The sequence below is a fragment of the Crinia signifera genome, chromosome 12 (genome assembly GCF_055691185.1).
Source record: "Crinia signifera chromosome 12, ASM5569118v1, whole genome shotgun sequence".
Lineage (NCBI taxonomy): Eukaryota > Metazoa > Chordata > Amphibia > Anura > Myobatrachidae > Crinia > Crinia signifera.
The window spans coordinates 22,383,696-22,497,431 of record NC_139228.1 but is presented as its reverse complement, the minus strand read 5'-3'; the positions used below and the strand labels follow the sequence as shown (position 1 = coordinate 22,497,431).

The 113,736-nt window shown below is 44.3% G+C and overlaps 1 protein-coding gene across 4 annotated transcripts; it reads left to right on the top strand.

Annotated features, from left to right (window-relative positions):
• The first annotated feature begins 15,650 nt into the window (after positions 1–15,650).
• On the top strand, positions 15,651–108,498 carry ACTN1 (actinin alpha 1). 4 transcript variants are annotated; one of them, XM_083166368.1, is made up of 22 exons: positions 15,651–15,859; positions 59,870–59,984; positions 61,765–61,884; positions 68,448–68,534; positions 68,955–69,042; positions 69,967–70,045; positions 70,771–70,852; positions 81,604–81,689; positions 86,911–87,003; positions 87,449–87,679; positions 89,349–89,496; positions 91,183–91,333; positions 92,541–92,649; positions 95,985–96,125; positions 96,483–96,665; positions 97,062–97,196; positions 99,011–99,190; positions 99,518–99,664; positions 103,741–103,821; positions 104,562–104,627; positions 106,372–106,530; positions 107,561–108,498. In XM_083166368.1, exons 1-22 carry the CDS (start codon positions 15,758–15,760, stop codon positions 107,717–107,719), a joined length of 2,742 nt encoding a protein of 913 aa, XP_083022494.1. In that variant the 5' UTR covers positions 15,651–15,757; the 3' UTR covers positions 107,720–108,498. The 4 variants fall into 4 exon arrangements, with proteins under 4 accessions (XP_083022494.1, XP_083022493.1, XP_083022496.1 ...); XM_083166367.1 differs by lacking the exon at positions 81,604–81,689 and adding an exon at positions 73,521–73,606 and having other exon boundaries at positions 15,652–15,859; XM_083166370.1 differs by lacking the exons at positions 81,604–81,689; positions 103,741–103,821 and adding an exon at positions 73,521–73,606 and having other exon boundaries at positions 15,652–15,859.
• Positions 108,499–113,736: the final 5,238 nt, after the last annotated feature.

The window sequence follows — 113,736 nt, the reverse complement described above, 5'->3', positions numbered from 1 at the left end:
CCACGATTTTGATCTTGGGCATCGTAAGGGAAAAAAATTGCGTCGGTCGCATCGCATGCGACCAAAAAATCACATGCGATGCGACTGACGCGATTACCGCGATTTCCCATAGGGAACAATGTTAAATGTCCCAATTGACCCGATTTTCCATAGGGAACAATGTTAAATGGCCCACAAAGGCCAAATAGGCACCCTGAAGTGTGAAATGGCCCCCACAATTGTTAACGCCACCCCACGATCAACGTGAACCCGAAGCGTGGCGAGCGCAGCGAGCCCACGAGGGGCGGCGGTACGCGTCCTCCGACCTTTTCATACCCCCACTATCCATGTCGGCGTGGACTTGAGAATAGAAAGTGTGGCGAGCGCAGGGAGCCACCGAGCCCGAAGCGTGGCGAGTGCAGTGAGCCCCACGAGGGGACGCGGATACCTTCACAGGTATCCGCGTCCCCTCGCGGGCTTCACAGGTGTCCGCGTCCCCTCGCGGGGCTCGCTGCGCTCGCCACACTATTCTATTCTCAACTCCACGCCGACGTGGATAGTGGGGGTATGAAAAGGTCGTAGGACGCGTACCGCCGCCCCTCGCGGGCTCGCTGCGCTCGCCATGCTTCGGGTTGACGTTGATCGTGGGGTGGCGTTAACAATTGGGGGGGGCATTTCACACTTCAGGGTGGCTATTTGGCCTCTGTGGGCCTTTTAACATTGTTCCCTATGGAAAATTGGGACATTTAACATTGTTCCCTATGGGAAATCACGGTAATCGCGTCGGTACATGCGATGCCCGCGATGGGCGCCCTTCTAGGTTAAGAGTACCTATTTTTCTATATCTTAAAGCATTAACCACAAACTGTGAAGAACCCACTATTTGCCTCTGTGAATGTGGAACACTTAGAATGGATACATTTCTATCATTTGTTTACGGCTGCATTCTGCACCCATGTGTTCTATTTATATTTTGCAAATGACACAGTTTAATATAAGTATCCATGTTCTGTCCTCTGCTTGCAGTATTGGACAGTCAGTTCTGTGTAGGCATCGACATGGCCAAGAAGTGTCACTGACAGCTGCAGCTGCAATAATAGGGCCCGGTCCTATTAGCTGCAAGTAGGCTGATGGCGTGAGTGCTGGGTAAGTGCTGCATTTATGGTACCATTGGACTTGCTGATTTTTGTTTGCAGTTCCACGGGGCTGGGGCAAGACCAGGCTGCAAGGGGGCAAGTTGTGGTGCTGTTGCTGGTGTTCCTGTGGCAAATCTCTCCTAATAAGATTGACCCCATAAAATTACGTATTCCCCATTTTCTAGGTTATGGATCTACTAATGTTAGCAGGTGAAGCTGTCGCCCAGGAATGAGAAGAGGTTCTCACTGGAGCCATTGCATCACAGCACTGAGGTCATGGGTTCAATTCCCGCCATGGCCCTAACTGTGTAGAGTTTGTATATTCTCCCCAAGCTTGCGTGGGTTTCCTCCAGGTACTCCGGTTTCCCCTCATGATCCAAAATATACTGGTAGATTAATTGGCTTGCAACTAAATTAACCCTAGAATGTCTGTGTGCGTGTACATGTGGTAGGGAATATAGATTGTAAGCTCCACTGGGGCAGGGACTGATGTGAATGTTCTTATATTCTCTGTAAAGAGCTGCGGAATAAGTGTGGGCTATATAATACCCCTTTTACACCGCTGCAAAAACCCGGGTCAGCGGCGGAGTAAATGGGTCAACCAGGGTTGAACACGGGCAGGATCTGGGTAGAAGGCAGTGTAAACGGGTACGCCGGGTCTCTGCAGAAAGCAGTGGAGACAGGGAGGAGGTGAATGGATGCCTATGTGCGGCATCCATTCACCTCACGGACGGGGTCTGGGGGAGGAGGGGGTACACGGTTAGCTTGGTGCTGGGCTTGCCCACCAGCGCGGTGGTCCCGGCGCTTGGAGATGATGTCAGGAACTGCCGCCGGTGTAATGGATAACAAACGCCGGTCGCACTCGATATGAAGCTGGGTCCAAAAACCCGGGAGCGATACGGCATGTAAAAGGGGTATATATAACTGGTAATAAATAAATAATTCTCAGTTGCGTACACATTTGCAGCCTGTAATACATATGGCAGTAGCGAAGGAGATGCCATGTTTTTCTGCATACATGACCTCTGAACTGAACTGGAACCAGAATGGGGTATATGAGTTTTTCACTTTTTTTTTTTTATAGTTGACGTGTGCCGACGTGCCGCAGGTAGTATTTAATGCCTTACCATCCACTATGGCGTGGTGGGAGAATAAAATAGTGGGCCGAGCCCCCCTATTCTGTTCCATTTTTGTGAATTCCTGAATAAAACTATAACTTTAAAAAATAACGGTACTTGTGTATTAGCAGCGTGCCCATTACGTAGTTTGCGTAGTGGTGTATTGAGAATACCAATACACCACTATGCTGGCTACGTACACTACGTAACTTATGTAACTGGAGCTGTGCTAATACACAATGGTCCATATCCCCACTATCCACGTCATACCCCCAGTATCCACGTGGGCGTGGAGTTAATTCTATAAAGTGTGGCGAGCGCAGCGAGCCCCACGAGGGGACACGTATCCGCTTGCGCTCGCCACGCTTCGGGCTCGGTGGCTCGCTGTGCTCACCGCACTTTATGAAATTGACTCCACGCCCACGTGGATACTGGAGGTATGACGTGGATTGTGGGGATATGACATTGTTAGTGTGTATGTATGTGTGTGTGTGTGTGGTGCTTTATACTTATATGTCCCCAGTGCCAGCGTTGCGCTCCCCCTCCTGTCTGCGCCGGTGCCAGATCCCCGCTCCCCAATGTACGCAATTAGCATAGTGCCGCTGGGGGAGCAGGGACTGATGCGCCGGACTGATGCGCCGGCCACCCTTCAGAGCCCCACCGCCCTTCACCGCCGGCTGCCCAGTAAGTATAAAGGCAGATATTAGCAGGGTGCCCGGCTACACTGACAACGTAGCCTAAGCTACGTTGTCAGCATAGCGTAGCCGGGCGCACTGCTAATACACAAGTACCAAAATAACTCCTTTATGAACTGATTGCTAATATGTTTCCATATTTCCACATTTACCATAATTACAGTTTAGCTTCTGTGTGACAACAGCTGTATAAAGTACTGATCATAATGAAGCGATGGGGATGAAGGAGCAGAAGAATTCGCTTCCATCGATGCTATTTTTTTTCTTTGCCTTTTCTTTGTTTCATTTCATTCCAAAAATGTGCAGTTTCATTAAGGATCCACACTGTTGGCAGACTGGGCATCCATGTAATTACCGCTGGCAACGGAAATTAGTAACCTGCTCACAAATGACAAATTCATTTATTGTATGTAGTGCAGAAACAATGCAGAAGACTACACGAGAACCTGTTATAATATAATATTAGTTTTGAATTACAATGTCCTTTTCCTTCTCAAAAAAGTCAAACAGCGATGGTTGTGTCGCATATTCTGTTTTCATTGAAAGATGCTAAGCACCGGTATGAATGTCCTATTTCTAAAATCTATCCTGATTTTTCTAGGCATCTGGGGGTGTATAGGAAATGTCCCCTCACTCTGGTTGATTGTTGCAATCAGCAATCAAAGTCTAAACATACGTAAACTCTGGGCCCTGTGGATTTGGAAGTAATGCTTTGCCAGTTGAGCTATAGTAGGAGCGACAGCCCTGCCCCTGCGGAGCAGTGGGCGGGGCAGATGAGCAGGATGCGAATAGGGGGTAGGGTGGAATTTACTTTATGAGGCTGTACAGAGGGGTGTGGTTGTGTCATTATGGCCATCCCACCACGCTGGATGATGCCAGTATTATGGACCCTCCACCAAAGGGGCTCCAGGGGACTTGCCCCTCTACTTGGGCGGGGCGATTTTTTGCAGCCATCTGGCCCTTTGGGGAGTTTAGACATGTATGGCATAGGCCTCTTTGTCCTGAATAGACTTGGGGTGAAATGTATCAAACCTTGGTGAAGTACCAGCAAATCAGCTCCTAAATGCCATGCTACAGGCTGTGTTTGAAAAATGACATTTAGGGGCTGATTGGTTGATAGTTTATCTCTCTCCACTTTATATCTCTCCAATGTGTGATACATCTGCCCGTAATCATCATTGATGTGCCTGCTCTCCGCCCACTTCCTGGCAGCGGCCAATCCCCTGCCACCTCTGGGTATATAACGGCTACAATGGTTGATTCCTGTGCTTGCTCCTAGCTGGTCTCCTGGCTTGCAGTTTGGCTTCCTGGACATTAAACCTTGACGTCAGCTGAACCTCTGATTCCCCTGGCTCTGTTCCTGACCCTGTCCTTGGATGATCCCTTGGCTACAACAGATTCCGGAATGCTTAAATGTGTATCACACTTTTGTATTTGCCTCTGATTGTGGCTGTGCTTAACTCTTCAGCTCCCAGCAACTGGGATCCAGCCCCAGGAAATGACATCACTATAGCCTCTGACACTGGCACCAAGCAGTACATTTACTAAGATGGGATTCTATTGAAGATGGTTTGTTGCCCCTAGCAACCAATCAGCTTCTATTTATTATCTTCTAGAAGGGGATAAATAAAAAGTCGAATCGGATTGGTTACTATGGGCAACATGGCCTAAAATTACCCCTGACTATTCGGTTGCTTCACAGCATTTACAAACATCCTGGTTAATGTGTTTTTAAAGTTCATATATGTAAAACAAAAAAAACATGAAAACATGAACAAATAAATATTTTAACATTGTTATTCCCTCGCCAATTATTCAGTATAAACATACAGTCTGTAGGGGACATCTGGATGAGAAAATGAAGAGATTCCAATGTGACGGGGAATGTAGCTGATGTCACAGTCACTCTGTCCTCGTATCCTGTGGACTACCGCAATTGGTTAGACAGTGTCAACATAAAACAAAGCACAATCTAACAATAATGGCACAGGCAGAAGAAACACATAATGAAGATCACAAACCAGGGTCACCAGTTCTATTCAGACGAGTTCAAGTTGTAGCTATGTGTATTGTGTATCAAGCCAATCGCTCATTTTCCTACTAATGGATAGAAACACAACACTTCCAGCTCAAGATTGAGAGGTGAGAGGTGAATTAGGAAATACTCAATGTTAAACAGATGTGTACTCTCAAAAAACCAGTAGCGATATGACTGAGCCCAGGAGACATGATTGTGTTAAGAATTAGACCACACGTTTTAAATATAACGGTTTATAAGTGTATCAAGACCCCAGAAAGACTATCTTTTCCTATATGGGTTCTAAAATAATCAACCAAGGTATCATATAAACATCATTTAATCTGATGAAGAGTATAAAACGCACACCCATCTACATGAACTACTGAGTGCAGAAGATACTCGTTCAGTCTTAAAATATTTGCAGATGTTTAATTTCCCATACATAGGTTTAAGGCCCATACACACTAGAAGATTATCTTTCCAATCTGGCTGGTTTGAATGAAAATCTGGAAATTTTGGGGAGCAAATGTCAATTGACCATTTGCTTCTTAACACGGTAAACAGACAAAAATTGGTCCTACAAACAGACAAATTGGTTAAATCTATTTATGCAGATGACGGCTTTTGTCCATTTTCAGTGTTTGGGAGCAAACAGTTGATTGTAATTTGTTCCCAACAATTTCCAGATTTGTATTCCAACCAGCCAGGTTGGAAAGATAGTCTTCTAGTGTGTATGGTCTTTTAATGATATGAATGAATAAGGGCCATCAACAATGCGTTAAGAGACATTAAGCTTTATACAATAAATTACCTAGATATAATGAGCCCAAATACCTAAGCCTAAATCCAATTTAAAGTCAGATTTTAGCCTATAAAGTTCTGTGATCTGGTGGCGGTCTACAGTCTATGTGATAAAGTAGCAGCACTAAGCTGGGGGATACTGTATCCTTGCAGGTAGAGCTAATTTCTCATTGGTTGATTATGTTAACCAATCAATGATAAGAAAGTTAGTGAAGTGAGTAACAAGACATTGGTTCCCCTGGCACACTGAATAGTTTTAGCAACCAATCTTGAACACTACATGATAATATAATTCAGAGATATTGGTTACATATACCTGCGCAGGTATATGTAACCAATATCTCTGAATTCTATTATCATGTAGTGTTCAAGATTGGTTACTAAAACTATTCAGTGTGCCGGGGGAACCAATGTCTTATTACTTACTAAGTATTAACTCCTCCCTTGCATGCACCTGAAAAGTTTTACTAAACTAATTTGAGCTACCACTATCTGTATGTATGTTGTGAGAGGCAGAGAGGAGCCTGTATTAGGCGGAGATGCAGGTCCTGATATGCCACATGGAGTAGTCTGGGGTTGCTCCAAGGTAGGTAGCTCTTAGTTCAGATATACCAAGTAAGGAGCCATTATCATGTGGCTCCTTGCTGACTAATTGTAGACCCAATTTAGGGTAACAGTGGTGTGGGGTGCGGTGCCCCTGGACTGGTTGGGCTGGGTGGCTTTAGTGCGGCATGCCCTTACATTCTATTAACACTTTTCCCTCACTAACACTCTCTCTCTCTTATTTTAATTACATTTCATTTATCTCTCTCCTTATGTATAGCTTCGGCTTCCTATCACTAATTATTAACACTTAGTATATCACTGGCATGCCACGCTGGGCCTCCTAGCTTATGATAGTTTTTGGGGTGCCACACCCTGCACCTAGATATAGCGCTAGGGACCCCCAATATACAGAGAAGCATTGACGCGGCTCGGGGGCATATCATACACCTGCGCAGGTATATGTAACCAATATCTCTGAATTCTATTATCATGTAGTGTTCAAGATTGTTGCTAAAACTATTCAGTGTGCCGGGGGAACCAGTGGCGTAACTACCTAATTTTCGCCCCCCCGCCGCAGCTTTTTCGGCGCCAACCTCCCCTCCCTCTCCTCGGCGCCAACCTCCCCTCCATCCCCTCCCTCCCCTCGGTGTACCTGCCTGGCCGCATCTGCGGTCACGGTCCCGTCTCTCCCAGCGCCGGCTCCTGCTGCTATAATGAAAACGGACTCCTAGAAAATGGCTGCCCCCATAGTGCAGACAGAAAACTGTCTGCACTATGGGGGCAGCCATTTTCTAAGTGTCCGTTTTCATTATAGCAGCAGGAGCCGGTGCCGGGATAGACGGGACCGTGGCGGCAGGGCACTGGGCACCAAACAGCAGCGGGTAAGTGGTAGCTATAGCCCTGCAGACCCCCGGCGCCCACATGCTCTCTGCGCCTCCCCGCCACCGCGGGGGCTGCGGAGCTATAGCTACGCCACTGGGGGGAACCAATGTCCTCTTACTGACTAAGTATTAACCCCTCCCTTGTATGCACCTGAAAAGTTTTATTGAACTAATTTGAGCATCTACCACTATCTGTATGTAGAGTTAGTGAAGTGAGCCTGTTTTGTAAAGATATGTTGTGGATTTGGTGAAAAACCAGACAAGCTACAAGCCTAGGTGATTCTATCCTACTGTATCTGTACCAACTGCCTAATTGTTACTTAAATGCCTATTGGGTCAATTCAGACCTGATTGCATGGCCCACAAATTTGCAGCATTCAGCATTCAATTAAGACAGCGCTCCATCTGACTGGGAGCGTCCCACACGCACGCGCGTCCCAGTTTCCTGGCGGCGGGGGACATGAACCCTGCCCGTTTCCACTTCAGGGAGATGGGCAGGGTTAGGGGGGGGAGCGGGGAGGTGGGATTGGGCGGCGGGGACTCGTGCGCACACCTCCCCTTCCGGCGCCTGGCGAATCTACCAGCAGTCCCTACAAGAATGAGAGCAGTTCATTCTGTATATGGTTCATAAAAAAATAAAATCTGCACCAAAGCAGCTGAAGAGGAACATAGACTTTTCCTTTTTTTGCAGCCAAATGTATCCCGAACTTCCCTTTCCGGCTGGTTTGCGAAGACTTTTACTTGTAAGCTTTATTTTATGTGAGCTCAGACATCCTTCCTGCTCAGTCATTTCTCCTACACCGCATATGGGTAGAGTCAGTATTCTAACAGCAGCTAAGAGAAGACTGAGATATTATTTTATACTTTCACATACATGGAAAACCCTGAAGAACGTGGACAACAGGGCCTTTGTTGCCACCCCAACACCCTTGGCTGTGGCTGGAACCTCCTGCACCCCCCTAATCAGGGTCTGCTCTACCGTTAAGCAGCTGCCTAGGGGCTCCAGAATTTGGATAACGCCCCTGAGTCTGACTATCACAACATGTAATGGCGTCCTTGTTGAACTGCATAGGGCAGGTGTGGAACTTCTAAGACGCCACCTTCACACATTCACCTGAGGTTCTAAAAAGTCGGTATTGGTGTATGGTGGTGGCAGCAGTAAGCGGAAGTTTTGCTTAGGGTGCTGAATAACTGTGCACCCTGGTGATGCCGCTGGTATCCGGTAAATTCCTGGTAATACCTTATATTGGGAATGTGCCCTTTGTTCTGTTCTGAGGTTGAGCATGTATTTTGACTACGATAATAATACCACTAGGCCACAACATGGATAAGGTCAACAGGGTCAGAAGGTCCCTTTTTCTGAGCCGGTATTTCATGCCCTAACATCGACTACAGCATGGTGGGAGAATAAAATCGTGTGCCAAGCGCAGTGTGGGCGAGCCATGGACGCGGTACACTTTGATGGTGTCCATGTCAACTACGTCGTCATCCAGTACAGAAAAACTGTGAAAAAGGCATGTCCATTTGACTGCCGACCTTCCCATTGTCAACCTAATGATTGTGTCAACATTCCTACTGTGTCTAATTTTTATATTCCACCACCAGGGGTGTAGAGAGCCACGGCGGGCCCAAGTAAGAGGGAGGGGGGAGGTTTGAAAAGTAGGTGTGACAATGCTAGTTTATATTAAAGAAATATTGGCTTCTGTTGCCAATCCACCCCTGGTGCCATGGTAACTGCAGGTCGTGATGTGGCCCTGCATGCTGCACAAGGGGACGCCATTTTAACACTAGGGGGCAGGGGGAGGCTTATAGGAGGGCACCAACTTCCTACATTACTTGATCAGGAAGGGGTCCCTCCCCTGGCAAGAGACATCTTTCCAGTGATATTTGGGAAGATGACACTGTCATAGTGCCTGAGTCTTTGCTTTAAATGTGCGGGCCAGTGTCATTTGGCATGTGAGGTGGGGGTGGGGGGGGGGGAAGTCAGAGGACCTGGGCAAACCCACCAGGCCCCTTCAGCAGCCCGGACCTGGGTATTAAGTACCCACCCCCCTCTTGGCACCAATGTCCACCACTCCCTCACTATATAAGACCACAGACCCAGGGCCTTATTCTAATCCACTCTTTCTGACAAAATCCTTCTTAGATGGGCAAAACCATGTGCACTGCAGGTGGGGTAGATGTAACTTGTGCAGAGAGAGTTAGATTTGGGTGGGGTTTTACTTCAAAGTGAGATCTATATTCCAGTGTAAAAATAAAGCAGCCAGTATTTACCCTGCACAGAAACAAAATGACTCACCCAAATCTAATTCTCTCTGCACATGTTACATCTGCCCCCCTGCAGTGCACATGGTTTTGTCCATCTAAGAAGGATTTTGTCAGAAAGAGTGGATTAGAATAACCCCCCCAGAGAGGATTGAGTGTCCGGGACAATTAGGAGTTTATTCACTAAGATGGGAGTTCTGTTGAAGATGGTATGTTGCTATGGGACCCACGCCAGATAATATCTATTATCTTCTAGAAGGTGCTAAATAAATAAGTAGATTCTCAATGATTGCTATGGGCAACGTCCCGTGCTCAATAGATCTCCCATCTTAAAAAAAAAAGTTTCAACCAGGAAATTTCGTAATGAACTGACAAACGTAGCCTTTCCCAGCAACCATGCCCGAGCCTTTCCATTGTAAAAAAAGAATAAACCTATTTGTAGTACTTTTATAAACAACTCCAGCATTCTGCATGGTCTTAGACAAACCTGGTAGAGTCTCTTTAGCAAAATATATACTCTACAATCATCACAAATACAGTTCATTTTATTTTCCAGTCACATCTGCTATATGTAGCTGTACCACTGTTGCAGGTTAGGGACTTGTTTTCGGCGTCATTATGAGCTCAAGAATTCATGGTACATTTCTATTTTTGCTGGGAAATAGCCTTGCTAAATATACTGATAATGTGTAACCTGGTGCATATGGTGGGCTTTCTCTGGTTAACCCCAGCCTGCATCACTAGGATTTTAATGAGAGTGCACCTTGGAGGAAGGGTGACTGATAGCACTGCTAAACATGTACAGAATAGAGTACAGTGTGGCAGAGTACAGCTCACTGGTGCAGGATAAAGTAGACTGGGAAAGAGTACAGTCATCTAGAGAAGGGTAGAGTAGACTGGCGCAGGATAAACTAGACTGGGAAAGAGTACAGTCATCTAGAGAACCGTAGAATAGATTGGCACAGGATAAAGTAGACTGGGAAAAAGTACAGTCATCTAGAGAAGTGTAGAGTATATTGGTGCAGAATAAACTAAACTGGGAAAGAGTAGACTAGTGCAGGATAAAGTAGACTGGAAAAGAGTACAGTCATCTAGAGAACAGTAGAGTCGACTGGCACAGGATAAAGTAGACTGGGAAAGAGTACAGTCATCTACAGAACAGTAGAGTAGACTGGCGCAGGACAAATTAGACTGGGAAAGAGTACAGTCATCTACAGAACAGTAGAGTAGACTGGGAAAGAGTCATCTAGAGAACAGTAGAGTAGACTGGCACAGGATAAAGTAGACTGGGGAAAAGTACAGTAATCTAGAGAAGTGTAGAGTATATTGGCGCAGGATAAAGTAGACGGGGAAAGAGTACAGTCATCTAGAGAAGGGTAGAGTAGACTGGTGCAGGATAAAGTAGACTGGGAAAAAGTACAGTAATCTAGAGAAGTGTAGAGTATATTGGCGCAGGATAAAGTAGACTGGGAAAGAGTACAGTCATCTAGAGAACCGTAGAATAGATTGGCACAGGATAAAGTAGACTGGGAAAAAGTACAGTCATCTAGAGAAGTGTAGAGTATATTGGTGCAGGATAAACTAAACTGGGAAAGAGTAGACTAGTGCAGGATAAAGTAGACTGGAAAAGAGTACAGTCATCTAGAGAACAGTAGAGTCGACTGGCACAGGATAAAGTAGACTGGGAAAGAGTACAGTCATCTACAGAACAGTAGAGTAGACTGGCGCAGGACAAATTAGACTGGGAAAGAGTACAGTCATCTACAGAACAGTAGAGTAGACTGGGAAAGAGTCATCTAGAGAACAGTAGAGTAGACTGGCACAGGATAAAGTAGACTGGGGAAAAGTACAGTAATCTAGAGAAGTGTAGAGTATATTGGCAAAGGATAAAGTAGACTGGGAAAGAGTACAGTCATCTAGAGAAGGGTAGAGTAGACTGGTGCAGGATAAAGTAGACTGGGAAAAAGTACAGTAATCTAGAGAAGTGTAGAGTATATTGGCGCAGGATAAAGTAGACTGGGAAAGAGTACAGTCATCTAGAGAAGGGTAGAGTAGACTGGTGCAGGATAAAGTAGACTGGGAAAGAGCAGTTATCTAGAGAACAGTAGAGTAGACTGGAGCAGGATAAAGTAGACTGGGAAAGAGTACAGTCATCTACAGAACAGTAGAGTAGACTGGCACAGGATAAAGTAGACTGGGGAAAAGTACAGTAATCTAGAGAAGTGTAGAGTATATTGGCGCAGGATAAAGTAGACTGGGAAAGAGTACAGTCATCTAGAGAAGGGTAGAGTAGACTGGTGCAGGATAAAGTAGACTGGGAAAAAGTACAGTAATCTAGAGAAGTGTAGAGTATATTGGCGCAGGATAAAGTAGACTTGGAAAGAGTACAGTCATCTAGAGAAGGGTAGAGTAGACTGGTGCAGGATAAAGTAGACTGGGAAAGAGCAGTTATCTAGAGAACAGTAGAGTAGACTGGAGCAGGATAAAGTAGACTGGGAAAGAGTACAGTCATCTAGAGATGAGTAGAGTAGACTGGGAAAGATTACGGTCATCTACAGAACAGTAGAGTAGGCTGGCACAGGATTACAGTCATCTACAGAACAGTAGAGTAGACTGGTGCAGGATAAAGTAGATTGGGAAAGAGTACAGTCATCAGAGAAGAGTACAGTCATCTAGAGAAGAGTAGAGTAGACTGGAGCAGGATACTTCTGCCAACTGAAGGTATTGCCGGCTGGCATATTGGAGCCTAAAATTGTGTTTCCAACTATTTGAGAGTTTACACTCAAGTGCTTCTTTCTGTGGACTCTGATGCTAACAGCACTTCCCTGATGCCCTCCAGCTGATTGTAAGCAGGAAAGTGGTAACTATATCAAACTCCAATTTAAAACTATTAATATTGGACTGACAACATATGACCACTTACAAGGCACCGGAGCGCCCCAGGCGAGTCAGGGTGGGGGCGCCCCGGTGCCGGGGGGGGGGGGGGGTACCTGTCCTGCGGCGCTGTGTATTTAAATCTGGCGGCGGACGCAGCGGGGGTCCCTGCAGTCCATTAGAAATCACGAGCGCTATCCGCCGAGCTATGCGGAAGCGCTTCTAGTGTGAAAACACTGGCAGCACGCTGATTGGCTGAGATCAGCGTGCGCCGTGCTGCCAGAGTTTTCACACTAGAAGCGCTTCCGCTTCTATAGACTTTTCCTAGCCCGGCGGATAGCGCTCGTGATTTCTAATGGACTGCAGGGACCCCCGCTGCCTCCGCCGCCAGATTTAAATACACAGCGCCGTAGGACAGTTAACCGGGCGGCACAAAATGCCGCCCTCCAGTGGCCGGTGCCCTAGGCAAATGCCTAGATTTGCCTAGTGGTGGCGCCGGCCCTGACCACTTACTTTACTATCAATATTGGACTGTTTATCCACCACCATTATTAACCCTCTACAAATTTGACGCTGACAAAAGATTTATCCTGTTACATTTAAAAGGGGACGTTTTGTTTTCCACTTGCAATATATGAGATATATATATATTTTTCTCAGGCCAATCCTGATTTTTTACCTATTTTTTTTAATTCTATTTCCATTGTTATTTGTATATGTCTGGTATCAGCCGGTACCTATGAAACAGATTATTACATTTTATTAATTTTGTTATTAAATTTGTTATTAAATTTGTTTCTGTATCTGTAAATGTCCTAATTGCCACCAGAGACTGGAGAGAAGTGTAGAGTATATTGGCGCAGGATAAAGTAGACTGGGAAAGAGTACAGTCATCTAGAGAAGAGTAGAGTAGACTGAGAAAGAGTATGGTCATCTACAGAACAGTAGAGTAGACTGGCACAGGATAAAATAGACTGGAAAAAAGTACAGTCATCTAGAGAAGTGTAGAGTGTATTGGCGCAGGAGAAAGTAGACTGGGAAAGAGTACAGTCATCTAGAGAAGTGTAGAGTATATTGGCGCAGGATAAAGTGAACTGGAAAAGAGTACAGTCATCTAGAGAACATTAGAGTAGACTGGCGCAGGATAAAGTAGATTGGGAAAGAGTACAGTCATCTAGAGAAGAGAAGAGTAGACTGGGAAAGAGTATGGTCATCTACAGAACAGTAGAGTAGACTGGCGCAGGATAAAGTAGGCTGGGAAAGAGTACAGTCATCTAGAGAACAGTAGAGTAGACTGGGAAAGAGTACAGTAATCTAGAGAACAGTAGAGTAGACTGGCGCAGGATAAAATAGACTGGGAAAAAGTACAGTCATCTAGAGAAGTGTAGAGTATATTGGCATAGGAGAAAGTAGACTGGGAAAGAGTACAGTCATCTAGAGAAGAGTAGAGTAGACTGGGAAAGAGTATGGTCATCTACAGAACAGTAGAGTAGACTGTCGCAGGATAAAGTAGGCTGGGAAAGAGTACAGTCATCTAGAGAACAGTAGAGTAGACTGGGAAAGAGTACAGTAATCTAGAGAACAGTAGAGTAGACTGGCGCAGGATAAAATAGACTGGGAAAAAGTACAGTCATCTAGAGAAGTGTAGAGTATATTGGCACAGGAGAAAGTAGACTGGGAAAGAGTACAGTCATCTAGAGAAGAGTAGAGTAGACTGGGAAAGAGTACAGTCATCTAAAGAACAGTAGAGTAGACTGGTGCAGGATAAAGTAGATTGGGAAAGAGTACAGTCATCTACAGAACAGTACAGTAGACTCGCGAAGGATAAAGTAGATTGGGAAAGAGTACAGTCATCTAGAGAAGAATAGAGTAGACTGGGAAAAAGTACAGTCATCTAGAGAAGTGTAGAGTATATTGGCGCAGGAGAAAGTAGACTGGGAAAGAGTACAGTCATCTAGAGAAGTGTAGAGTATATTGGCGCAGGATAAAGTAGACTGGAAAATAGTACAGTCATCTAGAGAACAGTAGAGTAGACTGGCGCAGGATAAAGTAGACTGGGAAAGAGTACAGTCATCTAGAGCAGTGGTTCCCAACCTCGGTCCTCAGGACCCCTTAACAGTGCACATTTTCCAGGTGCACAGATGCACTCATTATTTACTGACACATTTACAACAATGACAGGTGGAGCTAATTATTTCACCTGTGATTCTGTGTGGAGACCTGGAAAATGTGCACTGTTGGGGGGTCCTGAGGACTGAGGTTGAGAACCACTGATCTAGAGAACAGTAGAGTAGATTGGGAAAGAGTACAGTTATCTACAGAACAGTAGAGTGGACTGGCGCGGGATAAAGCCCATGCTCATTCTGACAGAACCTTTTACCAGTGCACATCTCCAGAAAGTGGGAACTGCATCCTGAATAAATCCTGACTTTGTACAGACTATATCTCTATTTTAACTGAGCTTAGAGAGCATATTCTACTAGAAATACCTTGGAAAGCCGTTTATCGGATTCATCTAAATGCATGGAGCCGTCAGCAGACTTTTAATTAGTTTTTTAAAGGTATGACCGTTTATGAGAATTAAGAGACACCTACATGGACTCAACTTTCGAATGAAAAGAGTCTGACTGACAGTGTACCTCAGACTCATTCACAATGACCTATTAAATCACCCAATTGTGTAGATACTCCACTTGTGAAAGTCGTTGGAAGTAACTTTTGTGTTATCTGCGAACCCCTGATGAAGTCCAACGTTGGGACGAAACGCGTTGGGAATACACATGTTTGCTATTTTGAAGTATCTGAACCTTGTAACAGTCTGGAACAACCACTAACATTGGGTGAAGACTTTTAATCAACGCTTGAAATTTATGGACTTTGCTTGTTTAAAAATTACTGCAAGGCTAATTACTAAGGTCACTATAAAGGGCGCCATCTTACAATTGCTATATATATATATATATATATATATATATATATATATATAAAATATATCTATCTATAAAACGTATTAATGTAGCAGCAGCAGCTGTTGGATTGGTTTCGGTAACCAGCACTGGCTGTGGCACTACAAGTTGCAGCATGCTGGCCCTCCTCTTCTGAGCACGAGAAAAGGCTTGCAGCATGATCCCTGTAAACACATGTGTAATTCCCATGTGCAGCAATGCTCCTATACTGACTGCATGGCATGCATGCAGCACACTGTAACGTACAGGGAGCAGAGGGCGGTGATTGATGGGCGCTGTCGCCAGTAGTAGAGCTCCCAGCCCCGGGCAGGGCTGGTGACCAATCCGGTGACAGTTGGAGGTAGGCCGGGCCCCGCCCCCCTCCCCTCTCCCGGGCACTGTTACATTGTAGCGCTGGCTGCACGCTCCGGCGCTGTGACTGTGCGGGGAGGAGGAGAGCAGGGACCGGGACAGATCCGCAGCAGCAGCCGCCAGGGATGGATCACTATGACTCTCCGCACAATGACTACATGCAGCCGGAGGACGACTGGGACCGGGATCTTCTGCTGGATCCAGCCTGGGAGAAGCAGCAGAGGAAGGTGAGCTCAGAGCAGCAGCCACCCGGCCCTGCTCCGTACAGCCATGGCTGCAGGCTCATGCTAGCTGGGTCCATGCTCCCCAGCACTTGGGATGCCCCAGGGAGGGACATCTCCCAACTATTCTACGATGATGCTACATAGTTTCCCCAGTGACCCTGCAGAGTGGCAGTGAAAGGGTTACAGTGTTTCCAGGCGCTGAGTCTAGAGGGCAGCTAAACTATGACAGTAATCCAGCCCTAATATAGACATAAGACGACCTGTGCAGCCTTCTGTACTATGCACTGTGTGACACAGGTAGAGCTAGTGCCTTACAGGTATGTGTGCTGCTGACATCACTGCCTAGTGTCCTGTTCTGGAGGCTAATACCCCTTTTCCACCAAAACCCCACCTCTGTCCCAGGATTTTTACCTGGGTTGTACAGTACCTGGCTTCCAATGCAACCTAGTCCTGGGTTTTTCCCGGGTTGCCTCTGTTTCCACTGAACCCTGGGAAAGCCCAGCAAAACTTGTGGTTGTCATTCAAAAAAATGGTTACATCAGCAGCCAGCGCCCTGGAAGGACAAATCAGTGGCTTTTGGGTTTACCTGTGTATAAAATCCCGGTAAAGAGCCATTTCCACAGCACTGTCTGCGAAGTTACCCGGGGGAAAATCCCAGGTCAATAGACCCGGGATTTTTTTCCTTGTAGCCGGTTCCCTGGTATACCCAATAATTGCCTAGGTTTTCTGTTGGGACTGGAAAAAGGGTATAACTGCTCCCTCACCCCCATAAATTCTCCACAATGAGTCACTCATACAGACTGATAGGTCAGAAAGACTGATCTAAGCTCCTTTCAGCATTCCATAGTAATAGTGACTGATTGTCGAGATCCTTGAACTTGTATGGTTAATAGTCAATGGAGCAATCCAGACTCTCTAGAAGTAAGTGGTTGTCTTTCGGACCAGCACTAGAAGTGGCTTACTAGACTGGAATTTAAGTACCACAGCCCTACTATAGTGCTCACCTATGGGGCTGCAGGTATTCCCACCAGGCCTGTTCTCCTGAACAGCTGGTGTGCAGGCAGAGCCCAGTACCCTGACAGTGAGATCAGTAACTTATCTATTATTAAATAGTTGTCATGTTGGGTGATTTAAATATAAGGGGCGCTGGTTAGTTATTAATGATGTGACATACTGGCCACGGGGGATGATCAGAGGCAGTGTCAGATGTGTAAGCTGGCATAGCAGCAATAGATTTTGGAGCACTGTGTGGTTCTTGGGGAGCTAATGAGTACTACGTTAGTTTCCAGGGAGGGAGGTTGCTCTGTGGATGTTCCCAATTCGGATGAGTTATTTCTGCTATATTAGAGTTTTTAAGTTTCGTTGATGCCTAATACCAAATGCGCATTCTCAAGCAAAACATGGGTGTCATGCTTATGTCGTAATATAGATTAACAGTATTACACTATATCACTAGTAAGTGTCTTATTGCATCATTTGTATAGCATCCCGTTGGCGTGTGTTAATGTGTGGTAGGGGCATGTCATACTGTATAGATCACCACTAGCGGTGTATTTTATATATTTATGCATGCATACATATAGCCAGGTAGAAGTCTTTAATGTAAACGGTGTAATAGGGGCACATTGGAGTATTTTGTGCAATACTAGTCACACATGGAGAAACCCGGTCATTCAGCCCAGCCCCTGATCAACCAGATCTGTGACAATCTCACCACGTGTGTCAGTCCAGCTCCAATCCAATGTCGTCCTACAATAGTAGTAATATTTCTCAATCTTTTTGCATTCTGTTGCCATGCCAACTTGGAAAATGTTTTTTTTTTTTTTTTTTAAAGGGCTCCTTCCCCTAGCCCTGGGGTTTGCTGCAAGCAGCCATCTTTCCTGGGGCTCTGCCAGCTATGTCATATGGAACCAGTAAATACAATAAGTGTGTGTGGGTGGGTGCTAGCGGGTTAGATAATCGTTATTGAAGGATCCACAGTATGAAAATATTTTCCTGGACTGTTTTGCTCATTTAAGTTTCGACAGTATTCAGTGGATGTATTCAGTAATGAGATTATGTCCCAATCTGGCGAAAACGATGATCCATATTATATAAAGGTGGTTCTGGCAGCGATAACGCAGATGGAGGGGCAGGAGCCAGTTATTGGTTAATGTTGGTAGAAATGACTTTTATGTATCCAGAGTCAGATCTCTAGTAGCGCAGGTGTGTGGGGCTATATATAGCCGGGTGATGAGGGGTGTGGTTCCGTGCTCGCTTCCTATGGCAGAACTTAACTGTCTCAGGCACTTACCCTATCGCTCCTGTATTATCAGTGAGGCGGACAATCAGACCAGGCCAAGAAAGTCTTCCCTGTATGTTTCCTTTATAAAGAATATATATTGCCTGTCTATAACACTATGTATAGGTTTGTGTGAATAAAAGCCTTTATTTTAATAAATAAGTAAGTAATAACATCTAACCTGTGTATTGGTCCATTGTGGTGGTGTTTGTCTGAGATATATATTATGGGATACATATAGGTGACCAGGGTTATTCTGGGATACATATGGATGACCAGCGTTCTGTATACTGACGCCGGTATCCCGATGGATGGAATCCCAACCGGGGTTAGGTTAGTGTACTTCCTCCCTGCTTGTGTCTAAGCCTAATACCACCCCCCCCCCCCACCCCCCCCATCCACCGGCTATCGATCCACATATTTTTACTGTTCAGGATCCCATCTGTTGGTATTCCTTGGTTGGTATCCTGATCCAGCCAATGTTCTGGTGACTGTCTTCTGATGGCAGTCGGGATTCTGGAGTCTGTATACTGAACACCTCCTTCTTACCTACCGATCTGTATCTCAGTCATTCATAACATTTACCACCGGACTTGTGAAAGAAGACCTGATTCATCAGACAGGGCCACCTTCTTCCATTGCTCCATGGTTCAGCTCTGATGCTTTCACGCCCATTGTCTGTACTTTCGGCAGTGGACAGGAGTCACCATGGGCACTCAAATCGATCTGTGGCTGCGCAAACCCCATATGTCCAGCCATTGCAATTTGGACCTTGTCAAAATCATTCAGATCCTTGCGCTTGCCCATTTTTTTTTCCCCATTTCAACTTCAAAACCTTGATAATGACCTTTATTAATTTTTCTTGAGAAGGATTGGGTTCTTTTGGGATGTGGTCAGTCAAGACCTTAGACCTGATTCCGATTCACTCACAAAAGCAAATTCTCTCTCCAGGGCCGGACTGGGACCAAAAATCGTCCCTGGCATTTTTGAGCACACCGGCCCACCTGCTGCGTGTCGAAAAGGGGGTATGGCCTAATGGAAAGGAGTTGTAGTATTACACATTATACTACACACCGTAATGCCTATTACACATTATGGCACACACACTGTAATGCCCATTACAGAATGACACAATCCTTATGCCCATTACGGAATATGACACAATCCTTATGCCCATTACACATTATTATGGCACACCGTAATGCCCATTACACATTATACTACACACCGTAATGCCCATTACACATTATGGCACACACACCGTAATGCCCATTACAGAATATGACACAATCCTTATGCCCATTACACATTATTATGGCACACCGTAATGCATGGGGAAATGAATGATGCATGATGACTCGGATTCAGCATGAAAAGCCGGCGGTTGGGATTCCGGCGTTCAAAATCCCAAACGCCGAAATCCCGACAAGGGGGGGACGTGGATCGCCCCCCCTTGCGTACTCGCCACGCAGCAGGCCCGGTGTCTCGCTACGCTCGGCACACTAATTTATTCTCCCTCCGAGGGAGACCCACGAGGGGAGAAAGTGTCGGGATTTTGGTGTTTGGGATTTAAACTGCATCCCGATGACTCGCGTGGCCAGCTCCTCAGCTCCCCCCTTAGACTGGATGGTGGTGGGTCAGGTGTGACAGCGTCATGCTCGCAATGCAATGTCACATCCCCAGCCGTGGCTTTGAGCCCAGCCCTGGGTTGACAGGCAGGGCAGCAGGTGCCGGGCATCACACTGACCTATGGGAACGCTCTTTGGTTCTGCATGTTGGCGAGTCTCCTGCCAGTCGCTGACAGCTGCCCTACACTTCCGCCTTCCCTCCAGCAGCAGCTCTGTATCTCCACGCTGGCAGTGCTGACGTTTCCCAGGCATCGCTTGTACATGGCCGAGCACAGCCTAGATAGTGATGGCCAGGAGGCAGCGGGGGCAGGTTCAGGTGCATCACGCGTCATGATGTCATGCGGGGGTGGCGCACAGTGATTGAAGCCCAGGACGCAGCGGGCTCAGCGCACAAAATCGTCCCTTCTGACATTTGCCAGAAGTGCCAGATGGCTAGTCCGGCCCTGTCTCTCTATAATGGACAAAACGATGTGCACTTCAGGTGGGGCAGATGTAACCTGTGCAGAGAGTTAGATTTGGGTGTTATTTTGTTTCTGTGCAGGGTAATCACTGGCTGCTTTTTTGTTAAACTGCAATATAGATATCAGTTTGAACACACCCACTCAAATCTAACTCTCTCTGCACATGTAACATATGCCCCACCTGCAGTGCAGCATGGTTTTGTCCATTAAAGAGAGAATTTGCAAGTGAACCAGAATCAGGCCCCTTGCCTATTTGCCGTGGTGGTTATGAAAATCCCTTTTTAATTGGCTTGCTTTTCTAGTAGTGACATTGCTTGATCAAATATGTAAATGTAGGTAGTACTGGTCACATGTGAAATAATTCCTTAGTATGTATACAGTGTGTCCACCTGGCGCTGTCCTAGGCTGCATTTCTAATGTTTGGAGCTACCACAGGGAAAATCATTGTGCACCAGCGTCTGTTACTGGATAGTGATAGCAATGCCCGTAGTGGGGATGGTGTCACTGTGATGTCACTGATGTCCGGCCTACCCAGGCTTTAGGATACACCTATGTTTATACTATTTTATATCTTACGTTGATCGTAACATTGAGAGGACATCTGTGTTATGACTCATTTGTGTGTGTTTGAATGTTATGACGTTGATCAAAGTGTGCCTACAAATATTTATATACTGAAGGGCCTGATTCAGTCCTGCTAACTACGCAGCCTAGCGAATAGATAAAAGCTGGCGATTGAATCCTCTCGCTAGCATGCGAGGGGATGTGTATGCCAACACATCCTGTCGCATGCGGCCTCGAAGGAGTAGAAATCTTTCGATGGTCGCTCAACATCGAGCGATTTCTCCTGCCTTTGCTAAGAACAGTCCGCCTGGACTGACTTTCCTAGCGCCCAGTGTCCTCCAAATTCTGGGCGGGTGCTGACATCATGTGACGTGAGCCACCTGCCCCAAACACCCCTGTAATGATGGAGTTATACGTATGTATGGTATGGTTGTCCCTGTAATGATGGACGTTATACGTATGTACTGTATGGTTGTCCCTGTAATGATGGACGTTATACGTATGTATGGTATGAGTGTCCCTGTAATGATGGAGTTATACGTATGTACGGTATGGTTGTCCCTGTAATGATGGACGTTATACGTATGTACGGTATGGTTGTCCCTGTAATGATGGACGTTATACGTATGTACGGTATGGTTGTCCCTGTAATGATGGACGTTATACGTATGTATGGTATGGTTGTCCCTGTAATGATGGACGTTATACGTATGTATGGTATGGTTGTCCCTGTAATGATGGACGTTATACGTATGTACGGTATGGTTGTCCCTGTAATGATGGACGTTATACGTATGTACGGTATGGTTGTCCCTGTAATGATGGACGTTATACGTATGTATGGTATGAGTGTCCCTGTAATGATGGACGTTATACGTATGTACGGTATGGTTGTCCCTGTAATGATGGACGTTATACGTATGTATGGTATGGTTGTCCCTGTAATGATGGACGTTATACGTATGTATGGTATGAGTGTCCCTGTAATGATGGACGTTATACGTATGTATGGTATGGTTGTCCCTGTAATGATGGACGTTATACGTATGTACGGTATGGTTGTCCCTGTAATGATGGACGTTATACGTATGTATGGTATGGTTGTCCCTGTAATGATGGAGTTATACGTATGTATGGTATGGTTGTCCCTGTAATGATGGACGTTATACGTATGTATGGTATGAGTGTCCCTGTAATGATGGACGTTATACGTATGTATGGTATGGTTGTCCCTGTAATGATGGACGTTATACGTATGTACGGTATGGTTGTCCCTGTAATGATGGACGTTATACGTATGTACGGTATGGTTGTCCCTGTAATGATGGACGTTATACGTATGTATGGTATGGTTGTCCCTGTAATGATGGAGTTATACGTATGTATGGTATGGTTGTCCCTGTAATGATGGACGTTATACGTATGTATGGTATGAGTGTCCCTGTAATGATGGACGTTATACGTATGTATGGTATGGTTGTCCCTGTAATGATGGACGTTATACGTATGTACGGTATGGTTGTCCCTGTAATGATGGACGTTATACGTATGTATGGTATGGTTGTCCCTGTAATGATGGACGTTATACGTATGTACTGTATGGTTGTCCCTGTAATGATGGACGTTATACGTATGTATGGTATGGTTGTCCCTGTAATGATGGACGTTATACGTATGTATGGTTGGCCCTGTAATGATGGACGTTATACGTATGTACGGTATGGTTATCCCTGTAATGATGGACGTTATACGTATGTACGGTATGGTTGTCCCTGTAATGATGGACGTTATACGTATGTATGGTATGAGTGTCCCTGTAATGATGGACGTTATACGTATGTATGGTATGGGTGTCCCTGTAATGATGGACGTTATACGTATGTACGGTATGGTTATCCCTGTAATGATGGACGTTATACGTATGTACGGTATGGTTGTCCCTGTAATGATGGACGTTATACGTATGTACGGTATGGTTGTCCCTGTAATGATGGACGTTATACGTATGTACTGTATGGTTGTCCCTGTAATGATGGACGTTATACGTATGTATGGTATGGTTGTCCCTGTAATGATGGACGTTATACGTATGTACGGTATGAGTGTCCCTGTAATGATGTACGTTATACGTATGTACGGTATGAGTGTCCCTGTAATGATGGACGTTATACGTATGTATGGTATGGTTGTCCCTGTAATGATGGACGTTATATGTATGTACGGTATGGGTGTCCCTGTAATGATGGACGTTATACGTATGTATGGTATGGTTGTCCCTGTAATGATGGACGTTATACGTATGTACGGTATGGTTGTCCCTGTAATGATGGACGTTATACGTATGTACGGTATGGTTGTCCCTGTAATGATGGACGTTATACGTATGTATGGTTGTCCCTGTAATGATGGACGTTATACGTATGTATGGTATGGGTGTCCCTGTAATGATGGACGTTATACGTATGTACGGTATGGTTGTCCCTGTAATGATGGACGTTATACGTATGTACGGTATGGTTGTCCCTGTAATGATGGACGTTATACGTATGTACGGTATGGTTGTCCCTGTAATGATGGACGTTATACGTATGTACGGTATGGTTGTCCCTGTAATGATGGACGTTATACGTATGTACGGTATGGTTGTCCCTGTAATGATGGACGTTATACGTATGTATGGAATGGTTGTCCCTGTAATGATGGACGTTATACGTATGTATGGTTGTCCCTGTAATGATGGACGTTATACGTATGTACGGTATGAGTGTCCCTGTAATGATGGACGTTATACGTATGTACGGTATGAGTGTCCCTGTAATGATGGACGTTATACATATGTATGGTTGTCCCTGTAATGATGGTCCTTATACGTATGTATGGTAATGATGTACGTTATACGTATGTATGGTATGATTGTCCCTGTAATGATGGGAGTAATACGTACGTACGGTATGGGTGTCCCTGTAATGATGGACGTTATACGTATGTATGGTATGGGTGTCCCTGTAATGATGGACGTTATACATATGTATGGTATGGTTGTCCCTGTAATGATGGACGTTATACGTATGTATGGTATGGTTGTCCCTGTAATGATGGACGTTATACGTATGTACGGTATGAGTGTCTCTGTAATGATGGACGTTATACGTATGTACGGTATGGTTGTCCCTGTAATGATGGACGTTATACGTATGTATGGTATGAGTGTCCCTGTAATGATGGACGTTATACGTATGTATGGTATGGTTGTCCCTGTAATGATGGACGTTATATGTATGTATGGTATGGTTGTCCCTGTAATGATGGACGTTATACGTATGTATGGTATGGTTGTCCCTGTAATGATGGACGTTATACGTATGTACGGTATGGTTGTCCCTGTAATGATGGACGTTATACGTATGTATGGTATGAGTGTCCCTGTAATGATGGACGTTATACGTATGTACGGTATGAGTGTCCCTGTAATGATGGACGTTATACGTATGTACGGTATGGTTGTCCCTGTAATGATGGACGTTATACGTATGTATGGTATGGTTGTCCCTGTAATGATGGACGTTATACGTATGTATGGTATGGTTGTCCCTGTAATGGTGGACGTTATACGTATGTATGGTATGAGTGTCCCTGTAATGATGGACGTTATACGTATGTACGGTATGGTTGTCCCTGTAATGATGGACGTTATACGTATGTACGGTATGGTTGTCCCTGTAATGATGGACGTTTTACGTATGTATGGTATGAGTGTCCCTGTAATGATGGACGTTATACGTATGTACGGTATGGTTGTCCCTGTAATGATGGACGTTATACGTATGTACGGTATGGTTGTCCCTGTAATGATGGACGTTATACGTATGTATGGTATGAGTGTCCCTGTAATGATGGACGTTATACGTATGTATGGTATGGTTGTCCCTGTAATGATGGACGTTATATGTATGTATGTACGGTATGGTTGTCCCTGTAATGATGGACGTTATACGTATGTATGGTATGGGTGTCCCTGTAATGATGGACGTTATACGTATGTATGGTATGGTTGTCCTTGTAATGATGTACGTTATACGTATGTATGGTTGTCCCTGTAATGATGGACGTTATACGTATGTATGGTTGTCCCTGTAATGATGGACGTTATACATATGTATGGTATGGTTGTCTCTGTAATGATGTATGTTATAAGCATGTATGGTATGATTCATCATATGTGTAAGAAATCTTTTTTTTTATATTAATATATTATTTATATAGCGCACACATATTCCGCAGCGCTGTACAGAGAATATTTGAACACTCACATCAGTCCCTGCCCCAGTGGAGCTTACAATCTATATTCCCTACCACATATACACGCACACACAGACATTCCTGGGTTAATTTGTTTGGAGCCAATTAGCCTACCAGTATATTTTTGGAATGTGGTAGGAAACCGGAGCACCCGGAGGAACCCACGTAAGCATGGGGAGAACATACAAACTCTGCACCGTTAGAGCCATGGTGGGAATGGAACCCATGACCTCAGTGCTGTGAGGTAGTAATGCTAACCATTACACCATCTGTGCTGCCCCTTTTATTATTTATATGGCGCCACAAGGGATCCACAGCTCCCAATTACAGAGGTCATAAACGAATAAACAGAACCGGCAACAGTGACTTACAGTTGGATACAATAGAGGACAGGTACAGGGTCATAGATGCATCAGATGATGACACTGAGAAGGAAGGGAACATGAGGGAAGAGGGCCCTGCTCGTTACGTTCTGCAGTCCCCAAATCACCCCCATCCGCCCCTACACTTCCTGCGACTTCGTACCCATCTATAGCATTTCCGCCTTATATCTATAATATACTCTCCTCTCTCTTTCTCCATCTGTCAGTCATTAGCAGGCATCCTACTGGGCATCCCATCATTTCTTTCATTCCTTTCCTGCACTATTAGTAGCCAATTTGGGGCTAATTGGCTATAATTCATCTAAATCAGATAACACATTATTAGCCATGGTTTTGCAGTGAATGCTAGGAGGGCAACAACAGCTGGCCGGCAGATAGTAGCCTTACATTGGGTTATATTTCATCTTCTATGTCGAGATAGATATTGAGCAAGAATTATCCCACATTACTTGGTATCTCTAAGCAGTGTCTATTCCATAGGCTGTGGGCAGGAAGGATTTGTGTAAGACGTTCTGCAAAGACGATAGAAGCTGTTCTACTGACTTCTAGCATTTTACTGAATTGGCCCCTTATTGATCACCCCTAATGATCTTAATGTGTCAATGCATGTTAAATTAAGGCCCCCCCCCATACACTTGTACGTCTTCTCCCAGGGGAAGCAGTCACACGCGATCACCTTGAACCGGCCGGCAGCATACGATTAGCCACTTTTCACCCAATTTCTTTGCCCGATCTGTCGAAATTGGGGTGAAAGGTCCCAAATTGTATAAGTGTATGACCAGCTTAATACTGTGCCATACATTAGATACACAGATTAGTGCTTCATATAGGCTCTGGTTATGAATCTATGCTCAGGTGTACCATTGTTGGTGTTCATTCATTCACCCCAGGCAGGGAAGAGGAACTGCATGGGTTTTCAAAGATGGCGGGTGCTAGAATGAACACTAATTGTGGGTGATGAATTGATAAGGGTTACATATGTCTCATTAGATTAGTTTACAGTTGTATAAAGAGGAAGAAGGTTTTGTTGCAAGATTGTGGAAGGAGACTTGGTGTGTTATAGGTTACCTGTTTGGGTAGACCTGTTAAGTTTGAATTTGAGCCACACATTCTAACCTAACCTGTGCTGCTTACTTGACTTTGTTACTTGTACGACATCAGTGTATTAATTGTGAATTTGTCTGCTTGTTTAACCATCTGTGTGCCAATATACATAATTAGGGGTTTTCTGTCGAGTGATGCTGTAATGTCTTGTTTTACATCACTGAGGTCTATAGGACGGTGGATTGCAAACTTTGGAATGTAAGGTCTCACGAGCAGGGCCCTTTTGCCTTCTCTTACTTAAACCATCTTTGATGGCACGAAATCCCTTGCCTTTCTTCCACCCTGATACTTCTGTCTGTGCCATCTGCTTATGCAGCTATGGTTATGTAACCTGTACTTGTCCTCTGTGTGTGTGTACAGAATGAGCGATAATGATCGAGATCTCTCATTCTGAACCACTACCTGGCCTTTTTTTTGCTTAGCCAAATTGCTTAGCACAAATCTCTGCGTGTGTATGTGCTCCTCATGGGTGATCTGGACACAGGGAAATCGCCTGCCCTAAATAGCTTAGCAAAATCGCTTAACACAGATCTGTGTGTATGATCCTTAAGTCTCGGTTGCCAGTGGCGTAACTATAGCCCCGCAGCCCCCGCCATGGCGGGGAGGCGCTGAGTAACTGTGGGCGCCCGTCTACGCTGCAGGGCTATGTTACTAACCTCTGTGTGTGGCTGAGCTGACCGGGACGTGTGGGCAGACAGCGCCCCCCCTCGCCCTAGCCCTCCCATCCGCCCGCCCTCGTAGAGTTAATCACCCCCCTTACCCCTCCTCATGCCGCCGCATTCTCGCAGCGCAGATCTCCTCCAGGCTCCGGACCGTCTCCTCCGGTCATACAGTGCTATTGAAAACTGCCCCTCACAAAATAGCTGCCCCCGTATAGCAGACAGTATTTTGTAGGGATGCTAGAGGAGGCAGATGCCTCCTCTAGCATCCTTAAAAACTGTCTGCTATTAGGGGGCAGCCATTTTGTGAGGGGCAGTTTTCAATAGCACTGTATGACCGGAGGAGGGCTAGGGGGAGGGGGGGCCGCGCTGTCTGCCCACACTTCCCGGGACTGTACGTCAGGAGGAGACGGTCCGCAGCCTGGAGGAGATCTGCGCAGAGGGAATGCGGCGGCGGGGTAAGGGGGAGGGGCTGGGGGGGGCTATTGGGTGTTTAACTGTGCTGGAAGGGCTAGGGAGATGTAGGGGCGGCGCCTCCCATAACGGCGGGGGGGGGCAAAAAATCCTGGTTACGCCACTGTCTGTTGCCCATTGTATGGGCAAGTCTACAAACTTGATACATTTGTACTTTATACGTCGGTAATCAGACCAATTTTAGCATTTATTCTTTCCATGCACTTTTTTACGGTGTGTTTGTGAAGAGTCAAACTAATTTTCTGTAGGTAACCATTTATTGGTCACGGAGTAAGATTTCCATGTGTCTAGATGGCTTGCGTACACCTGGGTCCAGATATAGTAGACCTCAACTTCCATTTTTAAAGTGGATTGCTCCTTCAAAGGGGATGTTACAAGTTTGACACCTGCCACCTGTTTTATCGGAGTTTGGCCAAATCACTCCCCTGCGCAGAGCACCCAAACACAGGATGTTCTCCCCATTATTGGCCAATCGGGCCAATCATTGTAAAATGTGTTCTTTGTGTAAGGAGCAGAGGTCTGGTGAGCTAGAATGAAGAGATGGGTTTTGAGGGAACATGTGAAGCATTGAAAGTTGTGGAAGAGTCTGACAAAACTCGCCAGTACTGCACTTTCGGTTTTACAACATTGTGTTTAAATGTAAAAACTTAGAACCTTACAGCATATCAGAACCACTTGGCCTATCCAATCTGTCCTATTAAACGCACATGCATACACACACTTACACACTAGGGTTCATTTTTGATGAAAACCAATCAGTGGCGACTCCAAATTTGGACTGCATCATACACAGTTCAAAATTCAAATAGGGGAGCCACACCCACTGCCAGTGAGTCCCTTGGCGCCAGTTGGGACTGCTCCGCCCGTATTTTAATTTTGCATTCCGCTGCAGCCCCACCTCTGCAAATGCCACTGGACCAATTAACCAATCGGTATATTTTGGATTGCGGGAATAAACGGGAGGACCTAGAGTAAACCCGCCCAAGTAGCAGGGTTGCCTACCCTCCTGGAGGCTCACGAAAATTGGGTCACCCTCCCGGCCTCTTGGAAAGGTGGGCAACCCTCCCAAATACCGGCGGCACTCCCCGAATCTCCCTGGCCGCAGCGGTAAATTACACAGATTCAAGGCTATTTGGGAGGGTGGGGCTAAAGATGCAAATCGTGTCATTTAGCCCCTCCCACTCCTCAGATCCGCAGATTGTGGGATTTGCAGTACTGGGTGCGAGGCTTGATGACGTCTACATCAAGCTCCGCCCCCCTCCCCCTAGAGGTGCTGCTGACAGTCTCCTCTCCAGGCTTCTCCCGGGGAGGTGACTTTAAAGGTACAAACTCCTCACAGTTAGGGCCATGTCTGGAATCAAACCCAGTGCTGTGAGGCAGCATTGCTGTAATGACGTGCATGTGATAAGAGACATCTGCCACAGCCAAATGCACTGCTTTATTGATCTGTAGGCGTGAATTGCTAAGTTGACTTAACATGTAGGGCATCCTATTGCCGGTATTGCTGAAAGCAATGAATGAGCAAATTTCCCTCAATCACGCTTGACAGATAATCACTTGTTACAAGCAGTTTAATTTACAATAAACAACAGGAAACCTATAGGGAATGAGGAGGCGGGAAATGCCAAGGTATGATCTATATGTACACCGTTGCTAATGCTTGGCTGCTGGAAGAGCTGGCCTGTGTAATTGGTCCCATGGGGGGATACAGTACAATGTACAGGTCCGTCCCCTGTTCTTGGAGTAATCCGTTCATCTGATAACCGCACCAGGCCACTGACATAGATGCAGAGTCTGCAGGCACCAGAGTAGTGTAGCAGGTTACCCCAGAGACAGTGTGCTGTCTGCCCTCTATAGTAGAAAGCTCACCTCTGTTCTAGGGAGGCAGCAGAATCTGCCAGTCATTATTATATATACAGGGGGGAGGTAACACTGTCCTTGTTTGGGCTGGGACATCTTTATAGAGCGTTTATTGTTTGGCGACTCTCCTGCTGCCCTGTGGCTTGTGAGACCACATGAGCAGATCCTGGAGCCATTAATCCCTCTTAAATTCCACACAACAGCGGTCTGTGTATGGGCCGTGCGGGATGGGGAAGTACTATAAACTCTCCTGATGGCTCAGTGCTGTTTCATTTTCAGAATGGAGTGTTTTAATATTGCCGCAACCTTTTGTGGACTTTAAATTTTGTGGCCTTTTCTAGCCTTTTTTTTTTTTTTTTATTCTAATATTTTAGTAAAATGTATTCAAATAATGAAGAATAGAGGGGCATGTGTGCGCACAGTTGATGATCATTTAGACACCAGTTCCAAATATGGTATTGTTTACATTCTTGATAAATCTTTGTTTTTATAGGGTATATTTTTATCCTTTATTACCTGTTATTTATATAGCACCCCTATTCTACAGTGCTCTGCAGAGAATAGTTGTCCATTCACCATGACCGTTTTAATGTCTATTCCAGCTGTGGGCAATAAGTGGCCCTCCAGCTGATGTTGAACTACACATCCCAGCATGCCCTGCATCAATTCCAACATGGCCAAATAGCAAAACTGTGGCATGGTATGCTGGGATGTGTAGTTCTAAAGCAGCAAGAGCGAAGCTTATTGCCCACCCCTGGTCCATTTCCTACCACATGTACCTGTACACGCACACGCATCATGCTGAGGACAATTTGTGTTGGGAGCCAATTAACCTACCAGTATATTTAATAGAGAAACTGGAGCCCCCAGGGGAAACGCGTGCAAGCACTGGGAAAATATAAAAACTCCACACAGTTAGGACCACCGTTGGAATTGAACCCATGACCTCAGTGATGTGAGGCAGTAATGCAAAACAGTATGTGTAGCCTTTTGCACTTTATCACCAACAATTGTGATAGCGCAGCTAGTGGCCTCAAGGTTATCACTGATCTTAGCTGTTACCTATTGTTACAGTATAACACCCCCCCCCCCCCTGCCAAGAATGGGGGTGGGTTGGCGGTTACTGATTACATTGGCCTCATGGAGGGGCTGAGCCAATTCTGGATCAGCTGCTAAAGGGGACAAATGTCTGTGGTGCCACCATTTTTTTCCCCCCCAGGGGAGGCCACAACTCCTGGATTTGATCACGCAGCCCTTGTACCCAGGCAGTGTTCATTCTATCACCCGCCAACTTTGAAAACCCATGCAGTTCCTCTTCCCTGCCTGGGGTGTCGCTGTCTGCTGTGGTGTTTCTAGCACAGGTCTGGTTTGCATATCAGTGCTGATATACAGACCACACTGTGGTAGAAGCACTACAGCAGACAGCGACACCCCAGGCAGGGAAGAGGAACTGAATGAACACTACCCAGGCCCAATCAGCTGTCTGTGGCCCAAATATTCAGAGCACCACTGTACCCTGCAAGATGTGTGTAGTGTAGGTAATATCCTCTCGCTGCCTACAGTTGGTTGTATGATGGCTGGGAGGACTGGACAGGTTTGAGAACCAAACCATGCTGGCCATGTTTCAGGTTTTTTTTAATAGGAAAATTAGTGATTAAAGGTTTATACGTAATCATTGAAAACTGTATTTCAATGTATGGAAATCTTTTTTTAAAAATCCTAGCAATTCTAAGCTACATGCAGGATTTTTCCTCGGTGCCAAAAACTAAAAATGCAATTGCACCCTGTTGAAAAACCTTTCGTCCTTTTGCAAATTTGCTTTGAACTATTATGGGGTTGTCTCGTTCGGTGATTCTCACATTCTGCTTCATAAAGGGCTGATTGTTTTCAGTTACAGAATATTTGCCAGTGTTAAAAGAGCCTTAAAAAAAAAAAAAAAGTTTACGTATAACCGGTCCCAACAAACCTGGGCAGCCTTAAACTCCTTGAGGAAGTTGGCACCTGTAAAACGACAAATGCCACCGTACCTAGATTTATCGTACTATGCCCTTACACTGGGACACTCATGAATTGCACCGGTTCTGTTGGCTGGTGCACCTGAAGCCTGCATTTCAGCTGACTTTATTCGGCCACAAAATCATAGAATTCTAAGCATTAGTATATCCTGGTATTCATGGCCTGCTCTGTACCTGTAGGGCAACTGTAAAATAGAAAGTATGCGGATTAACCGAAAAGGCATTTTATGTTAATGAGTACTTGCTGACGAATCGGCTGAGTGCAATATTAATGTATTTCCTTTGTTAAACTTGCTTAAAAATCATTATGCTAATCCCAGATGAAAGGATCCAAAATTAGAGAAGACGCTCTGGAAAAAAATTAACAATTTAATTAACTAGTGAATACAAAGTAACACATCAGTCCTGCAACATGATAGCGCTAAAGTATAGGAAATGATGGCACTACAAGGATCAGGCGGCTACACATGTTTTATCACTAGCCCACTATTAGTATTCTAGTCTTTCTATAGAACATTTATTACATTAAATACAGTTTCAGCATACTCTGCAGAACTTTGCAGCAATACTGAGTATTCGCTGGCAAAGAGAGAAGGCTATCCTATTGCTATACCGTCGTAGTGATGGCCATTGATAGTTGCCATCGATGGCAATAGTGCAACTGGCCATTGATAGTTCTTAACTAAGCAACGGATGGCCATCGATATTTTTACATATCGATGGTCATCCATTGTGTTTGACAGAGTGGCCTGTGGGCCAATCGAAACAGTGGAGGGGCTTCACGGGTGTCCGGGGCGGAGCTATGCTCCGTGTCCCGGCACTTTGGGGAAAAAAAAAAAAAGCAAAACATTTTGCGTTGCTATGGATGGAGGGAAACCATCTGTTTCTCCCCCCCCCATAGATGGCAAAAGTATTCCACATCGGCCATAAACCATCGATTTTTTTTTTTTTTTTTTTTTTTTTTTTTTTTTTTTTTTTTGAATCAATGATGGTCGATGGCCAACCCAATACTGTAGTCATAGTGAAAGACTTTTTCATACATTAACTTCCATGTGTCCTCATTTGGAACATAAAGAATGGCAGGTAAAGTAAGCCCTGTGAGGGTATGCAGAACACTAATGGGGGCGCCATGTGCTCAGGCTTCAACACTGACAATGTCAACACAAGCAAAATGTCGAAATGGGCAGCACAGGAGGAGGTTGACATGAATTTTTCAAGTTTTTTTCTGTCCATGGTGATCTTCTGCAAGTCGACCTAGACATGGCCTGTGAGCCGATTCACACCCATTTGCTTCAGTAAAATTAATTGCTCATGATTGTTACGATTATTGCCTTGTTCTTAGTGTCTGTCTGTGAGTCGGCTTTGCGACCCATGGTTGCCGTTGTAATTAATAATAGTTTAATGAAGTGACTCTACTCTGGCCTTCACGTTAAGGGCCTGATTCTACTTGGATCGTTCCCCTGCAAATTCACTGCGGGCACCAATGTTTTGGGTTTGCACATTTGTATTGGCAAATATACGCATGTGCAGGCCCGATGTACGAATGCCTTCAGCGTGTATTATACTCGCCGGGTATTCGCACACTAGGGGGAGGAAAGGGGGCGAAGAGCGGGCTAAGACAGGGGGAACTCCGATGCACGCACTTCCTTATCAGTCGTCTCCAGGCCAGATAAAAGTAATTTCGCTCTTCTGGCGGGCAGAGTTTGCAGGCTTGTTATGCAGCAAAAATATGCTGTTTAGCGTGCCAACCTGAATTAGGACTTATGTATATATGTTCTTTCTGAATATGTACCGAATTCTTACAGCGGGGGTACTATACCAGCCCACTGGGGACACCCGTATTCTGAGGGATGACCAATCTCTTGGAGCCAAGCAGAAGGTGTCTCGTTACCTCTGAAAGTTCCGCCCCTGGTCCTACTGTATGATACTTGAGTGTGCCCAAGGGGTGGAACGCTGATTTAAATTCTTAGTATTCTGGTTTATATTCTTTTAAATAAAATGTTTGATGTGAAAGCGTCGTTCCCGGGAACGAGATCCCAGGTCTGAGCCGGCTTTGCGATCTGGAAGGGGTACTGGTTAGTGTGACATTAATGTTGCTGTCGGTACGGTTTATTTGGCTGCAGTGATACAATTCATTCAATTAATGACCCAAATGGAAATGCTGGATGAATGAGGCTCCGCTCATCCTAATCTGACACTCCACCAAAGGTGCCTGTACCCTAGTCCTGGTATTGTATAGGGTTACCTTTTGAAATGTTTTCATCCGGACTGTCATGTTCGGGATTTCACAGGAGACAGAGAGCTGTTTGCCATTGGGGGTTTCTTATTGTCCTTATAACCCGGGATGTACCTGGATTATTTGAGCCTTTAGGGATGGGTGTCTGTAATCCTTTAACCTTTTGTTCTGGGTTTCTGTACCCTGATTATGTTTTGCACGGACTTGATGCTGTCTATACTCTGTAGATATTGGTAACTGTTGGAAAGAATGTACAGATTCTGGCTGTCTATCAGTAATTACATCCGGTGTAACCATGAGCTAGGTCCCACGGATATGTTCACCTCCTCTTATAACCGAACCCTTTGGACTAAAGTAAAATTTTTCTGGCTAAAGAAGCCGCAGCTACAAAATACCCCATTCTGTCCCAGTGGTTTCGCCTGGATGTGCTGGGGTGTGTCTTCTGGTACCTGTGGTGTTCCGCAGCTTTTCCATGGGTTGGACGTAAATGCCCATATATAAGGAAGGGAGGGCTGATAGTGTTGTTGTCAGTGTGGCTCCTCGTGTCCTTGTCACCCCAGATTACGTTAACCCTTCGGGAATTGATTTGTTTCACGCCGTGGTACAATTTCACACCTAGGCTGTTGGCCTTGAAGTTGATACCTAATGTCAGCCGTTGTAACGATGGCCTACCCCTTGCTGCTCCTATGTTATTACAGGTATATCCATCGGGTGCTGCACTATATTCATATTGGGCCCAATTAATGTTTGTACGTAAATGCAATTGTGATGTTCTAGGCTGCGGAACTGCTAATGTTAGCAACATAAAAGACGTCCGCCAGATCCATCGCGTTCACATTTGCAGTTGTGTTCACGTCCGCAGCCAACGCGCAATAAAGGAGAACATCACCTGCTAGGGGAGCTCTGCGGCTGCGCAGACTAGACACCGCTAATACATCCACCATGTTTTCTGTGTACGAGCTCGCAGTTTGCAACCGCACCCCGTTACCACCAAACAGTCACTTCCTGCTGATCGCTTATTCCATGAAACCCTTCTTGCGGGTGGGATTGCAGCAGCAGCACCTTGGCGCAGTGCGATCGCAGCACATGCGCGGTCTGTTGATGATCGCTCTCTTGTCTGAAAATCGGCAATTGGGTACAAACATGAATTGGGCACATCGGTCCGTATATATTTTCTGCTGACTTAGATTTCACGTCATGATGTACTTATGTGCCATGAACTTTTTTGAATAAACAACATTTAAAAACTATCAGGATTTCATTGGACAAAGGTCTTGAGCATGTGTAAGGGCCAAATGCACTAAGCTTCAAAAGCGATAAAATGGAGAGTGATAAACCGTTGAGCCAATCAGCTCCTGCCTGACATGTCTCACAATGTGTTTGAAAATGTCAGGCAGGAGCTGATTGGTTCATTGTTTATCACTCTGTTTTATCACTTTTGAAGCTTAGTGCATCTGGCCCCAGATCTTTTCTGGCACACTTATGTGTTCTTGTGCCTTTAGTGTTGATTTTGTGACGGAATGGAAGGTTTTTGCTATGCAGTTATATATATTTTTTTTTTCTTCTAAAACCCGACACGAAACGGACGTAATCGGCCACTTACGAGGTTTACAAATGTGTTCTCTGTGTGTGTCTTTAAGTCCCATATGGCAGAGTATAGACTTCACCTCCCATCATTTCCTCTCAGCTGATCGCAGCCAGCTCCAGTTTATGTCCCTGTCTGAGTTTGTGGTCTTCGGCTATTCCGAAACAGCTCCCTCATTTCCAAAAATGGAAATGTTCAACTTTTTTTTTTATTCCTGTAAAACTTAAGGGGCGGAGTTTAGGAGGAGTTTTCTTGCGATTACAAAGGAATCCTGCATTAGATCACTCTCTGGAATTCCAAACCCTGAGATGATGTGTGGTTAGTCACAATATCCAACCATTCATTCATTCTTTGCTGTGCGGTTGCTTCCAATTTCCATATGTGGCAGTTCTAACGCACACACACTTCCCCCCCCCCCCCCCCCCAGCTTGTCTGCTGTGATATAGTTTGATAGGCATGCTGAGACTTGTAGTTCAATGACTGCTGGAGAGAGCTACATCTGTAGTCTAGGTTAATTTAGAATTACGCAGAATCAATTTTGTTAAAGAATTTAATTAAAAACCATGTCCTTGAGCAATTGCGTTGTGTGGCGGTGTAACGAAGCTGATTTGTTGCAATAAAGCATTTTTTTTTCTTCTCATGTCTGTGTACTGTATACATATGTCGCGATCCAGCAGCCTATCACAGCGGTTGCCGGTAGGTGAGTTTTGAACTGGTTCCGATTGATCGTTCTACAGTGTCTAGATACAGTCAATAGATCTAACCCAAAAGGTTGGCGGTGTCAAAAGGTTGACTGGTAGACACATGACTAGGTTGACATGAGAATATAAGTGTTCTGAGGGGTTACGGTCAGTTGGTCGACATGCTGCAAGGTCAACATGGGACAGGTCATTAAGTTGACAGTCAAAAGGTTAACTGGTATTTTTGTTTTTAACCGACGTGACGACAGGCGGTATTTCATGCCATACCATCCACTAGGGCATGGTGGTAGAATAAAATAGTGTGCCCAAAGAATGACGAGCGCAGCGGCGCATTTAATCCTGTGTCCATGTCGACTGTGTCGACATTCGGGTTAAAAACAGCGAAAAGCCCCATGTTGACCTTTTGACTGTGGACCCAGACCATGTCGACCTAATGATCTGTCGACCTAGACCCCTGTCGACCTTGCAGTATGTCGACCTAGTGGTGTCGACCATCTTTAGGTCGACCATATGATCCCATTCCGTTCCAAGTATAGCAAGGAACCAAGCTCGAAGCATGGCGCGTGCATGCGTTAAACTAATTGGGGCTCAACGCTGACCGTTTTCTACATAGACACCAAGAAAAAGTGAAAAAATCATGTCTACCTGTCGTGTGTCTACATTCCTCTGTAGACTTTTTGTGGTAGACCTATTGACGTTCTATCTAGACACTGTCTATCTAATAATCCACACCCATGTGAACTGGTGAAGCAGGAGAAGCCTGTACTACTTTGCATAGTAACGCAGTGGGTGAGGGCATGGGGTTACCCCATTAAAGGTTTACACCTGGGTGCAGGCTGCAGCCTACCAGGAATGCTACTGGGCAGAGGAGTCCTACTGATGGCCAATCAGAGGAGAGGTACGGGCAGGCGGAGCAATGTTCGAACTACCCAGATTGCTACGACAAGCTACCACTAACTCCGAGCGACTGGTTTGCAACCACTGCCCGAACACACTGATAAACCCATACCTTAGGGTACATTTTTGTCAGAACCCAATGAACCTACCTGTATGATTTTTGAACTATGGGAAGGAAAATACAGGAAGGACATATTTGAGGCGGCAGAGGTAGCAGTGGCGATGTCGGGCCATGGGGCAATGGTTGAGTTTGCACTTGCTAACACTTTAGTTATTCATATCGGTGGTGTTGGGAATCACCCAGCATTAGGGGGAAATTAACTAAAGTTTCTGTCTATTCTTTCTCTATCGCATCCTAGAAAATGATAGAAAGAGTCTGATTTGGTTGCTATGGGCAACTGCCCCTCTTTTCATTTCTAGAAGCTTTAGTAAACTTAACCGTAAAAGGTGGTTCTTGTTTAAGGAACGGTTGGAAAGTAACGCAGCGGCACAGGTTAAACTCCGCTGTTATTGTGCAGCGTAGATGAGAAGGGGGAAAATTCCATTCCATGTGATGTGTTTGTAGTGTCTCCAAACTGGAGAGTGAACCAGGAGACGGTCCATCTGTACTGATGTTCCGCTGCACCATACAGGGTAACGAGTGAGGTCTGCTAATGTGAGGCAGCATACTATGGGTTCCACCACCTAATATAACCTGATATTGTAACTGTTCTGTGTAGAAGTCGCGCTCTCCTAGGAATAAATATTAATGCAAATGAAGGAAATGTCCATTTTTGCTATAAATATTGTTTTTAGTTTTCATCCTTGTTTCAATTTGCAGCTAATATGTAGTGTCCATTCTTGCACCCACTATCTATGAAAACCCATGCAATTCCTCTTCCCTGCCTGGGGTGTCGCAGTCTGCTGTAGTGCTTCTAGCACAGTGTGGTCTGTATATCGGCAATGATCTGCAAACCAGACCTGTGCTAAAAACACCACAGCAGACAGCGACACCCCAGGCAGGGAAGAGGAACTGCATGGGTTTTCAAAGATGGCGGGTGCTAGAATGAACACTAATATAAACACTGTACAGTTTGTTGATCTATGTTTGTTTGACTATTGCTCTAGCTTTGGGTATGGGTCATTGGCTTGACCAACCAAACAAATAGGTTGACATGGTCTGGATGTCGACACAAGCATTAGGTCTACAGTGTCTAGGTCAACGGTCAAAAGATCGACATGGGTTTTTCACTTTTTTTTTATGTCTCGAATGTCGACATACCGTTTCGGTGCACCATGTCGGTAGGGCATGAAATACTGCCTGTCGGCACAAAGAAGTGTAAAAAGCATGTTGACCTTTTGACTGTTGACCTAATGCTTGAGTTGACCTTAAGCATGTCAACCTATTTGAGGTGTCATCCTAAGCTGTGTCGATCTTTAGTTGTCTACCCAATGCTTGTTGACCTTTAGTGTGTCAACCCAACGACTGTATACCCTAGCTTTACAGATTATAGAGTACCCACTATATTTGTATAAGACCTCTGGTGCAGCACCATACTAGAACAGGGATAGGCATTGAAGCTGAAGCTGCTTTGGAACTGCACATCCTAGCATTCCCTAACAGCAAAACTGTGGCAGGGCATTGTGGGAGATGTAGTTCCACAGCAGCCTGTGTGAAACCGATGACCTTCCTCTGATCCCTGTTGGGCTTTCCACAGTCGGGATGCCAGGGTTGGTGGTATGACTGCCTGGATGCCATGTGTATCCAAAGCAGGGTTTCTCTATGTGATCTAGGATCACGATACATTACAGTACTGTCCGTTATACTAAGTGCACATCTGATCTTAGGCAGCCAATCAGCTCCTACCTGCCATGTCACAGACTGTGTTTGAAATATGTCAGGCAGGAGCTGATTGGTTGGTTGTTTATCACACTCCATTTCATCACTTTTAAAGCTTAGTGAACTTGCCCTTATATGCCTCAGTGGCTGCACTTGGTGTAAGTGGAAATTAGGTCTAATAGGAAATTAGGTCTATTGTCCTGCAAAAACAACCTATAGAATAACAGTCTGACCTGGCTGCTCGTATTCAGTGCATGGTACCTGCCTGACAATAGATATTTGCACTTAGATTTGTTGCCTCGATTACCCACCAACTTTATAGTGCGCACTGTCTTAGTGAGCTGTTCTTTCCTGGCTGCCAGATGAAGCCATAGTTACCCTACACGTACAAGCATTATTGTATTGTGTCTCTGCATTGCTTAAACAAATACATTTGTCAGAGCGTATGAAATGCCTGTGGTCAAAATCTGACCAGTTATACACTTATTTATCTTATCTGACTTGTAGTAAGAATGTTGGCAACTGCCTCAGGTACAGAATGACCACATTATAAAATAAGTAATGGAATAATTTCACAAACAAACAAATATAAAGTCATTTAATACCTTGTTGTAGGGCAGGTTCTGACCAATCAGTAAGTCTAGCCAAATTGATATAGTAGTGCGCCACTGTGCCTGCGAGCCGTCTCCTGTATGGCCTATGCCCAGGGCCCACTCTAGGAGCACTGGGCACACCCTCTCAATTACTAAAATGGGGATCGTGGCACTAGGCCAAGCCCACCCCTACCAAGGCCATGCCCACCCCTACCAAGGCCCACCCTATTTCAGTCTCGAGTGCGGCAGGTCCCGATTTTGAAGGTATGTTGTGAGGTCAATCCAGTTTGGCGCGGGTTGCCACATTGCGAAATTCACATTGCAAATTAATTTTACAATCCAGTTAGAAACTTTAACAAATTTTTTTTTTTTGCATTTTTTTTCTTATGAAAGTAAACCGTTTCCATTTTTTTTAAATATTTACATTTTCATAAAAATGCACAGATCAGCCATTAACACCATTTACGTCACATTTCTTATGACCACTGATTTCTGTATGATTCTGCAACAAAATTGTAATTTTTTGTGTGGTGTCTGTCTGCAAGTTTCATTAAACAACCTAATTGGATTGACTCCTATGTTTATTTTGTGTAGAAGTCTTGTAGTAGCATGACCGTGTAGCAGAGATGCTCCTGTGCGATTAAGGCACTGACCGCATTCTGAGACTGACAGGGGTGTTCAAAATCTAGTTGAACTATGTTGTATGTAGCAAGTTTGTCCTGAAGATTAGCAATAAAACCGCTCTGCTGCCTACACATGAAGGAAGTCGGCCATTTTGTTCTGCACGATCCGTTGCATTGCTTCACTCCCAACCTGTGACACCTCTGCGACAATCCACAAGATGGCTGCCTGTAAAAGTAAACATGGTCTATGACCAAGTGGCTAGTAAGTCCTCTAGGGAGCGCATTCATGTGGTAACTAGAATGAACTTAGGGATATAAAGTCTCTCACAATAAGAATGATAAATGTAGAGAAGGGATAGCGGCAAGAAATAAACTATATATACGTACTTGTGTTTTTCTGCCCATTTATGGAAAATGCGTATAGGCTGGATAGGCCATTTGCAGATGCATTGTTTATAGCTGTTAAACTTAGTTCAAACATGTCCAAATGTAAGTTTACACTGTTGGAAGAAGAGATCGCATCTAAGATAAACAATCGGAGTTGGTGCAGATTGTTTTATTCTATGTTCACTGGATTTAGTCATGTGTTTAGGCTTTAATGCAAATAAAATGTTCTTTATGTAAGACAGCTGATGTGTAACGTTTGAAGAGTTACACATGGGATGGGTGACATCAGGGTTACTAGGCCCCATGGTTCCAGCGTAAGGCTATTGTGCTTCCTAGTAAACACTGTGCAGTCGTGTTTCTTCTGCAGACTGAAGGCCCCCATGCACTAGTGCGTTTTATCGGAGGTTTGAAGTTGCATACGATACATCGTATACCGGCAGGATCGCATATGATACAACTTATGCAGTCCTTTTGCATACGATGTATCGTAAGCAATCCCAGCCATGGCTTTGGTATCCGATTGAAATCATTTGGCACCTCTGGCGATCTACGGCTCTGAGGTAAAACGCATACGGAATTTGAGGTAAAATACATACAATTTTACACTTTTCACCCGATTTCTCGGCCCAATGCATCGGAACTGGTTGGTAAGGTCTCAAATCGCACTAGTATGTGCTCAGCTTGACAGTAGCCTAAATTGCTCCGATTCTATATTGGGGCAAGTTTCCTTAATTTATTCTTTTAAATGGCAGTTGATGTCTTGTAATAAATGTCACCAAAACATAAGCACACAGATTCTACAATTACAAGTTTAAGTTCCCTGCGGACGGGTGCGAGCAGACATCCACTAGTCGGCGTTAGAGGCGCGCTGATTAGAATAGCTGAGGGAGCGTTCTCTTGGCGCTATTCGCTGCGCAACCGTATTGATTGATCGTGCTCGTTAAGTCAGTTTCATAAAAAAATTACATTAAAGCTGCATTTTCACATTATATATCCATTGCTTCGTATAGTAAATACATTTATTTATTTTAAGTTTCACCCTTTCCAATAACCCACATTGGCACCAACAGCCAGTTTCACTAATTGGTCTTTTGATTTCCCTAATTAAAAAGGAAAATCCTGCTGGCATTGAGCTGGTGGGTTCATATACAGGACAGGAGCAAGCGTTCGTGACTGCCGCCAACTCCATACTGCTGCAGAAAGAGCTGGGTGTGTTACTCCCTCTGTAGGTTACCGTATAGTGGGTTGGCAATGTCTATATGACGGTGACTAGATCCATACCTGGAAATGGATCGATATACCATTGGTCGACATTGCCAGAAGGACAACACAGGCTTAAGGTCGAAATGGACACACCGCTTGCCATGCTTTGGGCATGGTGCCTCACTGCGCTTGGATAGTAAATTATGAACCAAGTTGGTCTACACCCCCAAAAAACATGAAAAACTCAGACCAACCTTTTGAGTGTTGACCATGTCGCCCTTATACTATGGGACGGCACAAGCTTAAGATGGACATGGTCGACATGAGTTTTTCCCGGTAATTTTGACGTAAGTCTATTATGGACACCATGTAAGTGTACCGCGTCCCCTCACATGGACACTGCATACTATTTTATTCTCCCTCCACGCCCTAATGCCTTGATGGCTAACCTCGACACTCCAGCTGTTGTTGACCTACATATCCCAGCATGCTCTGCATCAGATTTAGCATGGCCAAATAGCAAAACCGAAGCAGGGCATGCTGGGATGTGTAGTTCAACAATTGGAGTGTTAAGGTTGGCCATCAAGGCCCTAGTGAATGGTGGGTGTGGTATATGGTACCGACAGTCGGGATCCCGACAGTCATTAGCCCGACGTCGGGATCCTGGCTGTCCGGACCCAGACAGCATGGTGAGTTCAACAAAGCCCCTTGCGGACTCGCTGTGCTCGCCACGCTATTCTCCCTCTATGGGGGTCATGGACCCCCACAAGGGAAAATAGCCGGTGGCCGTCGGGCCACCATCTGTCAAAGTTTTGACAGTCGGGATCCCGACGTCGGGTAAATGACTGTCGGGATCGCGTCCGGCACCCATGGATGGTAGGGTATGAAATACCACCTCTCGGATAAAATAAACTCTGAAAAACTCATTTTGATCTCTTTGACTGTCGACTTTCCCATTATTGACCTAATGCTTGTGTCAACTGTCCACCCATGTCGACCTTAGCCATGTCTACTTGTTTCAGGTGTCGACCTTTAGTGGTCAACCTAATGTATTTTGACTTTTAGTGGCCAACTTATTGTTTGTCGACCTTCATAGTGTCAACTTAGCGACCCTTAGAGGGGCGATGGGCATATTTCTCGTGTTGGGACTTTCACATTTAGATGTTACATACAATAATTTCTATCATATATCGCCTAGAAGCTGCCGTATAGGAAGTTGTGTTTGGTATTTTAATATACTAATATAAGCAGCAGCACTAAATCAGGAAGAGGAGCCTGGTCGGGAACAGAATGTCCCCTTGATTTAAATCAGTTACAATTAAAATTGGCATATTTTTCTGCTTACATCATTTTAATATGGCTAAAGGTTCATAACCTGATTTGTAGAATACATTTGACAATGTTCCCAGTTACAGTATCTATATAAACGACCAGACGAACATTCCTGCCTCTGATTGCCGAACCGTTTATGGGGGATTAATCAAAGTTTGGTCAGAGATAAAGTACCAGCCATTCCCCAAATGCTGTGTTTGAGAAAGGACAGAATCTGGTGTTTGGTTCTTGTCCCGCACTATGGGACAAAGTGCAATCTGACAATAGGCCACAAAGTACCGTCCAAACTGATCCTGACTGTGTTTGAAAAATGACAGCAGGTGGTTGGTTGGTACTTTGGGTGGGATGTATTAACATACATCGCCACCCCTCGCCACGCCCCCACCGCGATGCTAGCACATATGTACTAACATATGCAGCTAGCATTGCGGTGCAGTGACAGAGACCCCCCGCACACCCCATCACAGGTATCATGGTCACCTCCTGGGCTCGGTGGCGGTACCAGGCATCTCCTCCTCCCCCCTACAGCCTGAAGGACATCCCCGGCTGTGACATGTTGCTGGGGGAGGAGGATGGGGAGGGGGGTAGTGGGTGCCAATAGAAGCCCATAGGCTTCTATAGGGTATCGCCACCCAAAGTTGGCGATGCCCTGCCCTGCGATGACACGGTGACTGAGTATTAGCGCATTTGAAAATGCGGTAAAAGGGGGGTGTTACCGCATTTTCATCTGAGTACATCCTGCCCCATATCTCTCTCCAAAGCCTAGTACATCTTCCCCAAATGCTTGACACACCTCCCTAAAGTATGAATGCAAATATGTATTAACACCAAGTTTCTATGAATGTAATAGACCATTTGTACGGTTCTTTGTTTCTATAGTAACAAGGCGTTTATGATCTATAGTCTAATTATGTTTTAGTACTTCTATTTCTTTAGTGTACTGTAGGCGATGGATGTTCTGCATGTTACATTACAGGTACTGCCGGAGATGTTCTGCATCAGTTCTTAGGAATAATAATAACAAAAGCCGTCTGAATGCTTTCTATAAATATATCGCTGTGTCTCATGGTAACAGAAATCCCCCTGTAGCGCCAGCTGGAGAATTCATCTTCATACATTGTGTATGCGGACCAGAGGAAAGATCTGGCTTCTCACAATAATTGTATTTACGAGTCCCTTACAGGAAGCCAGCAAAGGCGCAGACACACAGTTATACAGTATAATAGCATTACTGAGGAATGTGTATCGCTGCGGTGCCCCACTGACCTCCTAAACGTAATACAAGAAGAACTTGGCACCTACATACCGTGCCAAGGTGAATCAATACCACGTCAATAATGTGGATGAATGATGCAACAAGATAGGAATTGAGAATGAGATAACTGCCCGGTGTCCTGTATATATCTGATTTATTATTTTGTATTGCGAACACCCCCCTGCATGGGTTACTTACCCCTGCATGGGTTACTTACCCCTGCATGGGTTACTTACCCCTGCATGGGTTACTTACCCCTGCATGGGTTACTTACCCCTGCATGGGTTACTTACCCCTGCATGGGTTACTTACCCCTGTATGGTTTACTTACCCCTGTATGGGTTACTTACCCCTGTATGGGTTACTTACCCCTGTATGGGTTACTTAAGCTATAGACTCTATACATAACCTTTGACATGGTCTGTAACCTTGTCTCACACACGTATATTACGGTCTACGGTCGACATGCATTGGTCAACTACTGAAGATCGACATGGGTTAGTCCGACATGTTGGAAGGTCGATACAAGCATTGGGTCGACAATCAAAAGGTGGACATGAGTATTTCACTTTTTTTTTTATTGAGCCGACATGTGCCGACAGGCTGTGTTTCATGCCCAGCATCTGCTAGGGTGTGGAGAGATCATAGAATAATGTGCCAAGCGCAGTGAGGCACCGTGCCCAAAGCATGGCAGAGCACACTTTGACGGTGTCCATGTTGACTGTTGACATTTGAGACAAAAAACTCAGAGGGTGAGAGGGTTTAGAAGCACAATCTGAAAAATCTGGTATAATATTTAATTTGTGTTGAACAAGGAACTAATGCAATAGAATATTGTCTGTAATGTGATGGTATCACTGTTACCAATGAAAATGAGGAGAACCGATCTTTTGATCTGGATGATGTCAGAGGAGCAGCGAGTTGGGGCCATTTAAAGTTGGGATATGTCTGTAAGAGAAGATCTTTGTTGGAGGACGCAGCTGCAGACAGGTCCCATAAACACCTCCCATCGGGCTTTGAAGTACAAGACTATAATCCTCAACCAGCAACACTGATTGGGGATGGCGTTTGCGAGCTCCATATGGTTTCAATCCAGTTTTGTATCTGTAAAATACAAATGGCATCACACAGCTTCTGGATAATGTATCCTCTGACAGAGTGGCGGCCTCTCATAATATATACTAGGAATTGTACAAGTTCTGTGGCTGGATCTTACAGTTCTGTCCCCTTAGGACCATGTTGCTCGCCAACTTCTCAGCCCCCCCTTTCCACTTTTGCTGTGGCACTACCTCCACCAGCATCTGCAGCTTCTGCAGACTAGGAGTGTGTGGTGGTTATCTGCTGCCATCAGATCCTGTGGTGCACAAATATGTTGCTGCCCCCCTACTCCACGTCAAGAATTAGCGGGTGATGGGGAGAGGTAGTGGATGGAAGGGGGTGGCCAGGAGAAGCAGAAGGTTAAGAGCAGAGAGTGATAGGGAGAGGCACTAAATTTTATGAATGGGGGTTTCCACAATGGCTGCTCTTGATTGGCTGCCGGTCCACCACCTCCAATTGGCTCACTGCTGGGGACAGATTTGAAATGCAGCCACTCGGAGGTCGTGACTGGGGCTGCCTGGTGGTGCATTAGCTACAACTAGTGCGCGGCCCTGGTGCCAATTCACACTGCTGCCACCCGGGGCCTGTTCTGTGTCTGGGCCTGGGGTGGTTGTACCGGCAGTGACTCCTTGCAGCCAGCAGCTTTGCACATTATAGAAGCCTTCCTGATTAATGCCAGTTACCTGCCCTCTTTTTGAGCATGCAAAGGGGACATAAGAACCCTGGATGAGTATAGCAAGATCGCCCAGTCAGTGGTTTAAGACCTTTCTAAACATTGGCACTAGGCAACAGCCTGGGTGGGCCTTATGACAGCGCCTGTCCGCTGTTGGCGGAAACAATAAGTAAAGTACATGTTGTTGTCCAAAGGACTAATGATCTGTGTAGGAGAATTATAATCCCTGCTTACTGGAGAGGTTGATCGCATCCTAGTATCTTATTCCCATGCTTGGGTGGGTTTCCTCTGGGTACTCTGGTTTCCTCACACAATCCAAAAATATACTGGTAGGCTAATTGTCTCCCAACAAAACTACCTTGGCGTGAATGTGTGTGCCTGTACATGTGGTAGGGACTATAGATTGTAACCTCTACTAGGACATGGTCTGTCAATGGCCAAATATTCTTCTTTGTGAAAGCACTGTGGAATATGTGCGCGCTATATAAATAATATATTCAGGATTATCTCCTCTGTTTATTAATGCATTTACTGCACGGGAGTCCTACTGCGCATGTGCAAGCTATAGGATGGTCAGAGAGGGATTCTTCTGATCCCTCTCCGGGGAAGTTTGTGCAAAGTAGCCCATCGACTAGTTTCAAAAGTTGGTGTATTCCTGTACATCACAACCTCATAGCATTCTATGGGGTCTGCAGTTCAACTTTTACGTATAAGAGAACTGCACCAAATCTCCAGTAATGGCAGTTTACCGCATGGTTTATGTCCGTGTATGTGGTTAGAATCCCACCAGTCACAACACTGTCTCCAGAATACCGATGGTCAAAATACAGGTGGATCCGGGGAGTATTTGGATTAGGTTTAAGGTTAGACACTAGGGGGAGGTTTAGGCTGCAGGAAGGGACAGTTAGGGTTCGGCTGTTGGAGTTTAGTATTATTATTACCAGTTATTTATATATCACACACATATTCCGCAGCCCTTTACAGAGAATACTTGAACATTAACATCGGTCCCTGCCCCAATTGAGCTTACAATCTATAGTCCCTACCACATGTACACGCACACAGACATTCTAGGGTTCATTTTTTTGGGGAGCCAATTGACCTACCAGTATAATTTCAGAATGTGGGAGGAAACCGGAGTACCCGGAGAAAACCCACGCAAGCCCCGGGGAGAATATACAAACTCCACACAGTTCGAATATTAATCAGAATTTGTCTAAAATTTGACCTGCCAGTGTTTCGACCATTGGGATGGTCACCATCGATATATATCGTCTAATCCCCTGTGTAGTTACTTTTGGCCTGTGTGTAGCTTCTAACCTCATAAACAGGCTGGAATGAAGCAGGATTTCGTCCTAGGAACTGTTCTGGCCAAAATAATAATCTTAGGTTGAGCGGCTTTAGTAAAAAAAAAAACAATCAGCACAAGTTTCTCAATAGATTTTTGGATCCCGGTTGGGTTCACATAGTTTTAATTATCTGTGACCTTTACGTGATTACGGACGAGTGTAAAAAAAGCCTAGATGGGTGTCAGAAATGACGTCACTATTTGGGCCCCCTCCAGGTAAAGTTCAGTGTGGCTGGCACAGGAAAGTTCTAAAGTTAAAACAAGTTTTTTCCTTCTCACAGTGGGCGCATAAGATAAGCTGTAGCTTACACCCAGTGCTGTTCTTCAGGAGCTGCCCCCCAGTCACTCTCCCACTTGCTGTAATTCCACAGTAGCAGCACAGCATCAAAAGGTATTGTAGTCAGAGCATCATGCACAGAAAGCAGGTGGTATAGATTATCCTGTCCTGAGAGGTCTACGGGGGAAACTAAGATGAACGGTCTGTTTCAGATGGGATGTTGCTATGGGTAACCAATCAGATACTGGGCCAGATGCACTAAGCTTCAAAAGTGATAAAATGGTGAGTGATAAACAGCCAGCCAATCAGCTCTTGCCTGCTATGTCATAGACTGTGTTTGAAAAATGTCAGACAGGAGCTGATTGGTTGGTTGTTTCTCACTCTCCATTTTATCACTTTTGAAGCTTAGTGCATCTGGCCCACTATCTGTGATCTTCTAGAAGGTGCTAAATATGTGAAATAGAACTCACTTGTTAGTAAATTTCTCCTTAACAATCTAGGGGTGTTGCATAGCTCACAGATCATGTCTTGGTCAATGTACACAAGGTGAACATAAGCAAAAGGTCGACATGGAAAAAGTTGATCACCTTTTTTTCTTATGACCATGTCGACACCTGATGCTCGGCACAATTCCATGTGAATGGTAAATTATGAAAGTCCCTTTATTATTTTTTTTTTTAAATCCCCCTGCCCCCCCCCCCCCCCCCAAAAAAAAAAAAAACCTTTTGACTGTTGACCTAGACATTGTGTCAGCCATCCGGATACGGCATCTAGATGGTAAGAAATTGCAGTGTGGCCAATTATTGAATCAAAATGTAAATTTTCATGCATGGGTGTGAAATGCGAGAAAGTGAACAACTCGCCGTAGGCGTTCTCTCTGTGGCTTTTTCACATGTGTATGAGCTGCTATTCGCATGCACACCGCCACGTAAGTTCTGTATAAAGAAAGACAGGCACCTCTCTTTGGGATAGATGTATGAAGCAGTGATAAGTGAGGAGAAGTGAAGCTGGGTACACATATATACAATCTCTTCATCTCTTTTACATCTCTTACATCTCATCTCTTTTAACCGTTTGGCCGACCGTACTCCCGTTGGACCGTCCACAAACAACAGCCGATCACATGCGTACACACCTGTACAATTTTACTTGCGATGTCCGATGTACTCCCGTCCAAACAGTCGCAAGAAAAAGATTGTACCACTGTACACACTCTCTCGATTTGGGCTTTTGACACGATATATATGAACAAAATTATCATAATGGGCTGGGTTAAGGGCATACCAAAACAAAGAGGCGTGAGTACAGAACCTAAACAAAAGTGACGGGGTACGCGTCTACTAAACTTCTGTATAGAAATGCCGGTCTGGTCCGCAGTTAAATATGAGAGGCACAAGCAGACAGACAATAGCCCTTAAAATGGCTAAGGATAATACAAGGCACAGTTGCTAATATTTCAATATGCATTACATAATGTGACACACATGGAGCACCAAACTTCTATAAAGCCGGGTATGCGACTAGTTAGTTTGCGGTAGTCACCCTGCCAAACTGCTATAAAGCCGGGTATGCGAGTATAGTCAGTTTGCGGTAGTCACCCTGTAGTCACATACCCGGCTTTATAGCAGTTTGGCAGGGTGACTACCGCAAACTGACTAGTCGCATACCCGGCTTTATAGAAATAATGAACTACAATAGTTACACTATAATAAGTACATAGATTCCATTCATGAAGTTGTAATGGCTGGACAAACATGCATATTAGATGTAAATGTGTAGCAGCAAATGATATCAGAAATAAAAAGGGGAGATTTATGAGGTGAATATACTGAACACCGTTTATTTAATCAGTAATAGTGCAATGTTACAATGTTGTCAAAACAAGTCTAGATGGTAACAATTGGAAGCAACACATGTAACAATGTTAGATAAAAGGGTATGTGCACATATAATGTCTGAAAATGGTGAAGAGCAGCCAGATGTGGTGTGGAGCCCCTGGCCAGGGGTCTGTTGGCCGGCTGTTTGTAGGGGATGGACAGTAGTGGTAATTTAACTGCAGTTAAATTTGAGAGGCACAAGCAGACCGACAATAGACCTTAAAATGGCTAAGGATAATACAAGGCACAGTTGCTAATCTTTCAATATGCATTACATAATGTGACACACACGGAGCACCAAACTTCTAAAAAAAGCCGGGTATGCGACTAGTCAATTTGCGGTAGTCACCATGCCAAACTGCTATAAAGCCGGGTATGCGACTACAGGGTGACTACCGCAAACTGACTATACTCGCATACACGGCTTTATAGCAGTTTGGCATGGTGACTACCGCAAATTTGGCAGTATAGTCGCAAGGACGGCAGCATATCGATCGAACGTGCGTACACGCTGCACTTTTGTTCCGATATGAGGCCGTCCTGTCGGATGAAAATTAAACTGCAAAGAACCATCGACCGACCGAGTATGGACGGACAAGACAGTTTTTTGACGTTTATCGCTCGTACGGGACAGTGTACACACATATACAATTGAACGGCTGTCCGACCCAGAACGGAAGAACGGCACAACAATTGTATATATGTGTACCCAGCTTGAGTCTGAGGAGAAGTGGCCCATGGCAACCAATCAGCTGCTCTGTATAATTTATATCATGCAAAATACAGATGTTATTTCAGTGCTGATTGGTCACCATGAGCCACTTCTCCTCCCTTCTCACTACTTCATACATCTCCCCCTTTATCTTGCATTTGTAGTTGGAGAGAACAATGATTGAGGGACAAATCATTGGCATTCGTCTCCCTCTCCTCCCATAGGTCACTTGGTAATCACATAGTTAATAGTAAAGCTCACGGTGCAAAGGTTACTGATAGTGGAGCAGTGAAAGCACACATCCATTGTGAGTCATGTGGCTGGAGAGCATTGCACTCAATGTGCAGAGACCTGTGGCAATGCAATCATTGTAATACTACATTTCAGGGGTAATTCATTTAACTGTGATAATCCATTTACGAGGGTTAATGTGGCTTAATGCAAATTAACATGGCCGGGTGTGAATTGTTTGGGATTTAATTGGCCTTGTAATTTAAACGATGCCAACTCTGCATTGGATTTGATAGATTTTTTTTTTTACAGCCCCTGAGCAGGGGAGAAGTAAAATATCAGTTTAAAGGTAAAAAATGTCAGGACTAGGTTCAAAACCCCTGGGCCACCCCTTCAATTAGCTTAAATGGACTGATAGAATAACTCCCAAATGTCCTGACTTTTCAGGCACTGTCCCGCCAACCCACCCATGGGCTTGTGGTTGGGGTTAAGGGGGAAGATGGGCGTCCCACTTTTACTCGGCTCTGCGTGGCAGAGTAAGCGGTAAATAGATGCTGCACGCATTTGCCTGACATCTTCGATTGTGAGATGGACTGGTGGTAGTCCACCAGCCCCCAGTGTGACCCAGGAGAGGTGTGGCTTTACTTTGAGGCCACGACCCTGTTTCAGACACGCACACACGATCTCCGAACAGTGATCAGAGGTGTTGCAATAATGACATGTAATTTTTGGGTGTCGTATTCTGCTAAATGCAGAATAATGGGTTAAGCGGGGGAGGGCTAGGTGAAATGAGGGAGATTGCTGCTATTTCAGGGAGTCTCCTGCAGAATGCAGGAGGGTAGGCAGCGATGCTGTTGAATAAAAGATCAATTTTGGGGTAGTCTGATCTCCCCATGTTTCCCCACACGTAGCACCGCTAACCTAGAAATGACACTTCGCCTGTGGGGTCGGCCTTTTCACATGGAGCTGCGCATAAGCATAGATGGGATAAGTGAAATGATTGGGTGATGAGCGCATTGCTTCAAGCCGTAAGCAAATATTTTACTATGCTTAACTGAATGTACCCCATAACAGTGCGTTTCTCATGTAAAGTGTTGGCCCTGTCTAGCCGCTTATACACCGTCAATTCACTAAATAAACAAGATTGTGTGCCAGTCACTCCCGACACACTGCTAGGTGCCGATAGAAAAAACATGGTTTCCAGTGGTTGGCCTATTAAGAGGTATTGGGCGGGATGTGCTAAGCTGAAAATGGGGTAAAACCCCCGTTTTTACGGCATTTTCATATGTACTAAAACCCGCCGCCACATTACCACAGGGCAGGGTATTGCCACCTTTGGGTTGCGATACCCTATAGAAGCCTATGGGCTTCTTTTCGCCGCTTCCACTGCAAACCCATCGCCTCCGCCATGTATCAGATGTATCAAGCTTCAAAGAGTGCTAAACAGCCAGCCAATCAGCTCCTACCTGTCATGTTACAGGCTGAGTTTGAAAAATGACAGATAGGAGCTGATTGACTGGTTGTTTATCACTCTCCATTTTATCACTTTTGAAGCTTAGTGTATCTGGCCCATAGTGTACTAGTATGACATGTACTAGTTACCAGCAAAATTATGGCACAGCATAACGGTAACACTTGAATTCAGCGGTGGCTCCTACTTCTGTGGAGGAGGGGGGCTGCCGCTATGTTTCCTCTCCTCCTTCTGCTGCTGCTTGTCCCCTCCGCCGCCACCCGCTGGTCCCCGGTGTGGTACCGGAGCATGTGGCTTTTTGAGTACTGCGCATGTGCTGGCCCCCAGCCTTTATGGGCTGCTTTGGCAGCAGACCACAGGTGCATATTCAGGGTCAAGGGTCTGGCGCATGCACACTATCGTACTCAGTACTGCGCATGCACAGAGCCCATGTTTATGGGTGGCCACGCAGCAGCCGATAGAGAGGCATCCCAGAAGTAGGAAACCCCTTCCAATGGGACTGCCTTGGGTGACTGGCAGGTCTGACTTCCAATAGGAAATATCTGCCAGTCACAATGAAGCCAGTGGCTTCAATCTGGCTTCACGCAGTGGAAGATTTTATCTGGGGGTATACCTACCTATAGGTAAAAACCGCCACTTCTTGAATTGCTCCACCATTTGCCCTCTAGTGGCTACTGATCATAAGTAATTAAATAAATGTGTCCATGGTGATGGGTCCTCCACAGGCATATTCTCACATAAGCCCACAAATACCGGCCAGCTTTATTTTAAACTGCAATTTAAAACAGAGCTATTATTGGCTTCCTTGACATTCCTAGCACTCACTGCACATGTTACGTTTGCTCCCCTGCAATGCAACATGTTCTGGCTAGTGCGCAAAGCTGGCCGCAAGCTGTATGATCTCCTGACTGTAAATGAAGCCCTTGGAGAACGGTATACTTCTCGGGAAGTAATGTTATACCGCAGATAAAATGTGGGTGATGTTAATCTTTGAGAAAGTATGTGACTAAATTGCCTGTTGTAAGTTCCATCCAATATAGATATATAAAGTTATGCAAGGGTCCTGTACAGGTTGGCTGGGTTGTGTGGTGGGCTGCAGTACAGTGCAGTCCAATATTCATATCTATCTATCTTGGGGATGCAGTCAATTTACCTACAATCAAAATCCCGACTGTAAAAATCCCAACAACCATTGACCAACAGTCAAAATACCGACACGTCAAAATACAACATTTAAAATGTCGACATGGTCAAAATACCGACATTTCAAATGTAGACAGATCAAAAAGTCTACATGAGTTTTTCTTGATTTTTTTTTCCCATTGTAACTGACTTGTTCATAATTTACCATCCCAAAGGACATGGGGGGGAATATAAGCATGCCCGAAGCATGGCGATCGGACATGGTACACTCATACGGGGTTCATGTCGACCTAAAAAAAAAAAGACCAAAAAAAAATATGAAAAATATTTTAAATGTTGGTATTTTGACCTTGTCGGTATTCTGACCGCCGTCGGTCAATTGTTGGTATTTTGACCGTTGGAATTTTCATTTTAGGTAAATCATACTGGCTCCCATTTATTCCTGTTGATACTTTACCTGATGCCACATGCACCTAAAAAACATATTTAAAATTCGCCCTTACCTTACACAAGACACTGCAAAAACTCTAATCCATGCTCTCATCATCTCACGCATTGATTATTGCAATAGTCTCCTTATTGGCCTTCCCCAATACAGACTCTCACCACTACAGTCCATCATGAATGCAGCTGCAAGGCTAATCTTCCTAGCCAGACGTTCATCGTCTGCAAAGCTGCTCTGTCAGTCACTTCATTGGTTACCTGTATTCTACCGTATTCAATACAACATTCTTTTACTTACACACAAAGCCATAAACCAAACTACACCAACATACATATCTTCTCTTATCTCAAAATATCATCCAACACGACCTCTACGTTCCTCCCAAGATCTGCGTCTCTCATCCACACTCATTACTCGCTCCCATTCCCGACTGCAGGACTTTCTACGGGCTGCACCCACTCTGTGGAATGCCCTCCCAAGCACAATAAGACTCTCCTCCAGTCTCAAAACCTATAAGCGTTCCCTAAAAACTCATCTCTTCAGGCAAGCTTATCAAATTCCAGACCCAGTCACAGAACCTTGCATTCTGGTGGAATCGATGCAATAAAGAATACAGTATCTATTCTTATGTATCAATGCCTATTTTCCTATAGATTGTAAGCTTGTGAGCAGGGCCCTCCTACATTTTGACTGTCTGTAAATACCCTGTTTGTTGTATCACTGTCCCCTTTGTAAAACGCAACGGAATATGCTGCGCTATATAAGAAACTGTTAATAAATAAAAATAAATTAAATTCCATAAAGGTGTCTATGCCAACTTCTGAGCTTTTTAGAACATTTAGCTATTTCCAGTAAAGGGGTTAATTGGCACTACATGATCTGGGGCACAGCTAGGGAAATCCCTAAAATACTCTGAGCCCCAGTAAGGGATAAATGTCCTCTTTGACACGGATAAAGCATGTCCTGTTTTTAAAGGCTTCAATAAAAACTGTTTTCATTGAAGAATATTTTAACATTTCGGAATTAAAAGCAAAAATTCTGGTTATTCTGCTGATCTGCAGAACCCGTTATCTGCAGGCGCACAGATGCTTGGAAATGTGGAGAGGATTTTGTGCAACTGCAGTAGCAGATCAATTGTTTGCTACAAGATCTGCTGCGGAAAGAGGGAAAACAAGCCAGGGATTATGCTGACGGTTCAGTACAGACCTGGCAAGGAGCCGGAGGTAATATGCACAATTACATGCACACTGTGGACGTTCTATAGAAGGAAAATAAAGTCTGCATATTCTCAGCGGATGCGTCTGTTTTATGGACCATCTTGATAAGGCAGCCGGCCGCTACACTAGATTAGTGAGGTATGAGGCACATGGTAGCACCTCGAGACTGCAAAAGCACCCTAATATTTATTGGGGATGGCTTGCATGGCTGTATACAGTAATCATAAAGTCTATATACTGTAATCTAGCTCTAGGTAGGAATATTCTATTAATCTAGGCAGGGTTTCTCAAGTTACGCCATTGCAGTCCAGGTTTCAAGGATATTCGTGTTTGAACACAGGTGATTTAATTTGTATTTGATATAATTCGTGGGCTGTAATGGCAGAGTTTTGGCGACATAACAAGCGGCCTAAGGTACCTCTGGGCTTGTACCAACTAACCTGCTAAAGGTATAGACCTATTTTTGTACCACTTTTTTTTTTTTATATTAAGCAATGCCTTCAAAGTGTATTTTCAATGCCTCCCTCCAGCATAGTGTGCTATGTACTTAATGAGCGTACCATTGTATTGTACAGTGTGAACGCTGCAGGCAATGTTAAAATTGATGTGAAGGACGGGCGTTTGCCAGAATGCATTGTCTATTCACTTGTGTGTGTGTTTTTTCTTTTTTAATGATCTGCATTAAATTTCAATTAGTAGGATTTGAATGCGTTAAATAGAAGCCTTGATGTAGATGAAACAAAATAGTCAGCCTTTAACAATAGATGCTGGCTCACTTAAGCCTTCATTGTCTTTGTGAATTTGGTATGTTAACCCTGCAGTGTGTATAACAGTGAGGAAGTTTTCACCCAATACATTAGATAATCTGCTGTATGTTGTCAGTTCAGCATCTTCTCACTAGGGTGCTGCAGGGAGACCTTGTCGCTCAGAGCTCTCCCTGGCTGCCTGACCTCCACACAGGCTCTCTTCCAAGCTGTTCCCTTAGAACAGCTGTAGCTCCTTGGAGCTGTTACATAGGGATTGATGGTTGCTGTCGATAGTTGTCATTGACAGTTGCCATCAATAGTTTACCACCATCTAGGTTAACCTTCTGCAAAGGAGCCATCAGTGGTTTTACCCAGCATGGTCATTCCTGCTTTTCTATCTACTGGGCTGCTGTCCAATCAGAGCCTGAGGGCAGCCTTTCATGGGTGTCAGTGGGTGGAGCTTTCAATGGTTAGAAACCATCTTGTTTTCCCCATCGATGGTGAAATTATTGACCATTGGCTGTAAACCATTAATTTTTTTAAATGAATGGCAACTAATATAGATAAGCTGTAAATCGTTACCCTTGACGCTTTACTATTTGTTATATAATACAGCCTACGCTCTCCCTGACTACAGTAGTGTCAAGGGTAACGTAGTGAATGCTCTGAGATGTCCGCTTAAGGTGTCTACACACTGAGCGATTTTCACTTGGAGACTATGGAAAGTGGTTCGCTCATCCTGTAATACAGGGCAATGGTGGCGAAGATGATAGGGGAGCGTGCATCAAGGCTCACTGCTCATTGTCCGGCCCTACACAGATATTTGAGTTCTAAATCGCCTAGTGTGTATGGGTCTTTTATACCTCTTTCAGACCGCAAATGCAGATTCGCACCGGGACGTTGAAACGGTTAAGTCCCGGTGCGACACTGCATGTGCGATCTGTTACCATCGCATCAGCGAACCAGCAATATTGCCGGTTCTCTGACGTCATCCGGGGTCATTCAAACCTGCTGCATTCATTCCTACTATAGATCCACAGGTTGCCTGAGACACATGGACTGTTGGTAGATGTTATGGACAGGTTTGGCCACCGCTGTCTTACTCCATCTTTGATTGCATACTGCTAATAGTACAGATGGTGTTATAGGGCAGTGTTCCTCAACCTCTGCATTTAAGGCACAATAAAGCTGGCCATACACCAGTGCGATTTGCCCACGCATTGGGCCAAGAAATCTGTCAAATCGCATTTGTTTTAGATTCAATCCGATGTGCAGTCCGATGCTCATTGAATCAGATCCCCTTGATCAGACAGATCCTACGTGTAGCACTTTCCGATCGGACTGCCTCTGTCACCACTTGCTGGGATCCCATGCATATGGACCACATAATGTTCATTCTAGCACCCGCTATCTTTGAAAACCCATGCAGTTCCTCTTCCCTGCCTGGGGTGTCACTGTCTGCTGTGGTGTTTCTTGCACAGGTCTGGTTTGCATATCAGTGCTGATATACAGACCACACAGTGCGAGAAGCACTACATCAGACAGCGACACCCCAGGCAAGGAAGAGGAACTGCATGTGTTTTCAAAGATAGTGGGTGCTAGAAAGAACACTACCACATATGATCTATCTCATGCGATCCTGTCACTTGGTAGGCTCCTGGGCAGTTCAGGAGGATTCGGCTGCTTCTTCTCCCCTTAGAGAAGTCGTAGTAATGTTTCGGGGCCTGTACAGTCCTGGTTTTGGTGATATCAAAAAAACACTGAGGTACTAATTAATACCCCTTTTACACCGCCGAAAAATCCGGGTCAGCTGCAGGTCAGACCCGGATCATCGGCGGTGTAAATGGGGTATATCCGTGTCCATTTACACGGGTCCTCTACCCAGGTCCTGACCTGGGTAGAACCCGGATAGGACCCATGTAAATGGTCCCGCTGTGGGTGCAGGCACCCGCAGCGGGTCCACAGCTGGTATGTGGTATGGAATATAGATTGTAAGCTCCACTGGGACAGGGACTGATGTGAATGGCCATGTATTCTCTGTACAGCGCTGCGGAATATGTGTGCCCTGTATAAATAACTGGTAATATGTAATAGCATCTGAGTTTTTAAGTGGCAGTTATTGGCAAGATTTGGAACTCATTGCAGTTATTCGATACCTCTCATAATGATGGAATTCTCTTTGATCGTGTGCCACTTGGGTAATCTCTGCAGTATGGGGACTCTGGCAGAAAATCACAGCGCAGTGCTGTACTGCTTTATCTGTCACACCGCCGCAGCCACAGGGAGAGCCAAACCAATGCGTTACTGAGCAGATACAGAGGAAGCCAAGATAGAAGAGCATCTGGCCCTCAGTGTCCTGCTAACTGCTGGCTACAGCACAGGACTCATCTGTGTGACCTGAGCCCGCACCTCGCTCTGCACAGAATGTTGTGGCAACCTTACAGGCCGGAAATGCAGCACATGAATGAATGGGAGCATTGTAAGCTTGTCGTGTTCCCCTGCCCTTACCTCTGTACTCCATCTATCCCAGCAACACGTTGTCCCCATGTAACACGTTTCCCCTCACATCCTGCATCAGCTTCCAATGCCAGACTTGTTCCGACTCTTCTAGTAATTGGGCAGGTTTCCCTGCAGAGATGGCTAGCAGGAGAGTCTCCATCAGTTACAGGGGGGTGGATCGGAGGGTCAACTTTCAATAAGTTGACCCCAAAAAGTCGACACTTACAAGGTCGACTTGGAAAAAGTTGACAGGAAATAGGTAGACACATGAAAATATCAACATAAGTGTCCCTGATTTTGGCAATGCCGTGATATGCCCAGGCAATAGGTCGACATTTGAAAAAGGTTGACGTGGTTTAAAAAATGTTGTCCCAAGCAAAAGGTCAACACAGAAAAAGGATCGACTCGAGTTTTTCATGTGTTATTTTTTTTTGTAATGATTTATTCTTATTTCAGGGTCTAAGTGGGCATAAAGGGAGAATATAACAGTGTGCCGAGCGCACTGTTAGTCATGTCGACTAATGTCAACATACGCACCAAAACCCATGGAAAATGGGTTTTTGCCTTTTCTGGTGTCAACCATTTTTCACCTTGACCTTGTGTCGACCTTTTTCATTTGTCAACCTATTGCCTGTCAACCAATAGTGGTCGACCTAATCATCCGCACCCCTCACCTCCACCCTCGCTCTCTTTTACACATCACCCCCTGCACTGCCCCCTTCTGGAGAGAGTCGGCAAGTACAATGTTTATTAAGGTTTTCCAGACTTGAGTTCAAATGGTAAAATCTGTGACTGATTAATTCAGATGGACTCAAACATGGATATCCTTTCATATCTGGGCTGTTATGTCAGAATTAAGGAAACTCTGGCTAACCTTTTTATAGAATATATACTGTCTTAACGATAACGATAATTACCTAAAGGAAGCTTACTGCCAGCTATATTTTATATCATTAGGAATTTCATATTTCATTTTCATAAAACTGTTCCTTGTGGTTGTGTTCAAATTGGGATAGCCGTCCCCCCTTATGTAGGGGAGTTTTCCGTTAGGACGATGGTTCTCCGGTTGCAGGTTGAGACGTGTAGGGATAAAATGAGTGATGTTGCCTATAGAAACCTTTCAGAATCAGTTTTTTTGGAAATGTTCTTGCAGTGACGAGATCTCTGCCGGTAGGGATTTAGCCGCCGGTAGGGATGTAGCCGCCGGTAGCTTCTCATCTGTCAAACAGGAACCCTAGTTGGCTGCTTACTACAGCCAGGAGCGTTATGAGCTGTGACTGTTGGCAACCACTGACTGTGACGGCTGAAAGGGACGCCGGCCTGACCCCTTCCTATTTATCACTTTATTATCCCGAGAACAGCACAGATAACTCATTGTCATTTTCCTTGTATAGGTGCCATAAATATATCTTGAGCTAGGCCCCGGCTATAATGAATAGCTCGTTTATTACAATACATTATCTTTTAAAGGCCGCTGAGTTTTCAGTTACACACCCGGACACAGATTTTGTGAATGATTGTGGAAATGAAAGCTTAAACTGGGTGCACACCTAAACAGCGGTGCGACCCAGCTCTGCATCATTGCCATGTAACTATATACAGTATATTGCATTGCAGTACACACTGCACAATCTGCTGTGCGATGATGTGACCTATAGTTAGCACACTTTTTAAAACGCATGCAGTTCCTCCTCCCTGCCTGGGGTGTCGCTGTCTACTTTGGCGCTTTCTAGTATAGTCTAGTCTATATTAAGATACAGGCCACAATGTGATCGACACCTCAGCAGACAGCGACACCTCAGGCAGGAAAGAGGAACTGCATGGGATTTGAAAGGTGAAGACTATGATCTTTGATTGTTTGGAGGTGTTTCAATACAGACTTTATTAAACGGTTTTCTGCTTCCTTCTCCTTCACAGACCTTCACAGCGTGGTGTAACTCGCATCTCCGCAAAGCCGGGACACAGATTGAGAATATAGATGAAGACTTCCGAGATGGCCTTAAACTTATGTTACTACTTGAAGTTATTTCAGGTGATAAAACTTTAATTTGAGTCAAAGGATACTTATTTTTTTGAGAAGCCTATTATATCATGTACGTGTGTTCATTAGCAGATATTCTGGTCATTTTTGTATAATAAGGGCCGCTGTATTTTATAACCATACCCACTGCAGCAGATGGGAGAACTAGTGATTTCACTGTGGTATTCTATAGTGGAGAGAGAGGAGAGGGGCGGGATCAGGGCCATCTTATCACACGAGCTTATTGGTCAGCTGCCTAAGGGTCCTCCAATTGTAGGGGACTTCGAGCTGAGGGCAGAGTGGGCTGTGATCATCTGCCTGCTTCTTCTTGGGAGGCAGAAGGGAATATCATAGTGGCGTTCCATCCTTTTCCTGCTTTCCAGTCTGCAGCCAGACAGTGAATGGCTGTGGGCATGTTGATTGGTGGATGGCTTACTTTATATTTACTTATTATATAACACATATAGTATGACCGTTACCCATATGCTGAGATCTCTGTCTGACAGAGACCTGGATTGGCTGGGTCTGCTGCCTGTTAACTCCACTGGTCACATTGGACATATCTGCTTGCGCAGTCAGTTGCCTGGTAGGATGCATTGTATGGGCACAGTATATCCTTGTAACTGTGACCTCAGGGGTGTGCGGTCATCTTGGGATTTCATTTGGGGCTTGGTGCTCATTTATTTGTGCCACCAAACCCAGTTTTAGGACAATCTGATCAGCAGTTACCTCTGTATTGTTATACATGTAGCTGCAAACACAAATCTGTGATTCCAGAGGTATGGTAAGTGCGGTATATAGCTGGAATGTACTTGTGGTATTGACTATTTTTTGTTCCTAATTGAATCAACCACTACATAGGTGACTTTGTTATTGGATGGCATACCCACATTAATGACATATTTATACAGAGGGTCAGTGATGCAATAAAATGATGTATGTATAGAAAACTTGAATTGCTCCTTTAGGCACCATCTAGTGGTCGCCGGAATGCACAACAATTGAATCCCCCTCCCCCCCTCCCCCATAGAGGTGACTAGCAGCGTTAGTCTTTTTATATAATACTAATTAAAAGCCTGGAAAAATAACGGCTTCTGCAATGTACTTTCACTTTGAGCTGTGACAGTTTTTACCCCACAAAATGTCCACCCCACCGTCAGTCCCTATCTGCTCCTTCCTTCAATCTGTCTTCACCGCTCCTTCTCTCTGTATCCATCAAGTTTGAAACAGATCAGTGTCCCTGCAAAAATTGCTTTCCCTTTCTGTTATGACAACTCTTAGCACACAAAGATGTAATTTGGTCCATCGAGTGGCCTCTAGTGGTCAGTGGTGGTACTACGTTTTGGGACTTTAATTCCCTTTTTTCAAAGCAAAAATATGGGGCAAGACCAAATCAAAAGGTATACAACTTACGTAAATAGTGAAGAGAAGGTCCACCTTCGGTGGACACCGGGGTTGCTAAGGGCGCCTCACTGACTGGACGTACTGATGCAATGACTCGCTTCCGGGTCACCTGTGCCGGCAGCGGGAGACGGGTTGTGGGCAGCCTTCGGAGTGGCAGGTGGACCTTCTCTTCACTATTTAGGTAAGGTCCCTTTTGAATTAAAGTCCCGAAATGTCAGCTTTATATTTGCTGTGTGTTTTTTTGAGAAATCTGTGAGCGCCACTGTTATATTTTTATAGATAGATATAGATTTATATTTTATAGATAGATATATGATAAAATGTGCATCATGTCTACATGTATTAGTGATTAGTTTGTTTGTTCACAACCTAATTTTTACTGTAACAGGGGAACGTCTGCCCAAACCTGAACGTGGGAAGATGCGGGTGCACAAAATTTCCAATGTCAACAAAGCTCTGGATTTTATAGCCGGCAAAGGTGTGAAACTGGTGTCCATTGGTGCAGAAGGTGAGGTCTTTACTTTATTTTATGGTTTGACTAATCATAAATATTTGTATCCCTAAACACGCTTAAGTAGATGGAGAACGCACCAGCCAATCAACTGTTTGAAAAATAACAGTTGGGAGTTGATTTGGCTGGTGCGTGCTCCTTCCACTTTATCTTCACTCTTTCTCCACTTTATCTCTTTACCAGACTTAATACATCTACCCCATCGACCGTTCCGTTGTAGTGGTTAAATCCCTTCCTTAAATGGAACCATCGTAGACCTTTATCGCACTAGAGGTCTTTAGTACCAAGCAAACATTGTTGGCTTTGCTTTTCGGAACCTCATTGTCCACCATCTACTTCTGTCTTGGCATATATTACTGTTTAGCAACTACAATCGTGCGGTAGTGATCTCCTAGCAACCATTGTGCAAAATGATAGCTCTGCACACCAAACTCTGATGCAGTATAGTAGTTTTTTAAGTCTATAATGAGCACACATTGGTTCTCTGCGTCATCCATCCCATTAATCCCTTGAGTCGTTGGTGTAATATATGCAAAACCGTAGGGTGATGACTTCTAGTGGAAGACACACCAGTCTGAATAGTTTAGTCTTTTTTTAGTTTTTAAGATATTACTATAGATAGCAATGGGGGTTTAACATGTAGACCAGTGGTTCCCAACCTTTTTTCTCTCCCGTACCCCTTGATTAGGCTTTTTATTATTTTGTTTACCACCTTATCTCAATTTGAAATATCCACAGTACTTACGAGTGGAGTGGAAGTGAGCGATATGCATGTCCTTATATTGAGGAGGAGTGGAAGAAGAGTAGTGTGCGCTCAGGAATCCGTTCCCTCTGTGTCTGGCCGCTGGCTGTGTACTGTCTCCGGAGTCCCGCTAATGCCTGTAAAGCCCGCTGCTTCCTCCACCCGTTTCAGTATGGGGCAGATGAACACTGATGTTTGAGGGCAGCGCAGGTGGCTTCCAGTGGATTGCTGGTCAGGCAAAAGCATGAGACCTTGCAGATGGAACCGGAAGTTCTCAACGTGGTTTATCTCCACAGAGTGGGGGAAGACTTCTTCTGCCATCGGGAGCCTTCCTCCACCATTACCAGTATTAGTTTCAAGTACCCCCAACCAGTCTGCAGCGTACTCTCAGGGGTACACATACCCCTGATTGGGAATCACTGATGTAGACTACAGATTCATTGCAGATATGTGAACCGTGCAGTAGTTAATTACCAAATCTAAAACCCAGACAAGAAACTGGTGCACCTATCTTTATTATATAGTTATACACACTTATTAATTCCAGGAGGTCATATTACACAAATCTAGATGGAACTTCAGTACCTTAATGGACACGGCTGCTGCTGCATACCACCATCGATACCTGTGACGGCAGATGAGAACCACTTGGCCAATCTAGTCTGCCCTTTTTTTTAACCTTGTTGCCACCTCCATTCTAAGCAAACATGGTAAAATAGTAATTCTGTTGTACTACAGTGACTGCTAACAGGGCCAGACTGACCCACAGGGGTACTGGGGAAACTCCAGTAGGCCACCAACTGCCCGGTTGTCCCACCACTTCTCCTAATGTCAGGTTTCAGACCGTGCTCTTAAAATATACATTGTTACAGTATTAGACCGTTGGTAGATTTATCACAGCTTGAAGGGTGATTGATTTAAGCGGAGAGATACATCATTAACCAACCAGCTTCTAGCTAACATTTTAAAGGCTGTGTTTGAAAAATGGTAGTAGCTGATTGGTTGATAATGTATCTCTCTCTACAAGCTTTGATCGGTATCCCCCATAGGTAGAGAAGCAGAAAGCTAAAATATGCGGCTAAATCTCCAAAAATTACACGGACAACTAATAATTATCATTCCACTGCAATTAGACGTTTTCTGCTTCGTTGGTTATGAATAAACCTTAAATTACATTATTTTTAGTTATTTGACGCCTTTAAAATATTTTTTTCAGTCTTATCCATGTTTACATGACCCCACTGCTACTATATGACAAGGAAGCCATTGTCTTCTCTACAGCATGATTCTAATGACGGCAATTGTACGTTCCTCCTGAAGGGCAAAGTGTAGTCACTGTCATTATCCAGAGAGGTCACGGCGGTCTCGGCAATGTTATTTTCTGGCTCAATACGTTTAGTTTGGATGACTATGTTCAGAACTAATTTAATATTACTCTTAGGGTTGTGCTGTAATTACCAAGTGAGCTTAATTTCCCTTTATTCCACGCTGAACGCTGTGTAATATCTATAAATCCACGTCCTCATATTTGTTGCACACAATTGAGGCATTGATAGCATCTGTGTCTTGTTAAAGGAAATGTTGCTTTAATTGGTGCAGTCTAGGACGCCGCTTGAAAGGGAGAGCTTCCGTGTTCGGATTAAACTTTTCCTGCTGATTTTAAAAATTGTATATTGCCAGAAGTGATTTGCTGAGCGGATCAACCAATAAAAAGCGATGTATGTCTATGAAAATGAGTTTTTCATTTGCTCTTTATGTGCAGAATGTATTATTTATGCTCATTCGCTGGTTTTAATAAACCATGATCAAATGGTTTCCAGATTATGTTGGATTACGTAAAGGCTAGAGCCACAAGTATTTATTACTAAGTGCAGAGGTACAAGCCAATGTATCTGAATGAATATGGTGTTTCTGCATAACTATAAATTACGTTTTCTGAGTATATGGATGTTTATATTACTGTTATTATAATCATTGCAACCGCCACATAATGCAGTACTTCATGGTGAATTCTGTAGCAATTTACATGAGTCCAATGAGACAAGTATATAACTTTGTAAAGTATAAATGTACAGATCTCAGATGACATAATTACATAGATAGGGCCTGATTCAGTGTGAGCTGTAGTTTAGCAAAAATTCGATAAATTGCAGGTCCTGGCGCGAATGACAGGGGGGGGCAGGGTAAGGCTGCCTTGCATGCCGGATCCCGCCCCATTATGTGCCCATGAAATTTGGTGCGAGCTACACAGCAAAGCATGCGCACATAACCATCTGCTTCCTCGCTGCGCAGCCTTGCTGCAAAGCCATGTGCAGGCCATGCTTCCACCGTGTCTGCATGACAAATCCGCTTCTCTAGAACAGGTCCGACCAAACCGGTCCTCTGGGTCTGCCAACAGTTCATGTTTTCCAGGCCACCTGTGGAATCTGCAGAATGTGTTGGCTAGGAATGAATGCAGTATGTATAAAAATGTGACGTTAGTGATGACTGAACCTGTGCACCAGCTAGGTGGTCTGGAAAACATGGACTGTTAGTAGATCTTGAGAACAGGTTTGGCCTCCCCTGCTCTAGAACAACCGCCTAGTGGATTTTGTTTGTACCACAAAGGTCCAGGCACAATATACTGGGCAAGGGCTGAGTCTATGGTGTGAATGACAGTGGGTGGTGCGTGTCAGTCAGTCAGTATATCACAGGTTAGTGGGTGTGTATTATTTCTTCACTACCCATATAGTAAGATAATAAACATTTATGATTGTATAGATTACGTTAATGGTTATATCTGTAATCAAGACCTTTGTGAGTGAAACCTATTTTCCAGTCTGGCAGAGGTATATTGCATGTACTTAAGGGCTGTCCGTCACTGTATTGAGTATATCTCCGGCTACAGAGCTGATCATCTGCCCCTATGCAGAGCGCTCTGGAACCGTACTTGGCATATACCGAGTTCTATGCATTTCAGTCACATCATAACTTATAACTGAGTGGCAATGATGCTATAGCGTATAGTTAATGATCCAGAAGGGAGCGTCAACAGAGTTGGGGGCTATTCATAGTTTGATGGCTGCTGTGTTTATTGCACCAATGATAGGGCAGGTGAAAGTGCACCTAGATTATGACTGGTAACCAGCTATGGAGATAATTCTGGTTGATTCGCTCCCCCGTGCGTTTGCATGCAGGATCAATGTTTTGCTTTTGCGTATGCGCAGGTGCAGGCTCTGTTGGCGAACGGACACGGGGACTTGCGTAGTCACCGGCCGGTTCACACAGAGCAGTGCAGGCATGGGGCGTCTGGCACAGGTCGCGCCCATTGGGAACGCTCAGTGTTTCATGGGTGTTCCCATGCAAATGGCGGCATGATGCGGGTGCCGGGGGCGGGCAGCTGGTGCTCTGTTCAAGTAGCTGGGTGCCACAAATCTTAGTCACTAGAGAGTGGCTTAAATTTGCGAGTGCTTAAGAAATCATTAGATGGTTGGCGACCATCGAATGATTTCAGCCCGAATGGATGTTTATACAAAACACATGCCCGCTGGAACATTCGCCTTCCAGCAGGGGGCGGGCGTTAGTGCGGGCAGTGTTTAGTTGGCTGGCAAAGTGCGAAATTCACAGCTTTGTGAGTTAACCAGAATGACCTCCCGTGTGTGTATAGGGGCAGTGCGCTCCCATGCAACTCTGATTGTGACATCGCTGATTACCTCTGCGGCACCGCCTGCAGAGGTTTCTTTTCATCAGCGACCATCTCTGGTCGCCGATAAAAAGGGGGCATTGAGTGATATATTGCCCCGTGTGTACGCACCTTTAGCCCTTTGGCCCTTTTCACACACACCGGCAGCCGCCGGGCATTGAAACTGCGCATGGCCAAGAAGCCGTGCCGCGGACAGAAGTTTATAATGGTTGGGATGGCCACAGCCCGGCAGCCATCCTTTCCAGTGGTGACAGCCGGCTGCAACCCGGTGCCTGGGCTGTGGCCGTCCCATGTGAATGGACACACTCCTGTCCATTGTTAACTAGTGTGCACGGCGCGGCTTTTGGCCGTGCGGGGTTTCGTCCGGCAGGAGCCGTAGCGTGTGAAACTGCCCTTTGAGTGCCAACGTTGCTGTGAGAGCTAGGCAAAATATTGGCTAAAAATGGCAGCGTCACTCACAGCTACTGGTTTTTGTTTGGGGTGGGGGGGGGGGTGCAATATTTAACTAGACTTCAATGAATTGACTTCTGATCATTCGCCGGCAATATCTAAAGTGATTCATATTCCTTGGCTACGGCCCTGGCATTATTGGCAGATATTTTGCACATCTCTCACAGCAATGTCGGAATAATAAATCTACCCCTTAGTCTGATCCATCTAGAGATCCAGTGCGTGTAGACAGAACATTCCTCAAGTGCTTCAATAGATCACTGTTTTATGGTCCACACCAGTTGCATTTTCCCTTCCAGCGAATCCAGTGAGCCCGGCCTCTCACTGGGGATATTCGTGACCCAGGCAATTGAATAGACAAAGCGCTCATACGTTGGCCATACACTAGAGCAATATTATGTACAAATGCACAATTTTGACGGGTCGTGCAACCGGTTGTGGTGTGTAAAAAAAAAAAATTTTTTATATAGATAGATAGATATAGATAGTATGGGAATAATGGGCGTCACTCCGGGACTTGGTGAAGAAATGGTGAAAATTTATTTCTCTGTGCGGATATATATATATATATATATATATATATATATATATATATATATATATATATATATATATATATATATATATATATATATATATATATATATATATATATATATATATATATAAATTTTTTTATTATTTTATTTGGTTCGATGTACAGATCAGGTTTACCCACAGATCATACGTGCTGCTCGTCTGATCTGTCGTGATTGGTTACAGATCAGTCGGTGTACAACCTCATTTGAGTGGCAGTCTTCCGGACACTCCCACTCCCCCGTGAGACGATCGATTGTATGCGGCACCTGGACCATTGGCAGATTGTGTGTCAAAAATGCCACAAATCGCAAGTCCAGGGCTGCCGGGGAGTTCAAGGGACAACTTGACACATACAGAATTGCAAGCAGGTCTTTCTAGTGTATGGCCAGCAATACACAACACCTGTATTCACTGCTTGCTTTGCAGAGAAGTGAGTGAGAGACGACCCCCAACACTGTGGCCCAGTGGTGGGATGGTATAACGGTTAGAAGGAATGCTTAATATTGAAGCACATACTGTAGCACCAGTAGAAGCCATTATGCCGCTGGATCCTGAATTGGGTGCCGCAAGGCACTAGCTGGGGTGCCCCATGCTGCTGTCTAGGAGCACATAAAATTTGTGGTTAGCATTCTATGCAAAACCAGTTCATGGGGATAGCAATCATAAAATATGTGGATGAATTGAAGTGCTACATTGTCTACCATCACATCACTGAACACAATTTAAGAAACTGATCAGATTAATACCTTGGTTTTAACCCTTTGAGTGCCAATGGAATTTGTTAAAATAGGTGTGAAATTGTCAAGAAAACATTTTTATTCATAATAATGACCTGTAATGTTTATCTTTTATATAGGAAATATCTTGTTGTTTTTCTTACACAACATTTTGCATTTGAATTGTATATAACAAATGTGAGCGACGCAGTCATTTTTATGCAGATATTCTGAGCAGCTCTCAGATGTTGGCACTCAAAGGGTTAATAAAAAGCGCTCTAGAAAAAACATCCCTGTAGCCATTTCCTTTTAATCTCATGTAGAATTGTCACTAGAGGCTTCCTAATAAAAATTGCATTGTACCCTAACTTTTTGTTTTGTTTCTTTACAGAAATTGTGGACGGCAATGCTAAAATGACCCTAGGAATGATTTGGACGATTATTCTCCGTTTTGCAATTCAAGACATTTCTGTAGAAGGTGATTGTTCTTTTTTTTTTAAAGTTAGCGCCAAGATTCCCCCAAGTTAGCACCAAGATTCCTGTCTCATGGAAAGGGTGGTGGGAATTGAATCAAAGACTTAATACTAATGCATTTGTCTATAATGCATTACTATGTGCAACTTCTTTATTACCGTACAAGTGCTAATAAATTTATTCTTGCACTGAATGGCCAAATTAATCCATCAAAACATGAAATAAAATCAGTAGCCAGTCCTAAATATATTTGTTCCTCTTTTGAACCATGAATGACCTCTGGCTCCAATGCAAGTTCTAAACTGTTCTTAACAAAGCATTTAAGTGTCCTCACATTCACTGCAGCATTATCTCGTTCTATGTCCCATTCTGTTTAGTGTTCTAAACTATTTTCAAATCTAATTGGTTTCACTGGTCTCCATAGAAACGTCTGCCAAGGAAGGACTGCTCCTGTGGTGCCAGAGAAAGACTGCGCCGTACAAGAACGTCAACATACAGAATTTCCATATCAGGTGAGCCGAGTGCTAAATATAGTCACTGATGGATCCTGCTTGGAGATGAAGTGTCCAAGGAGTAAATTTACGAAGATGGGAGTTTTACCGACGATGAAATGTTGCCCATAGCAACCAATCAGAATTTTCTTATTTATTTAGCACCTACTAAAAGATGATAATAGAATCTGATTGGTTGCCGATAGCAACATCCCATCTTCAATAGAACTCCCATCTTAGTAAATTTACTACCAAGTGTCTGATAAACTTTACAAGGTTATCCAAGGTCATAGTAGTGGTGGTGCTGCTATCCCTGAGCACAATGAGCTATAGAAGCAGCAATGTTGGTACATGTTGGGTAGAGGTTTAGTATTTATGCATTGGGTCGACCACTGATGGTTGACATGGATGGAAGGTCCGCACAAGCATTATGTCGACATAATCTAAAGTCGGTAGTCTAAAGGTCGACATGAGTTTTTCACTTTTTATTTTTTTGTCCCGAATGTCGACATGGAAACCGTATCAGTGCACTGCATCCCCTCACAGGGCTCATTGTGCTCGCCATGCTTTTGGCGTGGTGACTCGCTACACTCGGCACACTTTTCTATTCTCCCTCCACGCTCTAGTGGATGGTCAGGCCTGTCTGCACGTGTCGGCTCATAAAAAAAAAAAAGTGAAACACATGTTGACCTTTTGACTATCAACGTCACCTAGCCATTTTCGACCTAATGCTTGTGTCGACCTTCCATCGACGTCGGCCTATTTCATGTGTCAACCTTCAGTGGGTAACCCAATGCATGTTGACCTTAACTGTGTCGACCAAACGACTGTATACCATCCAAATAGCAGATTTTGCTAATATTATGGCTTATATACAGTATATTGTGGATTCCTATCTTGTCAGATTCAAATGTACTTGACTTGTTTCCTTTGGTTACGTTACAGCTGGAAAGATGGCCTTGGCTTCTGCGCGCTCATCCATAGGCATCGCCCAGAGCTCATTGACTACGGCAAGTTACGGAAGGTATGGTGAACTCTGAATGCTGTGATGAAAGTATACATAATATTTAAACCTCTTTGCATAGGATGCTTGGTGATGTCCCCTGACACTACCATGTTGTACCGTTCCACCCCACTTCCTCGGTTCTTTCTGGCTATAGCAATGATGTAATGGTCTGTGACTACTGACATCACTGCAAATATTTCCTTCCATAGTGTCTGTATTATATAATGTTCATTTAAGTGGGTAAAAAGCACATGGTTAGTTTTACTGTTAGAAGTCAGAGTGGCGGAGTATTTCTTCACTTTTACAAATAGAAATCCCCGGAGTATTTTTTAATATTATTTCTCAGATCGCTAACACATACTATGCAGCTGAAGGATCAATGCGCTGGAGGTTTCACCCAACTGACCTTAGACAGATGGGGGGTGGGGGGGGGGGGAGGGGTGCAGTTAATTTACTATTATGCATTGTTCAAAAGAAACTTTCTCTTTGAACCAAACGGAACCTTGGCTGTAAAAATGTTTGATTCATCGTCATAATTAAAAAGTAACAAACTCGCCCATAAAGCACCTAGTGTACTTCAGACATGTATCACTTAAAGCAGTGTAAAAATAAGAATTGCATTTCTTTTATATCACTTTATCCTACCTTTTTAGACCATACATAGAGTATTCTCTACACACTTCTTTCCCCACTGGAATTGTGTATTCACCTTTTTTTAATGGCACCGCCTACTTTATTTCTAGGACGATCCCTACACAAATCTGAACACTGCATTCGATGTTGCTGAGAGGTTCCTAGACATTCCTAAGATGTTGGATGCGGAAGGTAAATATTTCTCTGCCCATGTCATTTATTCATAAGGAGTCGGGAAATGTTTTCCCTTGCATCTCCCGGCCTGTAGGAGTACCATGTGTGGTCTAGGCATGTGAGTAGCATGGAATCCGGATGGCTCATAGACCATGTATAGTTAGATGGGCAATAGGCTCACGCCAAAACGTCCACATGCACTAGGTTGATATTGGCAAAATGTCAACTTAGAAAGGTCAACATGAAATGTTCTCTATCATTTTCAATTATTTTTTACTTTGCCATTCACGTGAACTCCGATTGGGAACTGCAAAGTGTGCCAGGCGCAGTTAAAGCGTAGCACGGCACGTGTCCCGAAACATGGCTGGTGAAGTTGTACACTATTTGGGGGTACACGTGCTCAGGTGTCGACACGGACTCCAGAAAACCCTGCAAAAGAATGCCATTGTTTTCATGTGGACCTTTTTACAAGTGGACCTTTTGCTTGTGTCGATCTTTTGCTGCTGTAGACCTGGTGAATGTCGACCAGTTGTCAATGTCAAACTTTGGTGTCATCCTATCCAATGTCTGCCTAGACTTTGTCTATGAGCTAATCCACAACCAGGGGATTCCACCTGTAGGGCAGACCTGACCAGCCTCTGTGGCTCTTCGGCTGTTGTGAAACTACACATCCCAGCATGCCTTGCCACAGGTTTTAACATTCCCTAAATGAAAAAGTGTTGCAAGGCATGCTGGGACTTGTAGTTTCACAACAGCTGAAGAGCCACAGTTTGGCCAGGCTTGCTGTAAGGTGTAAGCGGACTGATATCTGAATTCCTGTAACGCCTCTGTATTTGGAGAGACATAAGTGCCAGGTTCCTTCTTGAAACTAATATGTTAGAATCCTGTTAACCACCCATTATGCACCAATAGTAGATACAGGCGGGATTGCAGCGAGTTTTATATAAGGGCTTGTCTTAGTGGAAGATATAGATGATGCTTCAGCAGGCAGGGTTGGCATTAAATTACATGAAGGGGATAGTCAAGCCTGGTTATCAGGATCCTTATCTTGTGGGCATGGAGCAATTGTCCTACCAAGCTTCCAGTTAGTAGGGGTGTAGCAGTCTGGCACAGATTCCCAGTTAGCGACCTTAGACGGCTTCCAGAGAGAGAGATAAATGAGAGTGAGAATAAAACTGTCACTGCTACTTCGTTATCATCCTCAGAACTGTACCACATAGATTCTGGTGGGCAGCTTATATGGATCTGGTCGTGTAAGCTTATAACCGTGTCATAGACTAGGCATCTCCTGTGACGTGTATTTTTTACAACCACATTCTCTGGGGCTTGTCCATATCTAAAGTGTATTTGATGTTTCATTTGGCTAATGGGAACCTGGCAATGCAGATATTTTGTTGTGCAGAAAATTAGTAACCAATATGGGATATGAATTGTTTCATTCTGTGCACCAATATCCTGTGGCCCGGTGTCATCTGCTTTTAGTTGTAATCTAGACAATATACTATGAATACTGGGAATCCCCTCTCCATAAAGTCTCACTTGTAGTATGTCAGAGCAGTGGTCTTGTGCTTCTACAGGTTAACGACCAATGGTTCCACTGCTGCTTTTGGTGCATCCACTCCAGCAAACTGGATGCTGTAGTAACTGAGAAGCAGCGAGCCGCTGTTACCAGCTGTGTGTCTCTTTACACAAAAACCACAACCTCCAGTAGAAATGTGCCTGTGTGAATGGAGCTCGGGGTCTGATTTTGGATTGATAGTTCATTTCCTAATCTTAACCCTCTGAGACCTCCTTAGAAGTAGTATTTTTTTTTTTTGATTTTGTGCTTTAGTCCCACTGTCCTGCCAGAAGCCGAAACTGCAAATAGTACAGTAGAAGACTATGGTAGGATCACCTTCTTGATGAATTGGACTTAGGGTAAACCATTCGTGGCTTTTGTCTTGTGATAAGGAATCGCAGGACCTTTATTGATGCACCTTGGACACCCGCTTTTCATAACATAAATGGCCAAGGAACTTTTTGATTTTTAATCTGGGCACAGTCAACAAGTAACCATTCTATGCATAACCATGTCCTGTTTCTCCTTCATGCATTCATCACACCATGCAATGGAATTACTTACCGACGTGACCGAGCCATTTAACTTAATGAATTGCATTTGATTTGTCACATTATGTTTATATAATTCATTTAAATACAGTAAGACCTTTATTATGCGTTCTTATAAAGCTGTCTAAGCCCAGGCATCACGTAATTAAATTTAGCAACTACTTCAGATAAAATAATGTATATTTTGTTAAAAGAACCTGACCCAGTGACTGTTCATTATTATCGGGTCCATCTTGCATCTGTCTAGATCCTGAAGCTAGTAGGACTGTAAAGAGCCGCAGTCCATACCTGCACCCCCCGCTACACATTTCACATTTAATGGATGCCAACAGGAGTACGCTGCGTCCCGTATCTAACCGTTTATCTAAGAATATGTTTGTGCGCTTTATGGTCCGATTCACAAAATGTTGACCATAAGCTGTAAAAGCTCTTTTGGGGGGTGAGGTGCTGGCCTAAATGTTCCATTGACCAATCACTGTTTGCGTGCTACTTCATGTTACGTCATCATGTATGTGCAACATATTAAATTGCTTCCATCTCATTTTATTGAATCATGCTTTGAACCTTCTCTTGACAGACATTGTTGGGACTGCTCGTCCAGATGAGAAGGCCATCATGACCTACGTATCTAGCTTCTATCACGCCTTTTCAGGAGCCCAGAAGGTATCCCAGGGGTTCCAAGATCTCTCTAAACTTCACATTTTTCCTGTCACTAAAGTGCAAATCTTCTTCTCCCTTTCCCTGTTCTAGAACTGGGATATTCTTCCTTTTGTCTCTTAGGGATGGCGGGTTTTCCAATTTGCAGCAGAACACTCTGCTATTATCTGTCAGTGCTACGTAGGTCTTTGTCTCTCTGTAAAGTCAAGAACGTTTGTTGCATCTCTAAGTATTTCCAGTTCCATCTAACATTCTAGATTGTGAGGGATACACATGCAACTTATCCTCGGAAATTGAGACTATTCATGCATCAAAGAAGGCTGTTAGGTTGAATTTTGTAGGTTTTTGGGGGACATTTGTAAATAAAGTTAAAAGTTCATTTTTAAATGTAATTTTTTTTAATTGCTTTTTTTTTTTAAACGCATCCTTTACCCTGGCCAAAAAGGGGTCTGTGTCTTGTAGTCTTCATTGTTCCCAAGAATCTTGCCAAACATTGGGTGTTCTCCAGAAATTGGGGGAATGTCTTGTGCCTGATAGTATGATGGTGGCAACATCCGTTTTATAGAATATAATTTACAATTTACCAATGAGATTATGTACCTGGGGGGAAAAGGAAAATCCAGATTTACGGTATATATTTTTTGTGGAATATACAAATATTAACAAGAATATTTTTCCCGTATACCTGCTTAGTGATAGTGGGTCTTGTTTCAAGATCCGTCAGATATCTGCTTTGGAATGTTGTGCCGTGGTAACTGCATTCTTATTGGCTGCACAAAGATTTTATCTGGCCACACTGTCACGTGATCAGCCACAGAATGCGTAGAGAGCTTGTATATTTGGTTGGCTGCCCCTTGTAAAGCTGGGTACACATTAGACCAGGGGTTCTCAAACTCGGTCCTCAGGACCCCACACAGTTAACGTTTTCCAGGTCACCCGACAGGTGCACTCATTACTCATTGACACATTTTAAAAGATCGACAGGTGGGGCTAATTATTTCACTTGTGATACTGTGAGGAGACCTGCAAAACATGCACTGTGTAGAGTCCTGAGGACCGAGATTGAGAACCTGTGCATTAAACAATATCAATCACGAACGATATTTTTTACAATTGATATGGTTAACAATATTGTTCAGGGGCCACATCTAGGAGCATGCTGTCCTGGACGATATGTTCAAGATTTTACTACATGTGCAGACGACATGGGCGGTCGATAAAGACCTTCAGGAACAAGCACTGTTTTCGATATAGTGCGTATACACTGAATGACTCGCACAGAAATATAATGACTAATATCGTTGTCGTGCATATAGTTGTCTTATATTCCTAGCTTTAGTTTAAACCCCTGTATTAATGAGTTGAATAACCATGGTTTTTTCATTCCCTACAAACCTATGGGCTCATTTATCAACAAGATTTATCAAGTTTTAAAACATGTTGCATCAGATAAATAGTTCTCAGCCAATCAGCTCCCAACTATTATTTTTCAAACTCATGAAATAGGAGCTGATTGGCTGAAACACCATTTATAATCCAAGAGTTTTGGGAATGATAAAACTCATTGATAAGTGAAGCAGATCACAGGGGCACGCTCCTTTTGGAATGTTTCAAGGATCATATATTATAATGGGATTATATTCCGCCCAGATTGTATTGTATTTGCGATCCTACTTAAATGGGCCCCATGGCTCTTAATATCTGTAATCACCAGTCAATCTGAAGCTGCACTGCAGAAATGGCTAGAGCAGCGGTGCACAGATAGTGTCCATGTCGACATACGTTGACATAGACATCCAAAAAAGTAAAAAAAATGATGTTGATCTAATGCTTATGTCAACCTTAGTTCAGCACATGAAATAGGCCGACAGGCCTAAGCCAATTAATAGTCAACCTAATGTATGACGATGTTCATACTGGCGACTCTGAGCCATACCTGCAGTAAGGGGTGTGGACCAATAGCTCAACATGCATTAGGTCGACCAGTGAATGTCGACACACTCAAAAGGTTGGCATGACTTTAGTTCAAAACAAGCATTAAGTCGACATGAGAAAGGTCAACATGGGTTTTTAAAAAGATTTGTCCCCTATGTCGATATGGGCACTATATCAGTGCACCGCATGGCTCGCTGCACTCACCACACTATTTTATTCTCCCTCCACACCATAGGGGTTGGAAGGGCATGAAATACCGCCTGTCGGCACATGTCGGCTCACAAAAACCATATAAAATGCAACATTGTGGTTCCTTCTGATTATTTTGGCATCAAAGTTTTCTTGATACTAGGAGCTGACAGGCTCTTATCCCAATTGTATCACTAGAATAAGGTGACACAGACTGCCTCAAATCAGCATTATTTTTTTGGGTTTTAGTGAATACAGCGATTGTTATCTGTATGAACTTTCAACCTATTTAGCCGATATAAAAATTGAAGCAAGGACTCATAGGGCTGTTCTTTGATGAACCTTTATTAACAGACAGTGACATAATTATGAGTTGCAGTGCATATTTTAACTTTAATTGTGTATCTAAATTGTATGTAATCTAATCATATATTTTGTGTTAATTACCTATCTATATTAAAACGTGAATATTAAAAGTTAAATTTTAAATATTATCACCATTTCGATAGCTACTCACCACATTTTCTGGTATTAATAGGTATTCTATACACATGTACTATTGTACATGCACTAAGAGTGCCCCCACAAAGAGTCTTCTTTTTCTCCAGTATAACATGTACTTATCTCTGACTCTGGGGAGCACCTCCAACCGATAAAGAGGTTCGATCTAAAGGCTTTCTCCCCTTTAAAGAAGGGAGCTTTTTGAATAACTTAACATAACAGGATTTGGATCTTTTTGAATTATTCACTCCACTCCAATAAATAAAAAATTGATGGTAATAATCAATAAACAGTGGAGTATCCAGTGTGGGACCCAAACAAAAAAACGTATCTTCTTGCAGGTCCTCCTGGACCCTGGAAGGTAAGCCCTTCCTCCCCCTAGCAACGCAGCCGGACGTCCTTCCGGCTGCAGGGGGGAAGGCAGTTCAGGCGGCAGGAAGGAGACGGAGACCCCCTGCACACCACAGCACAGGTATCGTGGGGGGTCTCCGTTACCGCACGGAGACCCCCCGCACACCACAGTACAGGTATCGTGGGGGGTCTCCGTTACCGCACCGCGATGCCAGCCGCATATGTTAGTACATATGCGCTGGCATCGCGGCAGGCGGGCAGCGAAGGGCGGCGATGTATATTAATACATCCCGCCCTATGGGGCAGATGTATTAAGCCTTAACAAGAGATAAATGCAAGGGTGATAAGGAGAGATAAACGTCCAGCCAATCAGCTCCTTACTGACTTTTTTCAAACACAGCCTGTAACAAGGCAGTTAGGAGCTGATTGGCTGGACGTTTATCTCTCCTTATCACCCTTACATTTATCTCTTGTTAAGGCTTAATACATCTGCCCCAATGTGAGCTATTTTCTGCAAATTCTTTTCTACACTTGACAGTCTTTTTAAGTTGACCCGTTATTCACACACAGTGGTGGTAGTGAGTTTTGTAATTTGTCCATTAACCAGAAACTAGTGATTATCCCTGGGGCTGTGTTTGGAGCAATATAAAATAACAGAGCAAGTAACTTTGCACCAGGTGAAACCATATTCCACTGTAGGGGGAGCAACAGATTTATAATGTACAGACTTGGGAGGGGCGTGTCCAAACTCCTCTAAATTGCAGTATAAATTGCACCTGCCCAGCACTTGTGGGCTGCATGCAAAAGCAGCCTGTATTTACACTGCATTAAAAAAAAAAATGGTGAAATATTTGCACCCCTGCATTGTAAAATTTCAGATGTCTGAATAGTGGCGACCTCCAATGTGTGTACCCAATGGGTCTTTAAGTGGAATAAGGATTGGTGTTTATTGGGTGGCTTTGGTTCATATTTGCATTAGCGAGCCCTTATTGTGGGTGACATAGTAAACGGGCAACGCGTGGTAGCGCTGCTGATCTCGTAACAACAAGACCATGTTCTAGATCTTAGCTAGAAAATAATAGCCATAGACTCTGAGTATTGGTGGTAGTATAATTGCTATGTAACGACCTTAGTCATACATGAATCCTAGGTTGGGCATGGCCCGCAGCGTTTTACCCAGCCATCTATAGCTGTGCATTTATATAGGTCCCAGGAGTACAGCTCAGGTGTTTGTGCTCCAACAGGTTTATATACATATATATATAGCCATCGTTGCTCACGCCAGGAGGTGATTCCCAAACCACGCAGTGCTAATAATATATGCAGCATCGATGGAAGGGATGTTCTCTCGTTCCCATTCCCTGATGTAATACATAGTAACATACTTATTGTGTGCCCGATACGTTTCCATGCTCACTTAGTTGTCATCCATTGTTATCTCCGGTCCGGTTGTTCTTGATATTTGTTATTTGGTCTTTGTTTTCTGCATATACAGTATATTTGTCCTCTTTATGTCTGTACAGTAGAACAATGCACAAAGGGAACATTGACCAGACATCTGTTTATGAAAGGTGTTCTTATGTTGTATATAGAAGTCTATATACAGAGACAAATAGCTCCTCTTACATCTCCGCTGCAGATGCGCCAAGCAGGCCCTCTTGGATCACCAGGTCATGTCAGAATCTTCTAATGTTATGTGACACTTGTGTGTGACTGAGTCCCTAAATCTGTACACAAAGTGCTTCAATGTATCAGCTGTTTTCCACTAAAACAGGCATGTCCAAACTGTGGCCCTCCAGCTGTGCCATAGTTTTAGTGTTCAATAGTAGCAAAACTGTGGTAAGGCATGATGGGATGTGTAGTTTCACAACAGCTGGAGGGTCATAGTTTGGACATGCCTGCACTAAAAGGTCTGTTTTGCTCCAGTCCGTACACAGATTCAGTCGCACACAATATACAAGTGTCATATATGTCATTACTCCACACAGTCTTCTTTTGCCTCCGACGTTAGAATTGCACAGGACCAAGGGCCTTATTCTAGTTCACTCTTTCTGACATTCCTTCTTAGATGGACAAAACCATGTGCACTGCAGGTGGGGCAGATGTAACTTGTGCAGAGAGAGTTAGATTTGGGTGGGGTTTTACTTCAAAGTGAGATCTATATTGCAGTGTAAAAATAAAGCAGCCAGTATTTTCCCTGCACAGAAACAAAATAATTTACCCAAATCTAATTCTCTCTGCACATGTTACATCTGCCAAACCTGCAGTGCACATGGTTTTGTCCATCTAAGAAGGATTTTGTCAGAAAGAGTGAACTAGAATAAGGCCCCAAGTGAGGTGGTTCAGTCCTGGCAGACCTCTCGCGCTGCATGGTGTATTGAGGCTAGAGGTATGAGGACTCCTCTGTAGTGCAAGTTGTAATACTCCCTTTACAGGCTGTAAGACAAGTCACTGGGTAGACAATGTCTAGGTAGGTCAACCTCTAATGGTCGACAGTGACTAGGTTGACACATTGAAATGGTCCACTTATATGGTGTACATGTCGACATGTACACACAAAAAAAATTAGAAAAATTTGTCGAGCTTATTCATGTCGACCATGTTTATGTTGACATAAGCTTGTGTCAACCCTTGATGTGTCGATGTGGACTATTTCAAGGTGTCGACCTAGACATAGCCTACCATTTATACTGTAACCGACAAATATAGGAAGTGCTGACAGCCATGCCATTGACTGCTCCACCAAGGGGGAGGATCCTAGTATAACCTCATGGCCCTATGGGAGGATGCTCGCCCCCGTATTCTTTCAATGTAATAATATCATTTTAATTTTTTTTATGTTTGCTATTACAAGAGCTTGTGTGGGGTCTCTGTACTGAGCCTTGGGGAGAGATAAAGTGGGCAAAAATTAAGTACCAACCAATCGGCTAATAACGGCCAATTTACAGGCTGGGTTAGAGAAATGATAGTTAGGAGCTTGTTGGCTGGTACATTATTGCCATCCACTTTATCTCTCCCCAAGTCTTAGCACATTGACCCCCCTAAGTGCACTATACTTTTCTTATTAGAAATATGAGGTATTATAAAACACCATTGTTGCAGGTGGACATTGGGGTCAATTTACTAAGATGTTCTATTGAAGATGGGATGTTGCCCCTAGCAACCAAACAGATACTATTATCTTCACCGAGAAGGTGCTAAGTAGATAAGAATTAGAATTTGTGCACGGCAGCACCCCCTATTGGATGCTGGCTGCACAGACAGCGATGTCGGGTAATGGGCCAATATTGCACATTCTGGGATCAGCGGTAATATAGCCAAAGCAATGCGCTCAGTGTGAACTAGGACATTGCAGTACAGGCCTATTACTACTGGAAGAGATCTGGATGCTTGGTAAAGCTGGGTACACATATATACAATCATCGGGCCGTTCTTCCAATCTGGGGGCAAACGGCCGTTCGATTGTATAGGTGTGTACGCTGTCCCAATTACTGCTGTGCGACCGATAAACGGCCAAAAACGCTCTTGGCCGTCCACGGTCGGTCGGTCGAAGGTTCTTTGCTGCTTAATATTTCATCCGACAGGACGGCTCCATATCGGAACAAAAGTGAAGTGTGTACGCACGTTCGATCGATATGCTTGACAGTTTGACAAAGCACGGTGGTATGCTGCATTATGAGAGACCCTGTAACCCTTTGCCTGCTGTTTTAACTAATGTGTGTTTAATGCCTCACTGCTCAACACTTTAGACGCATCACTTTAAGACATTAATCAATGTTGAAGTTTTAATAGTGTGTTATGGTGCCCTGAAAAGAGCTTCCAGCCCACTCTATTAAAACTTCAACATTGATTACTGTCTTAAAGTGATGTGTCTAAAGTGTTGAGCAGTGAGGCATTAAACACACATTAGTTAAAACAGCAGGCAAAGGGTTACAGGGTCTCTCATATACTTCTTCTTGCGATTGTTTGGACGGGAGTACATCGGACGTCGCAAGTAAAATTGTACATATGTGTACGCGCAGAACGGTCGTATGTTTTGGACGGCCGAACGTGTATTCGGTCGATCGAACGGTCGCAAGAAAAAGGAAATTGTACATATGTGTACCCAGCTTAAGGACTGGACAGACTTCTCCAATCCTCCCCTTTGCAGGTGTAGTTTGAATTCACTCTGTTCTTGGTACTTGGGCTGGCCAGCAGGATGATTGTGTATGACTGTACATACAGGCATGCAGAGGTAGCTAAAGGTCATTAAGTTGACCCCTATTAGATTGACAGGCATTGGGACAACCACGGAAGTTTGCCATGGCTTAGGTCCACAGGGTTCAAAGGTCAACAATGGCAAAGTCGACATGTGACCATGTTACCTCACATGGCTTGCTACGCTCGCCAGACTCCCGGCAATATTCTATTCTCCTTCCACGCCCTAGTGGATGGTAGGACATGAAATACCGCCTGTCGGCATATAAACATGTGAAAAACTCATGTCAACCTTTTTGACTGTCGACTTAATGCTTATGTCGACCTTAGCCATGTCAACCTATTACATGCGTCGGCCGAAGCCAATGGTCGACCCGTAATGAAATTCACTTAACAGAAAGCAAGCAATATAATGTCTACTTACAGTAGAGGTAAAAAGGTAATATATATATATATATATATATATATATATATATATATATATATATATATATATATATAATCTCATGCAAATAAAATTCTGCCTATCCCGGTATTGTAAACCCAATAGTGAAAGTTTGTGTGTCTGTATAATATATGAATTCCTTTATTAATGTATTGCTGTATTTTAGTGCTACTTTCCCATCTTCTCAGAACGCTTCTCTATCTGTCCTGGCAAGAAGACCATTGCACTTGTTCTGGTTGTTTCTGCAGTGCATGCTGGGAGCTATTTTTCTTTCTGTGCGCTGCTCCTCCTCCTCCTCCTCCTCATTCCATGTGACTGTTCTTACGCTATGCTCTCTGCTTCTCTATTTATCCTTTCAAACCTCTTCTTTTCCTTTCCTGTGCAGATATTATAGGGACGCTAAGGCCGGATTTGAAGGCTTTATTGACCTATGTGTCATGTTATTACCACGCCTTCTCAGGTGCTCAGAAGGTGAGATATCATGCATAATCCTCTGCAGAAGCTCGCACCCTCAGCCAGTGACTTTGTCGTGTCTCATTGACGCATATGTGCGCACATCATTGTTCCGTTGCCATTTAAGTGTTAAACCCTCTGTGTGTCACTTACCCCTACATTGGTGTGTCCTTCAAATCAAATAGTGTAACACGCAAAGTGACAGCTCACTGTTCATCAGTAGCAGAGGAAGGCAATAGGTGACTATCCATTTGCTGTGGAACTACTAGTCCCAGCATGCCCTGCCCCCCCCCCCCCCCAATCCCCTGTTTTAAGCAGACTTAAGTTTCCTTATTATAAGACATAACAAATATAATCTAGGGATAAATAATAACAATAATATGCTCTTCCTCCCTTCCTGCATTGTTCCTGCTTTAGATTAACTAACCTACTCCATATCCATAACTAACCTATTGCAGTACAGAGGATGTTTTCCCATTCCGTATCCGGTCGACATGGTGAAAAGGTTGACATGATTTTACTTTAAACTTTTTCATACTTTACCATCCCCATGGGCCATGACTGGGAACACCCGAAGCATGGCAAAGGGACATGGTACACTAATTGGGGTCCATGTGCTGAATTGACACACAAAATATCCCTGCCATAAACATCTCATGTCGACCTTTCTGTGTTGACCATTTCCACTTTTGACTGTTGAGCCTTTATATCATAACCTTCCCATTCCTCATTTTTTCCTGTGGAAAACAAATGAACCAATAAACCACATTCAAATGGATGTTTAATAGAACGTAGCGGCAAAGGACAACTGTTTCTGCTCCTCCCCTAGTACAGCGGTGGGCGTTCCGTGCCAAGCACTCCTGCTGATCTCCTAGTCCCGCCTTCAGACCATGTCCTACTCAATGCTCTGTCCAATCAGTGCCTGCGTCACACTGAGGCATAATGCTGCCTGACGTCCCCTGTGATCAGACCCATCTGTGGAGAATTACCATTATTACAGATTAGACCTCAAACCCCATGTTTGTGCTGCATGTCTCTGCCATATTTGAGCGCTGTTGACTTTATGCATTATTTTGATTTAGCCATCTGTGTTCAAGCATGAAGCCTGTGCTGTTATTGTGCCGTACACGTTTATGTATCATGGGGAGATGTACTAAGATGTGGAGAGAGATAAAATGCCAGCCAATAGTCATCTGTTACAGGCGATGTTTGAAAAGTGACAGTTAGGAGCTTATTGGTTGCTACTTTATTTCATTCTGCATTCTCACTCTCTAAGGCTTTAGTACATCAGTCCCACAGACACTTTCACATGTGGTTTTTTGACACAAAAGTAATGAGTGTGTGTGACGGTCACCTGTCCGTGTAATTGTAATAGTGTTTGCAGTTACCTTGTAGTCCATACTCCAAACCTAATATGTCACGTGTGGATTTCAGATCGTTAAAACATTTACATGAATATACATTTTTTTTTTGAACGCTATATGTGGGATTTGATTGGCAGTTGATAAAAATGGTCAGGCAGGGACAGTAATACCTATCATGGAATCAAAATGCAACATTAGTTTTACTTTCTTTTAGTCTATCCCCTTAGCTGACAGTAATGATTTCTATACACTGACTAGGGCGATATTGTATACAACCCTTATGTGCTGCACATAATACTTAGCGCATTGCACGGGCAGAATAAAAAAAAAAAAAAAATCAAAACACTGGGCAGTAATCTGAATGTGAGGCCTCTGATTGGCTGAGAGCTCTCTCAACCAATCAGAGGGCCGCTCAGTGCTTTGAAATGTTTTTTTTTTTTTAATTTTTTTTATTCCTCCGTTGGCTACAACCTCCCGTTAACCCTGCTGCTGTCCAGCGGCGTAACTAGATTTTCGGCGCCCCCCTGCCGACAATGCAGGAGGCGCCCCCCGGTAAAAAAAAACCGGAGCGGAGGGGAGCCGTGGTACGGCGGTGGGGAGGGGGGGTTGTGTTTCTGTGTGTGTGTGTGTGTGTTTGTATGTATGTATGTATGTGTGACGTGTTTGTGTGTATGTGTGTGTGTGTGTGTGTGTTACCTCTGGCCGGCGTGGCCGGCTGGCCGCATCCGTCTGCGCCGGGTCCCGGGCGGCTCTCCCGTTACTGCTGCTAATGAAAAAGTGACACTTGGAAAATGGCTGCCCCCATACTGCAGACGAAAAACTGTCTGCGGTATGGGGGCAGCCATTTTCCAAGTGTCACCTTTTTGTATTAGAACAGCGCTGCGGCTGCCGGGACTCGGGAGAGCTGGGACCCGGTGGTGCAAATAAAACCACCGGTCCGGCGGCAGAAGGCAACTATCATCCCGCAGCCCCCCCGGCGCCCACATACCCTCAGCGCCTCCCCGCAATTGCGGGGGCTGCGGGACGATAGTTACGCCACTGCTGCTGTGCACTATGCTACACCGACGCCCGCCAGCCCTCTTCCAGCACCCGACGGCATGCACCACTGAGTGCTGGGATAAAAGCACTTAAGGATGCGATGGGAAATCGCATTGTGATGTTGCAGCGCATCTGATCGCACAAGTGTATGGGCACCATAACGGTATATGGTCTGAGTAGTGGGGCAGATGTATTAAGCCTTAACAAGTGGGAAGTGATGAAGGTATATACAAAGGAGCAGCTAATCGGCTCCTAACTGCCATGTTATGGGTGTTATGTGTCTGTCTGCCATCAATGTATTCACTTCAGTTGTGTGTCCTGATTCTTTTCACAATGTGTATTCCCTGTTCTGTCATACTGTTGTTCTGCATGTAATAATACATTTTGGTCAAGAATACATGTCCAGTCCTGTGTGAATTAGAAGTAAGCATTTACTGTACATACATGTACATGTACCATGAATGTAGCCATGGGGACAGCCGCAAAGTGTCTTAATAATGTAAGCTACCGTACAATCTGGTTTCCCCATATTGACAAAGGATATTTTATAGAACAAAGCGCAGCGTGTTCATAGTAATAATAATCTAGTAAGGAGGAAATTCCTTCTATAGAGATCTAAATGTATCCAAACTTCCACCGGAACCAGCTGCATCTTATGAATGCTTTCATCCAATGAGAATGTCGTTCCTGTGTCAAATACTTTTATTAAATAACTTGAACCCTTTCTGATCTATTAAAATATGTTTATTTAAAAATTTGAATGATCTAAAACGGTTATGACCATTCCGTGGCGGCAGAACAGGTGTTGCGTTGTCGCCTGGATATTGCAAAAGAGGGAAGCCTGCCGGCAATCATAGTGTTGACATTGTTCATGTCGGTAAACGTACAATGATACAGTGTCGACAGTCATTTGAAAAATGCAGACATTATGGTTTTGTATTAGGGATAGGGACATACATATTGTAGGAGCTGCAGTTTGGCAACCTTAGCTGCAACCTGCGATGTTAGGCTCAGCGTACTCATCTCTGCATCCTCCGGTACCGCCACATTGCAGTATGTCAACACTGTTAGCCTGTCAACATTTTATCAGTATCGACATGAGAAATATTAACAGCAGTTCCTTAGTAATTTGAGGCGTCACTGCCTGAAGTAATATGTATGTGAATATTGCCTAAAAAGATGCAAATCACATCAAGCTCCGCCCAGGCAGATCCTGCAATTTGCGTGTCTTTGAGGAGGGGCAGAGCTTGATGACATCTACATCAGGCCCCGCCCCCGAAGTGCTGCTGACAGTCTCCTCTCTGGGCTTCTCCTGGAGAGGAGACTTTAAAAGTAGGCAACCCTGTTGTAAAGGGGCCTACACATGGGGCGAAAATGCTGAGCGTTTTGAGCAATGTAGATTGCTCAGCACACAGCGCTGCACAGCAATTTGCGAAGTGTTCTGTCAGGGCCTGTGTTCTCTGGTGAGATCACTCGTCTGTAGGCCCAATAAGACTGGGAAGACACATTGGGGCAGATGTATTAAGCCTTAACAAGAGATAAATGCAAGTGTGATAAGGAGAGATAAACGTCCAGCCAATCAGCTCCTTACTGACTTTTTTCAAACACAGCCTGTAATATGGCAGTTAGCAGGTGATTGGCTGGACGTTTATCTCTCCTTTATCACCCTTGCATTTATCTCTTGTTAAGGCTTATTACATCTGCTCCATTGTATAATAAATTGCAATAACCTGCAATTGTGCAAACACATTTTCCCATTGTACAATCTTACAACATTCCTGTTGCATTTTGTCCCAGTTTCCACAATATCTTATTCTTTCTTACATTTTCAAATCAAAACATGGTTAAGATACAAACATCGATCATTAATGACTTTTCCATTGGAATTCGTTTACTGACGACTTACACAGGTTTCTAATGCTATCCGCAGGCTGTTGACCATCCCTGTGTGTTTCTGTCACCACTTCCGAGGGGTAAAGGTATAGGGTCAGTCCCGGCAGACTTTGTGGTCGCTAATTGTCTTACTTTACATATAAGATATCTGGGTATAATCCAAACTAATATTTGCATGAGTTTTGCCGTCTGGTGTGAAAATACTTAATATTGTAAAGGTTGAGTGATTATATTAATACAACTGTAACTGTATTCTTAAACCCTTACAGTGTGTGTCGGCAATTTCTACCTGGCTTGCTGATTTATAGCTGTTGTATTGGAATAACAATTTTGCCTCTCCCTAATCGTGTGAGCGTTCTATTACTAGGAATCGCCTAGTTGGTTGAGTCGCAGTATAACCACAGACCACCTTATGTGCAATCCAAATGAGTACATATGCTTGCTTTCCACACCTTTTAATTAAAAGCTCACAGACCATGATTCTGTAGATAGCCAATAGGACAACAGGTAAAAGGTCAACAGTGCGTGCCAACCTATTGTCTGTGAGCTAAACCACACCCCATTTTGATACGGCCAGCCCTGAAATGACTGGCAGCCTAGAACTGTTGCCTTTTTAAATATTTAAAACAATATCTGTTAGATCATTAAAATAATTGCTTGCATTACATTTTCATATGTTCCCATATTTAATTTCTCTTGATCCCAATCAGATCTGTTTTTGGTTGATCAGTCCAAGCAAGCACAAAGTTACTAAGTTACCAAGGTGTCAAACTGGCCCTAGTCAGAAAAATAAATGTTACACAATAGATAGTAAATGCAACATTGTCTACATCGCCTTGCTTACTTATATTAATGATACTGTTTTTGGCTTGTGAAGTGTGTAATCTGGAGCCAGCTCCGTTGCATCGGATGTAACCAGCTTTTCTCTCCCCTCTCCTCTGCAGGCGGAGACGGCGGCCAATCGCATCTGCAAAGTTCTAGCTGTCAATCAGGAGAATGAGCAACTTATGGAGGACTATGAAAAGCTGGCGAGTGATGTACGTGTAGCAGCAAAAGGTTATCTCTTTTAGGGGCCCATTTGTCAATGAATATTTGCGGCTAAATCCCCGAAAACACCCATTTGACAGGAATTAACTGCAAATATTAAGTATCACCTGAATGTATCAGGATGGATGGCAGCAGGAAACTCTGATCCCTGCTGTGTTCCCTCCTGCTGCGCTGCCGGTTGAGCAGGAGGGATCAAAGTGGGATCCGATGCTGCCTGATGTATCATTTAAAATTTGAAAAATATTCACAGCCAATAAAAAATACAGTATATTGCCCATTATTTGCCACGCTGGTAAATAACAATAAATAATCCAAACAATTGGGATTCCTGGGTCTTCCGAATGCAGAGATTCAGCAACTGTGCAGCGGCGATGCTTTGTGCATGATACGTGTAATATGATTGGCTGAATGGTGATGGTGTTTGTGTTCTGCTAGCTGTTGGAGTGGATCAGGCGCACTATACCGTGGCTGGAGAATCGGGCACCTGAGAACACAATGCAAGCCATGCAGCAGAAGCTGGAGGACTTCCGAGATTACAGGCGCCTACATAAGCCACCAAAGGTCCAGGAGAAGTGTCAGCTTGAAATCAACTTTAACACTCTTCAGACTAAGCTGAGACTTAGCAACCGGCCGGCGTTCATGCCCTCCGAGGGGAAGATGGTCTCGGTGAGTGCAGGCACTATGCCCTGGGGGTTCCTGGTTGGGTAAATAGAATGCTGTTGTCACGGAGATCCTAATTGGTGTGTAACGTACATGTAGCTTCTGGCACCTTGATCTGTGACTACGTGTTTCTATAACAGAGGATATACCGGGAAGTAACGATGGACTGATTTATAGATCCCATCAATACGTATCAATAAAAAAATGATTCCAATAAGTATTTACACTTATTTAGAAAAGATGTAATAAACACCCAAGGTTATCAGGAAATATCTCGGATTCGGGTGTGGTATGTTATGTCGACAATGTCTAGGTCAACTCAAAATGTCAACACAAAGAAAGGTTGACATGAGTTTCTCACTTTTTTTTATATCAATGTCGATACACCTGCTCCTCCAATTACTGTGCCACGTCTCCCGCGCCTTTCTCCCGCACCATTCTGTGACACGTCTCCCGCGCCTTTCTGTGCCACGTCTCCCGCGCCTTTCTGTGCCACGTCTCCCGCGCCTTTCTGTGCCACGTCTCCCGCGCCTTTCTGTGCCACGTCTCCCGCGCCTTTCTGTGCCACGTCTCCCGCGCCTTTCTGTGCCACGTCTCCCGCGCCTTTCTGTGCCACGTCTCCCGCGCCTTTCTGTGCCACGTCTCCCGCGCCTTTCTGTGCCACGTCTCCCGCGCCTTTCTGTGCCACGCATGGTTTTAAGCTGATTATCCCTCTCGCCAGTTGGAGAGTACCTTGTGTAGCTTAGGGAAACCTGTGATCACTGATGGTCGTTGGGCATTGTCCACCCTTAGAAGCACATACCCACCAGTGGTGCTATGAAACCTTTTCTGATCGCCATGATTTTAAAGATGAAAAAAAAATTCTTAAATTCCCCTGTTCAGAAGTTGCGGTCAGTAGTACGGAAGCGGTACATCTGTCAGAATGAACTTAGGTCTACAGTCATTAGGTCGACCCCACTAGGTCGACTGGCAGGAAGGTCGACCTGACTTAAGGTCGACATGGGCCAAGGTCGACATGACTTAAGGTTGAATTTGCATAAAGGTCGACATGAGGAAGGTCGACTGGTCATAAGGTCGACATGGGGTTTTCACTGTTTTTTTATCCGAATGTCGACACAGTCGTTATGGACACAGTTGGCAATGAGAATCGGACCCTCGCATCGCTCGCTTCGCTCGCAATGCTTCGGGCACGGTGCCTCGCTGCGCTCGGCACACTATTTTATTCTCCCACCACGCCCTAGTGGATGGTAGGGCATGAAATACCGCCTGTCGGCACATGTCGGCTCAAAAAACAGTGAAAAACCCATGTCGACCTTATGACCAGTCGACCTTCATCATGTCGACCTTTATGCAAATTCGACCTTAAGGCATGTCGACCTTGGCCCATGTCGACCTTAAGTCAGGTCGACCTTCCTGCCAGTCGACCTAGTGGGGTCGACCTAATGACTGTAGACCTAAGTTCATTCTGACAGATGACCGCTTCCCAGTAGTACTTAGAACATGCTATGATCCTTTTATAATCTGAGATATCAGTCGGTCTAGAAATATATCTAGTACTTGTTGCTGATTTATATTTTGCTCTACTGGAGCCGGCTACTTGCTGGCTGCACTTCTTATTCCGTAACATTGTTCTGTAGCTACAAGATTGATGGTGTCTCACAATTCTCTTACCCAGGATATAAACAATGCTTGGGGAGGCCTGGAGCACGCAGAGAAGGGCTATGAGGAGTGGTTGCTGAATGAGATCCGGAGGTTGGAGAGACTAGACCACTTGGCAGAGAAGTTCCGGCAGAAAGCTTCTATTCACGAAGCCTGGACAGATGGTAATGTGATCACACACATCGTAACTGTTCCCGGCTGTCCTGTCACCGGTTATGAAGATTCAGTGTTCTGGATTCACTCATTTTTAAAGTTTGGACAAGACATTTATAGTACAGTACCGCGGAGGGATATATTAACGCAGATGACATTCTGATACACTGTTGGAAACACATTGAGATATTATGTTAGACAGACTGGTGGTAATAAGATAGGCCGCTTACAGACCAGTTAGGCTTTTTCTGTCTACCAAGCCGTATTAATGCCCCCCCAGCACCTTTCTCCTTCATCCCTAATGTGTTATAAAGAATGTCTGCTAGCTTATGACAAGTTGGCCAGATGTATCAAGCTTCAAAAAGTGATAAAACGGAGGGTGATAAACAACCAGCCAATCAGCTGCTACCTGTTATTTTTCAAACCCAGTCTGTAACATGACAGGTAAGAGCTGATTGGCTCGTTGTTTATCACTTTCAGTTTTATCACTTTTTGAGCTTGATACATCTGGTACAGAGGAACATTGTCATACTACTAATGGCACTTAAGTGACTGTTCCGTTCTTTTGAAGCTTACTATAAAAGTGTCTGTTGATCCCCCATTACCGATCATGAGGCATTCAGTGCAGCTGCTGGGTATAGCACAAATAAATAATTGTAAGGGAGAATAGCACAAAAAACTTTATTGTACACAACCTACAAAATAAACAAAAATGTAGGTATCCTGTATAACAGGGATGGGGAACCTTCAGCCCTCCAACTATTGCTGAACTACACATCCCAGCATGCCCTGATACAGTTTTGCTATTTGGCCCTGCTAAAACTGTTGCAGGGCATGCTGGGATGTGGAGTTCAACAACATCTGGAGGCCTGAAGGTTTCCGATCCTTGCTGTAAAAAGTATGAGGTTGACCATTTACTCTCAATTACTGGGAAAAGTTTGGATAAATTGGTTAAATCGGATTTTGTCACTTTTGGGGGGGATTTCTCAAACGCAGCCTGTAGAATGACTGTTAGAGGCTAGCTGGTTGTTAGTATTTTATCTCTCCACATTTTGATAAATTAAGGTTTGGGGAGTATGGATGTTGTAATAGCATTACTGCCTCACAGCACTGAGGTCATGGGTTCGATTCCCACCATGGCCCTTACTGTGTGGAGTTTGTATATGCTCCCTGTGCTTGCGTGGGTTTACTTCGGGTACTCCCAGTTTTCTTTCATAATCCAAGACAAATAGACAAAACAAAATGAACTGTCGTGTGCCAGTGTGCACATGGGCAGACTAGAAGGGCCAAGTGCTTCATATCTGCCTTCAGATTCTATCTTTGTTGTCTCCAAAATACCAACACACAGGCTGTGTGTGAAAAATGAGAGTTATAAGCTGATTGTTTTATGTCTCTCAACTTTATCTCTCTGCAAGATTTGATAAATCCCCCCCATAGTGCCTGTTTCCAAGTCACAAACCGCTTTGAATGCAGCGGCACTCTGAATCCAAAATCAGACTCCGCTGCAGTGTCATTTACGTGCTCCTCAGAATCGGGACCAGATTATCCGCCGCTGAACCGCGTGGTACCGGCAGCTACTGTAGTCTTACATAGTTAATACTGAATGTAAACTTCATAGAGGCGGTGAGCGATTGGCGTATTTGTGAAATATGTTCGCTCTCTCCTGTTCTACCTTTAATGTTTTCATTCCTCAACAGGTAAGGAAAGCATGCTGCAGAAGAAGGACTATGAGACGGCGAGTCTGTCGGAGATCAAGGCTCTGCTGAAGAAACACGAGGCCTTTGAAAGCGATTTGGCTGCTCACCAGGACCGGGTGGAACAGATTGCAGCGATTGCCCAGGAACTGAAGTATGTCTGGCGCAGCCTTTATGGTTATGCAGCTTCTCATTGCAGAGACACTTGGGTAAAAGTAGGCTCGGTCTAGACTAGATGGATAAAAAAGATCTACAGTCTCCTGTAAGCTTCCTATGGCCAATACCTGGACATTCTAAGCTGGTGACCGAATTAAGCTGTTCTATGTGCTTGTAATGTCGACCTTCCGTCCCTGTCGACCATAGCTATTTCGGCCTGTTTCAGTTGTCTACCTAAGCTCTGTTGACCTTCAGTGGTCAACCTAATATATGTCAACTTTCATAGAGTCGATTTAGTGGCCGTATCCTGGGGAGACTGTACTGATTTATTTCATATGACTCATAAATATCTGTGCGACTGAGTCTCTGAATCTGCAGATGAAGTGCTACAATGTAACAGCTGCAGCTTTTTTTTTCAATACAAGCTCTGTTCTCCGTTCTCTGACTCAGTCGCACACAATATAAAGGTGTCATGTTTCAAATGATGCCGCGCAGTCTTCTGCATTGCATATTCAGGAAAAAGACTCCTGACTTTAGTCGAGTTGCACAGGACATGACTGCTCCCTCATGCCAGGCATCTCACGCTGCATTGTGTACTGAAAGTAGAAGTATAAAGAACTTGTACTTGAGATGTAAACCTGTTTACCATGTCTGGTCTTAATATGGCCACTTTTGACTTTGCAGGGGGTGTGCTACAAGTTTCTGGCTGTGCAGTGCTTAGGTAGAGTAGGCACAATTCGGCGGCTGATTATGAACCGTAATCTTGTGAACTGTCAAGGCTCAGAACTATACATAAGCATCACTGCACACTGAATAAGTTAATGTGTTACAAACTTGTTAACGAGCCACTGAAGACCCGTGATCTTCTCCGACTATAAGAATGGTCTTTTTTGGGAAAAAACCCACGAAGGAGAATAAGCGGGATCCCCTCTGTGGGGCATTTAACATGTCGGGAGGTCTCCAGGCACCCCCTGAATTGCTCATTGATGAAGGATACGGCTGATAATAACTGAGATTAATGATGCATAGATGTTGGTTATACAGATGTCTATGATCTGTTGTAGCAGAGGAAGTGTCTGGATGAACAGTAAATTAACAATTCTATTGGTTGATGCCAGCCTCATCGTAATATAATTATTGAGGTACATGTGACATTGCAGAGTATCAGTGTTCCTTCATCTCCATCTCTCTGTGTTTCCATGTAGCGAGCTGGATTACTACGACTCTCCAAGTGTAAACGCTAGGTGCCAAAAAATCTGTGACCAGTGGGATAATCTTGGGATTCTCACCCAGAAACGTAGAGAGGCTCTGGAGGTATGTAACCCAGCTACATGGCAGTGGGGCGCGTTATTTGTGATCATTCTATTTCTATGTCTTTGTGCCGGTTATGGTATATTACATCTACAATGTCTAGGTCTATAATCAAAGTCGACATTGTCAAAAGGTTGACATGAGTTTTTCATGTATTTTTGGTGTCTATGTCAACATAGGTCGGTATGGACACCCCGTCTAAGTGTACCGTGTCCCCTCACATGGCTTGCTATGCTCGCCATGCTTCGGGCACACTATTAAATTCTCCCACATGACGTAGTGGATGGTAAGGTATGAAATACCGCCTGTCGACAAAAAAACCCCCAGCATGTTGACCTTTTTTCACTCAAAGACCTTTTTTCACGCGCCAACCTAGACACTTTAGATCTAATGACTGCATACCCTTTGTGCCAGAGACACAAGCCGCGTTCACGGACTACTGGAGATGCACCAAATCTATTGTTACAAATCTGCCAATTACACAAAAATAATCATAAACCAGATTAGCGTAGTAAAATTTATGTAGGATGAACCTGAATGCTGGACAATTACCTGAATTTTTTTGTTCATTCGATTGACAGCTAGGCACGGAAATTGTCTTGTGTACAAAGAATTATTGTCCGATACAGGACTATTTGGGTGCCAAGTTGCCATTTGAATCTGCAATACATACCTATAACTCTGTGGGGATCATAATGATCAGTTGCTGTCCCCAGTTGCATCTCCGCCACCCCATCTCTACATAAACTGTGGTCGAAATTGCATGCACAGATCTCCAGAAAATCGCTGATTAGCAAATTTTGGAGATTTGCAGGATTAGCCCCAAAGTAATAAATCTAGTGGTCCTGCCTTATCCAAAGCAATGCTCATCGTGTAGATAGATAGAAAGGATATTCTGGCGGTTACTATGAATATAAACTCTCGGACCACTAAGGTAATTGACATCGCCCATAATGGCTTTTCCCATTCTTTTTTCTATCCCATACCCTTGGATTAGGCTTTTCATTTATGTGTACCCCTCTCTCAATTTTAAATATCCAAAGTACTTACGAGCAAAGTAGAAGTGAGTGATATGCGTGTCCTTATATTAAGGAGGAGTAGTAGTGTGCACTCAGGAATCGGGTACCTCTGTGCCTGAAGGATTAACCCCTTTGGTGGTGGGTTTTGCTGGGGCAGGACAAACCTACTAGGGCAGGTTTATCCTGCCCCAGCAAAACCCACCACCAGAAAGCTGGAAGGTCCCCCCCCTCCCCTCCGGCGTTAGTACGCCAGAGCTTCCCTGCTGCCGCTCTCACCCCTCTAGGCCACCTGTCGCAGTGAGAAGGCTGGGGGATGTTCGCGGCTCGGAAGGACTTGGGTGCCTGAGGCGAGTGCTCCCGAGTCCCCCCGAGCCGCTCCGATACCCGAGCCTGCCGCCGACATCATGAGTGACGGGCTGGCTTGCAGGACGGGACCGCCGGTGCACCGATCGCCGGAGGAAAGGTGACCGGGGGAGGGGGGGGCGACTGGGGGATTTGTGGGGGGGTGCTCCAGAGGTGCTGCGCCAGTGGTGCACACATGGACACCACTGGCGCACACCTATTCTATATTAGTGGTATGCCCGGAAATTTTCCGGGACAGCCCGCTGCGGCAGCGCAGCTGAGCCCAGAAAATTTCCAGGCATACCACCCAAGGGGTTAATGCCGCTGCTTCCTCCACCCGTGTAAGTGCGGGGCAGAGGAACCCTGATGTCTGAGGGCAGCGCGGGTAGCTCCCAGTGGATTGCTGGTTGGGCAAAAGCACGAGGAGACACTGCAGACGGAACGTGGTTAGTCTCCATGGCAATGGGAGACCTCTTCCACCTTCGGGAACTTCTTCTTCTGCCATTACCGATATTATTTTCAAGTACCCCCAAGTGATTTGCAGATTACCACAAGGAGGTACGAGTTCCCCAGGTTGAGAACCCACCGTCCTATAATTAAAATAAACAAAATGTACATATTCTTTAGCTTTTCTTTAAGAAACAAGACCAGGTACACATCTATCTTCCATGTGTGCAACAGGATAGGTATACGGTTATCAGGTTAGGTTATTAATTGATCTTATAAGCCATTCAACCACATACACTCGTTACTGAGAAAATGAATGAGTATCACAAAACAGCCCCACAATGAACACTCTGTAAAATACACGTGACCAATTACAGAACAATACTAATGCTACTACCGCCAGAGGTTTGTGTATAAAGCGGTAGCTTCTACCAATAAGGATTGAGCAGTGGCCGTATACTATAAGCTTGCAAGGTGCGGCAACTGTATCGGCTCAGTCATAAACCTGGGGAAGTGGATTCCTCGATAATGTGCAGCGTACATGTTGGGTGACTCACCTGCAGGTGACATAGTATTGTGTGGCTGTATTTGTTCAGCCTTTGTCCCTTTATATCCCTTTTCTATTGACTCTACAGAGCTTTGGATACTCGGTGACCATGGCACATGTGTCTTGTAGTCTTTATTAATGATGTCCGTTGTTCAGTGGTGGGCGCGCTGGTTTCAGTTTTAGATGTTAGCACAGTTGTTTAGTTTTGTTTGGTTGTAATGAGATTTATAGTCAACTGACGTTCCCCCCTTTAGCAGCTGGCCAGGCCATTGATTGTGGTAGATACTGTGCAGGTGCTAGTGCAGAGTATTCTAATTTGGATCATAACTGATTGCCACATAATAGTCCTATTCTGTTTAATGCTATATAGGATTAATGTGTTTATATGATGCTCTAGTTCAGAGATGGGGAACCTTTAGTCCTCCAGCTGTTGGGGAACTACACATGCCAGCATGCCCTGCTGCCGTTTTGCCATTTGGCCGTGCTAAAATTGTTGCAGGGCATGCTGGGATGTGTAGTTCAACAACAGCTGGAGGGCCAAAATGTCTCCATCCCTGCTCTAGTCCATAAGGTATACATCCTTGAACTTAATTGTTTTACCCCCGGGATCCATTAGTTACCAACTAATTTGACACACTCATTGGGCGGAAGAACGTTTTGTGCCAATCTTGGTTATCTCCATGACCCAAAGTTGAGAGAGAAGTCTATAACCTAGTTACCAGTGGCGGATCCAGTGGTGGGTTTTGAAATTCGAATAGGTTTGTGACGCCAAGTTCCTGATGGTGGTAATTGGTGTCGCCTTCCCCTGTTTGATTTTTGGCTTGTGCTACAGTTCTGGAGCTGCCAGTGCTAATGAGTATCAGACACACTTTTAATTCACCTAAAGCCATTGATAGTTTAATAGGATGATTCTAAATGCATACAGTGCACCTTGCAGTTTAATATATTGCTTGTATAACTCTTACTGGTTGTCAATCACTTAGAGAACAGAGAAGTTATTGGAAACCATTGATCAACTTTATCTGGAGTATGCCAAGAGAGCCGCCCCATTCAACAACTGGATGGAAGGCGCCATGGAGGACCTGCAGGACACCTTCATTGTTCATACCATTGAGGAGATCCAGGTAATAGAATTTCCCTGTGTGCTATCATTGCGTCGCTATCGCCTGGCGATTTTAATATCCCGCAAGCTGGGTAAATCTAGTTACATCGCCGGTCAGGGCCAATGTTTTCATCGGAGACACTGGCCCTGACGGATCTCTCGCACACATGGCTGTGAGATCTTGCTGAGTGTTCGGACCGATCTAGCATCACTCATAGCGCTAAGCAAAATCTCCCCGTGTGTAGGCCCCTTTAGGGCTACACTCGGATGGATTCAATGTCCATCTGCTGTGGACATTAAGCCTTTTGAAGATGTGAATGATGAGATCATGATACTGATAACTGCGGACTGTACACTACATACTTGCGTCATCTTCTAGGGACTGAGTACAGCACACGAGCAGTTCAAAGCAACATTGCCAGAAGCCGACAAAGAGCGACAAGCCATCCTTGGAATTCATAATGAGGTCACAAAGATTGCGCAGACTTATCATGTCAATATGTCCGGGACCAATGCCTACTCCACGATCTCCCCTCAAGAAATCAACAATAAGTGGGACCATGTGAGTTTTTCATGATTTTTTTTTTTAACATCTCAGCATGTTGCTGACATTCAATAAATAAATCACAATAAAGCGCTTTATATTTGTTTATCAATACTGCGAATTATTACTGCTATTGCCGTTTTGTTGGCATTTTCTGCTTTTCGTTCTACGCAGTCATGTGTTATTGTAGGGAGTATCAATAGCAACAGATGGTATTGGATATGCGCAGGACTGTATCATTAAGATCTATGTTTGCTAGATATTGTATATTGTAAGCCCACATCATGCCGGCATACCGCCGTACTATTCCTGTGAACTTGGGGTAGGCAGCCATTTTAGGACACTGCTAGTTACAGGTCAATGTTGTTGGGAAAATGAGAGCTGTGACCAGTAATTCTGTAATGTTCTATGCAGGTGAGACAGCTGGTGCCCCGTCGGGATCAGGCGCTGATGGAGGAACATGCACGTCAGCAGCAGAACGAACGGCTGAGGAAGCAGTTTGCAGCACAAGCCAATGTCATTGGCCCGTGGATACAAACGAAGATGCAGGTACAGAGAAGGAGGCAAAATATAAAATATGGAAATAACTCATTTCTGAGACCATAATCAACCAATGACATCAAGCAACGGTCTACTACTTCATGGCAGAGTAATTATTTTCAGAGATGCTTTGGTGTGGGACAAGTTCCAACTGCTATATCCACCTTTTCCACCCTTCTATCCTTTAGTCATTACATTATGGAATGGCAGCACGGAAGGTGTAATGGTTAGAATTACTGCCTCACAGCACTGAGGTTATGGGTTCGATTCCTACCATGGCCCTAACTATGTGGAGTTTGTATATTCTCCCCATACTTGCGTGGGTTTTCTCCGGGTGCTCCGTTTCCTCCCACAATCCCAAAATATACTGGTAGGTCAATTGTGCGTGTACATGTGGTAGGGAATAAAGAGTGTAAGCTCCACTGGGGCAGGGACTGATGTGAATGTTCAACTATACTCTGTAAAGTGCTGCGGAATATGTGTGCGCTATATAAGAAACTGTTAATAAATAAATAATGCATGGGCCGTTCCAGTGAAGAAAATGAAGAGTCAGACAGTAAAATGTAAATTTATAGAATATGAATTTAAAATAGTCAAATGGTGAAACAAGTGGTGGAATAAATTACATGTATAGTGCTGCCTGTCACCTTCCAGACAAAAATACCTCCATTTAAAATGAACGGAATATTTTATTTTTACCAGTTATAATGTTCTCATTCTATAGTTAATTTGAGTATCGATTTATGAAGCATAAGTATGAAGTTGGGCTACATAAAGAGTAAATTAAAAGAAAATCACAAGCCCAGCCACCTTAATGGGGTGATATACTTAATGTATTGGTGACTCACCAGCCCAACCACCTGAATAGGGTAATATAGCTTATTGGTGACTCACCAGCCCAACCATCGGAGTGGGGTAAAGCAGCTTACTTCATAAATCGATACTCAAATTAACTATAATTAGTGACTCACCAGCCCAGCCACCTAAATGGGGTAATATACTTATTATTGACTCACCAGCCCAGCCACCTAAATAGGGTAATAAAGCTTATTGGTGACTCACCAGCCCAACCACCAAAATGGGGTAATACAGCTTATTAGTGACTCACCGCCCAGCCACCTAAATAGGATAATATAGCTTATTGGTGACTCGCCAGCTCAACCATCCGAGTGGGGTAAAGCAGTTTATTAGTGACTCACCATCCCAACCACCTAAATTATGTAATATAGCTTATTGGTGACTCACCAGCCCAACCACCCGAATGGGGTAATGCAGCTTATTTATGACTTACCAGCCCAGCCACCAGATGGGGTAATACAGCTTATTGGTGATCCCCAGCCCAGCCACCCAAACTGGGTAATGCAGCTTATTGGTGACTCACCAGCCCAGTCAAATATCCCACCCAACTAAATTGTTCAATACTACTCACTGGTGACCCACTATCTCAGCCAAGCAATAATCTCTCCCAACCAAACAGGACTATACATCTCAATGGTAAGTCACCAGCACAGCCAACCAAATATCCCACCCACCTACCAAAACTGTACCATAAGTTTGTTTAACATTATGGTTATGTGTCATTTATCAATGCAGATCAATACAAAATAGTCAGCGTATTGTCTTTTTGGATCAGAGACGTGACCCACTAGCCATTTTGGTTTGGCTGCTGCCAGCACATTCACAAAACAATAGACCCAGATAAATGTTTGTTCTACTCAAACGTACCTCTATTGGCAGCCATTATGTAGAAATTAAAATGTATTGAAGCCTCGCTGTCACTTATAACATGTATTATACATGATTCTATGGTCTGCCATCTACAGGAGATCGGCCGCATCTCTATAGAAATGCACGGGACTCTCGAAGATCAACTCAGTCATTTGAGACAATATGAGAAGAGTATTGTGAACTACAAACCAAAGATTGACCAGTTAGAGGGGGATCACCAACAAATACAAGAGGCCCTAATATTCGACAACAAGCACACCAACTACACCATGGAGGTAAGCGACTCCTGATGACTGTGACTGGAAGAGATTTCTATTGTCCGAGATCAGGTTAGACTCCGTCTATTTAAAGTAGAATTTCAGGTTTTTTTTTTTTGGTTTCTTAATTGTAAATTTAAAAGTGTGAACATAGCGTTTAATAAAATTGATCTTAGGCTCCCCAGAATCCATTGGTGGTACTGACTGATGAATATGTAGCCTGCCTAAGTGTCCTCCTTGGTAGCTAATAGGCTAGGCCCTGGCAAGACTATTGGCGTCTGTCAATCACCTAACCTCTTTGACAATTGACTTTGATACATGGTTTTATTTTATGCTTGACTTCAGCACATCCGAGTGGGATGGGAACAACTTCTGACCACCATTGCCAGAACTATGAATGAGATCGAAAACCAGATCCTCACACGAGATGCCAAAGGCATCAGCCAGGAGCAGATGAATGAATTCAGGAACTCGTTCAACCATTTTGATAGGGTAAGTATGCATGGGCCTCTGTTTAATTGGGCAGGTATAGGGGCAGCCTGAGTGAGTGTGCATGTTCTAGATCTGGTGGTTGTACAACATTTCTGGGAAACCGTTTCTTCACAGCCCATTGGCTTCCTTTATGCCGTTACCATTATTAGTTTTTTTATGGCATGCTAGAAAAGAACTTTTCTAGCATGTTTTCCACATTGTTTTCCACATTGACCATAGTAGGATACTGGAAGACCAAATCACTTATCCAAAAGCGCAAATAGCAAAAGATGGTTCTGGGATCAGGGCCTCTAATAAGTCTGTGAGAATCCTTGTAAACCCATACAAATAACGTAATGGCCCTAACTGTGTGGAGTTGTATATTCTCCCCATGCTTGCGTGGGTTTCCTCTGGGAGCTCCGGTTTCCACCCACAATCCAGAAAAATGTATTGGTAAATTAATTGGCTTTTGAGAAAAATTAACCCTAGACTGGAGGGGCCGAGTGTTCCGATCTGCCATCAAATTCTAATACAAACTCTGCCTAGGAAATGTTTTACAATTAAGCTTCTTTTGTTCTTACAATGACAAATTCACCTTTGTGAATGAGCGATAGTGATTTCCCTAACAAAACTGTGTTTGAAATATTATATTAACTGTTACATGAGCATTTCCATAAAGGCTGTTCCAACATGTTTTTAAATAACTTCTCCACCCTAACTCCTACTAGCAGAACTGTCTGGATATAATGCCAGTGGCTCACCCAGCTCCAGAGAACTTGCCCTCTTGAGCGCTGTAACCCCCCCCATATTGTAAATCATGTGACCAGAAATGTTGTAGCACTGCTGGAGTTAGTCCTCCTGTCCTGCAGGTGTCGCTAGAGTGCTGAGGGGTATTGTCTCTGAATTCTTGTTCTAGTATGGTGTTATTCTTAAACTATTAATAAAGGTTTAACTTTTAATAATTATTCATGCTGTACTGTTAAGTCAGGTGTGAGTGGCATAAAGGCCTACTGTATCTTAGACACTTTCCAATAACACCCTACAGTATTCAGAAGTACCAGTGGTTTAATGTGTATGGCTGTGGATGGATGTGACTGTATAGGAAACAGTGGGTTGCAATAGTGAATATGGCGCAAACAGCTGTCACCTCGCAATGGCTGGGAGGGGGGGGGGGGGGTCTAACCTGAACCCTATCTTGACCATCACTGTGGCTGTATAGGATATACATGCATGAGTCTGGGCACTGGTACTGTGTATACGCAGCAGGGAAATCATGCATGTAACTAAACATATCCCAGCACTACATACAATAAGCATGCATGTGCTAATGTGTAGACACTAATCCGATCTACTGGCTTCTTAGATTATGTGTACAGGAATAGATTTCAGGTGATTATTTGTTTCATTAATTAATACTTGTTAAATATTAGGGGATTTCACAGCCTAGATTTCAATGAGGAGCATCAACACCCATCACAAATACCACCGGACTTTCATGAGTAATGTGTCAAGCCTTGTGGAGAGAGACAGTAAAAAAAGTTGCATAAAGCAGCCAATCGGCTCCTGTTATTTAAAAGACTCCTCTTATTTCAAAGAAACTTCACGTTATCTCTGCAAGACTTGGTACATCTCCCCCTCATTCGGACCTCGCTGTTTTGTTGTAATTAAACATGTATGTGTGATGTGTTCCACTAGTCATAATTTCACACAAATCAGCATCTTTGGGCAGAACTTTCTATCCAGTCCACCACGTGACCCTGGTACCCTGCTTTAGAGGCTAGCCCTATATTGCTTGCCGTATACCCCATTTACACCAGAAGCAAATTACCGGTTAAGGCTTTTCAACCCAGGAATTTGCGGAAAAAAAACCCAGGTTTTTCTGTGGCGTGAAAGTGTCAACACTGGTATTAAATCTCGGCACTCTTGACCAGGGTCGTTGAGCCGGGATTTAAGACCCGTGCAGACCCTTTCACACCACAGAGAAACCTGGGTTTTAAAGCATATTCCCAGGGTGAAAAGCTTTAACCCGGTAATTTGTGGGTGGTGTGAATTGGGGTCAGGCTTTACCCGGCAAAATGACCTGGCACCCAAAAATGCTGGGAAATTGCCGGGTGGCTGGTGTGAAAGGGGTATTAGGGGCTAGCCCTGGATTGCTTAGGGGCTAGCCCTGGATTGCTTCGGGGCCAGCCCCAGGTTGCCTGCCTTAGGGCTAGCGACCGGTTCTAGTCTGGAGCTACTGGCAATGAGGAGCTTGATTAGATCGGTCATATTTTAGATGTATTGTTAATATCTAGGAAAGTAGTACAGGTTGAGTATCCCGTATCCGTGCATCCCGTATCCGAATTATTCCAAAAACCGTGGTTTTTGGAATAATTCGGATTTTTTTTTTTACCCCCCCTAACCCTCTTTTCATACTTACCAAGTCCCCGGGCGTCCACAGCAGGCCTCCGGCATCTTCTCCAGGCTCTCCAGCGGTCCCAGGAATGCATTGCGCGAGTGTGTGCGCGCGCTGGTGACGTCACCGGTGCGCGCGCACACTCGCGCAATGCATTCCTGGGACCGCTGGAGAGCCTGGAGAAGATGCCGGAGGCCTGCTGTGGACGCCCGGGGACTGCGTGGAGGCCGAAGGACCACCGGACACCATCAGGGGACAGGTAAGTATGCTAAAAAAAAAAATTATTCCAAAAACCGTAAAATTCCCCTATCCGAAATACTCGTGGTCCCGAGCATTTCGGATAGGGGATACTCAACCTGTATAGAATAGACGGTGAATTTGTTTCTATAAAATCCCCAATAATCGCCTTAAAATATTCCAAAATGTAAAATATAGATCCCTACAAGCCCTTATGGAAATATAGATCCCTACAAGCCCTTACGTTTCAGTAATCTGCATTAGCAACATTGCGGTCAGTGCAAGTCCTCAGTATTTGTTTAGAGCAGCAGGAACTTCTGAGAACTTAATTATCTTTATATATAGTTTATAATGGATTTAGTTGTTTTGTTACCATGTCGTTAAAATCTTTATTTTCTTCTTAGTCAGGCGCAATTAGAAAGAATGTACAGAAACTATTCACAACCTGTATTAACAGAAAGCTAGGGTTCCAGATAATTATATCTTCATGGGACTCGGTGTTCCCCTACAAGAACACGGCACACGCTGAATATCATACAACGCAGATTGTAGTGTAGGTGCCGTGTAGGCAGTCGTGAGCTGGTAATGAGACCCAGGAGCCTTTTAAGCGCACTTTGTAATAATGAGAAGTGTTCCTTAACGCCTTCCAGCCAATCCCATATCAGCAGTCTTGTGTAGTAGTTACAATAATGAAAGCTTTTATGTGGTTGGTTGTGTACGGTAACAGGCCAGTGACATAAACTCTGAGTATCTGCAATTCCACCAGCTGTAATGGATCATTCTAGCACCTGGACTAGTGCAGTTCCTCCTCCCTGCCTTGGGGTGTCGCTCTCTGCTGCTTCTAGCACAGCAGATTGGCAGATCTGTGAAATACAGACCACACTGTGCTAGACACTGTAGAAGTACTGATGGTCCTATCAGGGAACTTGCGTTAGGTTTATGTTGATTTGAATAGGACTGTATGGTTAGTTTAGCCCTTCTAGGGTTACATACACATATATCATATGGGTCTTTAGGGCAGTGCATATAGATGATTACAGAAATCTAATGGGCAGCATAAATGGAGAAGGGAAGGGAGATAAGAGCACCTATACTTCATCCTGCTTCCTCCAGAATATCCATGTGCATTGTCCTTGTGGCCTCCATAGGGATATAACCAGCTTTCTTTGGTGCACTGTTGCTCTCTTCAATGTCAGATGAATGAGAGAGAACTCATACAGCCAATGCCATGAGCCTTAGAACACCCGTTGAAAAAAGCATCCTTGTCACAAATATTAATTCTATGTTCTTTTTTTTTCTCTTTATTTACCCCGTCCATGCATGTCCCTTCCTGCTTCATTCTGCATGACCCATCATTCACAATCAATCCCACCACCCTGTCTTGCCCATTTCTGTGCCCTCACACTGTCACTCCTCCTTGGCATGGCATGTCCCGGACACCTGAACGGTCACTTTCTGTAACAAGGAGCACTCCGGCACGCTTGGCCCAGAGGAATTTAAGGCCTGTCTCATCAGCTTGGGTTACGATATTGGAAACGATCCACAGGTATAGAAAACTACCGCGTCTATAAGCCATGACTGTATAATAACGTGACTGTTGTTTCCCAGGTAACTGCAGACCAGTGTTGCTTTACTGCGTCGTCAGTTGATATAATGTATTTTTTTCTCCCTATTTCCTAAATGTTGTTTGTGTGTTTTATTATGTCTATATTCTTTCTCATGATCCTTTTCAAACTTCTGCAAAACATCTGATTCTGCTTTCCCCCGTCTCTGACGCCCTCTTGTGTCACCCCCCTGTCTCTGGTGACACCCCCCCACCATATCTCTGGCGCCATCTTGTGTGACGGTCATCCGTCGTGTGCCCCCCCCTCCATCTCTGGTGCCCTCTTGTGTGCCCCCTCCCCATCTCTTGCTACCTCTTGTTTCATATCCCCCCCCATCTCTGGCACCGTCTTGCCTCTTGTGTCCACCCACCTCTGGCGCCCCCCCCCCCATCATCTCTTGTGCCCCCCCACCCCCGTCGCTGGCGCCCTCTTTTGTGTCACCCCCCACACACACACCCATCGTCTCTGCCTCCCTCTTGTGCCCCCCTCTGGTGCCATCCTGTGCCAAAATCCCCCCCCCCGTCTCTGGCGCCCTCTTGTTACTGTATTTCCTGTTGATATTTGAATCTTTCTTAATGTTTATATGCGTTCTGCCTCTGCTTTCCTTTTCTGACTGTCCTGTTTCTGGTCTCCACCGCACCTTTCTGTGTTTCTGTCCTTTCCATCACTGGTCATCCTGCAGAAGAAGACCGGCATGCTGGAGAGCGATGATTTCCGTGCTTGTCTTATCTCCATGGGTTACAATATGGTAAAGTAAAACCTGCTTCTACTGTATGATGCTGTAAGGACATAGCTTACGGAGATAGAACTGCGCTATAATGTTTCACTGTGCTGTAGTTACTCCCATCTGTATCCGTACAGGGAACCTTTAGCACAGGCCGCAGAGCAGTAGTGGCCGTTACCGGTGTTCAGGCCTGTAATGTAACGCCAAGCCATCCAGTGTAGCTGCCGGTAGATTGTAACTCAGGGGGCCAATTCAGTTGCTATCAATGACCGCCACCTAGTGCAAGTATGCCGCAATTACGTCAAACCTAAAATTATTATTTTAATGTGCACCCCTATGGGACAGCAACCAAAAATGTGATTGCATAGCTAAATTGGGGGTGATTTGCTGGTATTGCAACAATGTGGGCATAATCTTTGTTAGGATCACTGGTGTACATTGCTGTAGTTTATGGCCTAAATTGTAATTAAGTTCCTTCAAAAATAAGATATATATAATAAAGTAGAAATTGCCTAAATGTAAAATAATAATCTAAATGTATAAAATAATATCATACATATATATATATATATACCATTGGCAGTTGTAGAGGTTGGGCTGCAGCACAGCCAAATATTCAAATATGGGTGCCACCCCCAAATTCTGACAAATATCACCATCCAAGATTCCGTGGCAGTTGCTGCTGCCCCCCTATTTAAATTTTAAACTGTGCTGCTGCCCCACCCCTGAAGCCGCCACTGTCTGTTACTAATAACCTTTTTTATTCACTTGTTCATGCAATGTGTTTTATGCCGTGTCAATTGTGAGGTTACATAGTTACATAGTAGATGAGGCTGAATAAAGACTTGCGTCCATCTAGTTCAGTCTGGGTTTTAATAGCTTAAAAAGCCACTGTCTTGTCATATTGGTTCTCTCCACGTGGCTGCTTTTCCCATTTTTACCACGTGATAGCAGAAGCTTATAAATACAATGGGAAATGTGCTTAAGCAATGGTAAAATTCAACTAATGCCCGGGCTTCATAGTACTGTACCTCCTGTATAGAGTCCTAGACACTGCAGGACACATGTGTACTACACTTTACACTTCAGAAATTGAAAACAAGTGTCTAATTGGTTGCTGTGGGTTACAAGACCTTTTTGTACAGTTGCCCCACTTTGCATAAAATCCCAGGGGTTTCCTGTACTATTTGCAATCAATGGCAATTAATGGAATGCATATATAACGAACATATTGGGTACAGCTACCTTATCATTTTAGAATGTACATTAATATCCATACCCCCCCAATATGACCCATTCCAGGAGGGACAAGATGCTCTGTTCCTGGACTTCCATGCCATTGGCAGTTGCAGGGTTGCAGCACAGTCAAAAATTCAGGTAGGGGCCCCCACCAACTGCCACCACAGTCTGAGACTCACTGGCAGATGTGGCTCCCCTATTTGGACAGTGGCGCAGTCCCAGCTCTGCAACTGGCAAGGAAGTCCAGGAGTAGCGCACTCGTGGAATGGGTCATGTTGGGAGGTATGACTAAGAGGATGGGGACTATAGCTAAGCAATGCTGTGGCACATTCTCTGCTCTGGTGCTGATCATTGTGCTCCTGAAGGCCAAATATTACAGGTGTTTCAGGGCTTATTGATAAAGTTTGGGTTGTTGACAACCCCTTTCAAAAACAAACAATGTACTCCTCCTTCATGGTTACAGTGTGACTGTACAAGGTCCATTGTTAAACTATAGTAACTAATAATTCCTCAATGCCTTCCTGTCTAGGGTGAAGCAGAGTTTGTCCGTATAATGACGATCGTAGATCCAAACAGACTAGGTGTGGTGACCTTCCAAGCCTTCATTGACTTTATGTCTCGCGAGACTGCAGACACAGACACCGCTGACCAAGTCATGGCCTCATTTAAGGTTCTCGCTGGGGACAAGGTTTGTACATACTCCTCTTGTTGCTATTCTATATTAAAGAATACATTTCTATTCATCATTGTATGCTGCTAACTCAAACCCGCAAATTTGAAAATCTAATGTTTCTCTATACAAATATACAAAGTAGGTTGGGACTGGGGTACAAAGGCCAGTCATCCCACTTGCAAACACCCACTATAGAGATGAAGATAATGAAGATGTCTGAAGGTGTATACACATGGGACAATCATCGTCTGCTGATATCGGTGGCCATGGAAATCAAAAACGCACCGTGTACACACACCTTAAGACTGGAAGAGAGATAAAGCAGACAGAGATTAGGAGGGGGGGGGGGGGTATTCCATGTGCATTTTGACTGTCGGAACATCGGCCATTGCCAACGTCAATTCGACTGTATTAGTCTGTATTCCATCTTCCGACTGCCGGAAACATTCCGACAATCTGGAATTGTTGTGGTTTGTGCAAAATGGTCACATATTGTCGGAAATGGACGTGGATTTGACAATCTGGCGTCCATTTTTTTGAACATGCTGATTTGACTTTTTATGCCTTAAATGTGGTTGGAAATGGCCGCATTGAATAGGTGTGTGCCGCTATTTCTAATATTGGTGAACATTGAATTCCATCCTATGGGATCTGTTTATAAAGCTGAGAGAAGTCCTGTTTTGTGGCTGCTGTGGGCTACAGTGGTAACGATGCTCTGGTCAAGGCCTTATTATAGTGCAGATGTATTCAATATGTGCCATTTTTTGGGAGAAGGGGAGAGCAGATGACCTCAAACTATTTGATTCCATTGTACAATCCTAGGTACTTAACATTGGTTCATCATTTAAAGATCTACAGTGCATAAAGGTAAATTAGCCAACATACCTTTTTGTTTTATTGGCTGTAGAATAGTTTGATCCCTGATATTGTCCGCTCTGTATCCTATGCAATCTGTCCCGTGACGTCTCCTTTTCTGGAATGGGCATAAGTGGCAAATCCTGGTATCATCAAATCAATGTCCTTTTTGTTTCCCCCCCCCCTGTAGAATTACATCACAGCGGATGAGCTGCGGCGGGAACTTCCTCCTGATCAAGCAGAGTATTGCATTGCCAGGATGGCCCCGTACATCGGACACGACGCCGTCCCAGGGGCCCTGGACTACATGTCTTTTTCAACAGCACTCTATGGTGAAAGTGACCTTTAACCCTGCATGACGCTCCTCCAGGTCGCTGCAGTGACAGTTGGCCATCACTCCTGTACCCAATGCGGTTTCAGCTTTCACGCCTTTTGTGTGTCTTCATAGTTCACCAGATGAAACGAAAATAAATAAATCACTTTCAGCCCCCCTCGTGCTCAGACCCTTTGTCAGTCTGGCACCGCAGGGAGGTAGATATTTGTGTAAAGTTTTGTCCTTTAAAGCAACAGTTTACAAATACAAATTTTTACTAAAGACCTTTAAATGCATATTTTATTATGAGAGGAAAAAAAAGTGAAATGTATTTTTCTGCCAACACAAAAGTAAAGCTAAGTCCTTTTTTTTTTCCTGGTTTGTCGGAGAACAGTTGAATGTTCCAGATTCTTATCCGCCGTCTTTTTGCGACCGCTGCTGAAGAGCGCTGACTATTTAGTAGCTGGTACTTGGCTGAAATATCTTTTTCCATCCACCGATTTATCAGTCTCTGATAAACTGTGTTAAAGTGAATTATGTCAAGGTGGAAATTAAACCTCATGAAAACTTCCATATTTTTATAAGCAAACGCATTTTTTTTCCAATATTTAATGTAAGATAATGCAGCATCCTTCACAGCGCATACAACTATTTTTAATGTTGCTACAGTACAAACGGTTTGTTTTGAGACCTGAAGCTTCAATAATCTGTCCTCAGTATCTGCTTGTCACAGTCCTTATTAATGAAGTTCCTGTTTAAATTTTAATCATTTGTGTTATTGGTTACTTTCAATTAAATTACATTTATTAATACAATTTACACAATATGTCATTTTTGCTTTTTTTTTTGGTGTGTTTGTTTTTTTTAATTTCCTTTCCCTCTGAAGGTTCACAATGCCTAACTACATCATAGGCATTCGGCCAATCAGGATTGGCGTGTCACCAGTCAGAGCTAAAAGACGACCATCAAAACTTTTAGCAAATTTCCCCCCCAGTCCTCTAGATCAGTGGTTCCCAACCTCAGTCCTCAGGTACCCCCAAAAGTTCACGTTTGCCAGGTCTCCTCACAGAATAACAAGTGAAATAATTAGCTCCACCTGTTGATGTTTTAAAATGTCAATGAGAAACGAGTGCAGCTGAGAGACTGCTGGGTGGTCTGGAACTGCAAACTGTGGGGGGTACTTGAGGAGCGAGGTTGGGAATCACTGATGTAGATGACTGGGGGAAAGTTGGTAAAAGTACAGCCTCTGCTGTACTGTGCAGAAAGCAGCAGAGCCGGGGAGGAGGTGAATGGGTGCCTGTGTGTGGCATCCATTCACTTCGTGGATGGGGTGGTGGGGGCTAGTGGTGCACGGAGGCTGGGGGCAGCACAGCAGCTTACCTTGGTGCTGGGCTTGACCCCAGCACGCCAGTCGGCGGTCCCAGCGGGGTGATCGGTAGTCCCAGCGCTTGGCGACTGTCATCGCCAAGCGCCTCTCCCGTTTACACTGCGGGTCAGCACCGTAGTGCAAACGGGAAAATCCGACCCTAGATCCGACCAGGATTAGAACAGTGTTCCATATACCGGGTCAGATCAGAGATTTTGGTGTAAAAGTGGTATAACCAAGCACATAACGAAGCACCTCACACATACTGTAGGTTGTTTGTATCCACAGCACTATCTATTGTACATAGCTTTTACGGTGTTACGTACGGTATGGTGCATACTGTGGCACAAAGCCATGCTGCACACCAGGGTATTGGATGGAAGACTGCAGCATTGATAAAAACAACTTTGTTTTTAAAGAAATCCTGCAGCATATTGGACGCTATAGTCCCTGTTCCTGATAGGGTTTGCGCATGCGCGAATATTAACATCTGCACACTTGCCAGGGCATTTGCTCCATAGTGTGCGGGCATGGGGCGGAAGCAGGGGGGCTGGGTGTGTCCCTGCAGATGCGGGTGTGTCAATGCTTGGATGGGCGGCTGATGTCGCATGGGGTGTACACACGGTTCGATTTGGACACGTTTTCGATTCGATTTTGGTTCTAGAAGCAAAACTGAAACAAAATAGAATCTGAATAAAACCGTGTTAACTGCCTTGGATTTGCATTCGATCCTGATGTGCGGCCCCACGGCAACGGGATCGAAAGTAGAAATCGAATTGCCTAGCAAGTCCAGTTCTGCTTCAATAGAAGGCCGTTCAATGCCACTCAATGCAGCATCCCTCCTCCCTTCTGTTCTATCCCGGCGGCCATCGATCTCGAATCCGTATCGTTTGCTGCCGGAAACTAACCATCTGTACGCACCATTACAGTGCTAACCGGGCAGAGCATGGGTTACAAGCTAGATTCTATTATTTCATATATAGTTATACCCACAGTCCTAAGGCCTGCTGATGGACCCAAAATTGTGATGCCATCATGGACCGTGTTGGAGATAATGATATACAGCATGAATGTCCAAACTGTGGCCCGCCAGCTGTTGTGAAACTACAAGTCCCATCATGCATTGCCACAGTTTTAATATAAATACCCTTTTCTCCACAACCGAATGTATTTATTCAGCAGACTGGGGTGATGTGGTGGGTAAGAAAACTAACTGTGGAATCTCCAGTTACCAGATGCTTCTGTAACCCAGCCGAGGAGGACGCTGCAACTGTCTGATGCAGTACGATGGCTCACTGAGTCTTATAGAGGTACCAGACTGCCAGCGGAGGGAGGGAGAGATCAGCGGAGGTGAACAGGTAGCTGCAAATGTGTTGCTAGGGAAGTAGGGGATTAAATACCCAGCAAGAGACCCCAACAGCAGGAATGTGCACTCAGCCAGCTTTAAACTTCAGGCACATAATTAAATTGTAGCACTGCACAGGCAGAAATTAACTTTGGGATGGGAAAGCTTTGCATCCCAAGAACATTTTCCTAATTTTGTCTGAAAATTGAATTTCATTGAATTTCAAATTAAATACCTAAAATTGAGCACAAATGTGAACATAACAAAATGTATAAAGGAGGAAAAGAACCCAAATTGCCAAAAATTGCAATTGTTAAAAATGTATTGTTAAAAAACAACAACATTAGAAAACTTCCTTGCATGTATACAACTGTCTGTCAGAACTCATGTGAGAGAACCATGGTAAATAGATCAATAGGATGGTAAAACCCAACACGTTTCGTCAGTCATGACTTCATCAGGGGTGGTAATACAGTAAAGACATCTGCAATAATATATAAAAATATCAATAGATGTATCAAATATAGATACTAATACAATACAGATGCTAAACTGATTTATACAAAATGATAAAACAAAAAAGGCGTAAGAAAACAAATTTATCTATACACCAAGAAAAATGGGGAGAGACTAGGAGAAAGGATAAGGAATTCCAATAATAGATGTTACATACCAATTTAGTAGTGAAAATGCAAAAAAAAAATGATTTGTAAAATTGGATAAGTAAAATCCAACTCTATTAGTTGGGAAATCCTTATTTGGTATGGCCCTAGAAAAACAAATAACGGGATTGAGTGAAAGACAACTCCTCAAGTGACATTACACAAAGGTTTTAAAAAATAATATATAAGATTCTACATACCGATTAGTTGTACATCAAGTAGATAGAAATGAGTTCTCTAATGCAGTGTTGACCTGGTAATTAGTGCGATGTGAAAGGGGTTACAGTGTCCCTAAAACGGGTAGCAACACAGCAATTTGAACCGATAAGAAAGCAGAGTTCTTACCGGTTTGTTGCCGTGTTTGGTGGTGTGAACGGGTCTGTCATTTGGGAAAAGACGCATCTTACCAGTTTTGGGACACTAATAACTGGAGTACTCAATGGCATGTATTCAATGCCGCAGCGAGCTGCCGGCGAGGGGGTTAAACAGCGAGGATTGCTGAAAACCAGCGATCCTCGCTGTTTAACCCCCGCGCCGGCCGCTCGCACTATTCAACCTGCTGGGGAAATCCTCGCCGTCACAGGACGGCGAGATTTCCCCAAAACAGTGAGACCCGCGGCTGCTGCAGAAAACTCGCAGTTTTTAGCCGCGGGTCTCGCTGCTTCTGGAGCCGCATCCGCCAATTCCCCCTCGCTCAAAAACGGAGCGAGGGGGAATTGGCGGATGCGGAGGCTGTGTTGAATGCTGTCAGGGTGAGTGGTGACAGCGAGCAGGAAGCCCTGCTCGCTGTCACCACTCGCAAACAGCATTGAATACATACCATTGAGTCCTCCTGAGCAGGCAGTTAGTAAGAATCCACTAAGGAGTGACAAGTTGTGGAATTAGAGGGTACAAAAAATCCCGACTGTCAAAATCCCGACAGGGTCATAATCCCGAATGGGTCATAATACCGACACGGACAAAATCCCGACATTTAAAATCCCGACATTTAAAATCCCGACAAGGACAAAATCCCGACAAGGTCAAAATACCGACATATAGAATGTACAGGTGATAAAGTCAACATGACTTTTCGTCGACAGGTCGCGAGGTCGACATGGGTTTTTTTTACTGTTTTTTTTTTTACCCAAATGTCGACACAGTCAGAAGTGAACCGCAGCCCCTCGCAATGCTTCGGGCACACTATTTTATTTTCCCACCACGCCCTAGTGGATGGTAGGGCATGAAATACCGCCTGTCAGCACATTACGGGTAAAAAAAAACAGTGAAAAAACCCATGTCGACGGAAAGTCATGTTGACTGTTTCACCTGTACATTCGGTATGTTGACCATGTCGGGATTTTGTCCTTGTCGGTATTATGACCCATTTGGGATTTTGACTGCATCCAGTTCCAGCTAGTACTTAATATAAACAATGGAGAGAGTAAATTAACCGAACACCGTAGCTACACAAGTCAATACAATGGAGAGTATATAGTATCTCAACAGTATCTAGTACTCACCATTATTACATGGAGAAAGAACCGTACATAACAATGACATTACACCAGACTTTCCATGGTGTCTTAGCACAGTAGATATACAAGTCTTCACTCATTATTAATAGATGGAGACTTGGCGAGTATACTGACATACTGTATAGCAAAATAAATCAGGGCTCAATATTCGCAAGCAAGAGTGTACATGGTTCTTTAGCAAGAAATGTCGGTACTTGTGTAGTTTCACGGGATACGGTTGTATTGTCGACCCGGCTTAGGTCGACAGGCAACAAGGTCTGCAGGGTTCTAGGTCGACATGGATGAAGGTTGACAGGTGTCAAGGTCGACATGGTTTTAGGTGGACAAATGTGTTAGAGGGGCATGGGTTAGGTCGCGAGGTGGACATGTTTTTTTGAGCCGACAGGGCGTGGTGGGAGAATAAAATAGTGTGCTGACTGACTACGCTAACTGCGTAAACTCTGGTTAGACCCGAACGTACACACAGTCGCAGACACAAGCAGACTACGCTGGCCGTGGGAACACTACCCTGATTCTGACAGGGACACTACGCTGACTACGTATCTGCCGCCGTGAAAGTACACAAGTACCGAAATGTCTTATATTCAGAGCAGGATCAGTATCCTTCTTTACAGGAAGACTATCCAGCAACTATGCCATCCCCAGGGAGATGTTGAGGATGCCACAGAAAAAAAACCAACAACAAGCACCTATAGGTGGGGAAGGGGAGGAGCTACAGTACCCTATACCCACACCAATGTGTAAATATATTGGACTGATGCCAGATGTAAAACATATACCATTGGTGCCAATCTGCACTGATCCTTATCCTTATTTTTTTTATATAAAACCAGCAACTGCAGTTCCCTTGGAAAGCCTTTTACAACACAATTTGGGCTACATTCCGCATTGCGGAAAACAATGATGTTGAAGGAAAGTTTCGAAAATAAATGAGCTTCTTTGCGACATATCCTCACGTCTGTTCAGTACTTAAGGTTCCGCAACTCCAATAAGCATCTTACTGCTTGGAACAATCCAGATGTCTGGGTACTATTGGTGAAAGTAAACCTTTAATCATTTAAATTCGTTTTTTTGACTATGGTCAAGCCATCTCTTGTAGCCGTGTATTAGCCAGTCTAAGCCAGAGGCTCAACAACATATATACTATAGGAGCATCAGGTGAC

What these genes read in the sequence shown, in the direction of transcription:
- ACTN1 (XM_083166368.1), top strand. Translation starts at nt 15,758, where the DNA reads ATGGATCACTATGACTCTCCGCACAATGACTACATGCAGCCGGAGGAC. An exon ending in TCAACAATAAGTGGGACCAT is followed by an intron (nt 96,666 to 97,061) that starts GTGAGTTTTTCA and finishes TGTTCTATGCAG; the next exon opens with GTGAGACAGCTGGTGCCCCG. An exon ending in CGTTCAACCATTTTGATAGG is followed by an intron (nt 99,665 to 103,740) that starts GTAAGTATGCAT and finishes TTCTGTAACAAG; the next exon opens with GAGCACTCCGGCACGCTTGG.